Raw genomic sequence first — 144179 nt, 5'->3', positions numbered from 1 at the left:
TTCCCCTTCCCTGGCTGCAGGGGTTTACCAGCTTTCCCAAGACCAAGGTGCGAGGGGTCTCCTGCTTGGAGGGGCGAATTCCCTCTATTCTGGCTGCTGTGGTTTAGGAGCTCTTCCCCATACCAAGATGGGAGGTGTCTCCCACTGGAAAAAGGGAGTCCCCTTCACCCTGGCTGTGGAGATACATGAGCTCCTTCCCACACCCAGGGGAAAGTGGTCTCTTTCCTTGAGGGGTGAGTCCCCTCTACAATGGCTGCAACAGTATAAGAGCTCCCCCTGACAAACAGGTGAAAGGAGGTCTCTCACCTGGAGGGGCGAATCACCTCTACTCTGGCTAAAGCAGAATACAAGCTCGCCCTGGCACCAAGATGGGAGGGGTCTCTTGCCTGGGGGTGTGCGTCCACTTTACCCTGGCTGCAGTAGTATATGAGTTTCCCCTGACACCAAGGTGGGAGCGGTCTTCCAACTGGAGATGCGTGTGCACTCTACTCTGACTCTGGTGGTATAGGAGCTCCCCCTGACACCCAGGTTATGGTGACTCCCGATTATAGAGTCCAGTCCCCTCTACACTGGCTAAGGGGGTATAGGAGGCCTCCCCATAGCCAGGTGAGAGGGGTCTCCCTCCTGGAGCAATGAGTCCCTTCTACCCTGGCTGTGGACATATACAAGCTCTTGCAGACACACAGGTGGGAGTAGTCTTCTGCATGGACAGGAGAGTCCCCTCTACCCTGGCTTTCGCAGTATACAAGCTTCCCTGACACCCAGGTGGGAGAGGTATCCCGCCTGGAAGGGCGAGTCCCCTCTACTTTACCTTTTGCCACAGCCACCCATATGGGAGGGGTCACCCACCTCCACAGCCACCCAGATGGGAGGGGTCACCCACCTGAAGGAGAAAGTACCCTCTACCATGGCTACAGTGGTATAAGATCTCCCTCTGACACCCATGTGGGAGGGGTCTCCTGCCTGGAGGAGCAATTCCCCACTACTCTGCATTTACTGAAGTAAAAAAAAAAATGCTAGAACTGTGGCTAAGTGGTTTAGTGTCCTTGGCTTCTACTCCTGGTACCAAAGGGGAAAAAAAGAGGAGAAATAGAAAAAGTGACTTGGGTACCTTGTTCTTTTGCTGAATAAAATTTTGGGGTGCGGAGTTTTAAAAGCTGTCATTCTGCCTATCAGAGGAATAGGTTGTTATATTTTTACTTGATTTAAAAAAAAATAAATGACAGCAGAATGCATTATAATTCTTATTACATGTATACAGCACAATATTTTATATCTCTGGTTGTATATAAAGTATGTTGTCACCAATTCTTGTCTTCATACATGTATTTGTATAATGATGTCCATTCTATTCCACCATCCTTGCTAATCCCTTGCACCCTTATTTTCCTTCCCACTCCTCTGTCCTATCTAGAATTTATCTATTCTTCCCATGGTCCCCCTCCCTACCCCACTATGAGTCAGCCTCCTTAAAGCTGAGAAATATTTGGCATTAGTTTTGAAGGGGATTTTCTAACTTCACTTAGCATTATCTTCTCCACTGCCATCCATTTACCTGTAAATGCCATGATTTTATTCTCTTTAAATGCTGAGTAAAATTCCATTGTGTATATATGCCACATTTTTTTATCCATTCATCCAATGAACGACATCTAAGTTGGCTCCACAGTTTAGCTATTGTGAATTGTGCTGCTAGAAACATTGATGTCGCTGTATCCCTGTAGGATTCTGTTTTTAAATACTTTGGGTATAGTCTAAGGAGAGTAATAGCTTTGACAAATGGTAATTTCACTCCCAGATTTCCAAGGAATCTCCATACTGCTTTCTGTATTGGCTGTACCAATTTGCATTCCTACCAGAAATATATGAATGTGCCTTTTTTCCAACATCCTCGCCAACACTTATTGTTGTTTGTCTTCATAATAGCTGCCATTCTGACTGGAGTGAGATGATATCTTAGAGTTGTTTTGATTTGCATTTCTCTGATTGCTAGAGATGATGAAAATATTTTCATATGTTTGTTGATTGATTGTGTATCCTCTTCTGAGAAGTGCCTGTTCAGCTCCTTGGCCCATTTGTTGATTGGGTTACTTGGTTTTTTTTGTTTTTTTTTTTTTTTTGGTACAAAACAGATGTTAGTGGAATGGAAAAGAAGAAGTCGACCACAACACAGTAAGAACAGTTGGGCTTCAAGTACCCCCCCCCCCTTTTTTTGAGAGAAAGAGAGAGAGAGAGAGGGAAAATTTTAATATTTATTATTTAGTTTTTTTGCGGACACAATCTGTTTGTATGTGGTGCTGAGGATGGAATCTGGGCAGCATGCATGCCAGGCAAGCACGCTACTGCTTGAGCCACATGCCCAGCCCAGTCAACTCCCCTTTTCAGCCCTGGACAGATCATCTCTGCACACAGTAGACATTTACAGACCATCCTACCCAACCACTGCAGAGCAAACAACCTTCCTTACAGCACAGGACACATTCTCCATTTATTCTCAAAATAAATCTCCATAAATTTAATAAGAATGGAATCCATAGCAGGGGGAACACCTGGAAAGTTACAAAGCATGGGAATTCTTCAGCGTGTTCCCCAACAACCAATGGGTCATTGAAGAAATCAAAACATTGTCATGTATATAAGAAATAAGAAAAATAAATTTAAAAAAAGAAAGTGTAAAATGCCTGCAGACCAGTGAACAGGACCACACAAGATATTCAAACCTCTGGATACAGCAAAAGCAATTCTAACTGGGAAGTCCTCAGCAAAAAAATAGCTTCATTAGGATAATAGATCTCGAATAAATGGCCCAATATTGCATCTCAAGGGACTGGAAAAAATAAGGATGGGTCATGCCCCAGTTATTAAATTTGGGAGAAGTAATAAAATCATCAAGCTTCTCGAGTAGCTCGGATCCCAGGCATGTGCCACTGCAGCTGGTTTTTCATACTTGTTTGTTATTGTTTTGGCGACCAGGCAGTGAACCCAAGGGTGCCACATCAGTGAGCCCCATCTCCGGGTAGGATTTTGAAACAGGGTATCACAAACGTGCTTACAACCTCACTAAAATGCTGAGGCTGGCTTTGAATTCACCATCCTCCTGCCTCACCTCCTGACCTGCTGGAACTACAGCTGAGCACCACCAAGCCAGCTTTTCCAGTTGTTTCTGGCAGAGAATCTTTCAGGACATCAATTTGGCCCACCTGTCCAGACCAATTAAAGAATGTATCCCATTGTTTTCATGTGGGTTGTGGTTCTTTCTTTTTGAATATTTCTAACAGATAGACAGCTCTATTCCAATTAAACCTTCCCAATGTGGTCACATCATTTTTGGATTTATTTATTTGTTTACTTATCTCTGCGATGCCTTGGATGGACCCCAGGCTCTTCCACATGCTAGCAAGTGCTCAACTACTGAGAAATGTCCCCAGCTCCCTGAGTTAGCTTTGATGAAGTTCACTCATTTCTCTAGAATAGCATGGTTTCTGGGCTTTCTAAATTGTGGAGATAAAATTGGCCAGTGTTCCAGAAAGGGCTGTAGAGTTTTTGGATAGAGGTGCACAAAGGACTCTGCATCTTTCAGAGGCCAAAAGTGAAACCCAGTCCCCACTTCCTGACCCGGCCACCCTTACAAACCATGTCCTGTTTGTTATGAAATCCTATAGTTGTGTGCTCTCTCACAGAGCAAATTAACCTAGAGTCAAATGATGAGAAACTCAAATAGAGGTGCGTACTTTATCCCCATGCATCTGAGAAACCAAAGTGCCCTCACAATCCTTCCAGTATTCAAGGGGTCTGGAGGTACCAGAGTATCTTCAAGTCCCTTTTTATTCATGATAACTCTTAAAAGAACGCGTGATGACACATCTCATTATGCAGATCTTCCTTGACTTTATTTGATCCTAGAATTCAACAGAATGAATACCATTCAGAACCTTCCGCCTGCCTCACACGTGCAAGCTAGACTTAGAGCCCGAGAAAAGGAAGTACCATAAAGAGGGAGCAAGGCACAATGATCACTCTGTGGGTGACAGAGAGGCAAGCTGTGCTTGGCCCAGACTCTGCTACCAGTTCCAAGAGTGAGCTGCAGTCTGCTTACACATCAAAGTGGGTTCCAGTTCACTATGTGTGGAGAATTATTCAAGCCATAATTAAAACATGTCCACAGACAGCTTTAGAATACCTCAAATGAAGACTGGGTGGACCTTGTTCTCATCCTTGGATGAGAAACTAAGGCTAAGGTTGCTGCATAACCCCATCAGCCCAGTCTTCAGTGGAGGGAAGTGTTAGAGGAAGATCTCTCAGTTATGTGCTACCCGCGCCCCACCAAATGAGCTTGTAATTGATTCAGTTTCATTTTGAAATATTTACAAGTGTTATCTACCTATATGATTCTACTACTTTGCTGAAAGGGAATTTGGGGACCTTCAAGTGGCACCAAAGTTTTAACTGTGGACAGACTACCTAGGTGGATGACAGGCAAGTTTTGGTGAGGCCCAGAGGCTCTGATCAATGTGCAGCATGGACACCATTGCAGCACTGGGAGTGGGACAATGGGGCCTGTCTTATGCACAGATGCCCTTGCCCAGCACACCCACAGACCAGGACCTGAGTTTTCTGGGTCTACATGGAGACCCATGAGGAAGAACCAGCATTGAATGTCTGGGTGGCACTGAGATCCACTAAGAAGAGGTTTTCTTGCAATGGCTCATGTTCAATGCCTACATAGAATGTTCCAATCCACCTGTGTGAACCTGCATGTGTTAAGCCACAGAGTAGCCACACATCATGACCAGATTTCAGTTAGATACCCTGACTTCCTGTGGCTAAACCTCATTGTTCACTAAGTACCTCATGCCTTCTTTCTCCATCAGCAAGGGGAGAATCCCAAGGTTTCATTAGAAAGTCAGGTAAATCCAGAGCAGAGGATGTCACAAGACTAACCTTGAGATTCTGTTCATTTCTAACGATTAATGGGCAAGCCATGAAAGAAAGTAGCATCTTTCTGTGCCCATCAAGCCTGAATCCCATTCTAGAAATCCAGGTCCCTATGTATGTCTCTATAGACACATGTTCTGAAGGTCCTATCCTTGGAGGGCTTCCCTCCAATGGAGCCCCCTGCTGTACTTTCCTTTCCCCATCCACACTTTAGGCAATGTCTGAAATGGTGGGCTCTGTGTTCCCTCTAGGGTGACCTTACACCCTGCTTATACCTCCAATTGCCTAGAAGTACGCTTTTAAAACACACCCAACTAGGCAGCTGTTGGACAGGAGCAGTGAATGAGGCTCTGGTTATACATGAACTTGGAGCCACAACGACGACAGGGGACAGTACAGAACACAAGGATGTTTGGCTGCCTAAAGTCCCTCACTATTGCTGTCAGCTCAGCACAGAGTTGGGAACATCTCCCTGGGTGGATGGTACCCCGGACATCATAGCTCTCCAGAGGGGCAGGATACAGCTCTACGTTCAACTGGCTCAGCCTGGCAGTGTGAAGCAGCAGGTCCCTCAGGGTTGACATAGAGAGGCGGTTTCCATGGAAGCTCAAGATCACAAGCTGGAAGCAGCGGCTCAGGGCAGGCAGGAGGGCTTGGAGCTGAGAGTCAGTGATCCCGCAAGCTGCCAGGTCCAGGCTGTTCAGGGTGGTTGCAGTGCTGTCCAGCAGGATTTGGAGGGGCTCCAGACTGAAATCGGTCAGTTTGATGCCCCTCAGGTGTCTGAGCTGTCTTGTGTTTGGATATCGTGAAAGGTATTTTCAGTCAGAATCTGACAGTGGGCAGTTGGTTATTGAGAGGGTCTCCAGGGGGGTCTTCAGGTGACTAAGGAAAAAACAGACAATTAGTTCTGAGGAGCAATGTCAAGGAAGGAGAAGACAAATTGACCCAAACCCAAAGTAGTCCTGGTGATCAGACAATGGTCCAAACTTAGGATGCTGCCTTTTGCAGATTCTAGTCATTCACATCACCCCATGTCACATTGAGCCTTTCACCACATCTCCTGTGAACAAATGAGTCCACATCTCTGTGACCCCTCCTCACTGCCAAGCAGAAAGTCACAGGTCTGGCTAAAGGAGGTCATGTATGAAGGACAAATTTGGGCAGGATGTAAAAAAATCCACTGGGGTTAACCCTCTGAGAGGCTCACACCCTGTATCCAAAGCAAGATTTTCACCCCTGCTCCTGACCCTTACACCCAGGATCACTACCTGGAGTTCAGAACAGCCTTCCCCAGGTGGGTATAGAGGCAGGTCCTCTGCTCCCAGCTGGGGAACACAGAGCTTCCCTGTTGACAGGTGTCCATGTGGGGGCATCCCTCCTTTCAACACCTCTTCTCTACCCACTTTCCACCACCTTTGCTGGACAGTCCTCCCAAGGAGGGAACATCAATCCCATCCCTAGCTTCTGTCCATCCCAACTGGATTCCCAGCAAGGTGGCACTTCCAAGACTCTGGACCCTCATTTAAGAATCTGCTCCAACACACCTTATGTGAACTAGCTTCAGGATCCAATAGGAACAAAAGGGTGGGTTATTTACCTTCCAGTGTCTTACTAACCATGAGAGTGTCAGTGGCTGGTAGGTGCAAATTTCCTGTAACTGGTCTGCAGACGGTGCTCACCCCCCATTACTCACCTCAACACATGTTTCAGATGGCCCTCGAGGAGGAAGACAGCATTGGCACAGAACTTCCGCAGGCAGTCCATCCTGAGGAACTGTGAGGTGAGCTGGGCAATCAGCTGCTCTTGCTCTTCTGGGGAGGTGTAGGCAGGCACATAGACCTGGGAGACAAGCAGCTTCCTCAGGTTCCTCATCTGGCCCAAGAAAGGAGCACAAGCAGCCAAGGTTGAGGGTGCCCAGGCGCAGTGCACTTCCACCTTCTGGACAGAGTCCAGCTGCAGCAGCCTCAGAACCTTCCTGGTGTGACCAGTGGGTTTCCCAAAGATCTTCAGCCTATTGCAACACAGGTGCAGCCTTTCCCTTCTCTGTCTGACCCACAGGAACAAGTGGGTCAAGAATACATCCAGCGGTCTTTTACTGAGGCTCAAGTCTATGATTACCTTGAAGGGTGGCTTAGCTGCCATTGCTAGACCAAGTTTCGATGTTCGATTCTTCTTAATGTCCTCTGGTGAGCAGGCATCAACCATGGCTCCAGACCACATCCTCCAGAAGTTCTGGGGAAGATTCCGCAAATCCAGCACCTGCAGTTTCCACCTCCTGTGGGGATGACAGCAGAGTTTCAGCCATGAGGCCCCTTCCTTCACCTCTCAGCTGCTGCCCCCTGCTCCACCTCTTCCTTCTATCTCACTTTTCTCCATCCACTTCCCCTCAATCCAGCCTGGTGCCCCCACTTGTACAGACAGAGGCAGGGGCAGGTATAGCCTCCTTTATGGGTCACCAGAGCTACCACAATCACGTTTACATCTGGAAGTCTTCCCCAGATGGGGCTCAACGTGGCCAAGGCATCTCCACCCCTCCTTGCTTGCAGCACAGGAAGGCTGTGGTGCACAATTCAGCACCCACTCTCCCTGCCTATACCCATCCCTTCCCTGGCACTGAGGGTGCTCCCTTCCAGGCCACCTAGGTCCCCCTCACCTGGGGTGATCCTGCTGGGCAATCAGCATGTCCAGCCCATCCAGGGCCACTTGGACCATATCAAGTTGTGGCTTCCTCATCAGAGCCCCCAGGGGCAGGCGGGTGAAGGGCCAGGCGTGCACCATTTTCTTCAAGACATCAGTGTGTCCCCTGCTGAAGGCCTCCACAAAGAGTGGTGGGAAGAGCTCTATGGGCAGTTCCTCCAGATCCAGGACAGCCCTGGACTTGTTGCTCAGCAGGCTGCGCCCTGCCAGCTCCAGCAGCGTGGGTGGGGACTGGATGCTCATCCTGGGGAGTCTGAATGAAGAAAGATCCTGGAAAATGGTCCAGGGAAAAGGTCACTATCCCATCCATTGCCAGCCTCTGGGAAGAGGGTACTTGGAAGTCGACAAACACACCTCACCCTTATGGGGGAAAGCTTTGAAACATTATTTTGTCCTTTTAAAAAGGGAATTGGAGAGTCATGTGACCTAAACAGTAGGCTCCTAGATTCAACAACTATATGGCTGGAAATAGACTTGCCCTCATATGGATGACATTCGTTTTGATTTTTTTTAAAATAAGCATTTATAAAACATGTGCCTATATTATAAAACACTTAAAAATTACAACAGAGTCTCATGGATATCTGTTACACATGTGAGATTCTGCCATCTTAGGGGGATGTTGAAGAGAACAAACAGATCAGAACAGAGTCTGTGAACTGTTTTATGAGATCATTTGAAGCTTTTGGTTTAATTTGTTTAAACAAATTTTAAAAGTACAAAACCACCTGGGCCATACAGTATACTCTTTTAGGGGCCGATATTGGCGACTGAATTTAGGACACTCAACCACTGAGCCACTTCCCTAGCCCTATTTTGTATTTGAGATGGAGACAGGGTCTTACTGATTTGTGTTGCATTTCGTGTTCTGAGGCTGGCTTTGGACTCTAGTCCTCCTGCCTCCTCAACCTCTTGAGTTGGCAGGATTATTGGTGTGTGCCACCACACCCAGCAAAAGAGTATAATTTATAGGCACACAATATAAATATTTTCATGGTCAGAAAATAGAATTGCAATCAATTAGAATGAAATAGGTATCTAATCTCCTTGGTGAAGAAAGTGCCTGGGGCTCCAACTGGGCTTGATCCTCAGCAGCACATAAAAATTAATAAATGGTGACCTGGGGATATACCTCTGTTATTAGAGTGCTTGCCTCACAAGTACAAGGCCCTGGGTTCAATCCCCATACCACCAAAAAATAAATAGAAAAATAAATCAATTATATTGTCCATATAACCCTTAAAAAACAAAAATTAAACAAATCAATAAAAGTTGGGCGTGTGAACCTACTCCTATAATTCCAGGGGCTCTGGAGACTGACACAGGAGGATCAAGGGATCAAAGCCAGCCTAAGCAAGAGAAGTGCTAAGGAAACCAGTGAGACCCTGTCTCTTGTCTCTAAATAATATACAAAACAGGGCTGGGGATGTAGCTCAGTGGTAGAGTGCTCCTGAGTTCAATACCTGGTAACAAAAAAAAAAAAGAAAAGAAAAGAAAAGAAAAGGAATTTGAAAGTGGCATTAACCAAAATGGAAATTCTAATATTCAGCATAAAGGCAAAACCACACTGAGAGGCAAAATCGAAGGGCTAAGTTGTTTCATGAGAAAAGACTGGAACAAAATTGTTCCTGAGTCCACACAGGTAAGGAAGGAAGGCGCTGGTCCTTAGGCCAGTGAGGTACTTACGGGATCTGGCCAGTTATGCAGGTGCTCTGAGCTTCAGCAGCTCAGGATGTGTCTCCTTAGGCTGCAAGACTCTTGTGCTTCTCTTCTGGCTCTGCAGAAGCTTTTATGAACCTCTCTGGCCACGCCCCCACCTCCATCTGATTGATCAGCATCCAATCAGAAAGCAGTATGTGATCACCTTCCCCAGTCTCCACCCACTTAATCATGATGGGATTTTCTTCCTTGCATTAGTTCATTGAATCTGATGGTCATGCAAGAGCGCAGAATCGGGAGATGTGAGAGTCAGTGATGCTTTTGTCCATGCACTCCCCACCGTGGACTCAATTTTGTCCATATGTGATCCTCCTATTTCTATTGTGAGACATAAACGTATTTAATCCCTAATGTAAGAAAAACATTACTGGGAAATACTTTTCTACAGGGATCTTTGCCATATCAAAATTATTTGAAAAAAAATATTTTTCAAAAATATTTTGAAAATTCCAGAGAGAAAACGACTTTTTGAAGACAATAGTGTCATCCACAAAGACTACAGAATGGAAACCATGTTACCAACAGTCACACTAGTGTCAAATTAACTTGCAGAAAATCTGAGCACACTAAACAGGTAGAGCACACAGGAGGGTAGAATCAGTCTTCTAGACTTAGGGCAAGTTTTCTTTTGTCTCTTTGTACTGGGGATGAAATCCATTGGCTCTCTTCCACTGAGCCACATCCCCATCCCTTTTTATTTTTGGCATTTATTTGGAGGCAGAGTCTCACTAAATTGCTTAGGTCCTCCCTGAGTTGCTGAGGCTGGCCTCAAACTTGCCATCCCCCTTCCTCAAGGCTCCTGATTTGCTGTGATTAAAGGCATGGGCCACCATGCCCCATCAGACTTGGGAAAGTCTGAAAGCCAATGAGGGTGGAAGTGGTGGGCAACTTGGGATGTTGGAGAGAAAGACACAGGGTTGGACAGCAGGTGTCCTTGACTTCAGGGAGGCCACCAATTAGAGAGCCTTCCTTCAGAATCAGGGATTCCTCAGGGCACATCTCCCACAAAACCTTGAGCACAGGCACTTTCCAAGGCATTTAGCCTGGGAGAAGAACAGAAGCATAAGGAAATTTCAAGAGTCTGAATAAAATGAAATTCTAAAATTGAGGAAGGAGAGACAGAAAGAGATGGAATGCTTGGATGAGCCATGTGAGGTGAGCTTTGATGGTTTGATGGGTGGCGGTTAGACAATTGCATTTCTGTTTTTTTCGGTCTGTCTTTGTTTTAGTCAGCTTTATGGTGCTGTGACTAAAAGACCCAAGGACAACAATTACAGAGGAGGAAATGTTTATTTGGGTGGCTTGATTTCAGCGGCCTCAATCCAGAGACAGAAACTCCAATTTGAGACTGAACATCACAGCAGAAGCGTGTGGCAGAGGGAAGAGGCTCACATTACCAGAAAGCAGAGAGAGAGACAGAGAGAGAGAGAGAGAGAGAGAGAGAGAGAGAGAGAGAGAGAGAGAGAGAGACAGGGCCACTTGCAGATAAAAACTCTACACTCATATTCACACTCCAAAGATCAGCTTTCTCCAGCCACAGCCCACCTGCCCCCATTATCCCCCAGTTAATCCCACCAGGGATTAATTCACTGGCTAGGTAAAGGCTATAAACCAATCATTTCTCCTCCAAAAACATTGTCACATGTGAGCTGGTGGGAGACACAGTATCTATACTGTGATGGTCTTTGGGGGTATCTTGTTGGAAAATATCCCTGCTCACATCACATAATCATATGTTAGTTGGATAATTACAATTGGCTAAGGTTATATTTGGTTTCTGTTTCACATAATACTTTGCCACAAATGCAACACATTTAATTTCATGTGTGTGTTCAGCTATATAGGATTAAGGCTACATCCAACACTGTCTCTGGTTTTTATGCTCTACAATATATAAAATCTACTCTCTGATTTAATTTTAAGTTTCTCTGGAATTTGTCTGTGTGTCACCAGCTGATAGGGTGACTTCATGCCACAGCCCTGACTTCTCTTATTACCCCTGACTTGGTGCACAAGGCAGGTCAAAATGACAATCAACCTAAATCACAACAGAATGTGGCTCTCCAAAGGACAAGTGTGCTCAAACATAATAGGGCAGGAATGCAGCACCCCCAAAGAAAGATGAGTCAGAGCCCCATCCAGGAGGCAAAGGGAGACAGGGTGTCAAAGGCAGCTTTGAATCAATTATCACTGGCTCCACAGATTCAGTACCAAGGGTGGCCTCAGTTCAAGGACAATAGGTGGTGTCTGGCCAGGTTTCCTCTTAGAAAACATGGGGGGTGAGGGTTTGAGTGGATTTTATGCACAGCTGTGGTAGGGGCTGACTGGCTTGTGATAGTTCCTGCCATCAGGCAGGGCTGCCCAGTGATCTTCTCTTTGCAGCACCCTGCTTGCCCTTCATCAGGATTTGACACAGTTACTGCCTGTTGATTTGAGCACCATTTAGGTTTCCTCCTTGAGATGAAGATTTTTTCTCTGGATGTATCATATAATGGTTAGGGTTTGATTCTATCTTAGTGCCAGGATAGAGTTTTCCTGGTTGGTCCAGTCCCCCATTGGAGGGAATTAATAGCTGACTAGGAATCAATGTTGAAACTCATTAAGCTACATTTGAACAACAAGTTGGGTTTGGAGGGAGTGGCTCTCAGAGTCCCTCCACCAGGAAATCACTGTTAAATTCAATTTTGCCTATTCATTAGGCCTTGGGTATCTCATCTCCAAGCTCCAGCCTTTACTACTCTATGAAGAGTTAGACTTTTGCAGAAATTTTATGAGTACAGGTGATCATTTTTTTAAAAATATTTAGGCCCTGAATTTATGTATTTTTATTTTTTGACACTGGGGATTGAATCCAGGAAAGCTTTACCACTGAGCTACATCCTCAGGTTTTTTTTTTTTTTCATTTTTATTAGTTAATTTTTTAGTTAATTAAATTTTTCATGAATTCAGTTTGGGTACCAAGGTTTGAACCCAGGGGAACTACACCACTGAGCTACATTCTGAGAACATTTTTAATTTTTTTTTTTTTTTTGAGACAGGTTCTCACTAAATTACTGAGACAGACCTTGAATTTGAGATCCTTCGGCCTTAGCCTGCTAAATAGATGGTGTTATGGGGAGTCGCTCCAGAAAGCACTCCAAGTCTTAATTGCAAATCAAAGAGAGCTTTACTTACCTGACTAGGGACTGTTACCCACCACAGAGTCTCAAGCTCTGTGAGAGGACAGCAGCTTCCTTATCGATCTAAAGACATTATAAGCATAAAATCCATAACTCAGTGACTTGCTTATCCTCATGTAAAGCTAGCCAATCATAGAAAATAAAATATTAATAAGTGGGGCCTCTGGGCTTTAGGCAGTATCAAAATTTTCCAGTCACCAAGCCAGCACATTAGCTTTGCAGTTTATTTGAGCATGGTCCTGTGTTCAAGCAGGTGCTAGAGAGTCACATCCTGAATTTGGGTGGGGGTCATCAGGATGAGAATCTACTTCAGTCATGTAGACCCACAATAGCACCTAACCCAGGATATAGCTCTCCATGTCCACCAGTGTATACTGAGTAGGGTACAATTTGTGGGGTACAAAGTACAGAAATGCAATTTTTTAAAATAAGAAAACAGCTGTCATTTCAGTTTCTCAGAAACAGCTCTTACAACAGTCTTTCATAGGAGGCAGCAAAATGGAGTCTCGGGCCTGCCTATGAGAGTTCTTCCTTTATAATTGTCTTATCTCACTTTGCAAGATTTTATATCCATCATCTGTATTTTATACTAATCTAGTACCCATAACTGACAAACTTATTGATTGTATTTATCACTTCACAACACAGCAGATGGGATTAAAAGTGTTCACCACCACACCCTGTTTTGAATTCCAATTTTGAAAAGATAGAGCATTTGGCTAGCATGCATGGGGCCCTGAGTTTGAACCCTAGCAACAATAAATAAAGAAATGAATAAATAAATACATAGATAGATAGACAGACAGAGAGATAGATGAAACACCTGTGTTCAAGTAAACTTGTTAGTGGTTTTTGTCTTCTTAATCAATTAATCTGATTTTAGTTATGTTCCGGGCAATAATCCAAATGATAACTCTTTTTTTTTTTTTTGAGAGAGAGAGAGAGAGAGAGAGAGAGAGAGTTTTTTAATTTTATTTATTTATTTATTTATTTTTTGGCGGACACAACATCTTTATATGTATGTGATGCTGAGGATCGAACCTAGTGCCTCATGCATGCCAGGTGATCACACTACCACTTGAGCCACATGCCCACCCAAATGATAACTATTGATACTAAACATTTAGAATCCTCATGGTTAAAAATCTGTTGGGAATTTACAATAACCACTTATTAACAAGGTGATTTGATTGGCATACATTTTAATATAGTATCCAGAATTATGTCTAAAAACATATGAGATTCTTTATGAATTTTTGCCATTTTAAAGCAAAAATTAATAAAATATCTAAAAAATATAACTTGAAAAATTATGTCATATTTGACAGGACTTCCTCTCATATCAAATTAGGCTAATTGCCTTAATGTCTCTTTGAAATAATAATGTCCTATGAAATAATACTTCAAGTTTTAACAGAGATGATTTAGTTTTACTTTTCCCATGTAATCAGAGAATTTTATAAAACCAACTTGAAGCCTAAAAACTTACTCTCCCCTTCTCCAGTACTGAGCATTGTACCAGGTGCCAACTCCTCAGTTCTCTTTGGTTTATTTTGAAACAGGTTTGCCAAATGGCCAATTCTGGCCTGAGTCTTGCCATTCTCCTTCCTCAGGCTCCTCAGAATCTGGAATTACAGGCATGACCCACCTCACCTTGCTTAAAAAAAAAAAAAAAACAGCTATTTGAGAGGTGTTCAACTGGAATATTCCACGTGGAAGCCATTACTGTTTTTAATTGTCTTTGGAATCATTGCCCACCAGTTTCAAAATGTGCTTGAGAATGAACCATAATAGACTCCACTGAGTGCAGAAGAAAGGCTCTCTGGAGTTTCTTGGAAGTTGCAGGTACCATTCTGCATTTTATTAATCTCTTGATAGCCAATGATAAAAATCCTATGATCTTCTTTGTAAAGTTAAGAGTTTAGAAGCCATTTTTTGGTGTAATGTTGTGGTTTTGGCAGAATCCTCCTGAAAGTCTATTATCAAACTATCAAGCTCAAAGACCGTCTCCTGCATGGTCCCCTGCCCTCCACTTTTGTGAGGATTTGGTACATGAATTTCATTTTGATTTGACAATCTTACACAGTATCATCCTCAGCTGGCATATTGTGATCACCGAATATACTAAGCCATTACATGGTCAGTCTTGGCTCCCTTGAGGTTTCTGAATCTCATGGCAATCACTTGGCATGCATGAGGCTGCTGGACTGTGTGTGTGTGTGTGTGTGTGTGTGTGTGTGTGTAGTACCAGGGATTATGTACCTGAGACAGTTTACAACTGAGCTACACCCCCAACACTTTTTATATTTTTATTTGAGACAGGGTTTGACTATGTTGACCAGGCTGGCTTGGAATCTCTGATCCTCCTGCCTCAGCCTCCAAAGTTACTGGGAATGTATGTGTGCAACTCAGTACCTGGCCATAGAGCATTTAAAAACCTCAAAAGATTACATTGCACCTGGGAGCAAGTGCCATAACTAAAAGGAGAATAATATCCTCAGACTGCAAAATTCCTCTGGATGAATATTATACTGATACCGAGACCCTGAAATAACTCTCAGACCAAACATTGCCATTCCAATTAAGCCTTTACTGCTGGCCAGCAGCAGACACTCTATTCTCTAAAAGCGAGATGGTCAGAGTAACTTACCACCTTCAGTTATGCCTCATATTTAAGCCAAAAAAACCACAAAAGCGAGATTTGGGGGTCAAGCCAAGGTAAGCAAGCACACTTAATATGTAAAGAAGAGTAGTGTACTACAATTTTATTGATGTTTTTTATATCAACCAAGTTTTAGACTCTGTAATGTGGAACAATACTCTAAAATAACAGTTACTGTTTCACCAGAGGTATACAAACCTTCATTTGTCCAGTTAGTAGCTCGACAGAATAAAACTTAACGGACACAATGTAATTAATATTTTAAGAAGTGTTTGTCATTTTAAAAGGTAAATCAAACTTTGGTTTATATTAGTACATTAATATTTGCTCTTAGGGAATAACCTTGAATACTTTTAACTATTTATATTACGTATATAAACAACTTAGTTATAAAAAAAATTTTAATATTTTTCCTTTATTTATAGATGTTTACATTACTTACTTAGACCCTATTGTTTACTTAGATGTATTATAATTATGTTTTAACACACAAAGACTTTCTTACCTGGAAACATGTTTTTTACTAAATACATTTTTATATTTAGAAGCTTTTAATAATTTTTGATCCATGGATCCCTCTTTTTGTTTATACCTTAAAATAACCCTTATTAATTTCTGAATTTAGATAAATTAATCCATTTTAATAAGAGGAAATATATTTTTAGTACTCTAATTGAAATGCAGTTGAAACCTTTTGACTATTTGTATATAGAATTATACCCATTGGGACTTTTAACTTTTAGTAACCTTGTTTTCGAAATAATGTAAAGTAAATTGAATTTTTTTAAATTTACCAAAATATGAAAACACCAACAATGCTTAAATATTTTACCTTATGGAAATTAAAAAGTTTGATTATTTGATATTACATTTAATAGTTAACATTTAAATTTTGTAAACCAATCAGATGTCTCTAACAAACACATCCATGATTAATTTCATACAGGTCAAAACTAATTTACATTTTTTTTAAAAAAAAGGTATAAGACAAGTGCATTGAAGAGCATTTGTAATTTTTCCCATTGAAGAAAAATCCTAGAGACAATGGATATTAGACACTTAAGAGACATTAACATTGTATTTACTGTTTGACCACCTAGAAACAAAACGGTGCATTAGTAACTTTAAAGACATTTTGACTTTTATTTATTCACCCAATTTCAATTGAACCTTTTAAATCATATGAAGCAAAGGGATTTGGATCCATTTTTTAAATTTTAATTTATGAGCTCATATGTCAATTTTTAGTACTAAATATATGTAGACATGGCAATATATGTAGACGGACAGTACACTGGTGCCCCTACACAAAACAGACAAACAAAAGCCTTGTGGGTATTTGTTAAAAACCTATTAGACTGAGAATTAACCCTTGTAAATTGGCCTTAGAACAAAGCAGAATGTAATCAGAAAAACATATTAACCTAGGTGTATCAGATCAAAATTATGAATTTAACAAATATAGACTTTACAAAACTTTCCTGGCCTTCTTCCTAAGGTGGTCCTGCTCATCAAAGATGAAAAGAATTAATGGAACATAGACAAATGACAAGGCCTTATTCCTCCCTGAGCAATTTCTGAAAGAGGAACTCCATTGGTCTCCTCAGGACCTCAACACCCAGGTTGGGGTCCCATTTTATGTTAAATAGGAGAGTCCAGTCTGCATAATCCCCTGAGGTGGGAACTGTGAGTTTTTTTGGGAAGTTGGGGAGCAGAAGATATGTGTCAAAGGCAACTGTCTCTGATATGGTTTGGATATAAGTTGTCCTCCAAAGCCTCTGTGTTAATGCAAGAGGTGAAATGATCAGATCATGAAAGCTATAATCCAATTAATCCTTCAAATGGATATATTTCTCTCTCTCTCTCTCTCTCTCTCTCTGTGTGTGTGTGTGTGTGTGTGTGTGTATTTTGATAATTAGCATGTTTTCAATTCTAAAAAACCATTGACAAAATGCAGATTCAGAAGCCCTCTCTGACTGCTAAGGTCCTCTGACAATGATCGGTTTTAGCGGGGTTGCCATAACCCAGGTAGGTGCCATCCCAACCAGAACACAATTCAACTTTCCTCCTCAGGGGTCTTCCTGGGTCTTCTCCAAAGATTTTGTTTGTCCAAGGGCTTTTTCCAAATCCCAAGAGTCCTGTCCTTTCTGTCCTACAGTCTTTCAGTCTGATACCTTGTCGGGACTCTCGAGATAATCTTATGACCCAAGCCACTGGAGTGAAAGAAGGTGTGGAGGGATGACAGGAATGTTTGGCTGGGAGGTTCCCACAAAAGGCTCATAGGAGACCACTTATCACCTGGAACTAGAGGAGAGCAGGGAGCTGGGGCTGGAGAGGTGGCCCCAGGCAGGGCTTGCTAAGTGGCAATTGGCAGGCTTGGAACTTGGCCTGAGTTCTGTTTCCATTTCCAGAAGGCTGTTGAGAGGACCATGCTCCCTAGATGGAATTAACAAGAAACAGAGACACCATCAGAGGAATCATTGCCACCAAGGTGAAAAAGACTGGCTTTTACTTGAGTGACCACAGGCAGCTTGGTAGACCATGGAGGTGGCCCTGGGAAACTTGACCCAAGGTTGCTCTTTTGCACCACACAGAGGAGTAAAGCTTCTCCTGGGCAGGGAAGAAACCTGCAATCGCAAGGGTAGTAAGACTGGCCTTGGGGGGATTTGGGGTGTTGAGGCCCAGAGTTCTCAGAGGTCACAAGCATCCAGACTCTGTCTGCACCAGAGATCACAGGAGCTCTAGTCCAGGAGGAAACAACACCCAGCAGGAAAGCTAGATTCACCAGCAACCAAGGTCCAGTTTCTAGTTTCATCTCCCCAGGGGTCTCCAAGTTGCCTCTACCCAGGTGCACCACCAGCCTCTACACTGTCCAATAACAAAAACAAACAAACAGAAAATCACTTTTGGGGGTGGGGGAGATTGGTTTTGAATTAATTTTCATGCCTGTTCTCTCCACAGTCAGCGCCAATCACAGAAAAGTGTAATCTGAAGCAAGAGTCACCTAGAAATTAGTGTCAAATGAGCCAATAGCTTGCAGGCTTCTCACATTGTATCCCTTTTCCTAGCAAGTAACTTTCTACTAACGATCTACTGCTGGGTTCTAGAGCCAGATGTCATTGTGCCCAGTAGAGGGAATGGGCAGCTTGTGGGTGGACTCTGTCGTTAGTCAGGGTTGTCCATTCGCCATTAGCTGTTTTTATTTTCTTTCTCTCCTTCTCCTCCTCCTTATTCTCCTTCTACCCTTCTTTCTCCTCTCCATTCTTCATCTTCTTCTATTTTTGTTACTGGTGTTTGAACTAAGGGTACTTAGCCACTGAGCCACAACCCCAGCTCTTTTCAATTTTTAATGAAGCAAGATCTCACTAAGCTGCTTATGGCCTTGTTAACTTGCTGAGGCTGGCTTTGAACTTGTGATGCTTCTGCCTCAGCCTCCTAAACCACTGGGATTACAATCATGGCCCGCCACATCTGGATCCAGGCCTGTCTTATGCTGAGACAGGATCTCACTTTATTCTCCATACTAGTCTCAAACTCATGATCATCCTGCTGCAGCCTCTTGAATAGATGGATTACAGAGAGGTACCAACATCCTCTGTTTAAATGTAAGCAATGCTAAAAGCCACATATAGTATTTAATAACATTTTCAAGTATAGATGGAAAATGCTAACTCTGAGATGAGGCTCCATTATCATGTTTTTGTTGTACAAGTGACAGCGTGCCACTTTGTAGTGGAGTCCTGGGAAAGAAATAGATCAGAATAGAGTCCAGCCTATGAAAAATATTGTGTCATTCCAGTTTTGGTGACCTGCACCTGTAATCCTGGCTCCCTGGGAGGCTGAGGCAGGTGGATTATGAGTTCAAGCAATGCCCTTGGCAATTTAACAAGACACTGTCATACAAAATGAAAAAGCCTGGGATGTAGCTGTGACAGAGCATCCCTAGACTTCAATACCCGGTAAAACACACCCACACATATTTGTAAAGGGGAAATAAAGAAATTTAGCGTTGTGTGGTGGCACATGTCTGTAATTCCAATTAATTGGGGCTGAGGCAGGAAGATTAAATTGCTAAAGCAAGGATTAAATTGCTTCAGCAAATTAATGAGACCCTAAGCCCCTTTTTGAGACCCTCTCGTAAACTGAAAATATATAAATTAAAAGTAGATGTAGCTCTGTAGTGTAGTGTGCCTGCATTTAATCCCCAGAACCAAAACCAAAACCAAAACAAAACAAAAAATACAACAGAAAAAAAAAAAAAAAAGAAACACAAGGAAAGAAGTTTCATATGATCTAAACCAAAGCAGAAATCAAAACTATTGTGATGAAGGGAAACTGCATGTAGAGACACTAAGTCCAGACCTCTGGTCATTTGAAGAGAAAGAAATGTGATATTCTCTTTGAATCAAAAACAATGTGCCACCATTTTTTTGCTTCTTTTTTGGTACTGGGGACAGAACACAGTGGTGCTCTACCACCGAGCTACATCTCCACCTCCTTTTCTTTTTATATTTTGAGACAGGATCTTGCTAACTTGCTAAAGCTGGCCTTCCACATGTACTTCTCCTGCTTCAGCATCTGGCATTGCTGGGTTTGCAGGCATGTGCTACTACTTGGCTGTAGGTCTCTAGGGAAGACTGTCTGAGTGTAGACCCTCTAAAGGTTCTGTTTTGAGCTCAGTTGCCCTATACCACTAAAGCACTTCTTGCCAATTGCTCTGTTCTCATCCCTGATGCTAATGTAATAATGAGGACACAGTTTTGAGAAAAAGGAAAGGGAATGTTTACTATTTTGGTAGCAAAAAAAAAAAAAAAGATGGTCTTCTGTCCCAAAGGCTGTCATTATGACTATCAGAGGAACAGGTTGTTATTTTTTTAATTGATTTAAAAAAATAGATGACAGTGGAATGCATTACAATTCTTATTACATGTATACAACACAATGTTTTATATCTGTGGTTGTATATAGAGTATGTTGACTCCAATTCTTGTCTTCATCCATGTATTTGTATAATGATGTCCATCACATTCCACAATCCTTGCTAATCCACTGTGCCCTTCTTTTCCCTCCTACTCCTCTGCCCTATCTAGAATTCATCTATTCCTCCCATGGTCTTCCACCCTACCCAACTATGAGTAAGTCTCCTTAAAGCTGAGAAAATATATGGTATTTTTTGGGGGGGATTTTCTAACATTACTTAGCATTATTTTCTCCAATGCCATCCATTTACCTGTAAATGCCATGATTTTATTCTCTTTAATGCTGAGTAAATTTCCATTGTGTATATATGCCACAATGTTTTTTAAGCCATTTATCCACTGAAAGGCATCTAGGTTGGCTCCACAGTTAAACTATTGTGAATTGTGCTGCTATAAACATTGATGTGGCTGTGTCCCTGAAGGATGCTGTTTATAAGTCCTAAGGGTATAGTCTGAGAAGAGTAATAACACTCACAAATAGTAATTCCATTCCCAGATTTCCAAGGAATCTTCATACTGCTTTCCGTATGGGCTGCACCAATTTGAAGTCCCACTAACATATATGACTGTGCCTTTTCCCCCACATCCTAACCAACACTTATTGTTGTTTCTCTCCATAATAGGAGCCATTCTGACTAGAGTGAGATGATATCTTAGAGTAGTTTTGATTTGCATTTCTCTGATTGCTAGAGATGATGAACATCTTTTCATATGTTTTGGATTGTTTCTATATCCTCTTCTGAGAAGTGTTTGTTCAGGTCCTTGGCCCATTTGTTGATTGGATTACATGTTTTTTTGGTGCTTAGCTTTTTGAGTTCTTTATATACCCTAGAGATTAGTGCTGAACAGGTTGTTTTTAAAGAGGAGATTCTGAAAAAATTAGATTAGAGAGAAGAAACCAGGAAGGAGAACGTAAGGGACAAGAAGATCAGGGAGGAGGAAGTTAAGGAGAAGACTTGAAGGAAAGAAAAAAAAATATGTAAGATTCAAAGCCACAAGGGATTTAGTGAAAGCATCAAGCAAACCCATGTTACACACTGAACCACATCCCAAACTCCCCCTTTTATAGAGAAGCTGGGGAAAGAACCCAGGGGTACTTTAACTCTGAACCACATCCCTAGTATATTTTATTTTTTAAAATGAGAGGGGTTATCACTAACTCGCTCAGGATGTCAGTGGACTTGCAATTCTCTTGCCTCAGCTCCTGAGTTGGTGGAATTAGAGCATGTGCAACTGTGTACACAACAATCGACATTTTTTAAAACTCCCCACCAAAATTTTATTCAGCAAAAGAACAAGGTACCCAAGTCTCTTTTTCTTTTTCTCTTCTTTTTTTTCCTCCCTTTAGTACCAGGAGTATAACCCAAGGACACTAAACCGCTGAGCCACAGTCTAGCATTTTTTTAAATTCAGTAAATTTAAGTTATAGGAAATGAATAGTTTATTTATACAACATGTTGGCTAATTATGCCTTTCCTATTAGTTTAATTTCTGATTTCTGAAGCTTATTGCTTTGAGGTAAGATGAAAAATTGGAATGTTTCATTGAAAAATTAATAGAGACACAATTCCCTTTATTATTGAAAACTAGGCACTGAATATAATATACCAGGTGCATTTTGCTAGTCTTGTTTGTCTCTCAGAAATGCCCTTGGTGGCCTTAGGGGTGTAGGTCTCTTTGTGCCAACACCAAGCAGATGTAAGAGCTGCAGTGCTTCTAATTCTCAAGGCTGCTCTTCCAGGTATTTTGATCATCTTCTGTAACTTATGTCTCTGTTTGCTTCTGCCTCTGCTCACTTTTCTGTGCTATTGTGTCTCTCATCTGGACTCTGAGGCTGTACCATCTGGATCTTTGGACTCAATCAACCTTGGATTAAACATGATTGAAAATACATTCATCTGTGCTGAATGTGTAGACTCTTTTTTTCTTGTCATTATTCTCTAAACAGCACAGTGTAAACTGCTATATAATGTTCTCATTGTATTAAATGTTATAAAAAACCTTGAGATGGTTTTAAGCACACCAGAGGATATGCATAGGTTATATTCAAACAGTGCATCATTTCTACCTGGACATTGAACATGTGCAGTGTTTGGTATACAAAGGGGTGGTTCTGGAATCAATTCACTGTGGGTACTGAATGAACGCTGTACTTGGCGTTGGACTAGGGAGTATAATTTTCACTTATTTGTTACTCTCTATGTCACTTGAACCCTACATATTTTCACACATCAACAATCACTGGTTTTGTGGTGGGCACCGGGGATTCAACTCAGGGGCTCTTGACAACTGAGCCACATCCCCAGCACAATTGTGAGTATATTTTAGGGACAGGAACTCCCTGATGAGCTTAGTGCCTTGCCATTGCTGAGGCTGTTGTGAACCCATGATATTCCTATCTCAGCCTCCTAATCCACTGGGATTCCAGGCATGTGCCACTGTGACTGGCGACCATGGTTCTTAGTAACAAAAAATAACCCAGGTACATTTAAGCAGAAAGAATGTACAGTAAGCATGTTGTAAAGCCCACAATATTATTGGCAGAGTTAGGACAATGCTGTGGAAGTGGGCAGGGACCAAGGGAAGCTGGCTAGTGTTGGGATGGGCAAAGGTGTGACATCTGCAGTAGAGGGGAGAAATAAATCATATTCTCACACTAATGCTTTTTTCAATGCCTTATTCACTCAAATCACTCAATACAATTTTACTGTATAGGTTCTTAATCAAGAAAATGATAATCCTTAATGTTGGGCACTGCAATACACACAATCAATTCAAAACTAAAAATTCTAAGTTAACTCTGAGCACAGCAAACACTTAATCATGCCAGACTCTTGAACGACATTCACTCTGCATGCTCAGCTCAAGCGCCAGGTTTAGAGTCCCAAGTCTTATGGTTGAAGTCCAGCAGATGCTCATTCACTCAGACCACATTGATTAGGTCAGAAACTGATGGAGGCTTCTCCTGGGCTGTATGTGACAGCTGGTTAAGGAGACTAAGAGGAAGTCACCATTCTCACCAGGGTAAAGATGTGGCTCTAGAGTTTGAGAGCAGTGAGGACGATGCAGAGGATCAGGCAGATAATGACAAGAGTTGGGATATTAGTGCAGGACCTCATCAGGCTCTCCAGCATGTGCCATGAGTGCAGCTGGCTGAATGTCTGTTCTCTTGCTCCATAATTTCTACTAAATGTTGGGGCTCTGCTCACCTTTTCAGTCCCTATCAGTTATTACCGTGTTTCATAGTGACCTCTTACATTCTCAGGTCACGACCTCTGGTTTGTCAATTTCTGCCCTGACCTCTCACCTCTGACTCCCATCAGGGTGAAGGCAAATGACCATGACTGCACTCTGAGTGTCGACTGGGTTGTGCAAAGAGTTGTCTTTATCAGTCTGTGCCTGATTCATAAGAGAGGGCTCTGGAGGCTGTGCCTTGTGGACCTGCAGGTTCACTTTCAACTGGAATTACTTAGGCTTAGGCCATTTTTAGGTTAAGGCAATCCTTACAGCTAGCCTGCACCACAGCTTGGAGCCCCCACAGACATCCTGATTAGGACCTCCTGCCTCAGGTTCCTGAGGGATTACATGCATACAGCAGTGTGCCTGACTTACATATCAGGGATACTTAAACGTTCAAATAACTAATAGAAAAGGTAAAAATAAAATAGTGAGTGTTAAGCATGGCCACAGTAAGAGGTTAAGGAATGCACAAAACCAGGAGAAGGAAACTAATGCAACCAAAGCAAATGTTACAAGGAAAAAGATGGAATCCAGAGTAGTGGTATCAGAGCAGAGGGGGTTCTGTTCAGGTTAAAATGCTCTTTGGTGACTATAAAATTTTTCCAAATCCCAGAGGAAGCCCAAAGGAAAAAACAAAAATGACAGCATGTTCACAAATGACAAAGAAGGAAATCCAAACTTATCCCAGAAGAAAACACCAACCCACAGAAACAGACTAGAGTGTAAGGGAGGAAAACAGAGAAAATGATCTAAAGAGAAATCAGAAAAAGTAACTAAAAATGAATAAGACCAGTCAGAAATAATTCTATATCTTTCAATCAAAACCCTTGAATTTAAAGGGATTAAACTGCCCAATTATAAGATTTAAAGTGACAGAATGTATTTTCTTTTTTTTAATGCACTCAGTTACCTGCTGTCTATAAGAAAGTCACTTCACCTCAGGACACACACAGAGTGACAGTGAAGGGATGGAAGATATTCCACATGAAGAAAACGAACCTAGAGCAGGAATGGCTAGTCTCCTGACAGATAAAATAGACTACAGATTAAAACACAATAACAAAAAACCCAAGGTGATGGCACCATGATAAAGTGGTCAATTCAGCAACATAAGACAGCAATTGTACACATACATGTATCCGACCCCCGAAAACCCACATGTGGAAAACAGATATTACTGGAATGTAAAAGAAGAAGTCGACTACAACACAGTAAGAACAGTGGGGGCTCCAACTCCCCTTTTCAGCACTGGACAGATCATCTCTGCACACAGTAGACATTTACCGACAATCCCACCCAACCACTGCAGAGCAAACATCCTTCTCAACAGCACATGACACATTCTCCATTTATTCTCAAAATAAATCTCCATAAATTTAAAAAGAATGGAATCCATAGCAGGGGGAACACCTGGAGAGTTACAAAGCATGAGAGTTCTTCAGCGTGTTTCCCAACAACCAATGGGTCATTGAAGAAATCAAAACATTGGCATGTATGTAAGAAATAAGAAAAATAAATAAAAATTAAAAATCAAAGTGTAAAATGCCTGCAGACCAGTGAACAGGACCACACAACATATTCAAACCTGGGGATACATCAAAAGCAATTCTAACTGAGAAGTCCTCAGAAAGAAATACCTTTATTAAGAAAATAGATCTTAAATTAATGGCCCGATATTGCATCTCAAGGGACTGGAAAAAATAAGGATAAGTCATTCCCCAGTTTGTAAAATTGAGAGAAGGAATAAAATCATAAAACTTCTTGAGTAGCTGAGATCCCAGGCATGTGCCACTGCAACCAGCTTTACATACTTGTTTGTTATTGTTTTGGGGACCAGGCAGTGAACTCAAGGGTGCCACAACAATGAGTCCCATCCCCAGGTAGGATTTTGAAACGGGGTCTCACAAACTTGTTTACAACCTCACTAAATTGTTGAGGCTGGCTTTGAACTCACCATCCTCCTGCCTCACCTCCTGAACTGCTGGAACTACAGGTGAGCAACACCAAGCCAGCTTTTGCAGTTGTTTTTGGCAGAGAATCTTTCAGGACATCAATTTGACCCACCTGTCCAGACCAATTAAAGAATGCATTCCATTGTTTTCATGTGGGTTCTGGATTTTTCTTTTTGAATATTTCTAACAGATAGACAGCTCTATTCCAATTAAACCTTCCCAATGTAGTCACATCATTTTTGGATTTATTTATTTGTTTACTTATTTCTATGATGCCTTGGATGGAACCCAGGCCCTTCCACATGCTAGCAAGTGCTCCACCACTGAGAAATGTCTCCAGCTCCCTAAGTTGACTTTGATGAAGTTCACTCATTTCTCTAGAATAGCAAGGTTTCTGGGTTTCTAAATTGTGGAGGTAAAATTGGCCAGTGTTCCAGAAGGGGCTGTAGAGTCTTTGGATACAGGTGCACAAAGGACTCTGCATCATTCAGTAGCCAAGGAGTGAAAACCAGTCCCCACTTCCTGACCTGGCCACCCTTACAAACCCGGTACTGTTTGTTATGATTTCCTAAAGTTGTGTGCTCTCTCAAAGCACAAATCAACCTAGAGTCAAAAGATGAGCAACTCAAATGGAGTTGAGTGCCTTATCCCTAGGCATCTGGGAAAACAAAGTGCCCTCACAAGCCTTCCAGTGTTCAAGGGGTCTGGAGGCACCAGAATATCTTCAAGACCCTTTTTAGTCATGATAACTCTTAAAAGAACACATGATGACAGGTCTCATTATGCAGATTTTCCTTGACTTTATTTGATCCTAGAATCCAACAAATTGAATGCCATTCAGAACTTTCCGCTGCCCCACAAGTGCAAGCTAGACTTAGAGCCCGAGAAAAGAAAGTGCCCTATAGAGGGATCAAGGCACAAAGATCACTCTGTGGGTGACAGAGAGGGCAGCTGTGCTTGGCCCAGACTCTGCTACCAGTTCCAAGAGTGAGCTGCACTCTGTTTACACATCAAAGTGGGTTGCAGTTCACTATGTGTGGGGGATTATTCTAACCATAATTAAAACATGTCCACAACAGCTTTAGAACACCTCAAATGAAGATTGAGTAGACCTCCTTCTCATCCTTGGATGGGAAACTAAGGCTAAGATTGCTCCACAACACCATCAGCGCAGTCCTCAGTGGAAGGAAATGTTAGGGCAAGATCTGTCAGTTATGTGCAACTCCCACCCCACCAGAGCTTGTAATTGATTCAGTTTCATTTTTAAATATTTTCAAGTGTTTTCTACATATATGATTCTACTATTTTGCTGAAACATATTTTGGATACCTTCAAGGGGCACCACTAGTTTAAATGAGGACAGACTACCTAGGTGGATTACAGGCAAGGTTTGGTGAGGCCCAGAGGCTCTGATCAATGTACAGCATGGACACCTCCTGCAGGCACTGGGAGTGAGACAATTGGGACTGTCTTGTGCACAGATGCCCTTGCCCAGCACATCCAGAGACTGGGACCTGAGTTTTCTGGGTCTACATGGAGACCCATGAGGAAGGGCCAGCATTTATTGTCTGGGTGGCACTCAAGTCCACTGAGAAGAGGTTTTCTTGCAATGGCTCATGTTCCAATCCATCTGTGTGAATCTGCATGTGTTAACCCACAGAGTAACCACATATCAAGACCAGATTTCAGTTTGATACCTTGACTTCTTGGGGCTGAACCTCATTGTTCACCAAGTACTCCATGCCTTCTTTCTCCACAGCACCTGGAGAATCCCAATGTTTCATTAGGAAGCCAGGTAAATCCACTGCAGAAGACATCAGAAGACTAACCTTGAGATTCTGTTCATTTCTGATTATTTATGGACCAGCCATGAAACACAATAGCTTCTTTCTGTGCCCATCAAGCCTAAATCCCATTTTAGAAATCCAGGTCCCTATGTATGTGTCTATAAAAACACATGTCCTAAAGGTCCTGTCCTTGGCAGGCTTCCCTCCAATGGAGCCCCCTGCTGTACTTTCATTTCCCCATCCACACTCCAGGCAATGTCTGAAATGGAGGACTCTGTGTTCCCTATAAGGTGACCTTACATCCTGGTTATAACTCCAATTGCCTAGAAGTATGCTTTTGAAACACACCCAACTAGGCAGGTGTTAGACAGGAGCAGTGAATGAGGCCCTGGTTATACATGAACTTGGAGGCACAACGACGACAGGGGACAGTACAGACACACAAGAATGTTTGGCTGCCTAAAGTTCCTCACTATTGCTGTCAGCTCAGCACAGAGTTGGGAACATCTTCCTGGGTGGATGGTACCCCAGGCATCATAGCTTTCTACAGGGGCAGGGTACAGCTCTATGCTCAACTGGCTCAGCCTGGCAGTGTGAAGCAGCAGGTCCCTCAGGGCTGACATAGAGAGGCAGTTCACATGGAAGCTCAAGATCACAATCTGGGAGCAGCGGTTCAGGGCAGGCAGGAGAGTCTGGAGCTGGGAGTCAGTGATCCCACAAGCTTCCAAGTCCAGAATGTTCAGGGTGGTTGCAGTGCTGTCCAGCAGGATTTGGAGGGGCTCCAGACTGAAATCGGTCAGTTTGATGCCCCTCAGTTCCAGGTGTCTGAGCTGCCTGGTGTTTGGATATTGGGAAAGATATTTCCAGTCAGAATCTGACAGTTGGCAGTTGGTTATTGAGAGGGTCTCCAGGGGGGTCTTCAGGTGCCTAAGGAAAAACCAGACAGTACTGAGGAGCAATGTCAAGGAGGGAGAAGACAAATTGGCCCAAACCCAAAGTCACCCTGGTGAACTGACAATCAGAATGCTGCTTTTTGCAGAATCTGGTCATTCACATCACCCCATGTCAGGGTGAGCCTTTCACCACATCTCCTGTGAAAAGATGAGTCCACATCTCTGTGTCCCCTCCTCACAGCCAAGCAGAAAGTCACAGGTCTGGCCATAGGAGGTCATGGGGAGTCATGTATGAAGGACAAATTTGGGCAGGATGTAACAAAATCCCCTGGGCTTAACCATCTGAGAGGCTCACACCCTATATCCTCAGCAAGATTTCCACCCCTGCTCCTGACCCTTATACCCAGGATCACTACCCGGAGTTCAGAACAGCCTTCCCCAGGTGGGTATTGAGGCAGGTCCTCTGCTCCATGCTGGGGATCACAGAGCTTCCCTGTTGACAGGTGTCTGTGTGGGGGCTTCCCTCCTTCCAAGCCCTCTTCTCTACCCACTTTTCACCACCTTATTTGGACAGGCCTCCCACGGAGGAAACATCAATCCCATCCCTAGCTCCTGTCTTTCCCAACAGGATTCCCAGCATGGTGGCACTTTCCCTACTTTGGACTCATTTAGGAGTCTGCTCCAGTGCACATTATGGGATCTAGCTTCAGAATCAAATAGGAACAAAAGGATAGGTTATTTACCTTCCAGTGTCTTATTAACCATGAGAGTGTCAGTGGCTGGTAGGTGCAAATTTCCTGTAACTGGTCTGCAGAGGGTGCTCACCCCCCCTTACTCACCTCAGCACCTGTTCTAGGTGGCCCTTGAGGAGGAAGACAGCATTGGCACAGAACTTCCGCAGGCAGTCCATCCTCAGGAACTGTGAGGTGAACTGAGCGAGTAGCTGCTCCTGCTCCTCTTGGGAGGTGTAGGCAGGCACATAGACCTGGGAGACAAGCAGCTTCCTCAGGTTCCTCATCTGGCCCAAGAAAGGAGCACAAGCAGCAAAGGTGGAGGCTGCCCAGGTACAGGGCACTTCCACCTTCTGGACAGAGTCCAGCTGCAGCAGTCTCAGGACCTTCCTGGTGTGGCTGGAGGGTTTCCCAAAGATCTTCAGCCTATTGCAACACAGGTGCAGCCTGTCCCTTCTCTGTTTGACCCACAGGAACAAGTGGGTCAGGAATTCATTTAGGTGTCTTTTTCTGAGGCTCAAGTCTATGAAAACCTTGAAGGGTTGCTTAGCTACCATTGATGGACCAAGTTTCAATGTTCGATTCTTCTTAATATCTTCTGGTGAGCAGGCATCAACCACAGCTCCAGACCACATCCTCCAGAAATTCTGGGGAAGATTCCGCAAATCCAGCACCTGCAGTTTCCACCTCCTACAGGGACGACAGCAGAGTGTCAGCACTGAGGCCCCTTCCTTCACCTCCCAGGAGCTGCCCCCTGCTCCACCTCTTCCTTCTGTCTCACTTTTCTCCATCCACTTGCATCCAATGCAGCCTGGTGCCCCCACTTGTGCAGACTGAGGCAGGGGCAGGTACAGCCTCCTTCATGGGTCACCACAGCTGCCACAAGCACCTCCACATCTGGAAGCCTTTTCCAGATAAGGCTCAGCATGGCCAAGGCCTCTCCACCCCTCCTTGCTCGCAGCACTGGAAGCCTGTGGTGCACAATTCAGCACCCACTCTCCCTGCCTATACCCATCCCTTCCCTGGCCCCGAGGATGCTTTCTTCCAGGCCACCTAGGTCCCCCTCACCTGGGGTGATCCTGCTGGGCAAGCAGCATGTCCAGCCCTTCCAGAGCCACTCGGATCATCTCAAGCTGTGACTTCTTCATCAGGGCCCCCAGGGGCAGGCGGGTGAAGGGCCAGGCCTGCACCATTTTCTTCAGGACCTCAGTGTGTCCCCTTCTGAAGGCCTCCACAAAGATTGGTGGAAAGAGCTCTATGGGCAGGTCCTCCAGATCCAGGACAGCCCTGGACTTGTCGCTCAGCAGGCTGCGCCCTGCCAGCTCAAGCAGCATGGGTGGGGACTGGATGCTCATCCTGGGGAATCTGAAAGAAGAAAAATTCTGGAAAAATGGTCCAGAGAAAAGGCCACTATCCCATCCATTGCCAGCCTCTGGGAAGGGGGTACTGGGAAGTCTATAAACACACCACACTCTTATGGTTGAAATCTTTGGATTATTGTGTAGTCCTTTTAAAAGGGGAATTGGAGTATCATGTGACCTAAAATGTAGGCTCCTAGATTCAGCAACTATATGGCTGGAAATGGACTTGCCCTTATATGGGTGACATTCATTTTAATTTTTTTTTTTTAAAATGAGCATTTATAAAACTTGTGGCCATATTATAAAACACTTGAAAATTACAACAGAGTCTCATGGATATCTGTTACACATGTGAAATGCTGGCATCTTAGGGGGATGTTGAAGAGAACAAACAGATCAGAGCAGAGTCTATGAACTGTTCCATGAGATCATTTGAAGCTTTTGGTTTAATTTGTTTAAACAAATTATAAATTACAAAACCACATAGGCCATACATTAGAGTCTTTTAGGGGCTGATATTGGTGACTGAATTTCAGACACTCAATCACTGAGCCACTTCCCTAAGCCTAATTTGTATTTGAGATGGAGACAGGGTCATACTGATTTGTGTTGCATTTCATGTTCTGAGGCTGGCTTTGGACTCTAGTCCTCCAGCCTCCTCAACCTCTTCTCTTGGCAGGATTATTGGTGTGTGCCACCACACCCAGCAATAGAGTATAATTTATAGGCACAATAAAACATAGGCAATATAAATATTTCCATCACCAAAAAATAGAATTGCAATCAATTAGAATAAAATAGAAATCCAATCTCCTTGGTGAAAAAAGTGGCTGGGGCTTGAACTGGGCTTGATCCTCAGCAGCACATAAAAATTAATAAATGGTGACCTGGGGATATACCTCTGTTATTAGAGTGCTTGCCTCGAATATACAAGGCCCTGGGTTCAATCCCCATACAACCAAATAAATAAATAGATAAATAAATAAATTATATTGTCCATATAAACCTTAAAAAACAGAAATTAAACAAATGAATAAAAGTTGGGCGTGTGAGCCTACACTTATAATTCCAGGGGCTCTGGAGACTGACACAGGAGGATCAAGGGATCAAAGCCAGCCTCAGCAAGAGCAGGTGCTAAGCAACTCAGTGAGACTCTGTCTCTAAATAAAACTAAAAACAGGGCTGGGGATTTGGCTCAGTGGTGGAGTGCTCCTGAGTTCAATACCGGTTACCAAAAAAAAAAAAAAAGAAAATTTGAAAGTTACGTAAACCAAAATGAAAATCCTAATATTTAGCATAAAGGCAAAACCACACCAAGAGTCAAAATTGAAGGCCTAAGTTGGTTCATGAGAAAATATGGGAACAAAATTGTTCCTGAATCCACACAGGTGAGGAGGGAAGGTGCTGGTCCTTAGGCCAGTGAAGTACTCACGGGATCTGGCCAGGTATGCAGGTGCTCTGAGCTTCAGTAGGTCAGGATGTGTCTCCTTAGGCTGCAAGACACTTGTGCTTCTCTTCTGGCTGTGCAGAAACTTTTAGGACCTCTCTGGCCACGCCCCCACCTCCATCTGATTGATCAGCATCCAATCAGAAAGCAGTATGTGATCACCTTCCAAAATCTCCACCCACTTAATAATGCTGGGATTTTCTTCCTTGCATTAGTTCATTGAATCTGATGGTCATGCAAGAGCATAGAATCAGGGAGATTTGAGAGTCAGTGATGCTTTTGTCCATGCACTCCCCATCATAGACTCAATTTTGTCCATATGTGACCCTCCTGTTCCTACTGTGAGACATAAAAGTACTTAATCCCTACCATAAGAAAAACATTACTGGAAAATACCTTTCTACAGGGATCTTTGCCATATCAAAATTATTTGAAAAAAATAATTTTCAAAAATAGTTTGAAAATTCCAGAGAGGAAACAGCTTTTTGAAGACAATAGTGTCATCCACAAAGATTACAGAATGGAAACCATGTTTCCAACAGTCACACAAGTGTAAAGTTAACTTGCAGTAAATCTGAGCACACTAAGGGAGGTAGAGCACAAAGGAAGGTAGAATCAGTCTTCTAGACTTCGGGCAAGATTTCTTCTATTTGTACTATGGATGAAACACATTGGATCTCTACCACTGAGCCACATGCCCAGCACTTTTTTTATTTTTTGCTTTTATTTGGAGTCAGAGTCTCACAAAATTGCTTAGGTCCTCCCTAAGTTGCTGAGGCGGTCTCAAAATTGCCATCCCCATTTCTCAAGTCTTTCGAGTTGCTGTGAATCCAGGAACAGGCCACCATGTCCCATCAGACTTGGGAAAGTCTGAAAGCCACTGAGGGTGGAAGGTGGGCAGCATGGGATATTGGAGTGAAAGACACAGGTTTGGACAGCAGGTGTCCTTGACTTCAGGGAGGCCACCAATTAGAGAGCCTTCCTTCAGAATCAGGGACTTCCTCAGGGCACTTCTCCCAGAAAACCTTGGCCCCAGGCACTTTCCAAGGCCTTTAGCCTGGGAGAAGAATACAAGAAAAGGAAATCTTCAATAGTCTGAGTAAAATGAAATTCTAAAATTGAGGAAGGAGAGACAGAAAGAGATGAAATACTTGGATGAGCCATGTGAGGTGAGCACTTCCAGGGAACATGTAGAAGGAATGGTTTCATGGGTGGCGGTTAGACAATTGCATTTCTGTTTTTTTGGTCTCTTTGTTTTAGTCAGCTTTATGGTGCTGTAACTAAAAGACCAAGGACAGCAACTACAGAGGAGGAAATATTTATTTGGCTGGCTTGGTTTCAGTGGCCTGAATCCAGAGACAGCACCTCCAAGTTGAGACTGAACATCATGTCAGAAGCTTGTGGCAGAGGGAAGAGGCTCACATTACCAGAAAGCAGAGAGAGATAGATGACCACTTGCAGATACAAACTCTACACCCATATTCACACCCCAAAGATCAGCTTCCTCCAGCCACAGCCCACCTGACCCCATTATCTCCCAGTTAATCCCACCAGAGATTAATTCACTGGCTAGGTTATGGCTATAAACCATCATTTATCCTCCAAAACATTGTCACATGTGAGCTGTTTGGAGACAGCATCTAAACTGTGATGGTCTTTTGGGGGTATCTTGTTGGAAAATGTCTCAGCTCACATCACATAATCATATGTCAGTTGGATAATTACAATTGGCTAAGGTTATATTTGGTTTCTGTTTCAGATAATAACTTACCACAAATGAAACACATTTAATTTCATCTGTGTGTGCAGATATATAGGATTAAGGCTACATCCAACACCATCTCTGGTTTTTATGCTCTAAAATATTTGAAATCTACACTCTGATTTCATTTTAAGTTTCTCTGGAATTTATCTGTATGTCACCAGCTGAAAGGGTGACTTCATGCCACAGCCCTGGCTTCTCTTATTACCCCTGACTTGGTGCACAAAGCAGGTCAAAATTACAGTCAACCTATATCACAACAGACTGTGTCTCTCCAAAGAAAAGTGTAGTCAGTCATAATAGGGCAGGAATGCAGGACACTTCAAGAAAGATGAGTCAGTGCCCCATCCAGGAGGCAAAGGGAGACAGGGTGTCAAAGGCAGCTTTGAATCAATTATCACTGGTTCCACAGATTCAGTACCAAGGGTGGCCTCAGTTCAAGGACAATAGGTGGTGACTGGCCAGGTGTCCTCTTAGAAAATATGGGGGCTGAGGGTTTGGGATTATTTTATACACAGCTGAGGTTGGGGCTGACAGGTTTGTGATAGTTCCTGCCATCATGCAGGGCTGCCCAGGGACCTTCCCTTTGCAGCACCCTGCTTCCACTTCATCAGGATTTGACACAGTTACATCCTGTTGATTTGAGCACCATTTATGTTTTCCCCTTGGGATGAAGATTTTTTTCCTCTGGATGCATCACATAGTGGTTAGGGTTTGATTCTATCTCAGTGCCAGGATGGACTTTTCCTGGTTGGTCCAGTCCCCCATTGGAGGGAATTAATAGATGACTAGGAATCAATGTTGAAACTAATTAAGCCACATTTGAACAACAACATGGGTTTGGAGAGAGTGGCTTTCAGTGTCCCTCCACCAGGAAATCACTGTTAAATTCAATTTTGCCTATTCATTAGGCCTTGGGTATCTCATCTCCAAGCTTTGGCCTTTACTATGCTATGAAGTGTTAGACTTTTGCAGAAATTTTATGAGTACAGGTGATCATTTAAAAAAAAAATATTTAGGCCCTGAATTTATGAATTTTTATTTTTTGGAACTGGAGATTAAACCCAGGAGAGCTTTATCACTGAGCTACATCCTCACCTTTTTTGATTTTAATTAATTAATTATTTAGTTAACTAAATTATGCATATATTCAGTTTGGGTACCAAGGTTTGAACCTAGGAGAACTAAACCACTGAGCTAAATTCCCAGGACATTTTATTAAGTTTTTTTTTTTTTTAATTTTGAGACAGTTTCTCACTAAATTACTGAGACAAGGCTTGAATTTGAGATCCTTCTGCCTTAGCCTGGTAAATAGATGGAGTTATGGGGCGTCCCCCCAGAAAGCACTCTAAGTCTGAATTTCAAATCAAAAGAGAGCTCTACTTACCTGACTAGGGACTGTCACCCACCACAGAGTCTCAATATCTGTGAGAGGACAGCAGCTTTCTGATCCATCCAAAGACAATATAAGCACAAAATCCACCACTCATTTACTTGCTTATCTTCATGTAAGCTAACCAATCATAGAAATTCAAACATTAATAAGTGGGGCCTCTGGGCTCTAGGCAGGATCAAAATTGTCCCATCAGAAAGCCAGATCATTAGCTTTCAAGTTCATTTGATCACGGTCCTGGGTTAAATCAGGTGCTAGACAGTCACATCCTGAATTTGGGTGGGAGTCATCAGGATAACAATCTACTTCAAAGTCATGTAAACCCACAATAGCATTAAAACCCAGGATATAGCTCTTCATGACCACCAGTGCATCCTGAGTAGGGTACAATTTGTGGGGTACAAAGTACATAAATGCAATTTTTTTTAAAATAAGAATGCAGCTGCCATTTCAGTTTCTCAGAAACAGCTCTTATAACAGTTTTTAATAGGAGGCTGCAAAATGGAGTCTCAGGCCTGCCTATAAGAGTTCTTGCTTTATAATTGTCTTATCTCACTTTTCAAAATTTCATATCCATCATCTGTATTTTTTTACTATTACATAACCTATAGGTGACACACTTATTGATTGTATTTATCACTGCACACCACAGAAGATGGGATTAAAAGTGTTCACCACCACACCCTGTTTTGAATTAGAATTTTGAAAAGATAGAGCATTTGCCTAGCATGCATGAGGCCCTAAGTTTGACCCCTAGAAACAATAAATAAAGAAATGAATAAACAAATACATGGATAGAGAGATAGATATACAGACAGACAGACAGATAGATAGATTAAAGTAAAGTAAACTTGTTAGTGTTTACTTTAAAGTAAACTTGTTAGTGGTTTTTTTCTTCTTAATCAATGAATCTGATTTTAGTTATCTTCAGGGAAAACATCCAAATGATAACTCTTTTTTTTTAAAGAGAGAGAGGGGGGGGAGAGAGAGAGAGAGAGAGAGAGAGAGAGAGAGAGAGAGAGAAAGAGAGAATTTTTAATATTTATTTTTTATTTTTCGGCGGACACAACATCTTTATTTGTACATGATGCTGAGGATTGAACCCAGGGCTGTGCGCATGCCAGGTGAGCACGCAAGGGCTTGAGCCACATCCCCAGCCCAAATGAAACCTATTGATGATGAACATTTTGAATCTTCATGGCTTAAAATCTGTTGGCAATTTACAATAACCAGCTATTAACAAGGTGATTTGATTGGAATACATTTTTATATAGTGTCCGGAATAATGTCTGAAAACATATGAGATTTTTTATGAATTTTTACCATTTTAATGCAAATATTAATAAAGTATCTAAATAAATATAACTTGAAAAAGTTATGTCATATTTGACAGGACTTCCCATCATATCAAATTAGGCTAATTGCCTTAATGTCTCTTTTCTTGAAATCCCTTGAGCAAATATGAAGTTCTCTAGAACATCCCAATGTTAGCTCAAGGTCAAATGACTATGTATACTTTTATAATAGAGAAGTTAGTAAATAATCTCAAAAGGTTTAAAGCACTTAATGAAACCTGGGGTCCCAGATCATTACAAAAGAGAAGTCATTTAACCAGAGTGATGAAAGATATTTAAAGTGAATACAGAAAGTTATGCCCTATGAAATAATACATCAACTTTTAACAGAGATGATTGTTTTACTTTTCCCATGTAATCAGAGAACTTGATAAAACCAACTTGAATCCTAAAAACTTACTCTCCCCTCCTTCTGTACTGAGCATTGAACCAAGGGCACTCTACCACTAAGTTACCTGCCCAGTTCTCTTTGTTTATTTTGAAACAGGTTTGCCAATTGGCCAAGTCTGGCCTGAATCTTGCCATCCTCCTTCCTCAATCTCCTGAGAATCTAGAATTACAGGCATGGTCCACCTCACCTGTCTTAAAAGAGCATCTGTTTGAGAAATGTTCAACTGGAACATTCCACGTTGAAGCCATTACTCTTTTTAATTGTCTTTGGAATCATTTGCCCACCGGTTTCAAAATGTGCTTGAGAATGAACCATAATAGACTCCACTGTAGTACAGAAGAAAGTCTCTAGTGAAGTTTCTTGGAATTTACAGGTCCCATTCTGTGTTTTATTAATCTCTTGAGAGCCAATGATAAAAATCCTATGATCTTCTTTTGAAAGTTTAGAGTTTAGAAGAAATTTTTTTTGGTGTAAAGTTGTGGTTTTGGCAGAGTCCTCCTGAAAGTCTATTATCAAACTCTCAAGCTCAAGGACCTTCTCCTGCATGGTCCCCTGCCTTCCACTTTTTTGAGGTTTTGGTTCATAAATTTCATTTTGATTCTGCATTCGTTCACAGTAGCATCATCAGCTGGGACACTGTGACCACGGAATATTCTAAGCCATTAGATGGTCAGTATTGGCTCCCTTGAGTTTTCTGAATCTGATGGCAATCACTTGGCATGCAGGAGGCTGCTGGACTGTGTGTGTGTGTGTGAGTGTGTGTGTGTGTGTGTGTGTGTGTGTGTGTCTGTGTGTGTCTGTGTGTGTTTGCATATGTGTGTGTAGTACTGGGGTTTATGTGCCTGGGGCAGTTTACTATTGAGCTACACCCCCAACACTTTTTATGTTTTTATTTGAGACAGGGTCTGACTATATTTCCCAGGCCGGCTTGGAATCTCTGATTCTCTTGCCTCAGCCTACCAAGTTACTAGAATTCTAAGTGTGCACCTCAGTACCTGGCTATAGAGCATTTAAAACCCTCAAGAGTTTACATTGCACTGGGGAGCAAGTGCCATGATTAAAAGAGAATAATAGCCTCAGACTGCAAAATTCCTCTGGATAAACGTTATACCAATACCAAGACCTCAAATTACTCTCAGACCACACATTGCCATTCCAATTAAGCCTTTATTGCTGGCCAGCAGCAGACACTCACCTCTCTAAAAGCGAAGATAGGGGATGGGGATGTGGCTCAAGCGATAGCATGCTCACCTGGCATGGGTGTGGCCTGGGTTCAATCCTCAGCACCACATAAAAAGATATTGTGTCTGCCAAAAACTAAAAAATAAATATTAAAAAAGTAAAATAAAATAAAAGCGAAAATAACTCCTTTAGTTATGCCTCATATTTAAGCCAAAAAACCACAAAAGGGAGATTTGTGTGTGTAGCCAATGTAAGCAAGCAAATTGAATATGAAAAGAAGAGTAGTGTACTACAATTTTATTTATTTTTTTATATTAACCAAGTTTTAGACTCTGTAATGTGGAAGAATACTCTAAAATAACAGTTGCTGTTTCACCAGAGATGTACAAACCTTCATTTGTCCAATTAGTTGCTTTAGAGAATAAAACTTAACAGACACAATGGATTTAATATTTTAAGAAGTGTTTGTCATTTTAATATGTAAATCAAACTTTGGTTTATATCAGCACATTAATATTTTCTCTTAGGGAATAACCTTGAATACTTTTAACTATTTGTGATACATATATCAACAACTTAGTTATAAAAAACATTTTAATATTTATCCTTTATTTAAGATGTTTATATTACTTACATAGACCCTATTGTTTACTTAGATATATTATAATTATATTTTACCACATAAAGACTTTCTTACATTGAAACATGTTTTTACTAAACATATTTTTATATTTAGAACCTTTTAATATTTTTTAATCCATGGATCCCTCTTTTTGTTTATACCTCAAAATAAACCTTATCAATTTCTGAATTTAGATAAATTAATCCATTTTAATGAGGAAATATATTTACATTTCAATTGGTTTTCACATCATTAGTTTATTGTAGTCACGCTTCAGAAGTTTGTGTGATTAGCTTATAAAAACAATTGCTGATGTCAGAGAAAATATAAATTCACTAGCATTTCAGCAAAAGTCTTTATACAGTTGGTGAATGTGATTAAAGATTAATATCATGGGGAGAGGGTTTTGGTTTCTCAGTGCCACATAAATAAATAAAATAATGGTATTTTGTTCATCTACAATTGAGAAAAAAGTTTAATATATGGTTTAATAAACACACCACTAAGATTGTCTTTTATTTGTATTTGGATACCATTGTACAATATTTTTTCCACTTTTGAGGCCATTAAAACCACTTTTCAAAATATTGAACTTTGAACTTTGAATCACTTTATCACAGAATATTAAAGACCTTTAAAAATAATGAAATTTATTTAATCACATTGTTTTCACTGACAGTATCAATATTAATTTTTACTGAGAGTTGAAAGACTTTCACTTATTAATAAATAAAATTAGTTATTAAAAAGTGTTTATTTCATTTATATCTTATTCCTCTAATTTTTCTCTGGTGTTTCACAATTTACATTGTTTATTGAATTTACGTGTACATTATATAAATACTCATTTTGGGAATGCTTGTCTTTTTTTCTGAAGTTAGACTATTTATTCAAATACTGTTTTAAAGATGTTAGATGAGTTTTAACCTTTGTACTGCAAGTTCTCTGAGTCTTTGTGTAATTAGAAAAACAATATTTGTATAAATGTAATGGGTGGCAGTTTGTTTAAATATGTCCAATTTGGCTAGTCTCTGATATTTGCACGTGCTTAAAATGTCACCATTTTCCCTGATGATAAATCTAATAATTCTTGTAAATGTATATAGATGATTCTCATAGACACTAAGTATTTTATTTCATGTTTTAATTCTACATGGAACTATTTCTTAATCTATTCTTTTATGTTGTAGTTGTAATGACTTTCACCAATTATAAAAATGTATGAAAAAGACGTTTTTTTTCCTGTGCTTTTTGTTTAAAAATATTAAGATCAAAATTGTTTAAACAATTTTGTAACTGCTTTCCCCCGTACTGCTTATAATGTTATTGAGTGTGTATTACCTTCCTTACTACCTTGTTTCAGCCATAATTTTTTCCAGAAAGGATTTCAGATACATAAAATTTAACAAAGTATTAAATGCTGTTTAAATACCTTTTGATAGCATGATTTAAAATGGCTTTGTGATATTCCATCTTATAGATATATCATAAATTATTTTATTATTTCCAATTATTAGATATTTAGGTTTTTGTCAGTTTATTTAATCACAGTAAATGAGATTATGATAAATATCCTAATACAGGACCTATGTTTGCATCACTATTTCCTCAAAAAGATATATACCTGCATAAAATTATTACATCAAAACAATAAAAATTTTTAGGGCTGGGGTTGTGGCCTAGCATGGGTGAGGCACTGGGTTCCATCCTCAGCATCACATAAAAATAAAGGCATTGTGTCCACTTACAACTAATATATATATACACACACACACACACACACACACACACACACACACACACATACACACACATATATTTGTCTACACACACATATATAATATATATAAATTCTTAACATATCAATGCTATATTAATTTGTAGATAAAAAATTGTGTATGTAGTTCCGTAGTTCCTTGGGGAAAAAATTCTTGGTTTTATGGTACAATGTGAAAAGTGAGTCTCTGGATGTTTAGTTACTTAATAACACTGTTTGGATAATTTGTTTTTGATTTACTAACACCATTTACTATGAATAAATTTATATCCATATTTTATTTCAATTCAGGAATGTAGTTAACAGTTCTTATCACTAACTTTTTTCAGAAATGGTTAGAACTTCTATTTACTCACATTATTCATACTACAGTATGAAAGCAGGCTATATTTCTCATGGCAGTCATAGAATTTGATTGGATTAGAGTAAATTTGAAGAGTCTGGTATTCTATCGTGTTTTACTGAAATCTTTACAGAAAATATCTTTCCCATTATTTAGTATTGTAGAAAAATTTACCACCTGTTGAACATCAATGTGGGCAATTTACTGCTACAAAAGAATAATTTTAGACTTGAGAGGAACATACCAACATGTTCTTAGTGCCTTGAACTATACTAATTTTCCTTCTTTTCTTTCTTCCTTTCTCTCTACCTTCCTTCCTTCCTTCCTTCCTTCCTTCCTTCCTTCCTTCCTTCCTTCCTTCCTTCTTTCCTTCCTTTCTTCTTTCCTTTCTTCAGGGCTGGGAATGGAACCCAGGGCTTCCAGCATGGTAGAAAAGCCCTCTGCAACTGAGCTACATCACCAACCCTATTATTACTATTAACTTTGTGTGTGTGTGTGTGTGTGTGTGTGTGTGTGTGTGTATGTGTGTGTGGTACTAGGGATAGAACACAGGGCTTTGTACATGCAAGGCAAGCACTTTACCAACTGAGCTATATCCCCAACCCATCAATTTTAAAATTTTAAGACAGGTTTTTACTAGATTGCTTAGGGCCCTACTAGGTTGCTGAGCCTAGCCTCAAACTTGCAATCCTCCTGTCTTAGCCTCCCAAGTTGCTAATCCTCCCATCACACTTGGCCCAAGCTGACTGTAAACAGCAATTTATGCTGTTACCTCTGAATCATATCCAATATAATATTCACTATAACTCCCCCCCTTGTTTATTTGTAACAACCCTCTCTGACAGTGAAAAACCTGATTCTCATAATCTTTGTTTTTGAAAGGTATTTTTTACCAGGTATAGAATTCTAAGCTAACAATAGAGGCATACCTCAGAGATATTGCAGGCTCCATTTTAGACGAAGACAATAAAGCAAGTTACATGGTATTTTTGTTTCCCAGTGTGTATAAAAGTTATGTGTACCTTATACTGTAGTCTACTGAGTGTAAAATAGCATTCTGTCTTAAAAAAACAATGTACATACCTTCATTAAGAAATAATTTATTAGAGATACAGGTATAGCTCAGTGATACAGTCCTTGCCTCACTAGTGTAGGACCCTGGATTTGATCTCTAGCATTGGGAAAAGAAAGGAAGGGAGGGAAAGGAAAGAAATATTTTATCACTAAAATATGCTCATGATCATTTGAGCCTTAATGACAATTCTCAATGTTGATTCCTACTGACTGATCAGCACAGTGGTTGCTGAAAGTTGGAGTGGCTATAGCTATTTCTTAAAATAAGGTCACATTGAATTTTGCCATCTCAATCGACTTTCACAAAAATTTTCTATAGCATGGGACACTCCTAGCATTTTACCTACAACAGACCTTCTTTCAAAACTGAAGTGAGTCTTCTCAAACCCTGCCATTGCTTTATCAACCAAATTTGTGACTATTCTTAATCCTTTGTGTCATTTCAACAGTATACACAGCATCTACCAGTAGTTTCCATTTCAAGAAACTACTGTCTTTACTCATCATACAAAACAACTATTCATCCATTAAAGTTATAAATAAATTACAGCAATTCTGCCATATCTTCAGGCGCCACTTATAATTCTAGTTATTTTGCTGTTTTCATCACATGTGCAAGCATTTACATCACTGAATCTTAAGCCCTCAGAGTCATCCATGAGGATTGAACTACACTTTTTTCAAATGCCTTTAAACTTGATATTTTGACCTCTTTCCATGAATCGTGAATGTTCTTAGAAGCACCTAGAATGGCAAATCCTTTTGAGAAGTTTTCAGTTTACTTTACCCAGATCCATCACTATTGATGCCAACTTTAGTCTTACAAAATGTATTTCTTAAATAATGAAGACTTACCAGGGCACAATGGTATACATCGTTAACTCCAGAAACTCAGCTGGCTGAAGCAAGAGGTAGATCACAAGTTCGAGGCCAGTTTGAGCAACTTAGTGAGATCCTGCCTCAAAACAAAACAGAAATTTAAAAGCAAGGGCTGGGGATATCACTAAAAGAACTTACCTGGGTTCAATTCCTAGTACCACTGAATATATATATATATATATATATATATATATATATATATATATATATATATATATATATACTTAACAGTCAGAATTATTCCTTGATCCATGGGCTACAGAATGAATGCTTTTTTAAACAGGCATGCAAACATTAATCTCATTGTACTTCTGCATCAGAACTCTGATATGACCAGGTGCATTGTCAATGAGCAGTAATATTTTGAAAAGAAACTTTTTTTTTTTTTTCTGAACAGAAGGTCTCAACAGTGGGTTTAAAAATATTCGGTAAACCATGTTGTAAACAGATTTGCTATCATCCAGGCTTTGCTGTTCTACTTATAGAGTACAGTCAAAGTGGATATAGTGTAATTCCTAGGGTTTCTAGGATTCTCAGAATGATGAATACTGACTTTGACATAAATTCACCAGTTGCATAAGCCCTAACAAGTGTCAGCCTGCCTCTTAAGTCATGCATTGACTTCTCTGTAGCTATGAAAAACTCCTAGATGGCACTATAAGACTGTTTCATCTACATGTAAAATCAGTTTAATATAGCCACCTTCATCTTCATCAATAATCTTAGATCTTCATACTGCAGCTGCCACCTTGGAATCTGCTTTGATTTTTATATTAGGATATCTTCTTTCCTTAAACCTCATGAGCCCACCTGTGCTAAATTCAACCTTTTCTTACATTTCATAGAATTGAAGAGTAAGGGTCTTGCTCTGAACTAGGCTTTTGCTGAAGGGAATATTGTGGCTCATTTAATCTTCTATTCAGACCATTGAATCTTTTTCCATATTCAGCATTAAGGCTATTTTCCTCCTTTATTCACATATTCATGGGAGCAACACTAATAATTTCCTTCAAGAACTTTTTCTTTGTGTTCTCATTCTGATAAGAGAAGCCAAAATACTTACCGTGGCCTAGAAGGTCTGTATGATCTAATTACCTGTTTCCTTTCTTTTTTCTTTTCCTCACCTTATTCCAACCCAGCTATACTAAGCTGCTTGTCATTTCTGAAACCAGCACATACTTAAATACTAGTTTTATTGTCCTACTTTCTTCGCATAGTCAGTGCTTTCCCTAGATGGCCATAATAGAGATGTGACCAATTACCTTACTTCTCTCAAACCCTTTCACTTCTCAATTACCATCCTATTTAAAATTCCTGCCACCACATAAACATCTTTCCTCTCCTCCATTGTCCTTAAAATACTTATTTCCCCTTTTTTTTCTCAATATATGTCCCCTCCTTTACTTATTTATTTGTGAAGTTCATTGTTTAATATGCTCTTTCTTCTCTAGAACTCCAGCACTGCAAGGGTGGAATAATTTTCTATTTTGTTCCCAATAGGTGCTCAGTCTTTAATGTTTTGTTATTTTATTGGCTATTTAATAACTCAGTCATTATAACTATTAGTATTTCCTATCTTCTCAAAAATATTCCTAAGTATTAAAAATTATACTTAACTAAATTTCCTGTTGCCTTCAGTTTTTTGCCTATCATTAATTGAGATAAATCATATTTAGAAGCTTTATATTTCTAACAGACTGGAGTGTAGTCAAAACTTTCACATTCTAACAATTGTAACAAAAGTTCAAAGTCCTCCTTAAACCAACCAAAACTCTTCAACAGTAAAGTTTTAATTATAATGGGGTTTTGTTGTTGTTGCCTCTAATGATAAGTACTTGCAATACAAGTCTCGGGTATAGTTTAATAGAAATAGTAAAACTTGGGAAAGAATGGGAATATCTTGGGTGTCAGGATTCCACCAAAGATTTTAATAACTAAATCATGATGAGTAGGTATAGCAGTTCATGTGGAGGTTCATGTACTCAGAAGAACCAATGTGTACTTCCCTTCTGATTCCACATTCAATGATGTGGCTTCGATAGCTTTAGATTACCCATGGTGGAATTGTTCTTATCAAGAAGTCAACAAGTACTACAAGTTAGTGTTTCCCACCACCCCAGTCAGTTGGTACATCTTTGTTAGCATACCACTGTATTTCAGCAGATATCAATATGGGGCTCACATGCCTTCAGAATTGTGAAAAGTTCAAACTCTGCCTCTTTTGAGTTTGACTTCTTTCACTGAAGACTTGTTTTCTTTGTAGAGTAGGATAGTTGTCCCAGTATACCTCCCAAGTTTTATATGCAACCTCATACTCTTGACACCATAGAGAAACTCACTTTCTCTGCTGCAGTTTGAAAAATACTGGACAACATCTTCACTCAGATGCCTACCTCTGCACAAGTCAATTTAGGGGTGAGGGTAGGGTGCTGTGAGGGATTGAGGAGATCAATATAAATAAGGATGTATAAATTTTCACATCTTAAAGTAACTATGTGAATAGGAATCAGTTTACAGGGAAAGAAACAGGACATTGTGAAGCAGATGGTTCCACAATGTTTACTGTACTTGGTAAAACAAAATGCAGCTAAATCAGAATCTTAGTTTTCATAATTCTTTAAATAAAACAGTATTTTTAACATAATTTTTTAAAATATGTTTTTTATTTAGGGTTTGCACTACAATTCCGATTAGGCCCATCTTTGCAGGGTAAAGCAGTTACTGTGTATACAAACAACCCATTTCCTGGAGAAACACTTAATAGAGAAAAATTCCGTTCCTTGGACTGGGAAAATCTGACAGAAAGAGAAGATGATTCTGATAAATATTGTAAACTTAATCTGCAACAATCGGGATCATTTCAGTATTACTTCCTTCAAGGGTAAGTGAAGTTAGGTGTTCTGTATATGGGGAAAAAAGTTAATTCATTGTAAAACTTGAAGTTATGTAATTTATAAAAAGTTATCAACCATGGCACTATAATTTTTACATTGCTTTTTGACACACAAATAGAAAATGGTTCTTCAATTTCTATGAGATTATCTAGTCTTTTCCTACAACCTGATTATAGGATGATATTTATTTAAGTGTGCTGGCTATTTCTGATAAATTCTAGTACATTTTTTTTCATTAAAACAACATTATTAGATATTATGTATATTGTATGTGGTATAATTATATAGTTATTGTACAATGTAGTATTAACTGTGTAATAATGCAGAATGGGTAAAAATTGCTTTGCATTAAGTTTTGTTGCAACTTTGTAAACTATTGTATGTGTTAGAAATAATATAATTTTAAATAGGATAGTTCCTTCCACTTATTCAGATACTAAATTAATCTCACTTTTTCCCTCTCATTAAATGGAAAGTTTTATTTTGCTTTTTTTTTTTCTTAGAAATGAGAAAAGTGGTGGAGGTTACATGGTTGTGGACGCTGTTTTACGTGTTGGCAGTGATGATCACTTGTTACCCTTGGACTGTGTTACTCTCCAGACATTCTTAGCCAAGTGTTTAGGACCTTTGGATAAATGGGAAGACAGACTGAGGGTTGCAAAAGTGTCAGGTGATGTCAGCTTGCTTTCTTTTCCTTTTCTTTTTTTTTAAAATAAATGTAATTATGCTCTGAAATACAGAATTCAGAGATTTTGCTCCTACTTCTAATTTTGCCTCTTAATATATTTAATAATTATATGAACCATACAAAAATAGAAGCATATGAAAATTTTTAAAGTTGACCCTTTTTAATCCATAAAAATGTCAAGTTATGTGGTTCAAATTAAGGACATTTATGATAAAATGTGATCATTGTTATTTCTGAGATTTTTTGCTTTGACATATAAAACCAGTAGCAAACTATTAAAATGTAGAGGAAATATATTATTATGTAATTTTAATTAATAAATATTGACTTACCACATGGAAGGCATGAGCTGCCAACAATACTTACAATAAGATAAAACTTATTTTACTCTTACATAAAATAGGAGTAACATTAATTTTCTATTTTCAAGTTAAATGTAGGATGAAGAAAGGAATGAAAAGTTCACTGGCATAACTATGTACTATTAGTACTGTGAAACATCAAAATATAGGAGATGAGTATATACTGATATTTTTGTGTATAAATATATCTATTCATCAAATAGAAGTTGAATTCCTAATAATAACTAAGCATTGTTTTGTGATTTTTTTTTCTAGTACACTATTTTATTACCCTAGTCTTGTAGATGAGGACACTGATATTCTGAAAGATATAAGTGGACTTCCTTGAAGTCTCTTTTGGTACAGCTAGAATTTGAACCTAAGTCATTGACTCCTTTTCCAATAGCATGGTAGCCTTTTTATTTTACTTAAGAAAGTTTACATTGATATTTTTCTTAATTTTAGTTTGGTTTTGTTTGTTTAATTTTAATTTGGTTTTGTTTGTTTTTTCTTACAGTGGTCTTTGTTGTCTTGCTTTTCAGGTTACAACATGATTCATTTCACCCCACTGCAGACACTCGGACTATCCAGGTCGTGCTACTCCCTTGCTGATCAGTTAGAATTAAATCCTGATTTCTCAAGACCTAATAAAAAGTATACTTGGCATGATGTTGGACAGGTCATGGAAAAACTGAAAAAAGAATGGAATATTCTTTGTATTACAGATGTTGTCTAAAATCATACTGGAATGAACTTCATTAATTTTGATGAGAATATTAAATTTTGATTATTTCATTCCTCGATATTTTATATAACAGTTTGTTTCAGTGATGGGAACTGAACTCAGGACTTCAAAACTGTTAGGCAAGCATTTCACTGTCAAGCCACATCCTCATTCCTTATGTAATGTAAATTTTATAGACATACATGATGATAATGTCTTTCAACTTCAAATATCATTGTATATAGTATCACTTTTTTTTTGTTCCAAGAAGGCAGTGCTTGTTGAGGATATAGTCAATATATAATTTGTATGTGATGTTTATAAAAAGAGTCATGATAGAAAGGACCTAATAATCATATCTCAACATAGAGTATTAATACTTTCCAAACTAACAAACATATTCTGTATAGCAAAATATCTGGTACTGTAGCATGTATGAAAAGAACTACATGATTTCTACTACTGGGGAGAAAATTATCCGTAAATCCTCAGAAGTTATATCCTTCACATATTAAAAGAGCTTTAGATCATCTCTAGCACCAAAAAAGACTATTTTTGTTCCCAAGATACCTTAGCTCTATAGAGTTCTATAAAATGTACCAAATTTTCTCAACTGATGATCTTCAAGGAGATAGTTATTCCTCTTACCTGTCTTAGCAACTGAGTCTGGACTGATAATGCCTCTGGGCATGTATTCAGTTTAACCCATTATACCTTACAAAATATTGTGTGGGCCACAATGTTGAAGAGTGTGGAGACCACTAATTTGCATATGTATGGAACAGGAATCCTGGGTGGTTCAAAAATTCAAGAAATTTTATGAGGTATTTTCCAAGTAAACATAGGAATTATGAAAACATTTAAAAAATTTATTGATCAATTTCATCTATATAGATGATAATCTCCAACAATAGCAGCAAAATTAGGTTGAAAAAATAGATATATTCTAAAATTTGGTGTTTCTTTGTGTTCCTGGAAACCAGGTTTCAAAGTCTACAGTGAAGCCATTGTAATCTAAACAACTAAGTACTCATTATTTCTAAAATTGACAGTATTGGTAATTACTTAGGCATCTATAATATCATTTATGTCAAGTTCATCAAATCATGTGATGGCATTGTATTAGTTACAAATGGTAAAAGTTAGAATATGGCTTAGGTAGCTGTAACAGGGAGACAGAAAAAGTGACTTAACATTGAGATTGTATGTAGATTTTACAAAAGATTAGGTAGGCATTTCAGGACTAGAGTACTAGCTCAATGGTACAGGGAAAGGAGGTTGTTTCTCTTGTAGCTCTGCTGTCTCCATTGCTTTGCTTACAGCTTTTAATCAAATATGGCTGCTCCAATTCCTGTGTCATATCCCACCCAGAGAAGATGGTAAAGGGAAGCTATGCCTTCTAAGTGCATGGTCTAGTATATGTGTTGCTATTGATCATATTGCGAGACAATTACTGTTCTTACATTAGATAAATGCTCTCCATATGCTAAATGTTCACAGGATAATTTTCAGAGACTTTAGATGATTGTATTTTATCATTCTCACCAATTGTTTTGCTGGGGATAGTGCTCGCTGAGTTCTATACTACTGCACTCCAGAAGTCTATAGAGTGGATTTCTCTTTCATGTACAATTAGAAAAATACTTACACTACCTAATGTTTAGAATTCTTTCACTTACCACTTGATTTTGTATCAAAATATTGAGAAAATAAACAGAGTTTTAAGATTTTACCCTTCAAAACAATTGGGTAGAGTCAGACATGAAGATGGCCAGGCTCTTCGGAATCTGAGGCAGAAAGATTGTTTGAGCCTACTAATTCAAGAATAGTTAGGGCAACATACCAAAAGAAAAAAAATCAGGATATCCTTGTCATTTATCCTTAACATAGAGATCTGTGTGTGTGTGTGTGTGTGTGTGTGTGTGCGCGCGCGCGCGCCCACGCACACATGCACAGTCTTCAGAATCAAACCCAGGGCCTTGCTCATGAGACTCTACCATTAGGTTACATCACCAGTAAGTGAAAATCCTAATAGGATACAAATATGACTACATTTTCTCTTTTTAACTTGAATTTCAGTGAAAGTGATGATAAATCTAGGGGGCAGTATCTTGGTACAAATTTGGAGAACTATTAGTTTAACTTTTTTTTTTTTTTGGCAGTACTTGGGCCTTGTGCAGTCTAAGTAAGTTATTCTGCCACTGAGTTATATCCCCAGCCCTTTTTATTTTATATTGAGACAGGGTCTCACTAAGTTGCCCATGCTGGCTTATAACCTCTTGATCCTCCTGTCTCAGCCTCTTACATAGCTAAGATTACAGATGTGCACACCAAGCTGGGCTTTAATTTCACTTTTATTATATGATCTCTGTTCCTTATATATTCTGATTTCACCTAAGTGTTTATTTATTGTGGGTATAAATAAATAATAACTAAATTGCTTACTAAATAAATGACAGAAACTAAAAATGATACTGATTCTAAAATTCTGTAAGTGTGCTCACTGAGTAAATAAGACACAAACATGGTCATCTCATCAGCACAGCAAAGTGGTCACGATTGCAGATTCTGAAGAGAGACTTACATTAATTCCTCTGGCCAAATTACTCAACCCTTGAGCCTTAGTTCCTCCTCTATAAGAGGAACATAACAGTATGTTCTGTTTTGTGTGAGAGGAAATGAAGAATAACAAAGTATATTTAACTGCATAGAACAATTCTGGGTGTGCAGTAGGTATTACTTTCCATTTTTCTAACCACTTGAATTCCTCAGTATGAATTCAGGGGGCATTAGTCCATTGGGAACATAAAACAAATTGGGTCTAACTTTTGTCTATTTAAAAAATTAAATTAGCAATTTCTCAATCTCATAAAAACAACATATTTTAACCTTCAGGATTAGCTGTGCAAAAATGTTACTTGTGAAAGAAATAATTTTTCTTCCTTCGTATTTTCCTAAGCAATATTTAAGTTAAAAAACAAGTGTATAGGAAGATACCAAAACCAAAGTTTTTTTTTTTTCATAAAACTGAATCAGTATAAAATATCGATATCTAAATATAGAAGGAAGTGGGTGGTAGATATTGATATTTCATCTTTAAACTTAACATAGATACCATTTTCAATTTAATTATAAGATATGAGTTTTCTTTCGTTCAAATTTATTTTTTTTGTTTTAAGCTGCTAATAGTAAATGGATCCAGGAACATCCAGAATCTGCATATAATCTTGTAAATTCTCCACACTTAAAACCTGCCTGGTTCTTAGACAGAGCACTCTGGCATTTTTCCTGTGATGTTGCAGAAGGGAAATAAAAAGAAAAAGGAATGCCTGCTTTGATTTAAAATGATCAACACATGAATGTAGGTATTTATACAGTAATACCACACTAAATCAAAATAACAGAATTTCTTAAGTACAAATTAAATATACAGCTGAAAATTATTTATTGTCAGTATTTTAATATGTTAAACAATATTTGGTGAAGTATTTAAAAACATATTTTAACTGTTAAAATTTTTCAGTGTATTCGAAAAATAATTTGGGAGGATATTTTTTCCAAAGATCCAACTCTGGGAATTTTTCCAAGTAGATGTTCACAAAGCAGTTGAACAATTTAGAAGACTTCTAACACAAGGTAAATAGATGCAGTAGATTGTTCCTAACAATTTTAAGAAATTTAATATTACTTTTAAAAGGATAACTCCTTTTTTTCTTGGTTAATATTCATTAAATCTGTTGTTTTGATACAATATGTTTGTTATTTTTGGTATTTGAAAACTGATTCTGGAAGCTGAAACATCTAAAGGGCATGCTCTAATAATAAACCCAATTTTCATTTTATTGTTGGCAGAATGCTCAGAATATAGTCAAACTCAGCATATATTTGTCAAAAGCATGAATGGGAATTAGTAGAGCAGGTTACTTCAGCTGAGAAAGGCTTGAACAAGGCTTTGAAATTGAGAAATGTGAATCTTTTTCTGTCTAAGGTAAGAATCTTAACTATGCAAGAGGGACTTTCACCCATGATGTTCACCAAAAACACCCTCCTTACAACTTGTGAGACTGAAGCTAGATATTAGCTATTAATAAAAGGTAAAGAAGTAAATATTCAGTTAAGGATGTAACTAATCTAGTTAATCAGTGTCCCCTTAACAAAATAAGAGAAAAAAAAACATACTCAAAGAGAACTTGAGGTTTTTAGGAGACAAATTAGAAAGGATTATGAAGAAAGTATCTGCAAGTAGTATGGGACAGCCCAGCAGGGAGGATGTTTGGGGACCCTGGAGGGGTTCTTTTAAAATAGGAAATTTTCTTCCTTGTCCAGAGACCAAAACTAGAATAGGACCCAAATATACTGTCTTTGAAGTAGAAATGAGTTTTCCTTTACATTTAAGAACTCAGTTAGATTCAGGCATCAACTTTTACAAGTATGTATCACCATAATACAGGAAATTTTAGTCCTGATTTTGCTTCATATTTCATTCACCAAAAATTTCTCTCTCCTTTAATATTAATAAGTAGTATCATCTATATGTAATATGTGTGCTCATTATAAAGAGAAAAAGCCCCAAATAGTTCAAAATATAATAAAATACAATGTGCAACTTCCCCTCCTACAAAACATATTTTGAGGGAACTACCAAGTAATAGTTTCTGTGTTTCCTTTCAGATTATTTTTGAAAGAAATTCAGATTTTACATGTGGTTTTACATAATTCTCTCTGTAAAATATATATATATATATATATATATATATATATATATATATATATATATATATATACTCATTTTATATTTGTATATATGTTATATACATTAAACTAAAGCATGGACTATTTAATTTGTTCATTAGTTGACAATATGAATTTATTATAGTTATTTCTCTTTACTCACAAGTAGCAATACACTCTTTTAACATACTTTAACTGTTTAACTGGTTGGGATTGTGACTCAGTGGTAGAGTGCTTGTCTTGCACGTGTGAGGCACTGGGTTCCATTTTCAGTCTATCTATCTATTAAAAATAGATAGACAGATAAATAAACAAACAGACAAACAAATGCTTAAAAATAAAAAGAGTAGTTTAACTAGCTTTTTTCCCCTATTTTTTTGTAATTCTTTCATTCAATGCATTTTTATTGATCCACCTACTGTGTGCTGGACACTCAGGCATGAGAACTCAGTGGCACACATAGCAAGAACCTTGCCCTAATGGAACTTATATTCTTATAAGCAGTACTATCTAAAATACACCCTGTATATGTATGTTTATTTGCTATATAAGTAGATCTAAAGGATAAATTGTTATATGTAAAACAAGTAGGTCAAAGGATATATGCAAATTTCAAATACAATAGATATCATCAAATTAATTTTTTAAAATTATACCTGAAGTGTGAGGAGTAAAGATTTGTTCCCAGGATGTAGGCTCCCTATTTACCTCTCTTATTGTTTCTTTTGCTGAGAAAAAAACTTTTTAGTTTGAGTAAGTCCCATTTGTTGATTCTAGTTATTAACTCTTGTGCTATGGGTGTCCTATTGAGGAATTTGGAGCCCGACCCTACAGTATGTAGATCGTAGCCAACTTTTTCTTCTATCAGATGCTGTGTCTCTGATTTGATATCAAGCTCCTTGATCCATTTTGAGTTAACTTTTGTGCATGGCGAGAGAAAGGGATTCAGTTTAATTTTGTTGCATATGGATTTCCAGTTTTCCCAGCACCATTTGTTGAAGATGCTATCCTTCCTTCATTGCATGCTTTTAGCCCCTTTATCAAATATAAGATAGTTGTAGTTTTGTGGATTGGTTTCTGTGTCCTCTATTCTGTACCATTGGTCCACCCGCCTGTTTTGGTACCAGTACCATGCTGTTTTTGTTACTATTGCTCTGTAGTATAGTTTGAAGTCTGAAATCGCTATACCGCCTGATTCATATTTCCTGCTTAGCATTGTTTTTGCTATTCTGGGTCTGTTATTTTTCCATATGAATTTCATGATTGCTTTCTCTATTTCTATAAGAAATGCCATTGGGATTTTGATTGGCATTGCATTAAACCTATAGAGAACTTTTGGTAATATAGCCATTTTGATGATGTTAGTTCTGCCTATCCATGAACAGGGTATATTTTTCCATCTTCTAAGATCTTCTTCTATTTCTCTCTTTAGGGTTCTGTAGTTTTCATTGTATAATTCTTTCACTTCTTTTGTTAGGTTGATTACCAAGTATTTTATTTTTTTTGAGGATATTGTGAATGGAGTGGTTGTCCTCATTTCCATTTCAGAGGATTTGTCGCTGATATACAGGAATGCCTTTGATTTATATATGTTGATTTTATATCCTGCCACTTTGCTGAATTCATTGATTAGTTCTAATAGTTCCTTTGTAGACACTTTTGGGTCTGCTAGGTATAGAATCATAAAATGGAAGGAGACCCTCAGGGTTATACAAAATTACATACAAGAGGAAGCGAGGGGAAAGGGAAAAATAATACAAGGAAGAGATATGAACTGTAGTAGAGGGGGTAGAGAGAGAAGAGGTGAGGGGAGGGGAGGGGAAGGGGGATAGTAAAGGATAGGAAAGGCAGCAGAATACAACAGACACTAGTGTGGCAATATATAAATCAATGGAAGTGTAACTGATGTGATTCTGCAATCTGTATATGGGGTAAAAATGGGAGTTCATAACCCACTTGAATCAAAGTGTGTAATATGATATATCAAGAACTATGTAATGTTTTGAACAATCAACAATAAAAAAAGATCTCAAATTGCACAGAGGTCTCAAAAACTATATTGAAAGGATAATCTATAAAATACAAACTGATAAATTGGACTTCATAAAAATTAAAAACCGCATTTCAAAAGAAAAAAAATAAATAAATAAAATTATACCTACTCACATTTTTTGAAAAACTCTCACCAACATGTGATACCAATAATCTTTGAAATCTTTTTTCAATCTTGGTATGTATGGTTAAATATCTTGTCTTAGTTGATATTTCTTTTTATGTTAATGAAGTATCTTTTCACATGTTAATTAGCCACTTACATTTCTAGCACTAATTGTGTGTTAGTATTTCTTCCCATTTTATATTGGCCTGTTTGTCCTTTTCAAATTGATTCATTATTATTGATGGTTCCTTATTATATAGGTGTTAAATATATTTTCTTAGTATGCTGTTGATCTTTTAACTACTGCTTATGGTGCTGTTTATTTTCAATGTAGTCAGTCTTTTCTTTTATGGCTTTTCACATCATGTTTAGAAAAGGCTTTTCATAAACATACTGTTTTTTTCTAATAATATTATTCATATTTTCCAATAAAATATTTTATGAAGCTACAATTAATGTGTATCACATGAAAAAGGTATTTAGCTTTATTTTTAAAATGTAGTTAAGTTGATAATCCATAATTTTACACTGATTTGAAATACAAATATGGCTATACACTAAGAAGTATTAATATAATACTTCTTAGTGTATAGCCATATCCTAAATATACTTTAGGCTTTTATCTGTGTTTTCCATTTATCTGGCTTCAATTCTATCAATACTAAAAATTATTTATTGATACTACTGGTATAGATTTGTTTTTTTCTTTCTCAAGCATTTTTTAGCAGTTTTACTCTTCCAGATGAACCTTAGAAACTGGGTTTTAAGAATCTGTTTTATTTTTTTGCTTATGTTTTTGTAAGCCATTTCAAGGTCTCTTTAGAATAAAACAAGGACAAATTAATTAATTAATGGAAAATTAAACCTAGTATATAACAAAGGAAAAAGCCCACAAATGCTTTATTTATAAAGAAACAGGCCAAAGGAATTTATTGTGAGGAAGGGTTCTTCAAAGGAAAACTAGAAGAAGGAGGCTGTTGGGGAAGTTAGCCTAATTGGTGACTTACCACTTGCCCAGTAATTCTTCCTCCTGGAGGCAGCTGGCACCTCAAGACTAGTTGGGGCACTGGTATCTCTCTCCATCTCCTAGGAGTTGTGTTTGAACCTGGGGCTGTTTCACCCAATAAATTCCTCAGTATAACAGAATTCTCTCTGAGTCAGACATCCGCAAAAGCAATGGAGTGGTCTCAGATCAGTGAAATTGCACCAAGTGTTCTCCAAAGGGCCTACTTCCATTTAGAGTTGGCTCAGATCTGCCTTCCATCACAAGTACTTCTTTCAGAGAAAGCAAAGAAAGTCAAGTTTTTAATAAGATTTACTCTAGAATTGGAAGTAATCTTTGAGGAAACACAACTCCCGAGGTTAGACTATTTGGTAGCACTTGAGAAGAAAATGCTACTACCAAAGTCCAGATGTCATAAAGTTTAATAAGTAGGGCTGAAGGAGTTGAGTATTTCCTGGCACTCATAAAGCCTTGAATTTTATTCCCAGCAGTGTTAAAAAAAGAAGAAGCAATAGTAGTAGTGGACATTGACTGAGAGCAAAAAAGTGGGGCTTGAGTTGAACTGATAACAATCCCTATGTTTGTTTTTTGTTTTATAATGATATTTTTGTCTCTGTGTGTTACCCCCACGCACTGTGTGTATGTGTATGATATGTTGTATGGAGATGATAAGCAGGAGGATGGAGGAGTAGAAAGATGGTTATGGAATTAATATTTGTTTTATTTTCTATGAAATAATTGTATATTTAAAATTTGAAATCAGGGGTGGGGGTTGTGGCTCAGTGGTAGAGCATTCACCTAGCACATGCAAGACCCTGGGTTTGATCCTCAGCACCACATAAAAATAGGTAAAATAAAGGTATTGTGTACAACTACAACTAAAAAATAAATATTTTAAAAAATTTAAAATCAATGACAGTTATAATCTCCCTGTGAATATTTGCATTTAAGCACTCATCTTTTCTTCTTTCAGGAAATAGGAGAGTAACCAAGTCTGATCCGAAGCAGCATCTGAAGATTATTCAGGATCCTGAATACAGAAGGCTTGGCTGCACTGTGTATATGAACATTGCACTAGCGACTTTTATACCACATGAGTATGTTGTTTGTTTTCTTTGTGAAATAAATACTGCTACTACTTATAAACCATTATGGATAGTATAATTTTCAAAGAGCTTATTGAAATCCTTCATATGAAATGAAATAGGCACCATAATTCTACTTCAGCACATCACATATTCATGTTTTTTATTTGTGCCAGGACATATTCCTGTGCATGTATGTAACAGTCTTTACTGTTGGAAAGTTTTTCAGTCATAATAAGATTCTGATGATTAAGATTTCTATGACCCTTGTTAGAAAAATTTTATTTGTAAGTTTTGTAAAAAACATTAAATAGGTTTGTATTGCTTTATCTGTTCTAGCAATGGGCCAGCTGCGATTGAAGAATGCTGTAATTGGTTCCATAATAGAATTGATGAATTGAATTCAGAGAAGCATCAACTCATGAATTATCATCAGGAACAGGTTTTACCTATATTTATTGCTTTTCTTTGAGTCTTTAAACTATTTTTTAATTGTTGATGACCATGCAATATAATTTAATGTTTTCCAGACAGTTAATTGCCTTTTGGGAAATGTGTATTATGAACGACTGGCTGGCCATGGTCCTAAACTAGGACCTGTCACTAGAAGATATTCTTTAGTTACCAGGTATTCCATTTTCTTTTCTTTTCATGAATGATTAAAAACTAAAATTTGTTTTTAACTGTGAATTAACCTAAATGTTTCCTTTAAAGCACAACTTCAGTACATTTCTTAAACTATGAGAGTTTTGATTTGGTATTAGGCTTTATTGTGTTAGGAAAATCTTTAGTTCGAAAAATGACCATCCATATGAACAAATTTATAGTTGTTGTTATTTACATTAATGTTTCTGCAGGTCTGCATACTTAGTGTCTTAGTCTGTTTTCTGTTATGGTAACAAAATACTTGATGTTGGGTAATTCATAAGAAACAAGGTTTAGGGGCTGGGGTTGTGGCTCAGTGGTAGAGTCTAGCATGGGTGAGTCCCTGAATTCAATCCTTAACACCACATAAAAATAAATAAATAAAATAGTTGTGTCGTTGTGCCCAACTACAACTAAAAAATAAATATTAAAAAAAAGAAGCAAGATTTAGTTTTGTTCAAGGTTCTGGAGACTTGAGAAGTCTAAGAGTGTTACACTAGCATGTACTCAGCTTCTGGTAAGCACCTCCAGCTGCTTCAACTCTTGATATAAAGGGGAAGGGCAAGTGAACACATATGAAAGAGACAAAGCAGAAGGGGCAGTCTTACTTTCTAACAACCCACTCTCTTAATAACTAATCCAGTCCCTTGTGTGAGTCTCACACAAGAAAGGCATTAATTCATTCATGAGGACTCCACTCATATGACCCAAGTACTAAATATAATGCCTATCTTCTAACACTCTCACATTAAGAAATTAAGATTCCAGCACATGAACTTTTGAGAGACACACTCAAACCATAGCAGTTAGTGGTAAATACAGTGTTAATCAAATTGAGCAAGCATTTAGATCCTTATTTTCTCCTCCTCCTCTTTTTTTTTAAACTTTTTTTTTTAACTTTGCTGGGGATTGGGCCCAGGAGCACTACAAGCCATCTACCATTGAGCTATACCCCAACCACATAGTTCTTTACTTTAGAGGTAAAATGTAACATAAATTGGGCAACTAGAAGATAGTAAAAGCCTTTGAGAAGTAGCATCAATATCTCAATTGTTTTTTTGTGATTTTAAGAGAGATTTTAAAAATTCCTTAAAATGTTAGCATTATATATGCTACAATGTTAACTCCATTCATCAGATCCTATTAGATTTACTGCCATTTGTGGAGGTAAATAATGTTTATTGATTTTTCACCTATATCAAAGTTTTTTTCCCCGTAAATGGTGTCACACTAATTTTATTTATTATACTCATAAGGAAAGTTTAATTTTTAATGTTGCTAATTCAGATTCTCTCCAAGCAGTTTCTCTGTGTGGATTTAATATTTAATTTTATCTCTATAGGTATTTTACTTTCCCATTTGAAGAAATGGCCTTATCTGCAGAAGAATCCATGATTCACCTTCCAAATAAAGCTTGTTTTTTCATGGCACATAATGGATGAGTGATGGGAGATGATCCTTTTCGGAACTTTGCTGAACCAGGTACATCACTTTTGACTTCTCAATGGACAGGAAAAAAATTTCATAGAGAGTTCAATATGATCTGTTTTTTTTATTTGTTTCCCCACTAGGCTAGAGGTTTTTAAACTGTTTCACCAATTTGAGAGAGAAGAAAAGGAGGTAGAACTTTGAAACTAATGCTGTTATAATTACATCTACATAAGAGAGATTTTCAACCACTGGCCAGAGAGGTATTAAGGTGTTTGAAAGGCAGTTATACCAGAAACTAATTTTTTTTCAGGTTCCCCTCACTTACTCTAGCATCTTGTTTTCAACAACCATGTTATTGCCAGGAAGCATTTTATAGGAAACACCTTGATATGTATTTTTTTCAACAGTTTAGAATTAGTAGTTTATTACTGTGATCTTAGAATTGATTCAGAAATCTTATATGCTGTTATATCTTGGGCTTAAGTATTTCTGCCCTTTCTTTTCTAACCATTCTAAATGAAAAAAAGAAATTCTTCTATATGCCATGAATTTAATATAACCTCTTGCCAAAATTTAGTAGCAAGTTGGAGACGGAGCCTTAAAATGTTTTGGTAGAACTATAGTTATAAGAGTCTGTGATAATACTATCAGTATTTTTTCTCAGGAAATAACTTGGAATTTTGAAATTGAGCTCAAACTTTTAGAAGAGACTATAAGGTGTAATTTTTGCCACATATATATAAGATAGAAAACTTTGTCCTATATCATTTTAGATATGATTTTAGCCAATAAATAATTTATGGTAGAAATAATGCAGTTTTAAAATGGTATAATTCCTTGAAGTAAATGTTTTTATTCTTTCTTAAGCCATTGAAAACAAACTTTTTTTTTAACAGGTTCAGATGTTTATTTAAGGAGAGAACTGATTTGTTGGGGAGACAGTGTTAAATTATGCTATGGAAATAAACTAGAGGACTGTCCTTATCTCTGGGCACATATGAAAAAATATACTGAAATAACTGCAACTTATTTCCAGGGAGTGCGTCCTGATAACTGCCAATCAACACCTCTTCATGTAGCTGAGGTATAGAAAAACAATTCATCCACATTAAGCAAGGATATTCAAGATTTCTTCCCAGCTTTCCTCAAGTAGACTATAAAGATAGCTAGTTGAACACAAGCATTGATTTGGCATTGAATTATATTTTTGAATAATTTGAATGATTCTAACAATCTCTAAATGCAATTATTAAGGAATACTGGGTTATAAAATGTTTAGCAAGTTAATTTTTAAATTTTAATTCAGGAAGAATTCAGGAAGAGAGATCATATTTGTCAAAAATTCCATTTTTATCAATTATTTATGAAAACAAAAGTGTAAATATAACTATTGTCTATTCCTCTTTTGGGCTTTTTAAAGCAACTTTTGAATAATGCCAATATTTATAATATTATCTTCTACCTAATACAACTTTGTATATAAATACTTATAATTTTAATTTTGTTAATATGATCCTTGATAGCTTCCTAGCAACAATTTTTTGGAAATACATGCTTATCTCAAAAATACCTATTTTAATAATTTTCTATAATATATATGTCTCAAGTCCTGTGATGAAAAATTGATTTGATTTTTGAGGGATTTAGTAAACATTAATTAAGTAAACATGAAATAAGAACATTGGCTGATAGAACATAATTTACCTCCCCCAATGGCAGCTCTTTGTCTTCATATTGTGCTTTAACAATAGCAAAAAAATATATACATGTATGTACATACATACAAATATATACTTATAACATTATGGCACAACTAAATGTTAAAGCTAACTTAATTCACTTAATTTTAAGTTATAAAATCCTCTAGGATTGTACTTGTTAGGATTCCAGGTATTTTGTTATCTTTTATGTAAGGATATGTTAAAACATTTTTGGAACCAATCTAATTTTTTTATTATAAGCTACTATTTTCTGATTCTGTGTAGCATCAATGTAGATCATAAGTCACAGAGGTAGAAATTGTAACGAGTTTAATCTATTTTGTCCTATAATCCCATATATGGAATGCATATAAAAACTTAGAGTATACAACATAGAATACATATTATATAATATGATTAATTATATAATAATATAAATTTGATTAATATATGTAAGCTCTAGATTATGATTTTTTTTACCTGTTTTAATGTACCTATGTCAATTTTATTGGAATATTTACAGAATTGAAAATGGGACTCAGTGGCTTAAGAGTTTGTTATCTGCAGGCTTCAATTTGGTCAGTCAGACCTAAATTTTACAATACCTAAATAATTCACCAGGAAGGAATTTACCATTAATTACTTAGGAAACCACCTGGAAATTAACAGTCTGACTAGATATTAAAAACAAACAAGGGCTGGGGTTGTGACTCAGCTTTAGAGCACTCACCTAGCACGTGCAAGGCCCTGGGTTCGATCCTCAGCACCACATAAAAGTAAATAAAATAAAGGTATTGTGTCCAACTACAAATTAATATATATATATATATATATATAAACAAGAAGCAGGGAGAAATACTGGCAGAATTGCAGTGATACAGGTTACATTTTTTAAAAGCACTAACATTTTTCTACTTCTTTTCTCCCTTGTGTCCCTATCTTTGCTAAATCTAAACTTCTTTTTAACTGCTTTACTCTACATATTCTCATATTCCCTATGTTTGTTGGTTCTGTTTGTTGTTTTGTCACATTTGAACATCAAACTTCATTTGGAATTCTTTCTGAATTTTCATTTTGTCTTACCATATGTATCTTTTTGTGTTAAACCCATGCCTAGTCTTGTCTCCTCCCTTCCTACCTGTTTCACTTTTCTCTCTTTTACATGTGTGACTGTGCTTTTTTTAGGACATGTTGGATGCCACTAGGAAATTACAAACCAATTTATATGTAGTAGCTGAACTGTTCACGGGAAACAAAGAACTGGACAATATCTTTGTTACTAGACTGGGCATTAGTTCCTTAATAAGAGGTAGGCTTGTTGAAGTGTCTTTCCCATTTAAAACTTCAGCTTTTGTTTAAGTGTACTAAAAGGCATTTAGTAGTTTTTTAATGTAATTCTTAATAATTTTCAATATAATTAATATTCTTTTGGATAGTCTATGTGAGAGTTTCCAATCTAACTCAATCTATTTTTATCAGTAAATATTTCTACTTTGGGGTAAAAGATCTCATTTCAAATCACAAGGTTGGAAGGATGATCTAATGGCTCCCAATCAAAACCATTTTTTGTTGTTAAAAATATACAAATCTGTTCTTCATTTTCTACCTGGGTGTATGATATAATCTTTAGATTTTTTTCCTATAGATTTTTGTATAGCTAACATCTCAATAAACACCTGAGGTTTACTTTTTTCTATCTGAGCCATCTCTCCCCCTAAGTTATAAAAGACTACTTTGGTCACTTAAACTAGTAGACATTTAGTAATTATCATTAATTACTTGGGAAATTGCTTAAAGAAGTTTTATTTTTGATTATACTGATGTGTTCTTTATTTTAAAAATCAATTGTGAAATTTAACCTTTTCTTGGACATAAGTAATAGACATTGTTAAAATGTTCTGTAATGCTCTGCAGAGGCAATGAGTGCATATAATAGTCATGAAGAGGGCAGGTTAGTTTACCGATATGGAGGAGAACCTGTTGGATCTTTTGTTCAGCCCTGCTTGAGACCCTTAATGCCGGCTATTGCACATGCTCTGTTTATGGATATTACCCATGATAACGAGTGTCCTATTGTGGTAAGCATCATTCCATTTCTTGTATCTACTTATTTTGCTAGATATTTTGATGTTTACTTATCTGCTATTTTGTGGCATGAATATCCACATACTTCAAAATAGTATCTTAGATTTAAAAGCAATTATAGCTTATGGTTTTAAAGATGTTCTTTTGTTGTAGAACAAATTAATGTATCTTATAGAAAGTATTTGTGTAATTATTTTTTATTTCATTATGATACAGAATTTTACTTATTTATTTTATTATGATACAGTGCTTTTCCTTTGAAAGAAAGTATATTTTGCTTTTTAATTGTTTCCTAGCATAAATCAGCCTATGATGCTCTCCCAAGTACCACAATTGTTTCTATGGCATGTTGTGCTAGTGGAAGTACACGAGGCTATGATGAACTAGTACCTCATCAGGTTTGTTTCTGTGTTGTTTTTTAAAATTCATATGATTAACATTTTTATCAAAAAACTCTCATTGTAATTAAAATGTATACATGGCCAAGTTTTACCATTCTCCAGATATCAGTGGTTTCTGAAGAACAGTTTTATACTAAGTGGAATCCTGGAGCATCCCCATCAAATACCGGTGATGTCAATTTCCAAAGTGGAATTATTGCAACCAGGTGTGCTATCAATAAACTTCATCAAGAGCTTGGAGCCAAGGGCTTTATTCAGGCAAGAGACCAAGTTTTCTAAATATCTTTCTGAAAGTTTACCGGGAAAGACTTATCAGTTTGAGCACTCATTCCCAATTTGAGTGGTAATTAAGTGCTTTTTTTTCACTTCTCAGGTGTATGTGGATCAGGTTGATAAAGATGTAGTGGCCGTAACCAGACATTCACCCAGTATCCATCAGTCTGCTGTGGCTGTATCTCGAACTGCTTTCAGGAATCCCAAAACTTTATTTTACAGCAAGGAAGTACCTCAAATGTGTATCCCTGGTAATGTAATCTAAAAATTGTTATTGTAATTATATAATTATATTAAATTATACTATAATGCCATATACATCATCATTATATGTTCTATATAACAAATGCAAGTGTGAATGTAGTTAATAAGAGGAATTACAAATTTTGGATAACTTAAATTTCTATTGCATGGAACAAAATCTGGACAGAAATACACTCAAATATTAACCTTTTTTTGAATTTTTACATGGTTTGTTTACATCTTAATACATTCTGTTTTCCCTTAATATGTATACAATGAACATGTATTTGTCTTATACTATGACATAGATAAATATTTCTTTTTATATGTGTGACACACATGTACATATGTGTGTATAAGTATGCATTGCATTTGCACACATACACATATATAAACAAAAATGGGAAATAGTCTAACATGATACTTATGATTCCTTGCAATCCATTCCCATCTACTATTCTAGCCCTGCATTACTCTACTTTTTCAGCCAAATAGATGTATTCACTGTTTCCCAAGAAGTCTTATTTCTATCTGTATATGATTTATATCCTTCAAGGACTAAAGTTCCACCTCTTTGAAAAACCTATACATACTCACTGATTTTTCTTTCTAAACATATAACAATCATATTCTGTCTCTCTTTTGATACTTAATTATAAACTATATCCCTGAGATATGTTATTATTTCTAGACTTTTTTCTAGATAATTATATTTTATTTTCTTGTTATTACAGATAGTATATGATAGCATAGCATGATTCTGTGTAAGCAGCAACAGTACGACTTTGGAGAGTCTCATAAAAATAATCATATTCTATAAGTGTTCATTGCTGGTTGCGAAATATGTATAATTCCAATCTTTAAATATTATCAACCTGAATAGTTTTAGTGTTAAATATTCTTTACTTTCCTTAACTGTTAAATTTATATTCAGTAATCTTAATGAATCTTTATTAATATTCATAGATTTTTGTGTTTATTTTCTATTTTTTTTTAGTTGTCAATGGATACGATGATTTTATTTTATTTATTTGTTTTTATGTGGTGCTGAGGATTGAACCCAGTGCCTCACATGTGCTAGGTGAGCACTCTACCTTTGAGCCACAACCTCAGCCCTATTTTCTATTTTTGATGCTGGGGATTGAACCCAGGCCTCCTGCATGCTTAGCACCTGCTCTACTACTGACCCATGCTCCCAGCCCCATCCCTTCATAGTTACTTTTACAGAACTTCATCACTGTACAGTATTATCTCAGGTTTTGTATCGATCAGTGATGATTCTTAAAACATTTCCATCTGTTAAGTCTACAAATTGTGATTTTAAGTGTATTTCGTATTTTGTCATTCAGTTTTTAAAAAAATTTGCTATGGTTGGTAATATTATTATTTAAATTTTGAATGTACATTAGGAACAATTTTTTGTTAACTTTTTAATATATTTGTAGGCAAAATTGAAGAAGTAGTTCTTGAAGCTAGAACTATTGAGAGAAATACAAAACCTTATAAGAAAAATGAGAATTCAATCAGTGGGTTACCAAATATAACAGTAGAAATTAGAGAACATATTCAGGTATTTGGGATTCACCTCTTTCTATTATGTTGAATATTTTAAGGTCATGAGAATTATTTGTTGAATGGATTTTCATATTTTTTTCAAGCTTAATGAAAGTAAAATTGTTAAACAAGCTGGAGTTGCCACAAAAGGGCCCAATGAATATATTCAAGAAATAGAATTTGAAAACTTGTCTCCTGGAAGTGTAGTAATATTAAGGTATGTTAATTAGAGTTCAAATTATTGACTTTACTTATATTTAAAACAGTTTAACTGTAAACTTTGAATAAATCACTCCTAAAAATCAACCATTTTTTTATTAACATCATTCAGAGTTAGTCTTGATCCACATGCACAAATTACTGTTGGAATTCTTTGAAATCATCTGACACAGTTCAGTCCTCACTTTAAATTTGGGAGCCTTGTTCTTGACAACGCAGATCCTATATTAAAAATCTCCTTTGCTTCGTAAGAGTGTCTTATTTTATAGAGCTTTAACATTTTAATAACTGGTGAGTTGTTGCTGTCTTGATTTAAACACGTTCATGGTCCTCTCTGTCCATACTACTTAAAGTGTGGTGCAGGGACCAGCAGTGTCAGCATCAGTTGTTGTTATCCTATTATATTATCATTCATGTGGGTATTCACAGGGGTGCTTTCTCATTCTTGTGCAGTCTTTCTTCAGATATAGATACATATATGTCTACATAAACAGAGACCCACACACAATTTTATTGAACTGAGATTAGGTTCTATACATCACACTCCTCACTATATCATTTTTTAAAATTTCAACATATTATTCTATTATATGGCTACACCATGATTAATTCAATCATTTTCCATTTTGGACATCTAGAATGGTTCTAATTATTCCCTATTATTTATGTCTTTGTACATTCTTCTTGGAATAAATCTTTAATTATTCACTTTATATGTGTTCCACTAATACTGAATAATGTGGGTTTTGAAGCTTAGATGTAGGTTCAATTATAGTTGCATCACCATCAATGATTTTAGACAAGTTATTAATAACTTTCTTCAGCTCAATTCTAATCTGGAACGAAGAGCTTATAATAAATAGTATCTACCTCTTAGGTTTTGTAAGGATTAAATAGGGCAAATACAAACCACTTATAATAGAATGACTAGCACATACAGGGCTTGATGTGTTTGCTTTCATTCTTACTAGGATAAATTTCCAGAAATTAAATTTTGGTGCTATATTGTATTATAAGATTGTGTCTTTCAGTCAATACTGCCACGTCTTCTCCAGGAAGATTGTACTAATGAGAATATTCAGGTCAGTGTTAGAGTGTCCATCCTTACCAATACTGAATATATATAATTGTAATGCAGTATGTTAAAGCTGAGTATAGACCCAGACTAGGTAAGAATTATTAATTTTTTTGGATTCTTATTAGCTATAAGAAATAAGACTGAGTGCCTGTTAATGGAGAGTTGTGAGAATTATTCATATAAAACACATCGTGTTTAACACACAGTAAATGATCATAAATGTTAGTTATTACTAATTAAATTGGTAAATATGAAGTATAAAATACTTTAAAATAACATCTCAACATATTAATTAAGTTTTTTGTCCATTTGTAATTATCTGGTGAAATTTCATTTTATATATTAGCCCATTTTTCTTTGGTGTTTAATTTTTTGTTGTTTTATGAGCACATTTATTATTGAAGAAATTAAGAAAGAATTAAGAAATTAAGAATTAAAGAATTAAGAAATTCAAACCATTCTTAGCAAAGTAGCTGCTAAAAAAACAATTTGCAATAGATGTATGTTTCTGTAGAATGCTTATAAAAGCACATTCCCCCTTAAACCTACTCTGATTATTTCAGGGCAAGGGCAAGAAATCTGCCTTCTAAACATCTTTCAAGGTTATTTTTGTGGAAGGAGTCCACTGGCTACATGTTGGAAAATAATGCCCTAAAGTGAAGTTGGTATTAAGTCCCCAAATGGTCAGTCTTGATTCATGAAATATAGCTTTGAGGAGAGAGGCTGAGATAGAAAGAAAGCACAGCTCTAAGCCAAGACAGAACAAAAAGACAAAGAAGGATGTATGTTCAAGAGGACATATGTTCACATAAAATTGCAATTATGTAAAATGAAGTCATCTGAGCAACCAGAAATACAGGAAAATACATCTCAGTTTTATTCATCTGCAGTCAGTTTTACAGTCTCAGTGCTAATTGAATGAAGGGAAATTAAGGCCACGACACTTAGACTTTCCTCTGACCATTATCAAGAAGCATCTTTTTTTCTGAGAAGATGCTGGTTTCTTGAATGATGGAACTGAGCGGCAGTGCAACCTGATACGAAAGATGGTGCCAGGAGAGAAATACAAAGGCAGAGACTGTTGTTTCTTAGGTGGTTAACTTTGACTTTTGATTATCCCTTTACTGATCCTTTGATAGGTATTCCAAGTTTTTAAGATAAACAGCATAAAAAGTTCTTCATGTCACACTTATCAGGGAAAAAACTAAGTCTAACTGAAAGGACTAAAAAATAAACTTATAATATAAAGTATATAAAAGACCAAAAGATCTTTGTATTCTCCCCACCCCACCCCCAGTACTAGAGATTGAATCCAGGGATGTCTTACCACTGAATCACATCCCCAGGCCTGTTTATTTCTTTTATTTTGAGACAGGGTCTCACTAAGTTGCTTAGGGCCTTGCTAAATTTCTGAGTCTGGCCTTGAATTTGAGATCCTCTTGTATTGGCTTCCTCAGCCACTGGGATTGCAGGTGTGCGCCACCACAGCTGGCTCCATCATGCCTTTTTTTAAAAAAAATTTATTTATTTTACAGAAGAATATACATTTGACGTATAGTACACAAATGGAGCACAGCGTCTCATTCCTCTGACTGTACATGGTTCAGAGTCACTCCAGTAGTGTAATCATACATATATATAGGATAATAATGTCTGTCTCTTTTTTCTGTCCTTCCCTTCCTCACAACCACACCTTTCCCCTGACTCCTTTGACTTCCCTGTACACAAACCAGTGTCCCTTCATTTTTCCCTATCCCCCACCCCACTACGGATCAGCATTCACTTATCAGAAAAAAACATTCAGCTTTTGGTTTTTAAGGATTGGCTTATTTCACTTAGCATGATATTCTCTAGTTCCATCCATTTACCTGCCTATGTCATAATTTCAGTTTTCTTTAAGGCTGAGTAATATTCCATTGTGTGTATGTATCACATTTTCTTTATCTTTCCTCTGTTGAAGGGCATCTAGGTTTGTTTCATAGTTTAGCTAGTGTGAATTGAGCTGCTATAAACATTGATATGGTTGTGTCACTGTAGTATGCTGATTTTAAGTTCTCCATCATGCTTTAATCAATAAAATTTGGTACTTTAATCATGTACTTGGGTTTGGTGTAATATTAGTTGTAATTTAATTTCTAGCATTTTGTGCTTCTTGGTTACTATTTATAACATATATATGATGTTTATTTTAATACTGAGTTCCTAAAATGTACATTACCAAGATACTTTATAATGCAGGTTTTATTCTTTTGCTTTTATTAAAAGCAAGTAAAAGTCAGTATATGTAACCTTTTATCTTTGTTTTTCAATTCTTAGTATTGCCTCTAAATTAACTTTGACTGAGCTAAATCAGATACTTTACCAATGTGAATCAGAAGAAAAGGAAGATGGTGGAGGTTGCTATGACATACCAAACTGGTCTTCCCTTAAATATGCAGGTCTTCAAGGTAAGCAAGTATAAGAATAGACAAACGTTTTATTTTTCTTTTATAGACATACAATGTCTTCCTTAAAGAAATAGAAGTATGGGCTGAGAGTACAACTGCCTGGGTTCAAGCTGTGACTCTGTTCCATACTTTGACCTTTGGCAAGTAACATAATCTCTCTGTACCCCAGTTGCTGCCTCAGTAAGATGTGAATAATATTGACTAATTCAGAAGGCTTCATGAGGAGTACATAAAATCATTCAAGTAAAACACTATAACCAGGGTGTAGCACAAAGTATTCACTCAGTAAATGCTACCTAGAATTACTGGCTCTGTGTCATTCATTCAAATCATTTAGAATTCTTAAATATATTTTAACCTTAATTAATATTTTTTGACTTGGTTTATTATGTTCGAAAAGCAGAATATGTTTGTTTAGGCTCCAAAAGAAACTGAGTTATAAATATAACACATTCTTCTTTCTTCTTCATAAATGGACTAATTGGATTTTTGTTCTTGTTGCATATTTGGTTCCTCCTATAAAAGGTACTTACAGGGCTAGGGACATGGCTCAGTGGTGGAGTTCTTGCCTAGCATGCTTAAGGCCCTGGGTTTGATTCCCAGCCTCTAAGGAGAGGGGGTGGGGAACAAACTTATATTAGTATATTATGTAGTTAGAGTATTTATAAGATAGATTACAGAAACAAAATATTTAACTATGAGTTTATTATTAATCTATCTGGTTGATAATATTTTCCCAGATTTTTGTATAAGAAATTTGGTTTATCAAGTCCATATTTCTGGTTTATATAGTTTGCCATTTGTCATGCCTCTTTTTTTGACCTTTATTTCTTTGTCACTTAACCCTTCTTTAAGGACCGGTTTCATTTTTACACCTTCCATAAAGCCTTTCCTTTTTTAGTTTTTTATTTTTATTTTTTTTTAATGTTTTATTTTTATTGCAGTACCAGAGATTAAACCCAGAGGTGCTCTTTCACTGAGCTGCATCCCCTGCCTTTTTTTATTGTTTAATCTTGAGACAGAGTTGCATAAGTTGCCCAGGCTAACCTTGAACTTGCAATCCTCCAAACACAGCCTTCCAAGTTGCTGGGATTACAGGTGTGTACCATCATACCCACCTGAACCTTTACAAACTACTGCTTTCTGCAGTAATTTCTTTGTTCTATAGACTGATACCCATTCCCTTTATTCACTATACTTTCTGGAATATATTACCTTATTTTGGTAATTATAATTTTTTGAATGTTTTTTATTGTATTTAAGAAGCAGGCTCTAAAACTAGACCTAGGTTTCATTGAGTAGCTGCATAACCTTGGAGTAGTTAAACTCTCTTTGGTTCAGATTTTTCATTGCAAATTGTCACTAATAATAGTATATACCACAAGGGATTGTTAATAGAATGAAGGGAGTTAATGCATTTAATACACTTAGACAATAGTGAGTTCATACTAAGCACTTAGGAAGTGTATACTCTAAAATTCTACTAAGATTATAACTTGAGAAAAAAAGAATGTAGCTTTTAATCTTTTTTGTGGTTCTTGTCTTCAGCTTTTATACCTCCTACTAAAGCAAGCACATAATTTCTAGTAAATTTTTCTGAGACCTGTTGTATTTATTGGTAAAACAAATTATTTTGTTCTACTAGTAGTATGTAAATATACCTGTTAGTTGTTTTAAGCAGTTACCCTACTCCATTTTCACTCTAGCTGTTGTTCCTTCCTCCACACTTAGTTCCATCCTTTTGGTCACTGTCAGATCTGTTTTCTGAAACACTGTTCCCATCATATTTCATTGTTCAAGAGTGGTACCATTATTTACTGAGCAACATTCACCTTTCACAAAAGTTTTAGGACATATGTAGAATGTTATTTTATACTGTCTTGGTTCCTTTTTTTTTGTATTTAAGGTTTATTTCCCAAATTTTCCTTCCCTTGAAGGAAAAACTTTATCTTAAATTTGTTTATTTCTCAGAATATACCATATACACAGTTCATGGATTCATTAAATTCTAACTAGATTTAGTTGATATCACTGAAACCAAAATAACATTTTTAATAAGGTGGGAATGATTAATTTTTAATTTTTATTTTTATTGGTTCTTTTTAGTTATACATGACAACATAGTGTATTTTGATGTAACTATATAAGCAGGGAATGTATTTTATTCTAATTAGGACATCATTCTTATGGATGTACACCTTGGTGGGATTCACAGTGGGGGTATTCATACATGTACGTAGAAAAATTATGTAAGATTAATTCCACTACCTTTTCTTTTTCTATTTCCCCTCCCTTCCCTCCATTCCCCTTTGTCTAATCTGAACTTCTGTTTTTTCACCACCCCGCCTTATTGTGGGTTAGCTTCCACATATCAGTGAAAACTTTTGTTTCTGAGGATTGGCTTATTTCCCTTAGCATGATAGTCTCCAGGTCCATCATTTACCAGCAAATGTCATAAAGGCTGAGTAATACTCCATTGTGTATATATTCCACATTTTTTTTTATCCATTCATCTTTTGATGCGCACTGAGATTTCATTTCACTCCAGTGAGAATGGAAATTATCAAGAATCCAAGTAACAATAATAAATGTTGGGAAGAATATGGGGAAAAAGGTACACTTATACATTGTTGGTGGGACTACAAATTGGTGCAATCACTCTGGAATACAGTATGGACAGAGATTCCTTAGAAAACTAGGAATGAAACCACCATTTGACCCAGCTCTCCCACTGCTTAGCAATTAAAGATCACATACTACAGTCATGCAGGCACATTATAGCAGCATAATTCACAGTAGCTAAGCTATGATTATCTTGTTGAATGATAAAAGAAATGCAAATGTTCTTTCATTGAATAACAGACTCTGCTATGTACACAGACATTCTAATGCATCTATTTGAGAATTTTGCCTAGTAATTAATAATTTTGCCTAATAATTAATAATTTTGCCTAATTGAGAATTTGCCTAATATCTCACTTTGATAATTTCTTACTTTGAAGTGCCTCCTCAGAGTCCCTCTAAAGCAAGCTTTATTCTTCTTATCACCATAGGTATTCTTGCTTTCTCTGAGACCAGTTCTGTGATTTTCTTAAATCTTGCCTGAATAATAATGAATCTACCACTTTTTAACATGGAAAAATACAGGATTATCAATTTTTTCTCCTTTATGCCTTAAGGCAAAAATAAAAATGCCAGTTGACTTTGAATATTATAACATTAAAAAAAGTAGGCCACTGCCACAAGTTATAATTTTTGGAAAGCTTTGTATGAATTGTGGCAGTGTCCCTCAACACGCCTTTGCATCCTGGTTTCAGTCCATATGGCCACACTTTCCTCCTACTATGCTGAGTACCATTGTGGACTAAGTAGCCATTTTGTCTGCTTCTCTGTTCACTTCAAATCAACAGGGACTAGTCGTAACTCATCTATGGGACATTTTGACTCTATCAGTAATGCATCATGGTATACCTGAATTTTCAGGGCTAATGTCCATATTGGCAGAAATAAGACCAAAGAATGACCTGGGGCATCCTTTGTGTGAAAATTTGAGATCTGGAGATTGGATGATCAATTATGTCAGTGGCCGGCTTATTTCACGATCAGGAAATATTGCTGAAGTAAGTATTAAATAAGTAAGCTGTGTTCCAGTCCAAAATAAGCAAAGGCACAGTAAGAATTTTATATATATATATATATATATATATATATATATATATATATATATATATATATATAATATTATAATATTATATATATACAAATATTATACATATATATAATGTTTACCTGTTTTTCTCCCTTCTTTGTGTTTCTAGTTTTAATACATGGAAATTTGATTCATGAATTATTGGACAGCACAGTTTCATGTTATGATTTATCTCTTAAAATATGTGTAGCCTGTGAACACACCAAATTAACTTTTAAAATTGTTTTTATAACAGGTTGGTAAATGGTTGAAGGCTATGTTCTTCTACTTGAAGCAGATCCCATGATACCTTGTCCCATGTTACTTTGATGCTATATTAATTGGTGCATACACCAATCTTCTGGATGCAGCATGGAAGCAGATGTTCAAGGTAGAGCCAACAAAGCTTATGTAAATAGGTGTGTTTGTATAGAAACTATACACAGAGTCACTTTACACATGCTCTTAAAATACCAAAGCATGAATTTTGGAGACTCAGAGCTGGAAAAGTTTTTAAGTGGAGAGTAAATTTATTAACATCCTTTAGTCTGAATCATACAAAAACAAACCCATGTAAAATTTGTTCTATATAAAATATGTTTGGGGAAAAATAACTTTTTTATGTTATTTGTTTCTATTTATTTATTCATTGATTTGTAAAATTTAATTGATATAATGTTTAGAATATGTACATAGAGTTCTTTCTCTAATTTTCATCGATTAAAAGAAAAAATATTCTGGTATTATTATGAATGAAATCTGCCTTTTACAATGAAATTTTCTAAAATGCAACTACAAATGGAAGTGAACTATGAGAGCCAGCAAGTTGATTTGGGCATGTTTTCAGATTTTTCAGAAAGAAAAAGCACTTCAATTCTGCCATTTGTGTTACAACAAGGCCTGGACTAAAGTTGGCTAAAATAATGGATGCCATAAAAGTAGTTCTGAAATCTAATCAAATTGAACATTTTTTCCTACTATATTACTATCTTTATACATTTGTGTGGAGATATCATTTGAAGGGGAAAAACAGAATAAAACTGCTAAAAAGTATTGTATTTTTACAGATCATATTTTAAACCCTATCACTTTCATTACAGCTTTGTTCAGAATGGTTCAACCTTTGTGAAAAACATCTTTCATTGGGTTCAGTCGAAATGTGTGGAATAGGAAAATTCCCTTCTCTGCCACTTCTTTCACCTTCCCTTCTGGATGTACCATATAGGTTGAATGAGATCACAAAGGAAATGAGATCACAAAGGAAAAGCAGCAGTGTTGTGCTTCTTTAGCTGCAGGTAAGGAATTTTGTAGAAGGTTAAAATGTATAAATCAATAGTATTCAAAAGGAAAACTTACAAGAAAAAGACTTTTTAAAAAAATTAATGAAGTTATCGAAGACCGTATGTTATTGCTTAGTAAAATTTCATAGACACTCCTAAAATACTAACCATGTTATTATTTAGTTATAACAGTATATGATGCATTTATGTGGCATTTATGTATGTTTTCATTGTGTCTGGTTAATCCTTTTCTTCCAACTCATGGTATTATTTTAAATAATATTTAAAATATATGTTTTAAGTCATTATTTTACTACCCATTTTCCTATATCTCTTCCCTGTTTTTAAAATAAACTTATCTAACGATCATTTAAAGGTGTCCAATAAGTTACAAAACACAAAACTGATTTTAAATAATTATTATATGGGGAATGGGGTTGTGGTTCAGTGGTGGAATGCTTGCCTAGCATCTGTGAGGACTTGGATTCAATTATCAGCACTGCATATAAATAAATAAACAAAATTAAGGTCCATAAACATCTAATAAAATTTTTTTAAATATTTTTTTTAGTTGTTGATAGACCTTTATTTCCTTTATTTATACGTGGTGTTGAGAATCTAACCCAGTGCCTCACACATGCCAGGCAAGTGCACTAAACCTGAGCCAGAGCCCCAGGCACAAGTAATAAAAGTTTTAAGAAATTACTATTATTATGCATCCAGATGCTGTCAATTGGACATAAAATACTTCCAGCCATGCTTATTGGCATCTGTTCCTGAGAGTAGATTAAAAAATTCAATCAAATAACAAATATGAGTAAGCAAAATAGGATAAAGAACAGGCTTTACTTTTAAAATTTCCATCATATTTCTGTAAAATATTTAATACTTGAGGTCACTGAAGTTGAGAATTCTCAAAACTAACCTGAAATATGTGAAATTGAAGGAAGTATTATATATTCATGGCCCCCAAATTTAAATTTAAATGTCTTTAATTTTGTATCTGCTCAGATCAAATGAAAAGGCTTCATGGTACCCAACAACTACAATAAAAATTACCTTTCATTTAGAATGATCATAAAAAAATCATAAAACTCTTTTTTGAGAGTGGAGATGTAGCTCTGGGGTAGAGTACTTGCCAAGTATGTGTGAGGCCCTAGGATCAATCCCTATGACCAAAAAAATAAAAAAAAAAAAACAATTTTATTAAAGAATGAAATTAAAACTCCGGTTTAGTTCTATAATTGTTTCATATTTTCACTTGACTGTTTGATCTTCTAGTACCTGTCATTTCCCAATGAATCCATGCAAATACTCATGAAACTGAACTGAGCCATTGTGGGCAAGAAACATGCTGATATGAAGAATTTTAGGTTTTAGCCTATTTCATAGAAGCCTATTACATCAAATAGTAATTTCAGTCTTTTGATTGTATGCTCTTGCTGTTAAATACCCCTAATACATGCATTTATTTATAAATTGTATACCAATATATGTTAATGGTACCTGATACACTTACATACCAAGTATAGTATAGTAAGTAAATAGAAATTCTGGTATTTTCTTCTTGCATGGAATGTTTTGCCTAGTGCTTACTGGCAAAAATAGAATAAACTCAGATTTGCATGTAGGTTTTTTGGAGGTTTATTTTAAAATGGCTGGGAATTCATTTCTTTGGTGATGGTATTACAAAACATGTTATAATTATAAACTTTTATAATAATTGACAAAGCAGAAATTATTCCAAAGATATATGATCTATAAGTTATATACTCTCCGAAATGAAAAGGTTAATATGGGTGTGTGGAAAGGGAAGAATAGAAGTTTGTTTCTTGGATTTGACAAAGGGGAGTGAACAGAAGCAGGCATGGGAATAGGAAGCCCGTAGAATGTATTGGGCAGTAACTTTCCTGTGTACATTGTGAAGACATGACCAGTGTAACTCCACATCATGTACAACTACGAAAATGGGAAGTATGTTCCATGTATATATAATATGTCCAAATATACACTACTCTCATGTATATCTAAAAAGAACAAATTTAAAAAGTTAATAAAATATTTCCACATATCAGTGATACAGATTTTATAGCCTTTCCTTTTTAATAAAAACAGACTATATATTTTAGGATATACAAATTTAAAATCACCTTTAAATCTCTCTGTCTATGTTTCATACAAAATGTTGAATGGGTTAAACTATAGGAATGCTGTCTGACACAGACTGCTACATATATGTTAGCTGCTGTCATTGTCATCATCATCAAAGTTAGTAGCCATCAATCATGCATATCAACCATTATTTAAAAATACACAGTGTGTGGTGGGATTGAGCCTAGTAAGAGTGAGGAACTGGGTTCAATTCTCAGTTCTGCATATAAATAAACAAAGTCCATTGACAACTATAAAACATATTAAAAAAAACACAGTGTGTTTAGGGAAACTCTGTACTATCATTTTGGAGATAGCATAGAAAAAATGTCTAATGTTGCCCTTTGTTCCAATATTTCTTTTTTTATTCTTCCTCTTCTTCTTTCTCTCTCTCTTTTTTTTTTTTTGGTAAAGGGGGGTCCCCTTGGCACTGGGGATTGAACCTAGGGTGCTTAACCACTAAGGCACATCTCCACCCTTTTGTAATTTTTACTTTGAGACTGGGTCTCACTAAATTGCTTAGGGCCTCACTAAGTTGCGGAGGCTGTCTTTGAACCTGTGATCCTTCTGCTTCTATCTCCCGAATTTCTGGGATTATAGGCTTGTGCCACTGTACCTGGCTGCTTCACCATTTTTTGACTTATTTTTTTTAGTACAAATAACAGATAACAATCATATTTCTTCAAATGTTTTATAAAAAACAAACAACTGGACTGGGAATGTAAATCAGTGGTAGAGCATTTGCCTAACATGTACAAGGACCTTTCTTCAATCCCCTAAATCACAGGGAAAAAAAAATAAATCAGTCTAAAAGTAAAATTTTAGAATTTTTCCTATTACATATCCTATTTTTATCTTATACATAAAGGTTGTAAATACCACAAATGTTCATTGTTTAGCATACAAAATCTCGTTTTCATCTGCAAAAAATTTTTATGAAAGTATAACACTTTTTAAAAATTCATTTATTTTTACTTTTCCTTTTTTGAGGGGGCAGGTACTGAAGTTTGAAACTAGGGGTGCTTTATAACTGAGCTTCATCATAGCCCTTTTTTATTTTTTATTTTTATCCAGGATCTCATTAAGTTGCATAGAGCTTTGGTAAATTGTTGAGACTGGTCTCAAACTCTCGAACTTCATGCTTCAGAATTCCAGATTGTTGGGATTACAGGCTTGTGCCACCACACCCAGCCAAAATACATTTATTTTCAGTTGACAAACATTATATATATTTATTGTATACAAAGTATAACAGTATTAATTTATTTTAAATTAATAGAAAATTTGGTAATATGTTTGACTCCAGAATAATAGAGTAATATATGTATTTAGTTGGTTATCATTCAGGTAATCATTTCATATTTAGATTTATTTATTATCCGTAAAGGCAGGGTAGAATCTTTAAAGCATGTACTTAGTATCATATTATATTACTTTATATGTTAAATATTTGATTTCTTGCTTTTAATTTATTAAAATAAAGGTTTTTGTCTTTTTAAAGATATCTTGAAATCAGTTATCTAGCAATCTTGAAATCAATTGTCTAGCACTTGTTCTTGGGGCAGAGGATGTAACTCAGTGTGAAAGTGCTGGCATAGCATACAGGAGTCCCTGGGTATTATCCTCAGAATCTCAACAACAACAACAAAAAAATCTAGCTTCGTTTTCTAATCTCCTTTGGTTCTTTTAAAAATCTGGTAAATCAGATGTGGTATTCCCAGCATCGGAAGCAGAAACTAGAGAATGGCTGTGCAACATAGAAAGAGCCTATCTCCAACAAACAAGCAAAAAATAACCTGATAAGAATATAGAATTGGGGCTGGGGTTGTGACTCAGCAGTAGAGCAGTTGCCTGGCATGTGCGGGACCCTGGGTTTGATCCTCAGCAACACACATAAATCAATAAAATAAAGGTATATGTCCAACTACAACTAAAAACTAAATATTTTTTAAAAAGAAGAAGAGTTACTCTGGGTGTGTTGGCACATTCCTATAATCCTATTGACTCAGGAGTTGGAGGCAGGAGGATCATGAGTTTAAAGCTAGCCTCAGGAATTAAGGCATGCTGACCCTAAGGAATGTAGTGAGACCCTGTCTCAAAATTAATAAAAAAGCCTGGAAATTTGGCTCAGTGGTTATATATATAAAATTCATTCTATAAAATTTGACATACCAGGCATACATTTTGCAGATAATTTTAGTGTTTGCAGACACATTGTAACTTCCTCTTCTACCCCATGTTTAGAGTAACAATTATTGTGTGATAATACAGTTTATTATATTTATATTTACATATATTTATCTTTTCTGTTAGGCTTACCTCATTTTTCTTCTGGTCTTTTCCGCTGCTGGGGAAGGGATACTTTTATTGCACTTAAACGTTTACTGCTAGTTACTGGACGATATTTAGAAGCCAGGTAAGAAATCATCTAAAAAGTTGAAATGTAAGTTTATGTCTTAGTGTTTTCTATATGTTCTTCAAACCTTTCTACTGATCCATCTAATCTCAACATTTGAGACGTACGTTTTCCATAAATTTTTCAATGGTATTTTTATAAATGTTCATTGAAAAATATAGGAAAAATTTAAAGGAGGGAAAACTCTTTGAATTTACCAAGTTCTATTCATTCATATTATAGGTTAGGTTGTTTTCAGAATTTGTAAGTTTATTTTTATAAGATAAAATTTTTGATATTTTTATGTCTTTTATAATGAAGTTACTGCTGGCTTGTTGAGTCTTACAGAAAACAAAAAAAAAAAGATAGCAGGTTTCCTTCTGTTTGTTGCAAGCTTGTAAGCTCCAGTTTCCAGATTCAAAATGATCTTTTCTTATGTCAAACAATAATATAAATAAATTTATTGGAGGTTGAAAAGAAAGTTCTGCAGCTATGTGATTCAGAATGTTCCACAAACCAGTACTAACACCATCATCTGAGAACTTGTTAGAAATGCCTATTCTTTGTGCCTATGGCAGATCCCCTGAGTCTTAACCTGGGGATGAAGAGGACAAGGTTCGTAGAAGAAACTGAATTCACATCATCTAGGTAGCAGTCACCAACTGGAAGTCTGGATAGGAAATGCGAAATGGAACAACTATTTTGACTAGCTATACCACATGGGTGGTTTTCCTTCCTCCCTTTGTAGAGGTATTCATGGATCAGAAATCTTTTATTCAGTTTTCATGTGTATGATATTTTTCTGGATTGTCAAGTTTGCTAGTACTCTCACCTTTTATTAATTGGGAATGTCATGTGCATACGGACCCTTTTGTATTTTAGAAAACAAAACTTTCCTATTGTACTATTGCTAGACAAGCATTAAACTGAAACATAGAATTAATAAAATTTCTGAATGTTTTACTTAGAAAGCATTAGAATCTAGATGTTTTTAAATAACTTTTTCCAAGATCATACAGGTGGCAAAGCTAGGATTTAGAGCTCAGCCATCTTATTTCTTAATTTTATGATCTTTCCAGAACACAACTCCATCTGACAAATGAGATACACCAAATCTTACATCTCATTTGGTATATGATAGTAGAATACTATTTTTAAATTTTAAATACCAATTTTTAAAATTGAGTGGTTTTTTAAATGTCAGCTTCTAGCCATTGGTTTCTTATATATTTGCTTTGATTTGGTATGTTATAAAATAAAAGTTTATGCCTAATAATTATTTGGATTTTGAAATATTATGGATTTCAAAAGTAGAATCTAGAGCTGTAAGGAGCTTTAAAAATCACCTACCCCAATCCCCGACTGCACAGATGAAAAAACTGTTCCAAAGAGGGAAAGTCACAAATTGTTAGAGAAAAAGCCAGGGCTGCAACCAAAATCTCTTACTTTCAATTCAGTGCTTGTTTATCATGTTATGACTGCTTTCTAAAAATATATACAAAAAGAAATAAGGACAAGTGAGAAAATATTTCATGACACAGTCACCAAAAGTGAACATGTTTGTCTTCAGTTTTTAACAGTATGTTTTTATTTCAAATGATCCATTCAATTCTGTTGTTTAGGAATATTATTTTAGCATTTGCTGGTACCTTCACCTCTCCTCGGTGAAGGAATTTATGCCAGATACAATTGCCGGGATGCTGTGTGGTTGTGGCTCCAGTGTATTCAAGATTACTGTAAAATGGTTCCAAATGGTGTAGACATTCTCAGGTGCCCAGTTTCCAGAATGTATCCAACAGATGATTCTGCTCCTTTGCCTGCTGGCACACTGGTAAAGAGAATTTATTAAAACATTTTTCTTGAAATATGACTTATTTCCTAATACACAGTAAAAATAAAACTGCTTTTTGCCTAAAGAGCTTGTAACATGGTAGAAGAGATGATGTGTCCACATAAACATGGTCATTGCAAAGATGGACAAGTAGTACTATGCAGTGTCATACAAGGGAGAGAGGAGTAGTAGGTGGGACTCAGGGGGAGGACTTATAAAGTAGCTAAAATTTCACCTAAATGGACTCTTAAAATGTGAGTAGGATTTTAGGAGAGTTTGTGGCGGGGGTATGGGAAGACTTGAAAGATGAAAGGAACAGTGAAGCATATTGAGTTGAAGCACAGTTTAGGACATACTGCTCAGCCTAGTTTCAATTTCTGTGTAAAACACCTGAGGGTAGTGAGAGAATATGGAAAGGGTGAACCAGATGTAGAGGGCTTTGTCAACCAATCCAGGTAGTTCAGAGTCTATCTTATGAACAATTTTGAACTGATAAACATTTTTGAGTGTTTTTCCCCAATAGGGAATGTGCAATAATACTACATTTTTGTCACTTCTGATCTGCTTTTGTTATCATGTGTTCAGTATAAGACTTCAGGGGTGATGAAAACTGCTTCAGGTCTAGCATGTTTGTGTCCCCATGATGTTTATATTTATCATGAAGTACTCAAAAAACATTTGACAAAAAATAATTCTTTATCTATGTTCCATTGTCCTACATGGGTTAATGTTATCAAGTAGGTATTTATTTTAGATCTATTTATTTTCTCACAATTTGGTAAAAGTTGCACAGTATTTTTATGTGCTTCATACATTTTATAACTATATCAAGAATTTTTATATGATAGATTCAGATTTATTTACAGGTTTTTTTAAAAATAAAGTATGAAGTATAATCAAATATACAAGGACTCTAAATTTCATTTTTAGTTTATATGCTTCACCTTATTTTTAAAAAATACAATTATATATCTCCCTATATGTCATCCTAAGTAATACTTTATTATTAATGTGGACAAAGAAAATTATCTGTGGACTCTTTACATTCACTGGGATATTTTCTGAAGTCATCATAGATTCCCATGTTTGAGAGTACCACTTTTGAAAATAATTTAATTACTATTTCCTATATGTGCAGAGGAGTAAGAATATTTAGGTGCTAAATGACAAGCTAAACTCATTATTGTTTATTGTTCTGATAGAAACTATTCAAGCTCATCATTTCACCTATCTGCAAAATTACAAATTATTTTGTCACAGGCCTGAATAGTTAAAACTACTAATGTTAAATATTCATATGAAAGATTGTATTATTTTGTGTAGTGGGAGCTGCTGCTGCTTTTCCCTGGGCCTACTCCAATCCTTATTTCTCCCTCCAAAGAAAAGAATGTGTTTTCACATTACTTAAGTTGTGGGATTTAGGAGAAGATCAGTATGTAGTTTCTAATAGAGGTCACATCCATTCTGTCTCAAAAAGGATCAATCATTGTTTGAAGTAATTCAGGAAGCCATTCAAAGACACATGCAGGGCATACAGTTCCGAGAAAGGAATGCTGGACCACAAATAGATTGAAACATGAAGGACGAAGGTATGGAAATTTAACTCCATAGTGAATATTCATTGATGCAGAGAAATTAAACCTTGTAATCATTCTCTCACTTTGCAGTAATGGGTGCAAAACCTTAGGATGTAACAATGAGAAATATAACACTGTTTCTGATCTCACCTAGTTTTTAGTTTCTAGAGAAAATATGAAATTTCATATCATTCTAGTCATCAATATTAATTATAATATTGATGGTTACAATTTATAATGATAACATCAATATTTTTTTTAAAGAGAGAGAATTTTTTAATATTTATTTTTTAGTTTTTGGTGGACATAACATCTTTATTTTTATTTTTATGTGGTGCTGAGGATCAAACCCAGTGCCCCGTACATGCCAGGCGAGCACGCCTCCGCTTGAGCCACATCCCCAGCCCCAATAATATCAATATTAATTGCAATGAATTGAGTCATTATCTGGTAGGCATTGTACTAACTACTTAACCTATGTTGTTCCAATTTAATTCTCCCAAGAACATTTGGAACAAGTTATTTTTTTTTTCATTTTTACTAAATGAGAAAACTGAAGAGTAGCCTACCCAAAACCACAGAGCTACTAAGTGGCAAACAATGATTTTTTTCCCTGGTCTCTCTCTTTGGCTTAGGCTCCTATAAAACAGTTTTTACAAAAAGGGTATATGTTTATCAAGTTAAAATTGATAAACTTTTAACTTCTTCCTTATTTTATGGCACACAATCATTACTAGCCAATGCAAGGTTGATTTTTTCGTTTTTCCCCTATTTCTCTTAGAGAATCATTCTAATGCATTTATTGTATATTTATTTTTATAAAACATGTATTATTTTATTTATATGTCATTTTAATATTTTGTTAGTGCATTAAATTTTGGGTTCATTTTGAGATAATCACACAAGCATTTGCTCCACTTCAGTCCCTAGTACTTCTTCTTTTCTTCCCCTGTTCCCTCCACCCATGTTCACCCAGCCATATTCTCTTTCCTCTACTCTACTGGTTATTTATTTATTTATATAGTTTTAATTGGTGATTTACAGATGCACATAAAGGTGAAAATCATAATTTGGTCAATTGCATTCTACTGTTCCTCTCTTTTCCCATCCTGTCTCCCTCCCGCTCTGCTTCACTGATCTCCCTTCAATTTTCATGGGATCTGTACCCCTTTCTTTTTTCCTTGTTTCTGGCTTCTGCATATGAAAGAAAACAGTATACTCTTGACTTTCTGGATCTGTCTTATTTCACTTAGATGCTGTTCTCCAGTTCTATCCATCTAATAGCAAATGCCATGCATATCCATTTTTTAACTTTATAGTTTAGAGAGAATTTGAGATTCATAAAAGTTTGCAAAAAAGTGATGCATGGAGAACCCTGAGCCACTCACACAGTTTCCCTCCCAGTGGGGATGTCTTATATAACTGAAGTATATTTAGGAAATTGACATTAGTGTGATACTGTTAACTAGTCTATTAACTGTTAACAAAACCTGATTTGGTTTCTAGTTTTTACATTTTCTCATCTGTGTGTCTGCGTGTTTGTGCATATATGCTCACACTTGCATATATGTGTGCATGTAGCTCTGTGAAATGTGACTCCATGTATAACTTCATGTAACCATTACCACAAACAAGATACAGAACTAATCCATCACCACAAAGGTCTTTGTGTCTGCCTTTATAGTTAACACCTACCCACTCTACTGCCATGCTCGAAATCTAACAACTGCTAATCAGTTCTCTCTATATATGATTTTATTATGTTGAGAATGTTATGTAAATTGAATATACTTCATATAACTTTTTGAGTGGTTTTATTCATTAATCATAATGCCCTTGAGATCCATCCAAGCGGTTGCATGCATTGGTAGTTTATTTATTTTTGTTGCTGAATTCTATTCCCTCTTAGTGATGTCAGAATTTATTTAACCTTTCATCCACTGAAGAACATTTAGGTACTTCCATTTTTTTACTAATACAACTAATATGAATATTTCATATGTAGATTTTTACATGACACATATGTTTCATTTCTCAGGGAATGCCCAAGGATATGAATCAGTCATATAGTGAGTGCCTGTTTTATTTTATAAGAAATTGCCAAACAATGTTCCAGAATGGTTGTACCATTCTGGTTGATTTTCATCTACACTGAATCACCATTTGTTGTTATGGAGTTTTGTTTTGTTTTATTTTCAAAGAAGTGCTAATGGTTGTGTAGACTGCTATACAATATTTGCATTTCTCTAATGTTAAACATCTTTTCTTGTACTTATTTGCCATTCATCATCCCTAATTGTGTCATTTGCTTATTTTCTAATTGGATTGCTGGTTTTTTGACTGTTAAGCATTTTAAAAATATTGTTTTAAAATTTTTATTAGGGCTGGAGATGTGACTCAAGCGGTAGTGTGCTCGCCTGGCATACATGTGGCCCAGGTTCTATCCTCAGCACCACATACAAAAACAAAAAATGTTGTGTCCGCCGAAAAGTAAAAAAAATATATTAAAATTCTCTCTCTCTCTCTTTAAAAAAATAAAATAAAATAAAAGTTTTATTATAAAATGTCCCAGTTTAGCCATTTGTAAGTGTTCAGTTCAGTGGCTTTAACTACATTCACATGTTGTGTAGCCATCATTACTATCCATCTCCAGAACTTTTTTGTCATCCCAAACAGAAACAACCCAGTAAACAATAAGTACTTATTCCCCAGCTCCTAAAAATTGCTATTCTACTTTCTGTGTCTATGTATTTAACTATTTGAATGTATTTGTCCAGTGTCTGTTGCTATAACAAAATACTTGAGGCAGGCCACTTTATAAAGAAAAAAAAATTATTTAGCTCAAAGGTTTGGAGGCTGAAAGTATAAGCTGAAGCATCCCTGTTGAGTTTGGCCTCTGGTGAGGACCCTCTTGGTTATATCACATCATGCCAGATAACCTCATACTGGGAGAGATTATGTGTGGGGGAGATCCCATGACAAGAAAGAAAGGCAGAGATTTAGGGGTCAGGATCATTCTTATTCTTTGGAACTTAAGCCACTCTGAAAGGCATCGTTGATCTTTTCCAATGGTAATGTCTCCAGTGACTTAACCACCTTCATTAGGCCACACCTCTTAAAGCTTCCAGCACAATCAAATCATAGCATCTGTGTATCTCATATAATTGAAATAATAATATATTGGCCCTTTGTTTCTGGCTTATTTCATTGAGCATTTTTTTTTATGGTTCAACCATGTTGTATGTGTATCAGAATTCCATTCCTCTTTTTTGTTGTTTTTTGAGGGTTTTTTTGTGATATAAATTTCTAAAATTAAATTTCCCATCTAAAATTTTTAAAAACTAGAAATGACAACCAAAATAAGCTGGAAGAAAAAAAAATCCTCTTAAAACTTACAGAGATTCTCTTCCAGACTGTTTCCATGATTTTTCATTAGAGAATCTCAATGGGATAGAGGGTCTTGATATGCCAAACAGAAATAAAGGACTTCCTCTGGCTGTTCCCCTTGTTGGTAAGTATTCTCCCCACATCCCTGGCTTCTCAATGAAGCAGGCCAACATTCTCAAACCTGAAAGCATGCCACTTGTTCTGTCGGCATTTGTCTTCTGGCACCACACCGCTATGTGCCAAGTCTTCAGCTGGGTTCCAAGAAGGCCATATATTTTTAAGTTGCAAATCTGTGCTAAGTATATAAGACAATGACTGACAGGAAAAAAAATGTTTTTTGATTACAAACTCAATCCATGTGGTTTATTTATCAGTGGGAGAAGTTAGAAATTAATTCCCCTCTCCCCTCCCCCCCCCAAAACCCCAGCAAATAGAAAACAAGTTTCCTTGGAAATCACAGTCACATGTAGAGTGCACCCTAGAAAAGAGAAGGGGCAAAACAGTTGCCACCCACTTTCATCAAATACTGGATTTATTCAAGGGTGGAGAATAAAGGCAACTTTCCAAAAGGCTGTGAGGGAAAATCTGTTCTAAGCCTCTCTCTTTATTTAGTATGGGATCTTTATGTTCACATGGCATTCTTCCTATAGTTCACATCATCTTCCTTTTGGGTATGTTGTGCCCAAATCTCCTCTTTTAAAAATACCAGTCAGATTGGATTAGGATCCACCCTAATGATCATTGTAACTTGATTACCTTTGAGAAGTTCAGTTTCTAAATAAAGTCACATTCAGATACACTGGAGGCCAGGATTACAATTTTTAAATTTGTGGGGAGGGATCCATTCAAACAAAATCAAAAATGTTTAGTTTTGAGAAGTATTTATATACTAATGATGGCATTCCTTTTTTATTTAATTTTTTATTTTTTTATTTATATGTGACAGTGGAATGCATTACAATTCTTATTATACATATCGAGCACAATTTTTCATATCTCTGGTTGTATACTAAGTATATTCACACCAATTTGTGATGGCATTCCTTTTTTAAAATAATTTACAGTCAGGCATCGTGTTGCATGTCTGTAATCCCATGGCTTGAGAGACTAAAGCAGGAGGATTGCCAGTTGAAAGCCAGCCTCAGCAAATTAGTGAGGCCCTAAGCAACTTAGTGAGACCCTTTAAAAAAAAAAAAAAGAAAAGAAAAGAAAATAGAAGAAATTTTACAAATGTATTTATTGTGATATAAAATATTCCTCCCATATTCCCGCTCCCTATCCCACTCTAGATAGGGCAGAGGTGTTGGAAGGGAAGGGAGGGGGCATAGGTTATTAATGATGGTGGAATGTGATGATCATTATTATACAAAGTACATGTATGAAGATATGAATTGGTGTGAATATACTGTGTATACGACCAGAGATATGAAAAATTGTGCTGTATATATGTAATAAGAATTGTAATGCATTCCACTGTCATATATAAATAAAAAAGAGATATAAAATATTTATGCTTTTATTAATTTAATCTGCTCCTAGGTATCTAGCCTATGAAATAATCTAAAATACATAAAAATTCATATGACGATATTGAGCATACCATCATTTATAATTATATAAAAGGAAGAAACAGCCTTTACAATTAACAGAAAATATTTACATTGACCAGAATGAAAAAATTACAAAATTTTACTTATGACACACAAATGTGAAATCTAGTAAAAAAAAAAATATTTGTATATAAGCCATTTATAAAAATATTACTGTATAAAAATATTAGAACAAAATATATGTCTTTTGATTTTAAAATATGATTATGGTTTTATAATTTATGATTTTAAAATATAATATTACATATGAAATATATTAATATGTTAATATTAATATAATGGCACCATTTTTAACATAACGTAATGAACCTTTGAGTTTCTTGGTAACTCACTACACTCATTGGCAAATATTGTATGTTCAAAATTACATTTAATATATTAATTTAAAATCATTAATTTATTATTTCTAGCAGTAACAACCAAATACTAAACCTGCTAACCCAAGTTAACTGCTAACAATCACTTATAGTTCTCTTATCATTCAGTGAATCAATAGAAATAGATTTTATATTTAAATAACATATTTTGTGATATCTTTGAATTAATTTCATTTTTCATTTCAACTTACAGATAGTGGTATAAATTCTACCTCAAACTTAGTACTCAAATTCAGCAGGTATTAACATTTGGTTATATTTTCTTCAGATCTTTCTGTTTTTGTTTAAAAAGAAATAAACCCTACCAGGTATATCCAAAGCTTCATCTATCCTTTTCTTCCTTTCCTCTCTAGAATTAATGACTATCTTATAATCAGAGTTCACTATTTCCATGTATATTTTTAATGCTTTAGACTTTTGTGTGTATTCGAGTATATGCAAATTACATGTGATCTATGTTGTGTTGTATATATTCAGTGTACTATAACATATACACTGTATAAACATTTGATGTATTTTAAAATTATACACAAATATGTGTATAATTTCATGAGTTTCATTAGACCAGATAGACATGCATAGCTGTATACATTAGTATTATCTATGTTTTAAGCTTTTACAGAAAAAGTTTTTATTATATATCTCCTTTTATGACTTGTTTACCCAATCATTTTGTCTTGTGTATTTTTGTTCACATAAATCTACTTTTTAAATTTTATATGATATAGGGTGTTTCCCTTTTTATAAACAGCATTTAATCATTCCTCTACTGAGTGGTTTCTTTTTTTGGTGATAAAAGCAATGTAATGATGAATATTCTTATAAGCATCTCCATGTACACAGAAGTAAGGATTTCCCTAGAGTATATTTAGAAAGAAATATAAGTACTGTTCAATTTTATGTCTCTAATTTTTAAGATATTGCCAAGTTGATCTTCAGAATAGTTGTCCTGGTTTATTATATTCCTATAAATTGTATAAATATTTTAAATAAAATATTAATTTTCATTTGCTATATATAATATGTACCGATTATAGAACATTAGTTTTATACATGTTTTGGGTTTTTTAGGTTTTAATATAACTGCAGGGGTTGATGACAAAACAGGATTTATTTATGGAGAAAATCGCTTAAATTGTGGCACATGGATGAATAAAATGGGAGAAAGTGACAGAACTAGAAACAGAGGAATCCCAGCCACTCCAAGGTAGTGTTTATTTAAAAGTGCTTTTGTAATTATGCCCTTTTTTAAAGAAATATTTTTTAAAAAATATATATATATATATATTTTACATGTAGGTGGGCACAATACCTTTTTTTAATTTTTATGTCATGTAGAGAATCGAACCCAGTGCCTCAGGCATGCTAGGTTAGCACTCTACCACTTGAGTCACAACTCCAGCCCCTAATTATGCCCTTTTAATTTACTATTTTAGTTTTTAAAAACACATACTTGTAGAATCTTTTACTCTATTAATGATGTATTTTTCATAGTAAATCAATAAAAATCTGCCTCTCTTCTATTTTCTGACTCATCCTTTCTTTCTCCTTGTCATGCAGATATGTTCCTTTTGATATATGTTATATAGTAAAGCTGTCTGTTGTTTTTTTTAGAAATTATCATGGTTTCAGCCTCTGCAAGTACTTCAAAATCAAATCTTATGATCTATTATCCCAATGGTTAATATTTCATTCTGCATATCTTTTGTAAATATGATCAACCATCAGTTTTTCTGTCTTTTATGAAGTCTTTTCAATTCATAAAAGGGAATCTTTTTTCTTCATAATTCTTTAAACTTTTGTCCCAGAATTTGTCATTTTTCTTTTTTTCTTTCAGAAGCTATCAACAAATAGCTTCTTGTACTATATTAACCTGAGAAGCTCTTTTCTTCAAATTTTATCTTCAGTCAGAATTATCTAAAAAATAATTTTTAAAGAGTTGCTACTAGACTGAGGGGTGTAGCTCCCTGGTAGAACACTTCCCTAACTTGAGTGAGGACTGGTTTCCGTCCCCAGCAAAATTATATATTCCTTATAAAGTTAGAATTTCTATTAGATAGTTGCTTTTATTATGAAATGGTTATACTATTTATCAGAATTTTTATTGAATACCTTCTTAAAATAGAGCCTAAATGAATCCTACTTAGAGAATAAAATTTATTTTTAATTTTAGAGATGAGTCTGATGTGGAAATTGTGGGCTTGTGTAAATCTGCCATTTGTTGGTTGCTGGAATTATCAAAAAACAAATATTTTTCCTTATCATGAAGTTAGAGTTAAAAGACATGGTAAGCTGTTCCTTTTATTTACAAAGAAACTTCTAATACTGTCTGTATTTTCAACTATGTACTCATCATTTGATGCAGTTAGCTGATATTAGAAAACCATAAATTTCAAGAAGAAAGAAAAATCATTAATTTACTCTATGGAAATTGTACCAAATCTAATTACTAACCATATTTTTGATAGCAGTTTAAACTGAGGTAAGAAAAACAACATAGTTATTGCCTTATTGTGCTTTTTTTTAATCTTAGTGTGACTGTGAACAGGTTCTATTTTCATGAACAATTTTGAAATCTTTACATTTTTTGAGAAAATTCAGTCCAATTGAAATATTATTTGACCACATAAATAATTTAAAATTTTCTAATTCATTTTTTAAAAGTAAAAAGAAGTGGATGAAGTTAATTATGTTTCATTTAAGATAATGTGTGTGAAATATGATTCAATATGTAGTCAATATAAAATTATTCCTGAACTATTTTATATTTTGGGAAGTACTGAGTTTTTCAAATACAGTATATGTTTTATATCTCATCTCAATTTAGGCTAGCTACATTTTCAAAAAGTGGCCAATTTATTTTTTCCTAGTTGATAAAAAGTAATAAGTGTACTAAATATGACTTTTTGGCTCTTATTAGAGGTTTGAATTGCTTTAAATGTCTGAAACTGCCATGTCTATTCATCATTTTCCAGGGAAAGTTGTAACAGTCTCATATGAAGAATGGAACAGAAAAATACAAGACAACTTTGAAAAACTGTTTCATGTTTCAGAAGATCCTTCTGATTCTAATGAGAAGAATCCAAATCTAGTTCACAAACGTGGCATATACAAAGGCAGTTATGGAGCATCAAGTCCTTGGTGTGACTAGCAGCTCAGGCCTAATTTTACCATAGCAATTGTCGTGGTAAGTGAAGTGTTTGTAACTGTCCAAATTGTAATAGAATTTACTTAATTTTTTTTAATTTTTTTACTGTTTTCATTGAACTGCAGAAAGGATATTGCTTACTAGCTAGTTTTATATAGTCTTTTTATAATTAAAAAGGTCTGCTTATCACCTTTAACATTTACCAATCAGTATCAAAAAAAATAGAAAACAATGGAAGATGATCAATGAAGTGTTTTCCTGATGTATTTTTCACATCCTGAATACACTTAGAAAATGATATTTGTGCAAGACACTGTGCTTGGATTTTGCTCGTTATGCCAAATCCAGCTGTTTCAATGAGCCCCTGACCCACCCAGTTGTCCTGAAAGCTAAAGATGTCTGTATTTCCAATCATCTGTGCCACAAACAGTGCCTTAGCATGCTAGATAGGAAGTTCTGGAGTAGTGAATTACCAGGAATAGGTTAAATTCACACTCTCTTTTATTGATAATTAGTAAATTATGCATAGCCAAGGATTCTAGAGTCTCTTCTTTTTAAATTCTGCCTAAACTATGAGGGCAATAAAATAGAGGTTTGTGTTTGTCCATGCCTGCATAGCTGTTTCCATTTTGTCAAAAACATAACTAAACATAGTATAATAAATTACAGTAGAATGAAAAACACACAGGCACACAGGACAGCTTTGGTTCATTGTGCATTTGATTTTATTAATCATTAACATTAACTGTAGGTCAACCACCAAAATTAATGCAGATCCTCTTCTCCTTCTTCTCTGTATTGCAAGTAACTTTATACTGTTCTACATTTTATTATGATCCTAGAAGCAGAAAGTGGGTTCAGATATACCTTAAAGGAAACTCTTGTGAATATTATAAAGAATAAATTACATGAGTTGAAGTGTGTTCTGTATTCCTGATAACTATGACAACTTCCTGTTTTTGAAGAATATCCACACATTTTCCTAACTTCTAAGGCCTAGAACAGTGCTTCCAAGTTAACCTCATGGAATTAAATCTGGTTAGGCATCTACTCTTAAATTCTGCCCACACTGTATTTTTAAATACATTCATTCTTTTTCAAGATGATGATTTGTATATGTAGGTGGAAAGTAATTCTTCTGTGATATGAAAAAGTTGTATATTTGTTTTTGACATTAATAAGGCCCCTGAGCTGTTTCATACAGAAAAAGCATGGAGAGCATTGGAGATCACAGAAAAAAAAATTACTTGGTCTCCTTGGCATGAAAACTTTAGATCCAGAGTAAGTTGGAATCTAAGTATTAAGAATGTTGTTAGTATTATATTTAATCCAAATACATTAACACCAGCTATTAATTTTTTTTATTGATAACATCTCCAAAATTTCATTCAGATTGAGTTTTTAAAAGTGTCATTTGTACTTTCATTAAGCATCAGTACTCAGAATGCCTCTGTCTTAATATGTATTCAATAATCAATTAGAGTTCTAGTTTATAAAACTAATGTCATGAATATTTTCTGATGTGCAATTTTCTGAACACAAAGGTGGTAAATGATTATTATAAAAATTAGAAGTTACAGATATATATAAAGAAAAACAAAAAATTAATTTAAACCCCTTTATCTAGAAGTAAGCATCATTATCATCTGATTATCTGTGCCTTTTTGTACAATTTGGATCATATGGGAATATACCTAAGAGAATTTATGGAAAATATTACATGGGGTCAATCCCCATTACCACAAAAAGAAAAAAAAATTCATTCCCTTGCTTCTTTCCTTCACCTCAATTCTACTCCTCAAAGGTGGTCATTATTTTCTATATTGTTAATACTAATAGCTGTTTCTACATTTCTAAAAGAAAGAATATGCTGCTGTTTTATGATATTTTAAGTATTAGGTATTATTAACAGATATTGATGACAGGTGAGGATTTAATTATGTTCTCAATATTAGTCTTATCCATCCTTTCTTTGTAATTATACTACTCTTTTTACTTATATCCATAAATGATTTCATTTTTATTTTACACTTGTGGGTTTATGCCATCATGTATTTCTTGTCCTTTCCAACTTTGTTTTTATTTTGAGTTTCAAATAACCCTTCTGTTTTTCCTTTATGATTTTTTTTAAAACTTGATACTTGTTATCAACTTGATTTCTGTATGAATTGATGACAGAATCTCACCTTTGTAGAATTTTCCTACTTTACTATGTACTCATTCCCATCATGAAATGCAAAATTTTGTATGTTTTAACTACATTCTGAGATATTCATATTTTCAGAGTTGTTGAGAAGCACTGATCAAAACTAAAACACAAATTTTATTTTTGTGGCCACATCTATCTTACTTAAAAAAAAAAAAAAACTTTGTATTTAAATTAAATCAAGTATACATAGCCCTTGTATTATCTGTTACAATATTTTTTGTAATATTTTTTCCTGCATAAATATGTTATAAATTCTACATACAATCAGAATGTATATTGAATTTCTATTTGTAGTCTGATGATATGCCACATATAATTTTAAAATAACTTCATGGAGAAGTTTCAAAAACAAACTTTATAATCTTTAACCTGTAATACCTTATCTAAAATATTTAGTAATTCAATTTATTATATGACCATTTCAATTATTATTCATATATTAGAGACATTTTGAGAGACTTGATTTTAAACCAATGGTTAGTGTCAAGCTAACTCCTGGAAGGCCAGATACCTGAATATTTAATATTTTTTATATTAGTCAGTATTTGTTAATTATTCCTGAACACATTGCTAAAGTCCTCTGGACTCATTATATTCTTATTTAAGGTTAAATTATGTTTTAATGCTGAGCTTATTCTATGAATTGGACGATAACATGATTATTTCTCTTAACATTGCTATTAAAATGTTTTTAATGCTTTCTATGATATCTGAGCTTCTTTTATTTAACTTAAGTTTCAATCATTTTGCAGTGATATGGTTTACTGTGGAATATATGACAATGCGTTAGACAGTGACAACTACAATCTTGCTAGAGGTTTCAATTATCACCAAAGACCTGTAAGAATTTCATTTTCTCTGAGTTTTCAGTTATTTTTCAAATAGTTCTAGATATTAACAGTTCTTTATCTTTCCTTTACTTTTAAATTATCTTTTTTTTCAGGAATGGCTATGGCCTGTTGGATATTTTCTTCATGCAAAGTTAAATTTTCCAAATTGATGGGTCCGGAGTGTAGTGCAAAGACAATGTTTTTGGTTAAAAATGTTCTTTCTCCACATTATGTTCATCTTGAGAGGTAAGTTGTCATGGGCACTTAATGTCTATAACTGTTGTGTCCTGAGTTCTTAGATATTAGGTTAGTTGGGTTTCCTTAGGATTCATTTCTCTGTGCTCTAGGTATCCCAATGAAGCTTGAAACCTTTCTTCTTTAACATGGCAAAGTCCATCGTGGAAATTTTACCTTCCCTTCATTACTTTAGGTAGTAAGTTACTTAAAGCTAAGGATTTGATATTGTATGATTTGAACATATGGAATAGTCTTTGATTTTCAAAATTTAGCTCATATTGTTAGAGTGTGATTAGCAAAGAATAAATTCAAAAAACAAAAATATTTGGATCAGGCCTTTTGAACTACTTGATATAAATATATATATATATATATATATATATATATATATATATATATATATATATATATATAAATATAACAATTTTCAAAAATGTTCCAATTGTAGTTAAAATATTTGAATTGGCCTTTTTTTATATTTGAAACAATCTTTTATTATGGACACAATAATAAGGGTAGAATTCTATGTACTACATGTCTAGTATTGAACAAGCCATTTTTTTTTTCTTGGAGGATCATCCTAATCACTGTTATTTTTTTTTTATTGTTGGTTGTTCAAAACATTACATAGTTCTTGATATATCATATTTCACACTTTGATTCAAGTGGGTTATGAACTCCCATTTTTACCCTGTATACAAATTGCAGAATCACATCAGTTACACTTCCATTGATTTATATATTGCCATACTAGGGTCTGTTGTATTCTGCTGCCTTTCCTATCCTTTAATATCCCCCTCCCCTCCCCTCCCCTCCCCTCTTCTTTCTCTACCCACTCTACTGCAGTTCCTATCTCCCCCTTGTATTATTTTTCCCTTTTCCCTCGCTACCTCTTGTATGTAATTTTGTATAACCCTGAGGGTCTCCTTCCATTTCCATGCAATTTCCCTTCTCCCTCCTTTTCCCTCCCACCTCTCATCCCTGTTTAATGTTAATCTTCTTCTCATGCTCTTTGTCCCTACTCTGTTCTTAGTTACTCTCCTTATATCAAACAAAATGTTTTTTAGGGATTGGCTGGCTTCACTTAGCATAATCTGCTCTAATGCCATCCATTTCCCTCCAAATTCTATGATTTTGTCATTTCCTAATGCAGAGTAATACTCCATTGTGTATAAATGCCACATTTTTTTATCCATTCATCTATTGAAGGGCATCTAGGTTGGTTCCACAGTCTTGCTATTGTGAATTGTGCTGCTATGAACATCGATGTAGCAGTGTCCCTGTAGCATGCTCTATTTAGGTCTTTAGGGAATAGACCGAGAAGGGGAATAGCTGGGTCAAATGGTGGTTCCATTCCCAGCTTTCCAAGAAATCTCCATACTGCTTTCCAGGTTGGCTGCACCAATTTGCAGTCCCACCAACAATGAACAAGTGTACCCTTTTCCCCACATCCTCGCCAGCACTTGTTGTTGTTTGACTTCATAATGGCTGACAATCTTACTGGAGTGAGATGGTATCTTAGGGTGGTTTTGATTTGCATTTCTCTGACTGCAAGGGATGGTGAGCATTTTTTTATGTACTTGTTGATTGATTGTATGTCTTCCTCTGAGAAGTGTCTGTTCATGTCTTTGGCCCATTTGTTGATTGGGTTATTTGTTATCTTGTTGTCTAATTTTTTGAGTTCTTTGTATACTCTGGATATTAGGGCTCTATCTGAAGTGTGAGGAGTAAAGATTTGTTCCCAGGATGTAGGCTCCCTATTTACCTCTCTTATTGTTTCTTTTGCTGAGAAAAAACTTTTTAGTTTGAGTAAGTCCCATTTGTTGATTCTAGTTATTAACTGTTGTGCTATGGGTGTCCTATTGAGGAATTTGGAGCCCGACCCCACAGTATGTAGATCGTAGCCGACTTTTTCTTCTATCAGACGCCGTGTCTCTGATTTGATATCAAGCTCCTTGATCCATTTTGAGTTAACTTTTGTGCATGGCGAGAGAAAGGGATTCAGTTTCATTTTGTTGCATATGGATTTCCAGTTTTCCCAGCACCATTTGTTGAAGATGCTATCCTTCCTCCATTGCATGCTTTTAGCCCCTTTATCAAATATAAGATAGTTGTAGTTTTGTGGATTGGTTTCTGTGTCCTCTATTCTGTACCATTGGTTCACCCGCCTGTTTTGGTACCAGTACCATGCTGTTTTTGTTACTATTGCTCTGTAGTATAGTTTGAAGTCTGGTATCGCTATACCACCTGATTCACCCTTCCTGCTTAGCATTGTTTTTGCTATTCTGGGTCTTTTATTTTTCCATATGAATTTCATGATTGCTTTCTCTCTTTCTATAAGAAATGCCATTGGGATTTTGATTGGCATTGCATTAAACCTATAGAGAACTTTTGGTAATATCGTCATTTTGATGATGTTAGTTCTGCCTATCCATGAACAGGGTATATTTTTCCATCTTCTAAGATCTTCTTCTATTTCTCTCTTTAGGGTTCTGTAGTTTTCATTGTATAAGTCTTTCACCGCTTTTGTTAGGTTGATTCCTAAGTATTTTATTTTTGGGGGGATATTGTGAATGGAGTGGTTGTCCTCATTTCCATTTCAGAGGATTTGTCGCTGATATACAGGAATGCCTTTTATTTATACGTGTTGATTTTATATCCTGCCACTTTGCTGAATTCATTTATTAGCTCTAATAGTTTCTTTGTCGACCCTTTTGGGTCTGCTAGGTATAGAATAATGTCATCTGCAAATAGTGATAATTTAAGTTCTTCTTTTCCTATTTTTATGCCTTTAATTTCTTTCGTCTGTCTAATTGCTCTGGCCAGTGTTTCGAGAACTATGTTGAACAGAAGTGGTGAGAGAGGGCATCCCTGTCTTGTTCCAGATTTTAGAGGGAATGCCTTCAATTTTTCTCCATTCAGAATGATGCTAGCCTGAGGCTTAGCATAGATTGCTTTTACAATGTTGAGGTAAGTTCCTGTTATCCCTAGTTTTTCTAGCGTTTTGAACATAAAGGGATGCTGTACTTTGTCGAATGCTTTTTCTGCATCTATCGAGATGATCATATGGTTCTTATTTTTAAGTCTATTGATGTGGTGAATAACATTAATTGATTTCTGTATATTGAACCAGCCTTGCATCCCAGGGATGAATCCTACTTGATCATGGTGCACAATTTTTTTGATTTGTTTTTGAATCCGATTTGCCAGAATTTTATTGAGGATTTTTGCATCTAGGTTCATTAGAGATATTGGTCTGTAGTTTTCTTTCTTTGAAGTGTCTTTGTCTGGTTTAGGAATCAGGGTGATGTTGGCCTCGTAGAATGAATTTGGAAGTTCTCCCTCTTTTTCTATTTCCTGAAACAGCTTGAAAAGTATTGGTATTAGTTCCTCTCTAAAGGTTTTGTAAAACTCTGCTGTATACCCATCCAGTCCTGGGCTTTTCTTAGTTGGTAGGCTTTTGATGGTTTCTTCTATTTCCTCAATTGATATTGGTCTGTTTAGGTTGTCTATAACCTCCTGCCTTAATCTGGGCAGGTCATATGACTTAAGAAATTTATCGATGCCTTCACTATCTTCTATTTTATTGGAGTATAAGGATTCAAAATAGTTTCTGATTATCTTCTGTATTTCTGAAGTGTCTGTTGTGATATTGCCTTTTTCACCCCGTATGCTAGTAATTTGATTTCTCTCTCTTCTTCTCTTCGTTAGCATGGCTAACGGTCTGTCGATTTTATTTATTTTTTCAAAGAACCAACTTTTAGTTTTGTCAATCTTTTCAATTGTTTCTTTTGTTTCGATTTCATTAATTTCAGCTCTGATTTTAATAATTTCTTGCCTTCTACTTCTTTTGCTGTTGTTTTGCTCTTCTTTTTCTAGGATTTAGAGATGGAGTATGAGATCATTTATTTGTTGTTTTTTTCTTTTTTTAAGGAATGAACTCCAAGCAATGAATTTTCCTCTTAGAACTGCTTTTAATGTGTCCCATAGATTCCGATATGTTGTGTCTGTGCTTTCATTTATCTCTAAGAATTTTTTAATTTCCTCCTTGATGTCTTCTAGAACCCATTGATCATTTAGTAACCAATTGTTGATTCTCCAAGTGATGCATGTTTTTTCCTTCCTTCGTTTATCATTGATTTTCAGTTTCATTCCATTATGATCAGATAAGATGCATGGTATTATCTCCACTCCTTTATATTGTCTAAGAGTTGCCCTGTGACATAATATATGATCTATTTTTGAGAAGGATCCATGTGCTGCTGAGAAAAAAGTGTAACTGCTTGATGTTGGGTGGTATATTATATATATATATATATATATATATATATATATATATATATATATATATATATATATCAATTAAGTCTAGGTTATTAATTGTGTTATTGAGTTCTATAGTTTTCTTATTCAACTTTTGTTTGGAAGATCTGTCTAGTGGTGAGAGGTGTGTTGAAGTCTCCCATGATTATTGTATGTTGGTCTATTAGACTCTTAAACTTGAGAAGAGTTTGTTTGATGAACATAGCTGCACCATTGTTTGGGGCATATATATTTATGATAGTTATGTCTTGTTGGTGTATGGTTCCCTTGAGCAGTATGTAGTGTCCCTCTTTATCCCTTTTGATTAACTTTGGCTTGAAATCTATTTTATTTGATATGAGTATGGACACTCCTGTTTGTTTCCGAAGTCCATATGAGTGATATGATTTTTCCCAACCTTTCACCTTCAGTCTATGTATGTCTTTTCCTATCAAATGCGTCTCCTGTAGGCAGCATATTGTTGGGTCTTGTTTTGTGATCCATTCTACTAGCCTGTGTCTCTTGATTGGTGAGTTTAAGCCATTAACACTTAGGGTTATTATTGAGATATGGGTTGTTCTTCCAGCCATATTTGTTTATTTATGTTACTAGACATGGTTTGTTTTCCTTTTTGATTATTTTTCCCCCCTTTACTGTCCTACCTCCCACTGTTGGTTTTCATTGTTATTTTCCATTTCCTCTTCCTGTAATGTTTTGCCGAGGATGTTTTAAAGACATGGTTTTCTAGCTGCAAATTCTTTTAACTTTTGTTTATCGTGGAAGGTTTTAATTTCATCTTCCATCCTGAAGCTTAATTTCGCTGGATACATGATTCTTGGTTGGAACCCATTTTCTTTCAGTTTTTGAAATATGTTATTCCAGGATCTTCTAGCTTTCAGAGTCTGTGTTGAAAGATCAGCTGTTATCCTGATTGGTTTACCCCTAAATGTAATCTGCTTCCTTTCTCTTGTAGCTTTTAAAATTCTCTCCTTATTCTGTATGTTGGGCATCTTCATTATAATGTGTCTAGGTGTGGATCTCTTATGATTTTGCACATTCGGCATCCTGTATGCTTCTAGGATTTGGGATTCTGTCTCATTCTTCAAGTCTGGGAAGTTTTCTCGTATTATTTCATTGAATAAGTGGCTCATTCCTTTGGTTTGGACCTCTATACCTTCCTGTATCCCAATGACTCTTAAGTTTAGTCTCTTTATATTATCCCATATTTCTTGGATGTTCTGCTCATGGTTTCTTAACAGTTTTGCTGAGCTGTCTATGTTCTTTTCAAGTTGAAATACTTTGTCTTCATTGTCTGATGTTCTATCTTCTAAGTGTTCTACTCTGCTGGTAGTATTCTCAATTGAGTTTTTAAGTTGGTTTATTGCTTCCTGCATTTCTAGGATTTCTGTTTGTTTGTTTTTTATTACCTCTATCTCCCTGTATAGTTGATCTTTTGCTTCTTAAATTTGTTTATGTAATACATTGTCGAAGTGGTCGAAGTGATCTTTCATTGTCTGATTTTGTTGTCTAATGTCTTCCTTGAGACTCCAGATCATCTGCAGCATGTATATCCTGAATTCTTTATCTGACATTCCATCTGCTGCAGCTATTACCTCTTCTAAAGTTGAGTTGACCTGCATTGCTTGTGGTCCTTTCTTTCCTTGTCTTTTCATATTGCTCGTGTTTCTTTCTGCTTAGTGAAACTGTTGTGTTTTTGAAATTTTCCCCCTATATATTTATATTGCTCTTGTATAGTTGAAAAGTCTCCCTTGCAGGGGCGGGTGGCAGCTCTGCTCCTCCTCCAATTGGGGTGATCTGTCTACCACACTGGCGGGCTGCTGGGACTGTTCTGCCGGTCGGTTGCAGGTCTGCCTACCTTGGAGGCGCGGGCAGCGGCTCTGCTCTGCCCTTCCTCCAATTGGTGTGACGTGTCTACCACACCAGTAGACCACTGGGCCTGTTCCGCCGGTCGGTCGCAAGTCTGTCTACCTTGCAGGCTCGGACGGTGGCTCTGCTCTGCCCCTACTCCAAATGGAGTGATGTTGCTGCCACGCTGGCGGGCCGCTGGGCCTGATGCGGACTCGGGGAGCGGCTCTGCTCTGCTCTGCACCTCCCCCAAGTGGTGTGATGTGTCTACCATGCCGGCAGGCCGCTGGGCCTGTTCCGCCAGTCTGTCACAGGCCTGCCTACCTTGCGGGCGCGGGTGGAGGATCTGCTTTGCCCCTACTCCAATTGGGGTGTCTTGACTACTATGCCGGCAGGTCACTGGAACTGTTCTGGGCACGGGTGGCGGCTCTGCTCTGTCCTTGCTCCAATTGGGTTGATGTGACTACGACGCTGTCGGGCCGCTGGGCCTGCTCCGACTGTGGGAGAAGGCTCTGCTCTGCCCCTACTCCAATTGGGATGACGGGTGACGTGTCTACCACACCAGCAGGCCGCTGGGCCTGATCCGCCGGTCGGACGCGGGTCTGCCTACCTTGCGGACTCGGGAGGCAGCTCTGCTCTGTCCCTCCTCCAATTTGTGTGACGTGTCTACCACACCAGTAGACCGCTGGGCCTGTTCCGCCGATCGGTCGCAAGTCTGTCTACTTTGCAGGCTCAGGCGGCGGCTCTGCTCTGCCCCTACTCCAAATGGAGTGATGTGACTGCCACGCTGGCAGGCCGCTGGGCCTGATCCGGGCTCGGGGAGCAGCTCTGCTCTGCCCCTCCCCCAAGTGGTGTGACGTGTCTACCACGCCGGCAGGCCACTGGGGCTGTTCTGCCAGTCTGTCACAGGCCTGCCTACCTTGCGGACGCGGGTGGAGGATCTGCTTTCCCCCTACTCCAATTGGGGTTTCTTGACAACCATGCCGGCAGGTCGCTGGACCTGTTCCGGGCGCAGGCGGCGGCTCTGTTCGGCCCCTGCTCTACCCGGGGCGATGCGACACCACACCGGCGGGTCGCTGGGCCTGTTCCGGGCTCCGGCCTGAACAAGCCATTTTGAGGGAAGGAAAGAGGAGTATAAAATAAGGACCTTACTTTCAGGGAACTGATGATCTAATTGGAGAGGACCTTTCCACGACTAAGACGATAATGACCAAAGACTCAGTCTCAATCTGAGGACTATGTATGAGAGCCACCTCCTCCGCAATCTGAATTGGCCTTTTGACTGTTATTTTAAAAACAGTTTCTCACCTCGTCTCTCCTAATTATCAGCAGATTATCAGGGTCAGAATTACATATTTTTCTATGGTACAAATTTTATCAAGTCTATCTTAACTTCTCAAATTCTAAATTATGCCTTCATCTTATTGCTCAGACTAATTATGCATAATTGGCATAAATTGTAACACCTCTCTTTCAAGAACATAAGGGACTTCAAACTATCACGGCAAATATTGCATGAAAATTGGTTTTCATTAGCTTAAATATACTCACAGAACACCCAACTCTGTCGTTGCCCTGTACTGTTTCTGGGGGTTTTGTATTTATTTTCTCTTTGTTCTCTTTTATCTGTTAAAAGTAAGACTATTTGGCATGCCTGGGGTTATTCTACTTATACCTGTCATCTCATCACTTCAGACCTGTTATGAGACCTTGTTCCAGTAATTAATTATCTTCTCTTGGTATTCCACTTTATCTTTCCTACTTAAGCTACAGAGATAGCTGTCAGCCCATTCTAAAACAAAATCCCTTCATATACTTATTAACTCAAACTTGGTCCTGTCTCTCTTAACAGCCCATGTCCCCTTCAGGAGTAACCTCTTTTTTCTCTTTCCATTTTGACCCACTTAGTCATTACCACCTTCATCTGGCTTTTGCCCTCACCACTCTGGCAAAGCCACTCAACAAGATCTCTCCTAGTTTTCAGATCCTATGACTTCCCTTCAGTTCTCTACTATGAGCTGTCTACTGCTTTCCTTTTTTCATGAAAAACCTTATGGTACCAACAGTATTAGGTTTTCCTTGTTTACATGGTAGAACTAATGGTAATAACAACAAATGATATTCATTGATCACTTAACCATGTTCTAGGCATTATTCTAAATGTATGTATGTAAAATGACGCATTTAATCCAAACAACTATATAAAATTGTTACTATTACCATCATCATCATATCCACCACCACCACATATTACTGTTGTTATCCACTTGTTCACTTACTCACTGTGTGACCATGAGGAAGTTGTTTAACTTCTCTAAAGTTTGGTTTTCTCATCTGCATAGAGTGAGTAGGGATATTTGGATGTTGGATTGTTTCAAGGAGTGATATAATTTTTTTCCTTTATTAATTGCTTGTTCAAAACACTATATAGCTCTTGACATATCAATTTCATCCTTTAGATTCAAGTGGGTTATGAACTCCCATTTTTACCCTGTATACAGATTGCAGAATCACATCAGTTACACATCCACTTTTTTACATAATGCCATATTAGTAACTGTTGTATTCTGCTACCTTTCCTATCCTCTACTATCCTCCTCCCCTCCCCTCCCATCTTCTCTCTCTATCCCATCTGCTGTAATTTAATTCTCTCCCTTGTTTTGTTTTTCCCTTTCCCCTCACAATGTCTTATATGTAATTTTGTATAACAGTGAGGGTCTCCTTCCATTTCCATGCAATTTCCCTTTTCTTTCCCTTTCCCTTCCATCTCATGTCTCTGTCCAATGCTAATCTTTCCTCCTGCTCTTCCTCCCTGCTCTGTTCTTAGTTGCTCTCATTATATCAAAGAAGACATTTGGCATTTGTTATTTAGGGATTGGCTAGCTTAACTTAGCATAATCTGCTCTAATGCCATCCATTTCCCTGCAAATTCCATGATTTTGTCATTTTTACTGCTGTGTAATACTCCATTGTGTATAAATGCCACAGGTTTTTTTTATCCGTTCATCTATTGAAGACATCTGGGTTGGTTCCACAGTCTAGCTATTGTGAATTGTGCTGCTATGAACATCAATGTGGCAGTATCCCTATAATACGCTCTTTTAAGGTCTTCAGGGAATAGTCCCAGAAGGGCAATAGCTGGGTCAAATGGTGGTTCTATTCCCAGCTTTCCTAGGAATCTCCATACTGCTTTCCAAATTGGCTGCACCAAATTGCATTTCTACCAGCAATGTGCAAGAGTACCCCTTTCCCCACATCCTCGCCATCACTTGTTGTTGTTTGACTTCATAATGGCTGCCAATCTTACTGGAGTGAGATGGTATCTTAGGGTGGTTTTGATTTGCATTTCTCTGACTGCTAGAGATGGTGAGCATTTTTTCATGTACTTGTTGATTGATTGTATGTCCTCCTCTGAGAAGTGTCTGTTCAGGTCCTTGGCCCATTTGTTAATTGCATTATTTGTTATCTTATTGTTTAGTTTTTTGAGTTCGTTGTATACTCCAGATATTAGGGCTCTATCTGAAGTGTGAGGAGTAAAAATTTGTTCCCAGGATGTAGGCTCCCTATATACCTCTCTTATTGTTTCTCTTGCTGAGAAAAAACTTTTTAGTTTGAGGAAGTCCCATTTGTTGATTCTAGTTATTAACTCTTGTGCTATGGGCGAAGGACTAATATATTAACATATGTTACATAGACAAGATAATAAGACAGATATGAGCTATCTTTAATTATCTTCATTTTGTAAACAAAGTTAACAAGTTGAAGTAACTTGGACAAAGTCAAACAGCAAGTAACCTACTTTAGCTTTTACTAAGATCCAGGCAGTCAGGTCCTCCAGGTTGTGCTCTTAACTACACTATTAACTCTGTTTACTCTTTCTCTGCCTTTTATTTCCAGCACCTAAATATGCTCATTCTCTAAAAATCCAAGGGATTTTGTTTGTTTATTTATTTCTTCTTAGTGTTTTTGCTTTGCAATACTAATTTCTAAACTCAGGGCCACATACATGTCTGGCAAGCACTCTACCAGTGAACTACATCCCCTGCCCAGGCAGGCTTTGAACTTTTGATTTTCCTACCATAGCTTTCTAAGTATCTTGGGATACAGATGTGTACACTGGTTGCCTCTTGTCCTTTCTAATACAGGTGTTTAGTGCTATATATTTCCCCTTACGTATCAGTTTATTATATTCCACTAATTCTGATAAGTTGTATACTTATTTTCATTTAGTTGAAGTACTTCCTTTTCTTAAAAAATTTTATTTGTTTTTTTTAGTTTTATATATCAGTAGAATGTATTTTGACATATTATACATACATAGAGTATAACTCCCCATTCCTTTAGGTGTGTATTATGTGGAGTTACACTGGTTTTGCATTCATATATGAACATAGAAAAGAAAAGTCTTCTTTCTTTCCTATTTTTTCCTCCTTGACTTGCCTTCATTCCCCTTTGTCTAATCCAATGACTTTCTGTTCCCCACCCCTTATTGTGTGTTAGCTTATCAGAGAGAACATTCGGCCTTTGGTTTTTTTGGAATTCATTTATTTCACTTAGCATGATAAGACTCCAGCTCAATTCATTTACCTGGCAAATGCATTAATTTCATTCTTCTTTATGATGAGTAATATTCCATGTGTATATATGCCACCTTTTCTTGAAGGGCACCTGGATTAGTTCCATAGCTTCACTATTGTGAACTGAGCTGCTGTAAACATTAGCGTGGCTATATCAGTGTAGTATGCTGTTTTTCAGGTCCTTTGTGTATATACAGAGGATTGGGATAACTGGGTCCAATGGTGGTTCTATTCCAAGTTTGGTTGAAATACTTTGTTTTCTCCTTTGATTTCATCTTTTCCTCATAGGTTATTTAGAAATTCATTATTTAGTTTTCAAATATTCATGAATTTTCCAGAGCTATTTCTATTATTGTTTTTAAAATTGTGTCCATTGTAGTGAACGAATATACTCTGTGAGACTCTGATCCTTATAAACTTATTAGTAGTTATGATTGAGAGTTTTCTCTCTAGGTAATTCATCTGTTTTTAGTTGCAAAGAATATACATTCTGTGATCCTTAGGTGGAGTGTTCTAGAAATATCAGTTGGTTTAAGTTGGTTGATGTTCAAATTCCTTAAGGGATTTCCATCTCTTTGTTCTATGAATTACTGAAAAGGACTATTGCAGTCTCCTTCTGTATTTTTTTCTCAGTGCTGTTGTATATATTTTTGCTTGAGGTATTTTGAAACACTGTTATTAAGTGTATAAGCATTTATGAAATCACCTTCTTTATTACTGTTACTTCTCTGCTCCAAGGTTTACTTTGTTTTATATTAATTAAGCACTACAGATTTCTTTTATTTGTTACCAACATATATTTTTCCATCCTTATATGTTCAAACTATCTGTGCCTTCTCTGGCTCTGACATCCCCTGAACAGATGTCCTGAGACATAAATGCCCTTTCCCATATTGACTTACACTCCATACTATGCAAACTCTACAGGCAAGTGCCTTCTTTACATCACTTGAATTCAGAATACTCTCAACCACCTTCACACCTGTTGTGACCTCCTTCCTTATACCTCTTGAGCGCTGACATCTTGCTTTGAAGTACTTGTAATCTGTCTTAGTCATCTTTCTCACTGCTGTGGCCAAAAAGACCTGACAAGAACAGCAGAGAGGAGAAAAAAATTTATTTGCAGGCTCAGTGTTTAAGAGGTTTTAGTCCATAGACAGCTGGCTCTATTCCCTGGGGCTCAGCTTCATTCCTTAGGGCTTGAAGTGAGGCTGAATATCAGGGCAAAAGGGTGTGGTGGAGGAAAAAATATTCAAGACATCACAGCAGGAAGCCGAGAAAGAGCTCTACTCCTCAAGGACAAAATATGTATCCAAAGTCACATTCCCACTGACCTACCTCCTTCAGGTACATCCTCCCTGCCTACAGTTACCAGTTAGTCCCTGTCAGAATATTAATTCACTGATTGGGTTAAGGCTCTCATAACCCAACCATTTCACCTCTAAATCTTACATTTTGTCACATGAGCTTTTGCAGAACACCTAATTTAAACCATAACACTATTCTTTCATTCTTTTCTCCACCTCTCTCTTATAGTACATACCTCCTTTGTTCTGCCTGCCTAATAAATTTAGGGATAAATTTTTCAGGAAAGGAGACTTCTCCATACTAGTGTGGGTATGTTCCATGTACTAGTGTCCACATTTAATTGTGAGCAGCATAGTTTTATAATCTTATAATTTTAGGAATTTTATAACCTCATTTTGTTTCATAATATCAGTAGGACTTTGTTATGGCCAGGGCTGCCATAACAAAGCACCACAAACTGAGTGACCTCACAGAAGCTGTTAAACAACAAGATATTGTCTCAATTTCTGCAGTCTGTAATCTGAAATCAAGGCAGGAGCAGGGCCATTCTCTCTCTGAAGTCGTTAGTGCTGTGACAGCAAACTTTCAGTCTTCACTGGACATTCCTTTTGTGTGCATGTTGGTGTCCAAATTTCTCCTGAATAAGGATGCCAGTCATATTGGATTAGGGCCCACCTTACCCCAGTATAACCTCATCTTAACTAATCATATCTGCTAATAACTAATCATGAATGTGGGGAATATAATTCAACCACGTACAGATTACCCAACTATCCAACTTTAGAGATTTGGCATTTTGCTCTGAAGTAACTTTAATACTTGAAGATATTTAAATAATTTTTCGATATTTTACATTTCTATTTGATAGATTTTTTGAAGGAATATAATACCAGGCTAGGATCATAGCTCAGTGGTAGAGTGCTTGTCTAGCACATGTGAGGCACTGGGTTCATTCCTGAGCACTACATAAAAATAAAAATAAATAAAGGTATATGTTCATGTATATATTCCTTTATTAAAAATAAATATAATACCTAGCTTCTTTGATAATACCTATCAAAAATATCTCATCTTCATCTCATGGAATTATTTTCCTATTTTAATTATAAAATATTTCATATGTACAGAAGAATATTTGTAAGACAGCTGAGTTCCAATGAAAAATATGGTAATTAATACATTCTCACAACCCCACTTAAGAAATAAATATTATGGGATGGGGTTGTGGATTAGCTAGAAAGTGCTAATCACACTTAGCATGTGTGAGGCCCTGGGTTCAATTCTCAGCACCACATAAAAAAACAAATAGATGTTGTGTATCTACAACTTAAAAAAAAATAGAAAAAGAAATATTACAGATTTCTGTATTTTCATTTTTTTTTGAAATTTACTTCACATTTAAAGGTGTATTTTGAAACTAAGAATGAATTAGATAGAATAATAATCCTGTGTTCTGCTAGGGAGGCCTAGAACACATTTTTTAAGCTTTATTAATGTCTCTTAATTCTGTATAAGTAAGGAGTAATTCTAACTCCTGTATCATAGGGTTAAGGTGAGCAGTAAATGAGGTAATGTATATAAATTACCAAATATTAGAACATAAGTATATACTATATAAAACTGTTGTTTAGTAAAATGAAAATTGTGATTTTTTCCAGTGACAATTCCTAGTGTTTATTATTTTATTTAGTTTTACACTTATATCAATATGACACATGGGGATGTAACTCAAAAGTAGAGTGCTTACCTAGCATGTTTGAGGCCATGGAGTCTATTCCCAGCACCACACAAACAAAAATCACACATACTAACTTCATAATTACAATTTGAGTCTTATAACTTATTCTAAAATTATAAAATTAAGCATCAAAGAATATTTGTATATTGCCTGGAATGTTGAGGATTTACAATATTTCTAATGGATAAAAGGATCCTTTGTATTTGAAAGTTATAAATCTTAAGGATGGAATAGGAAAAAGGACTTCTTTAGGATATTCTGCTTTATTTTGTTACAAGTGATTGTTTCTGTACTAAAAGGCAAAAAACTTGAGGTATTACCTATATTGTTAAAATGTGTTAGATTATGTCCCATAAAAAATCCTTTCTATTTTCCAGATCCCCTTGGAAAGGACTTCCAGAACTGACCAATGAGAATGGCCAGTATTGTCCTTTCAGCTGTGAGACACAAGCCTGGTCAATTGCTGTTATTCTTGAAACACTTTATGGTTTATAGTTGGTTCAGATATATTTAACAAATATACAACTTCATTATGCAATGCAAGATCATAATGCAAATGCCTATGTATACAAATTCAAGTTTTTTTTAAAAAAAAAATTTGTTTAATATTGATGTCCAATTAGGAAAGATTATAAAAGCATTGATTCTTCTTTTTCTTTTTCAATCTATAAAGATAACTTTCAATTTGAATATAGAAAATATATGATTACCAACAGAATTTTCTTTTGAGTTCATTAAGTATTCTTCAAGAATAGAAATCCAGAGTTAGAACAAGAAAACTTACATAATCTTAAATTTCTACAAAAGTGAAAATGGAAAAGTATCTTTAAATTGTGATCTATATTCAGGAATAATGCATCCTGAATAGGCTGTGGATAATTAACATCCTCACCATGTACTATGACCTTCTTCTTTTTTTTTTTTTTTTTTTTTTTTTTTTTTTGGTACTGAGGGTTGAACTCATGGGTCACTCATCCACTGAGCCAGCCCTATGTTTTGTATTTTATTTAGAGAAAGGGTCTCCCAGACATTCTTAGTACCTCTCTTTTGCTGAACCTGGCTTTAAACTTGCAATCCTCCTGCCTCAGCCTTCTTAGCTGCTGGGATTACAGGCATGCACAACTGCACTCGGCCTACTACTGCCTTCTTAATACTTTATTCAATATATTTTCAGAAGTACTTCTAAATGTAAAATTATCATCATTTCTACCATATATGTTCATAAATTAAGAACAGATGTTCAAACTGTGATTTTATTTTTTCACTGACATATCAATATGTTTTCAAATGTTATGAATGCCAATAGTTTATTAAAGACAACTGATTGTACTAATGATGCATAGACTAGGAAAAACACAGAGCATTAAGAAATTTATTTCCTTAAATACAGTTTTGTAAAATTAGCCTCAAGTTCAGTTTCCTGTTATATGAGATGACTTACATTTTCAAAATAAATATTGTTGGACATATTTATGAGAACTTTCAAGAAGAAAAGAATGTTATATTAATTTCTAAAACTTGATAGCTCTCTCTAGTTTCTGTGCAAAAGTCTATTGACAGAGAATAATAAATACTAGTTTCTGTTAATGAAAGCCTACACTGACAAATTCAGTATTGAGAACAATCTTTTTTTTTTCTTTTTATGGTACAGGAGAATCAAACCCAGGATATCATACATACTAGACAAGAACTCTACCACTGAGCCACATCTCCAGGCTGACAACAATCTTAATATAATAAAACTATTCAGTAGTTATCTTGAATCCAATAAAATAATTTGAAACATTTTGTTTTAAAATACTTTAAACTTGAAAATGACAAAAAAGTAAAAAGGATTTTAACATTTATAAGAGTTTACATTTTTGAGTAGTACTTATTTCCTAAACTGATTTTTTTTATTTTTTTCTCAAGAGTAAATGATATATTAAAATTCACTTCACCTAATTTTTAAATTTTATGTTGCTATAGTAAACTTAATGTTATATATGAGGGTGACACTGTATTTCTACAGAGGTTAGAGGCTAAATACAAAAAAGAACCCTTAACGAGAAAAATCTATGAATATCCACAACAAAAGAGCATAATATAATCTTTTAAAAAGTGTTACCAAAGGAATAGAAAATCAGAATTCTTGAAAATTAAAACATGATCTCACAAATGGAGTAATTTACATTAGTCCTGAAGAAAAAGACAAGGAAATGTCTTAGAAAGGTTTTGGAAAAAAAAAAGAACAATACAGAAAAGGTAAGGGAACTATAGAGAATATGTATGCTTGCCAAGCAAGTACAAGGTCCTGAATTTTTAATTCCCAGGACTACAAAAAACAAATTTAAAAATATTTATTTGTGTGTTGTGTATGTGTGCGTGCACCTACACACACACATCACCAAACAAGAACTTCAAGTACAAATTACAAAGACAGAGGGTGGGTGGGGAAATGGGCAATAAAAATCAAGAAAAGTTCAAAGAACTAAAGTGCTCACAACTGACAGAGCTCATGGAGTGGCCAGAATACTGCATGGAAATATATCCACATCAAAGTACATCATTATAAAATCTTATAATAATTGGGGGGCAATATTTATATGAAATATAAAATAATTTTTCTCTTTTTATTTGACAATAGGTTGAGAATAAAAATTTAACCTGTTGAAGGTATAATTTTAACACTTCACAGATGCCATGTGAAGTAAATTGGGACAGATCTACTAAATGCCTTCTGTTTTCCAGAGCTGGACACAGTCTTGCCATTTTTGCCTTGTTGCCACTGATGCGATAAATTCCCTTGAAGAGAAAAAAAAAAAACAGAATGAAAAATTTTAATTTAGTACAAAGGGCTAAATAGAGACATCTAAACAGAGTTGATGGATCTACTTTAATTTTTCTTAGTATTTAAAAAATACAAGTTGAAGTCAAATAAAATAAACATTTTCCAAATACATATGAATAAATTCAGTTATTACAAAGGGAGAGTGCTGATTTTCTTAAAGTCTCTTTTTCATTAAAAAAAATCAAAAAGGCATTTATGTTTTTAGAGTTTTAAGAGTTAGCAACATACTTCTAAACACAAGGCTGTCTTTTTAATCTCTGTAGCACACATTTTTATTATGAAAAAAATGCCATCTGGCTGCTTTTTGGCAATGCGTGAGCATTCTGCTCCAAATAAGTGAGTTTTCCCCCAAAGTTTCTGATGTCTGCAAACAATGGCTTAGTTTTCCATGCATTTTTTATGTCAGACAAGAAGACATTTTAATAAAATGATATTTGAAAAAGATTGACTCACCTTAAAATTATTCACAACTATCTCGAATTAATCTCATCCTCCCATGCTCTCTCTCCCTACCCAACTATGAGTCAACCCTCTTTTATCAGAGAAAACATTCAGCATTTGTTTCGAGGGGGATTGGCTGACTTCACGTAGCATTTCTTCTTCAATCTTCTCCAATGCCATCCATTTAAATGCAAATGCCATTTCTTTTTTCATGCTGAGTAATATTCCATTGTGTATAAATGCCACATTTTTTTTTATCCATTCATTCATGGAAGGACATCTAGGTTAGCTCCACAGTTTAGCTATTGTAAATTGTGCTGCTATAAACATTGATGTGGCTGTGTCCCTGTTGTATGCTGTTTTTAAGTCCTTTGGGTAAAGTTCAAGAGAAGGAATAGCTGGGTCAAATGGTGGTTGCATTCCCAGATTTCCAAGGAATCTCCATATTGCTTTCCCAACTGGCTCGACCGATTTGCAGTCCTACCAGCAATGTATGAGTGTACCTTGTTCCCCATATCCTCGCCAGCACTTGTTGTTTGTCTTCATAATAGCTGCCATTCTGACTGGAGTGAGATGATATCTAAGAGTAGTTTTGATTTGCATTTCTCTGCTTGCTAGAGGTGATGAGCATGTTTTCATATATTTGTTGATTGATTTTATATCCTCTTCTGAGAAGTGTCAGTTCAGATCCTTGGCCCATTTATTGATTATTTGCTTTTTTGGTGATTAGCTTCTTGAGATGTTTATATACCCTAGAGATTTGTGCTCTATCTGATGTGTGAGAGGTAAAAATTTGTTCCAAGGATGTAGGCTCTCTATTCACCTCACAGATTGTTTCTTTTGCTGAGAATAAAAATTTTAGTTTGAATCCATCCCATTTATTGATTCTTCTTTTTAATTCCTGTGCTATATGAGTCTTATTAAGTAATTTTGGACCTAATACCACATGATGAATATTAGGTCCTTCTTTTTCTTCTATTAGATGCAGAGTCTCCGGTTTAATTCCTAGGTCCTTGATCCATTTGAGTTAAGTTTTATGCATGGTGAGAGACAGGTGTTCAAATTCATTTTGTTGCATATGGATTTCTCATTTTCCCAGCACCATTTGTTGAAGATGCTCTCTTGTCTTCAGTGCATGTTTTTGGCACCTTGGTCTAATATAATTGAAATTTTGTGGGTTTGTCTCTGTGTTCTCTATTGTGTACCATTGGTCTACCAGCCTGTTTTGGTGCCAATACCATGCTGTTTTTGTTACTATTGCTCTGTAGTATAGTTTAAGGTCTGGCATAGAGATACCACCTGCTTCATTCTTCCTGCTTAGAACTGCTTTAGCATTCTGGGTTTCTTGTTTTCCCAGATGAATTTTATGATTGCTTTTTTCTATTACTCTGAGGGATGCCATTGGTATTTGGATGGGAATTGTGTTAAACCTGTATTGTGCTTTTGGTAATATGGTCATTTTGATAATTTTAATTCTGCCTATGCATAAGCATGGTAGATCTTTCCATCTTCTAAGGTCTTCTTTTTATTTTTCTATTTAGGGTTCTGTAGTTTTCATTGCATAGTTCTTTCACTTCTTTTGTTAACTTGATTCTCAAGTATTTTTTTTTTTGAGAATATTCTGAATGAGGTAGTTTTCCTCATTTCCTGCTAAGAGGATTTTTCAATGATGTACAGAAATGCTTTTGATTTATGGTTGTTGATTTTATATCCTACTACTTTGTTGAATTCATTTACTATTTCTTGAAGTTTTCTGGTGGAGTTTTTGGGGTCTTCTGGGTATGGAATCATATCATCAGCACACAGTGCTATTTTACGTTTTTCTTTTCATATATTTATTCCAGTAATTTCTTTCATTGTCTAATTGATCTGGGCCAGTGTTTCAAGAACTATGTTGAATAGAAGTGGTCATAGAGGGCATCTCTGACTTTTTCCAGATTTTAGAGGGAATGCTTTCAGTTGTTCTCCCTTTAGAATGATATTGGCCTGAAGCTTAGCATAGGTAGCCTTTATAGTGTTGAGATATGTTCCGGTTATCCCTAGTTTTTCTAGTGTTTTGAACATAAAAAGGTGCTGTCTTTTGTCAAATGCTTTTTTTTATTGCATCTATCAAGATGATCATATGATTCCTATCTGTAAGTTTTTTGAAGTAATGAATTACATTTATTGATTTCTGTATGATGAAACAACCTCACATCCCTGGGATCAATCCCCCTTGATCATGGTGCACAATCTTTTGGATATGTTTTTGTATTGGATTTGCCAGAATTTTATTGAGAAATTTTGCATCTATGTTCATTAGAGATATTGGTCTGAAGGTTAGTTTCTTTGAAGTGTCTTTGTCCAATTTTGGAATCAGGGTGATATTGGCCTCATAGAATGAGTTTGGAAATACTCTCACTTTTTTCTATTTCCTGAAATACATTGAAGAGTGTTGGTATTAGTTCTTCTTTAAAGGTCTTATAGAACTCAGTGGTGTATCCATCCAGTCTTGGGCTTTTCTTGGTTGGTAGTCTTTTGATGGCTTCTTCTATTTCCTCAGTGGATAGAGGTCTGTTTAAATTGTGTCTATCTTCCTGACTCAATCTTGGAAGATCATATGACTGAAGGAATTTATCAATGCCTTCACTGTCTTCTATTTTATTAGAGGATAAGTTTTCAAAATAATTTCTAAATATCTTCTGTATTTCTGTAGGGTCTGTTGTGATATTGTCTTTTCATCACATATGCTGGTAATTTGAGTTTTGTCTCTCCTTCTCACTTTAGTATGGCTAAGAGTCTGTCAATTTTATTTATTTTTTCAAAGAACCAACAAGTTTTGTCACTTGTTTCAATTGTTTCTTTTGTTTTGATTTTATTGATTTCAGCTCTCATTTTAACTATTTGTTGCCTTCTACTGCTTTTGCTGCTGATTTGTTCTTTTTCTAGGGCTTTGAGGTGTAATGTGAGGTCATTTATTTGTTGGCTTTTTCTTCTTTTAAAGAATGAAATCCATGCAATAAATTTTTCTCTTAGTACTGCTTTTATAGTGTCCCAGAGATTTTGATATGTTGTGTCTGTGTTCTCATTTACCTCTAAGATTTTTTTAATGTCCGCCTTGATGTCTTCTGTAACCCATTGTTCATTCAGCAACATATTGTTCAGTCTCCATGTGATGCAGAATTTTTAATGTTTAGTTTGTTGTTAATTTCCAATTTCATTCCATTATGATCTGATAGAATGCATGAAAGTACCTCTACTCCTTTGTATTTGCTTCAAGAGTTTTCCTGTGGCATAGTATATGCCTATTTTTGAGAAAAATCCATGGGTTGATGAGAAGAAAGCATATCTGCTTGATGCTGGTTGATATATTCCATATATGTTAGTTAAGTCTAAGTTATTGTGTTACTGAACTCTACAGTTTCTTTATTTAACTTTTGTTTGGAAGATCTGTCTAGTGGTGAGAGAGGTAGGTTAAAGACACCCAAGATTATTGTGCTCATAGTTCAATTTGACTCTTGAACTTGAGAAGAATTGTTTGATAAACATAGTTGCACCATTGTTTGTGGCATATATATTTATCATTGTTAAGTCTTGTTGGTGTATGGGTGCCTTGAACAGTATGTAATGTTCATCTTTATCCCTTTTTATTTGCTTTAGCTTGAAGTCTACTTTATCTGATATGAATATGGAGACCCCTGCTTGCTTCCTCAGTCTATGTGAGTGGTATGATTTTCCCAACTTTTCACCTTCAGTCTGTGTATGTCTTTTAGTATCAAATGAAAATCCTGTAGGCAGCATATTCTTAGATCTTTTTTAAAAAATCCATTCTGCTAGCCTATGTCTTTTGATTGGTGAGTTTCAGTCATTAACATTTAGGGTTACTATTGAGATATGGTTTGCATTTCCAGCCATGTTTGTTTATTTTTTGTAACTTAACTTGACTTTGTTTCCTCTTTGATTAGTGATTCTTTTAGTGTACTACATGCCTCTGCTGGTTTTCATTGTTGTTTTTCAATTCCTCTCTATGAAATATTTTGCCAAGGATGTATTGTAGTGTTGACTTTTTAGGTGTAAATTATTTTAACTTTGTTTATCATGGAATTTTTTATTTCTTCTACAAATCTGAAGCTTAGTTTTGCTGGATACAATATTTTAGTTGGAAAACATTATCTTCCAGAGTTTGAAATGTATTCTTCCAGGCTCTTCTAGCTTTCAGGGACTGTGTTAAAAAATCTGCCATTATCCTAATAGTTTTTCCTTTATATGTAATCTGATTCTTTTTCTTGTGGCTTTTAAAATTCTTTCCTATTTCTGAAAGTTGTACATTTTCATTATAATGTGTCTTGGTGTGGGTCTTTTGTGATAGGCTTCTTGGATTTGGATTTTCATTTCATTCTTCATGTCTGAAAAGATTTCTGATATTATTTCATTAAACAGATTGTTTATTTCTCTGATTTGGACTGCTGTGCCTTCCTCTATCAGAATAACTCTTTTTTTTATTCATTGTTCAAAACATTACAAAGTTCTTGACATATCATATTTCATACATTAGATTCAAGTGGGATATGAACTCCCATTTTTACCCCAAATACAGATTGCAGAATCACATCAGTTACACATCCACATTTTTACATAATGCCATATTAGATACTGTTGTATTCTGCTACGTTTCCTATCCTCTACTATCACCCCTCCCCTCCCCTCCCATCTTCTCTCTCTACCCCATCTACTGTAGTTAATTTCTCCACTTGTTTTTTTCCCATCCCCCTCACAGCCTCTTATATGTAATTTTGCATATCAATGAGGGTCTCCTTCAATTTCCATGCAATTTCCCTTTTCTCTCTTTTTCCCTCCCACCTCATGTCTCTGTTTAATGTTAATCTCTTCCTACTGCTCTTCTTCCCTGCTCTGTTCCTAGTTGCTCTCATTATATCAAAGAAGACATTTGGCATTTGTTTTTTAGGGATTGGCTAGCTTCACTTAGCATAATCTGCTCTAGTGCCATACATTTCCCTGCAAATTCCATGATTTTGTCATTTTTCAGTGCTGTGTCTCGTAATACTCCATGGTGTATAAATGCCACATTTTTTATCCAATCATCTATTGAAGGGCATCTGGATTGGTTCCACAGTCTAGCTATTGTGAATTGTGCTGTTATGAAAATAGATGTGGCAGTATCCCTGTAGTACGCTCTTCTAAGGTCTTCAGGGAATAGTCCAAGAAGGGCAATAGCTGGGTCAAATGGTGGTTCCATTCCCAGCTTTCCCAGGAATCTCCATACTGCTTTCCAAATTGGCCGCACCAATTTGCAGTCCCACCAGCAATGTACAAGAGTACCCTTTTCCCCAAATCCTCACCAGCACTTGTTGTTTGACTTCATAATGGCTGCCAATCTTACTGGAGTGAGATGGTATCTAAGGGTGGTTTTGATTCGCATTTCTCTGACTGCTAGAGATGGTGAGCATTTTTTCATGTACTTCTTGATTGATTGTATGTCCTCCTCTGAGAAGTGTCTGTTCAGGTCCTTGGCCCATTTGTTGATTGCGTTATTTGTTATCTTATTTTCTAATTTGTTGAGTTATTTGTGTACTCTGGATATTAGGGCTCTATCTGAAGTGTGAGGAGTAAAAATTTCTTTCCATAATGTAGGCTCCCTATTTACCTCTCTTATTGTTTCTCTTGCTGAGAAAAAAACTTTTTAGTTTAAGTAAGTCCCATTTGTTGATACTTGTTTTTAAGTCTTGTGCTATGGGTGTCCTATTAAGAAATTTGGAGCCCGACCCCACAATATGTAGATCGGAGCCAACTATTTCTTCTATCAGATGCAGAGTCTCTTATTTGATATCAAGCTCCTTGATCCATTTTGAGTTAATGTTTGTGCATGGCGAGAAGAGGGGATTCAGTTTCATTTTGTTGCATATGGATTTCCAGTTTTCCCAACACCATTTGTTGAAGATGCTATCCTTCTTCCATTGCATGCTTTTAGCCCCTTTATCAAATATAAGATAGTTGTAACTTTGTGGATTAGTCTCTGTGTCATCTATTCTGTACCATTGGTCCACCCGCCTGTTTTGGTACCAGTACTATGCTGTTTTTGTTACTATTGCTCTGTAACATAGTTTGAAATCTGGTATCGCTATACCGCCTGATACACACTTCCTGCTTAGAGTTGCCTTTGCTATTCTGGGTCTTTTATTTTTCCATATGAATTTCATGATTGCTTTATCTATTTCTACAAGAAATGCCATTGGGATTTTGATTGGCATTGCATTAAACCTATAGAGAACTTTTGGTAATATCATCATTTTGATGATGTTAGTTCTGCCTATCCATGAACAGGGTATATTTTTCCATCTTCTAAGATCTTCTTCTATTTCTCTCTTTAGGGTTCTGTAGTTTTCATTGTATAAGTCTTTCACCTCTTTTGTTAGGTTGATTCCCAAGTATTTTTTTTTTTTTGAGGATATTGTGAATGGAGTGTTTTTCCTCATTTCCGTTTCAGAAGGTTTGTCACTGATACACAGAAATACCTTTGATGTATGTGTGTTGATTTTATATCCTGCCTCTTTGCTGAATTCATTTATTAGTTCTAGTAGTTTTTTGTAGACCCTTTTGGGTCTTCTAGGTACAGAATCATGTCTTCTGCAAATAGTGATAATTTAAGTTCTTCTTTTACTATTTTTATGCCTATAATTTCTTTCGTCTGTCTAATTGCTCTGGCCAGTGTTTCGAGAACTATATTGAATTGAAGTGGTGATAGAGGGCATCCCTGTCTTGTTCCAGATTTTAGAGGGAAGCATTCAGTTTTTCTCCATTTAGAATGATGCTAGCCTGAGACTTAGCATAGATAGCTTTTACAATGTTGAGGTAAGTTCCTGTTATCCCTAGTTTTTCTAATGTTTTGGACATAAAGGGATGCTGTACTTTGTCAAATGCTTTTTCTGCATCTATCAAGATGATCATGTGGTTCCTATGGTTAAGTCTATTGATGTGGTGAATAACATTTATTGATTTCCATATATTGAACCATCCTTGCATCCCAGGGATGAATCCTACTTGATCATGGTGCACAATTTTTTTGATGTGTTTTTCTATCCGACTCGCCAGAATTTTATTGAGGATTTTTGCACCTAGGTTCATTAGAGATATTGGTCTGTTGTTTTCTTTCATTGAGGTGTCTTTGTCTGGTTTCAGAATCAGGGTGATATTGACGTCAAAGAATGAATTTGGAAGAGCTCCCTCTTTTTCTATTTCCTGAAATAACTTGAAAAGTATTGGTATTAATTCTTCTTTAAAGGTTTTGTAAAACTCCACTGTATACACATCCAGTCCTGGGCTTTTCTTGGTTGGTAATCTTGATTGCTTCTTCTATTTCATCCATTGATATTGGTCTGTTCAAATTGTGTGTATCCTCCTGACTCATTCTGGAGAAATCATAAGAAATCTTAAGAAATTTATGGATGTCTTCACTATCTTTTATTTTGTTGAAATATAGGTTTTCAAAATAATTTCAAATTGTCTTCCGTATTTCTGTAGCATCTGTTGTGATATTGCCTTTTTCATCCCGTATGTTAGTAATTTGAGTTTTCTCTCTTCTTCTCTTCGTTAGCATGGATAAGGGTCTGTCGATCTTATTTATTTTCTCGAAGAACCAACTTTTCGTTTTGTTAATTTTTTCAATAGTTTCTTTTGTTTCGATTTCGTTGATTTCTGCTCTGATTTTAATTATTTCTTGCCTTCTGCTACATTTGCTGTTGTTTTGCTCTTCCTTTTCTAGGGCTTTGAGATGAGGCGTGAGCTCATTTATTTGTTTTTTTTTTTTTTTCTTTTTTTGAGGAATGACCTCCAGGCGATGAATTTCCCTCTTAAAACTGCTTTCATGTGTCCCATAGATTCTGATATGTTGTGTCTGTATTTTCATTTATCTCTAAGAATTTTTTGATTTCCTCTTTTATGTCTTCTGTAACCCATTGATCATTCAGTAACATATTGTTCATTTTCCATGTGATGTAGGATTTTTCCTTCTTTCTTTTATCGTTGATTTCCAGTTTCATTCCATTATAATCAGATAAAATGCATGGTATTATGTCCACCCCTTTATATTTACTGAGGGTTGCCCTATGGCATAATATATGGTCTATTTTTGAGAAGGATCCATGTGCTGCTGAGAAAAAAGTATATCCACTTGATGATGGTTGATATATTCTATATCTGTCAGTTAAGTCTAGGTTATTGATTATGATATTGAGTTCTATAGTTTCTTTATTCAACTTTTGTTTGGAGGATCTGTCCAATGGTGAGAGAGGTGTGTTGAAGTCACCCATAATTATTGTGTTGTGGTCTATTTGATTATTGAACTTGAGGAGAATGTGTTTTATGAATGTCGCAGCACCATTACTTGGTGCATAAATATTGATAATTGTTTTGTCTTGTTGGTGAATGGTTCCTTTTAACAGTATATAATGTCCTTCCTTATCCCTTTTGATTAACTTAGTCTTGAAGTCGATTTTATTTGATCTGAGGATGGCCACCCCTGCTTGATTACGAGGACCGTGTGCGTGGAATAATTTTTCCCAGCCTTTCACCTTCAGCCTATGTATGTCTTTTCCAATCAGATGTGTCTCCTGGAGGCAGCATATTGTTGGATTTGTTTTTTAATCCATGTTACCAGCCTATGTTACTTTATTGGAGAGTTTAAGCCATTAACATTTAGAGTTACTATTGATATATGTTCTGTACTTCCAGTCATGTTTAATTATTTATCTTATTTTTTAATTTAGTTTGTTTTTCCATGATTAGCTTTCCCCCCGCCCTCTGTCTTTACTGAGGCACTTCCCACTGATGGTTTTGGTTACTGTTTTTCATTTCTTCCTTGTGTAGTGTTTTGCTCAAGAGGCTTTGCAATGCTGGTTTTCTGGCTGCAAATTCTTTTAACATTTGTTTATCATGAAAGATTTTTATTTCGTTGTCCTACCTGAAGCTTAATTTTGCTGGATACAGAATTCTTGGTTGGCATCCATTATCTTTCAGTGTTTGAAATATGTTGTTCCAGGATCTTCTCACTTTCAGCATCTGTGATGAAAAATCCATTGTTAACCTTATTTGTTTACCCTTGAATATAATCTTCCTCCTTTCTCTTGTAGCTTTTAATATTTTCTCTTTGTTCTGTATATTGGATATCTTCATAACAATGTGTCTTGGCATTGGTCTACTGTGATTTTGTATGCTCAGTGTCCTGTATGCACCTACAATTTGTATATCCGTTTCCTTTTTTATTTCTAGAAAGTTTTCTGTAATTAGTTCATTCAGCAGGCTACTCATTCTCTTGGTTTGAACCTCTATACTTTTCTCTATCCCAATGACTCTTAATTTTTTTTTATGTTATCCCATATCTTTTGGATGTTTTACTCATGATTTTTTACCAGCCTTTCTGAGTTGGCTAGACTCTCTTCAAAATGATGTATTTTGTCTTCATTATCTGACGTTCTGGCTTCTACTTGCTCCACTCTGTTAGTGATACTCTCATTTGACTTTTTAATTTGGTTTATAGTTTCCTTCATTAATAGAATTATTGTTTGATTTTTTTATAATCTCTATCTCCTGATAAAGATGCTTAACTTCTTCTTTTATCTGTTTAAGTAATTCATTTTCAACGTGTTATTTCACTGTTTGAATTTGTTGTCTCATATCCTCTGTAAGGTTCCATTCCATCTGTCTAAGGTATTCATTGAGTTCTTTATTTGACCATTTTTCTGATGCCTCTAGGTCCTCCTGAATATTTATGCTGTTCTGCATTGTTTGTACTCCTTTTATTCCTTTCTTTTTCATGCTGCTCATGTTACTTTTTGTTCTGTTTTACTGCCGAGTTACTGTTTACTCCTATAAATTTATTTGATGCTTGGGAGGAAAAGTATTAGAAGGGACGGGAAGAAGTCACTAAAGAGAATGAGAGTAAGCACGTAGAATTCAAGGAAGGGGGAATAAGAAAATTGAAAAGAAATGAAAAGACAAAAGAAAAAAATAGAAAATAAAAAAAAGAAAAATAATAATAAAAAATTAAAATTAAAATAATAATTATGAAAAATTAAAAAAAAATTAAAACCATAAACAAAAAAAAATTAAAAAGAAAAAAAAATAAAAAAATTAATAAATGCAGTCTTAGAGTTTGATTATCTTCTCTTTCAGTAGGTGGAGCTGTGCCCACCGGGCCAAGCTTCTCCTCTCAATACGTGGGAACAAATCACAGTGCAGCCGCTCCTCCTCCCAGACTGGGAAGGTCTCCAATCCTGAGTGCCTAGGGCCTTCTCTTGTGTCTAGTCACTTCCCCACTTTTCCTCAAGCCAGGCCCTGCTCACCGGTGACGTTCACCACAATACTGGCTACACGACAGGTCTGCTGTTCCCAGGAGACTTATTTTTATAAATGACTGGGCACACTCTCCCTGTTTTCCATTCCCTCAGACCCTAAGTTTGTAGAGCTTGGGGCTGAGAACCCTCAGAAAATTTTGCTAGCCCTCCAGTAGTCACGCCCCTGGTAGCTGGTGCAAGAGAACTCAATTGTCAGCACTGGTTGGAGCAGTAGCCGGGAGTTCCGTGCAGCGGTCCCACGCCACTCCTGATTCCCTCGGTCTGGCTATCGTGCTCACGGGAGAGCTGGGAGGGGACCTTAAGGTTTCCCAGCTGTGTGGAGAGGGAAGGCTAGGGAATTACACACCTGTCGCCTCTGGTTTCAATGAAGTTATCTCCTCCACGGCATTCTGGTGACATCAGTTCTCTGCCATGGTGGTACACCATGCAAATGGTGACAGTTCGTTCCCTTTGCAGGGTGACCAATGCAATGGGTGGGTCCTGACTGTCTCTCCCAAACTCCGTTTCAATCCTGTGGCCACTGCCAATGAAGGCTCAGTTGGCATTAACCTCCGTAGGATCAGAAGGGCTGACCAGTTGTTTCAGCGGGTTAGTTTAGTGCTGAGTCACAGCAGTTTGTCTGAGAGAAGCAGGCGAACAGGAGCTTGAATTCAGCAGATCCGGGCTCGGTGTGTGTTCTGAGAGTCCCAGACTGTTCGCTCCAGATCCACGTAAGCTCAGCATTGCCTAGTGATCCTCAGCAAACAGCATTTAGATGGTTTACAACTCCCTATGCCCGTGCAGCTGAAGAGGTCAGAGACTTGACCTGTCCATGCCTGCCGCCATGTTGGATCTCTGAGGCTTATTTTTTTAAAAGCAATAACTCTTAAGTTTAGTCTTTTTATGCTATCCCATATTTCTTGGGTGTTCTGCTTGTGGTTTCTTATCATTTTCTCTGTGCTGCTACATTCTTTTCAAGATGATAGACTTTGTCTTCCTCGTCTGATATCCTATCTTCTAAGTTGTCTACTCTGCTGTTGATGCTATCATTTGTGTTTTTAATTTGGTTCATTATTTATTTCATTTCAAGGATTTCTTTTTTTTAATATATACATACCTCAATCTCCCTGTAGAGCTGATCATTTGCTTCTTGTATTTGTTTATGTAGCTCATTGTCAAAGTGATCTTTCACTGTCTGTATTTGTTGTTATTGTTGTCTTTGAGATTCCAAAACATCTGAATAATGTAAATCTAGAAATGATCCTCTAACAATTTTTTCTGCTCTTTCTGATAATTCTTCTAATGATGTGTGTCTTCAATTATTTCTGGTATTTTCTTCCCTTGTCTTTTCATGTTGCTGGCATTTCTTTCCTGCTCTGTGAAACTGGTGTGTTATTGTTTTTACCCTCTTGTATATTCCAAGATCCCTCCTTTGTGAGGAAGGACAATGTTGACAGTTCCCAATATCAACAATACATCACCTATGTGTAAATTACTGCTATTAAGACAAATATAGTTAGTCTCAGTGTCTAGTAATGTTAGATTCAATTATAATTTTAAATATAATCAGTAATTTCATAGATGGTGTAAACTTTCTGGTGGTGGACAGAGAAGTGGGTATCAGGTGTCTGATGATGTGTTAACAGGGAAAGATGTAAAGGCATTGGGGTTAATGAAACTTAGGAAATTTGGAGGAGAACTCTAATCAAGAGTGTTAGTAGTAAGAGAATAGACAGGAGGTAATGTCGGGGGGACAAGTACGTGGGAGGACAGTAGAATGCATAAAAACAAACACATATATGTATTTAGAAAATTATAAAAAGTAAAAATAGTAAAAATTAGGAGGTTGATAGAGGAAGAGAGAGAGAGAGAGAGAAAGAAAAATTTTAAAAATAGAAAAGAGACAGAGAAATAAAAAAGAGGGTCTTATGCAGTTCCTCTATATGATATTATTCTGGAGACTCAGTTCTTAAAGTTCTATTTCATACAAAGTTCATGGTTTCACATATGTTGGGTTTTTTTAGGATCAGAGGAGGAGGGGTAGAGGAGAAAGAAAGAGGATAAAATGGAAGAGAAGAAAACAAAAAACAAAACAAACAAACAAACAATAAATTACTCTCAGAGTTCCATTTTCTTCTCTTCTCTTTCAGTAGGTGGAGTTGTCTATTCCAAGTTTGAGTCTCTGCCCTCAGCGTGGTGCAGGCAGTCCATCTTGAGGTACTTCAAAGTGAGTTGGGCAAGCAGCCACTCCTTGTCTTCTGGAGAAATGTAGGCAGGCAGGCGGACCTGGGAGACAAGCAGCTTCCTCAGGTTCCTCATCTGGCCCAAGAAAGGAGAACAAGCATCCAAGGTGGAGGGTGCCCAGGCGCAGTGCACTTCCACCTTCTGGACAGAGTCCAGCTGCAGTAGTCTCAGGACCTTCCTGGTGTGGCTGATGGGTTTCTCAAAGATCTTAAGCCTCTTGCAACACAGGTGTACCATGTCCCTTCTCTGTGTAACCCACAGGAACTAGTGAGCCTGGAATTCATCGAGGAGCCTTTCTGTGAGGCACAAGTCTATGACTACCTTCAATGATGGCTTAGCTGCCATTGCTGGACCATGTTTAATGTTTGATTCTTCTTCATGACTTCTGATGAGCAGGCATCGACAATCGCTCCAGACTATGTCCTCCAGAAGTTCTTGGCAACATTAGGCAAATCCAGCACCTGCAGTTTCCACCTCCTGCGGGGATGAAATCAGAGACTCAGCATTGAGGCCCCTTCCTTCACCTCTCAGCTGCTGCTCCCTGTTCCACATCTTCCTTCTGTCTCACTCTTCTCTACACCTTTCCCTTCCAATCCAACCTAATGTCACCCCACTTCTACAGGCTGAGGAAGGGGCTGGTACAGCCTCCAACATGAGTCACCATAGCTGCCACAAGCACCTCCACATCCAGAAGCCACTCCCAGATGGGGCTCAGCATGGCCAAGGTCTCTCCACCCCTCCTTGCTGGCAGAGTAGGAAACCCTTGGTCTACCCTTCAACATCCACTTTCCCTGGATCCATCAATCATGGTCACTTTCTTGGACCCCCAGAGTGTTTCCTTCCAGGTCACGTGGGTCCCCCTTAACTGAGGAGATCCTGCTGGGCAAGCAGCATGTCCAAGCCATTTACTGCCTCTTGGATCATGTCAAGCTGTGGCTTCCTCATCAGGGCCCCCAGGAGCAGGCAGGTGAAGGGCCAGGCCTGTACCATTTTCTTCAGGACCTCAGTGTGTCTGTTGCTGAAAGCCTCCAAAAAGAGTAATGGGAAGAGCTCTATGGACAGGTCCTCCAGATCCAGGATGGCCCTGGACTTGTCACTCATCAGGCTGTACTCTGCCAGCTCCAGCAGCATGCATGGGGACTGGATGTTCATCCTGGGGAGGCTGAAAGAAGAAAGATCCTGTAAAATGGTCCAGGGAAAAGGCCACTATCCCATCCATTGCCAGCCACTGGGAAGGGGGTACTGGGGAGTCTAAAAGCACACCTCACCCTTATGGAGGAAAGCCTTCTATTATTATTTTGTCCTTGTAAAAGTGGAATTGGAGTGTCATGTGACCTAAGGCAGTAGGCTCCTCAGTTTCAGCAACTACCATGGCTGGGAAAGGACATGTCCTCACATTGGTGACGTTATTTTTAATTTTATAAAATTAAATGAGCAATTGTAAAAGCACGTGCCCATGTTATAAAATACTTGGAAATCGCAACAGAGTCTCATGGATATGTTACCCTTGTGAGATTCTGCCATCTTAGGGGGGAGTTGAAGAGAACAAATAGATCAGAACAGAGTCTGTGAAGTGTTGCATAAGATAGTTTTAAGTTTTTATTTAATTTGTTTAAACACACAAAAAAATTACAAAACCATGTAGGCCATAAGGTATAATTTTGGGGACTTGGGACTGGGTATTGAACTCAGGGCACTCAAGCACTGAGCCACATCTCTAGCCATATTTTGTATTTTAGTTAGATACAGGGCCTCTCTTAGTTGCTTAGGGCCTCACTGTTGCTGAGGCTGGCTTTGAACACCAATCCTCATGCCTCCTCAGCATAACAAGCAGATTGAATAAAAGGCACATACCATCACACTCGCCAATAAAGTATCATTTTAAAGGCACACAAAGTAAATATCTTAAACATCAAAAAATAGAATTCCAATCAATAAGAATAATATAGAATTTCAATCATTCTCCTTGATTAAGAAATATTAAAGCGGCTTTGGCTACAGCTCAGTGGTGAAGCTGTCACCTAGCATGTTTGATTCTCATAAGCATACAAAAATAAATAAATAATGAGCAGGGGATACAACTCAGTTGGTAGAGTGCTTGCCTTGCACACACAAGGCCCTGGCTTTATTCCCCAGTACCACCTAATACATAGATAGATTTATAAATGCATTGTGCCCCTCTCAACTAAAAACAAAAACAAAAAAGAAGAAGATTTGGGCCTTTTGCAAATGCCTGTAATTCTATCACCTGGGAAAACTGATAGGAGGATCACAGTGCATTCAAGGCCAGCCTCAGAAGAGTAGGTGCTAAGCAACTAAGTGTGACCCTGTCTCTAAATAAAAAACAAAATAGACCTGGGAATGTGGCTGAGTGGTTGAGTTCCCTGAATTCAATCTCTGGAACAAAAGTTGAGAAAGAAAGAAAATTGAAAGCAACATAAACTAAAGACGAAAGTCTAATGTTCAGCATAAAGTAGCATCACCCGTGAAGAAAACAGAATGGACACCAGATATCCAACTGCCAACAGTCACATAGGTATCCAGTTACCGTACAGCATATCTAGGCCCACTCAGAAAGGAGGTATGGATAAGGAGGGTGAAATCAGTCTTCAAGGCTTAGGAAAAGACTTCTTCAGTTTGTCTCTTTGTACTGGGGATTAAACCCATTGGTGCTCTACCACCGACCCAGATCCCCAGCCCTTTCTGTTTTTTTTTTTTTTTTTTTTAATTTAAAGACAGGTTCTCAATGAATTACTTACTTCCTCACTAAGTTGCTGAGGCTTGTCTCAAACTTGCCATCCTCCTGCCACAGTTTTCTTATAATTTTTTAAAACAATGTAGGTACTGACTTTATTTTCTTTTCCTTTGGCACTGGGGATGGAACCCAGGGGAGTTGTACCACTGAGCTACATCCCCAGCCCTTTTCATTTCATTCCAATTAGCTAAATAATTTATTCATTTATGTAGTTTTGGTACTGAGAATTGAACCCAGGGGCACTATAACATTGAGCTACGCTGCCAGCCTATTTTATTTTCATTGTTATTTTTTGTTTTTATTTTGAGACAGGTTCTTAGTAAATTGATGAGACTGGCTTCAAATTTGAGATCTTCTGGTCTTAACCTCCTAAGTAGATGGGATAACAAGGGTACACCATCACACCCCATTTCAAATTAAAAGTTTTAAAAGGTATAGCATTTGCCTAGCATGTACCAGGCCCTGGGTTTGATCCATAGCACCAAAAATAAATAAACCTGTAAATATGAAAGCTGTGTTCAAGGATACTTGTTAGAGGTTGTTTGTTTGTTTGTTTTTTCTGTGAATCTGATTATAGTTATTGTTTAGGAAAAAAATCCAAATGGTAATTCATACGATAAACACTTAGAAGAGCCATGGTTAAAATCTACTGGTAATATGTTGTAACAAGCTATTAACAAGGTGATTTGGTTGTATTTTTAGTGTCCAGAACTATGTCTGACAACATGTTAGTTTTTTAAATAAATTTAGTGCAATTTTGAAGCAAATATTAATAAACAGCCAAATAAATTGGGTTAATGTCTCTCTTCTAGAAATCCATTGAGAATTTCTGGAGCCCTCTGTAATATCCCAATGTTAGCTCAAGGTCAAGTGACAATGTAGAATTTGATCTTAGAGAAGTTAGTCAACAATCTCAAAAGTATTTAAAGCACTTAGGGAAAGTAGGGTCTTAGATCATTATAAAAGATAAGTCATTTATCCAGAGTGATGAAAGATTTTGAAAGCTAATACAGAAAGTTATGTCATAGGAAATAGTACTTCAACTTTTATCAGAGATGACTAAGTTTTCCTTTTTTTCAAGTAATCAGAGACCTTGTTAAATACAACCTAAATCTCCAGAGGCTGAAGGTTCAAAGCCAGCCTCAGCAAAAGCAAGGCACTACTAAGCAACTCAGTGAGACCCTGTCTCTAAAGAAAATACAAAATAGGACTGGGGATGGGGCTCAGTTGTTGAGTACACCCCTGAGTTCAATCCCCAGTTTTTGCCTCACCCCACCCCCAAATAAACCTAATCTGAAGCATAAAAAGTTACCTCCCCCCAGTACTGAGTATTGAACCAGGGGCACTCTACCACTAAGCCACAGGCTGAGTCATTTTTTCTTTTAAAACAGGCTTGACAAATTGCCAAGTATCATCTGAATCTTGACATCCTCCTACCTCAGCCTTCTGGGAAGCTGGAATTACAGGCATGGCCCACTTCACCTGTCTTGAAATGCACTTCTTAGAGTGCAGCTCTTTGACAGCTGTTCATCTGGAACATTCACATGAAAGCCATCACAATTTTTAATTATCTTTGGTATCATTTGCCCACCAATTTCAAAATGTGCTTGAGAATGAACCATAATAGTCTTAGCTGGAGTGCAGAAGAAAGGCTCTCCTGGAGTTCCTTGGAATTTGTGGGTCTGATAATTTATTTTATTAATCTCTTGAGAACCAAAGGTAAAATCTTATGATCTTGTTTGGAAAGTCAGGGTTTTGGAAGCATTTCTTTTGGGTAAGGTGGTTGTTTTGGCAGAGTCCTCCTGAAAGTTCCTTTGATCAAACTATCAAGCTTAAGGATCTCCTCCTGCATGGTCCCCTGGCCTCCATTTTTGTCAGGTTTTTGGTACAAATAAATTTATTTTGATTTGCAGACTTTCACAGTAGCAGCATCAGCAGGGACACTGTGGTCATGGAATATTCTTAGCCATGGTTAGTGTTGGCTTCCTTGAGTTGTGTAAATCTGATGTCAATCATTTGGTATGCACATGACTGCTGGACTGTGTGTGTGTGTGTGTGTGTGTGTGTGTGTGTGTGTGTGTTGGTCACTGGGGATTGAACTTGAGGCATTTTACTACTGAGCTGCATCCTGAACACTTTTTCTTTTTTAATTTGAGAGAGGATCTCAGTATGTTATCCAGGCTGACTTGGAAGCTTGGATCCTCCTGCCTCAGCCTCCCAAGTTGCTGGTATTTTAGGTGTGCATCTTGGTACTGGACATAGAGCATTTAAAACCCTTGAGAGACTACATTGCACCAGGGAGGAAGTACCATACCTATAAGATGAATAATAGCCTTAGACTGAAAAATTCCTCTGGATGAAGCTTCCAGGGAACCCAGATTTATCTTGCTAAATATATCAATGACGTAAGGTGCACTCATTGATAAGTGGCTCTCCTTTCTTCTTTAAAAACATTAGATTTTTATCAGAAATATCACTTTTTACTAGTTAGGGCACAAGTGACTTCTAATGAACAGCAGGACAAAGAGATCACTTCTCCTCTGGAGTCCTCCTAGGCCAAATCCTCTCAGATTGCACTGCTAGTAAACAATTCAAAGTGTTCAAACTTTTTATAACAGTTGCTAAAATATTGATAAGTAATTTTCTTTCCAATTTAATGATTCCTAGCTGAGGTACAATTTTACTTACAAAAGAATGAAATCCTGAGCCCTTTCTGGTCATAGGTGCATTAATCCATTTTCTTTTACTGTTATAAAATACCTGACACAGGTTCAGTTTATATTTTTAAACAGATTAATTTATCCCACAGTTCTGAAAGATGCAAGGCCAAAATCAGGCAGCCCTCTTGGTTTGGCCTTTGGAAGAAAGCCAGAGCACAACCCGGGGCTCAGTCTCAGGCTTCTAAACAGCTCTCAGGAGGACTGATGCAGCATCCCAGGAGAGCCATTTCTTTCTAAGAACACACATCCAATAACTTCCTAGGAGATTCTGCCTCCTAAAATCACCACAATGAGGTTTATCTTTTTAATAAATGAAGCTTTCTGATACATGAAACTGCACCAAACCATAGCATAGGGATACAACTTGATGTGACCAGAGCCATCTCAGTCATAACCGCCATTTTACCCACCAGTTAATCCTGACACACATCCCAAGCCCTAGAGGCCAACAAAGTCATTAACAATCACAGAAACATGTTGTCCCAGTCTCTGATTCCCAGACCTTTACTTTTCCTTTGCCATTTCTTTTGTACTGGGGATGTAATCCAAGGGTGTTTTACCCACTATCACTTTTTATTTTTTATTTTAAGACAGGATCTCCCTAAGTTGCTGAAGATCTTTCTGAGTTCCCTGGATGGCCTTGAACTTGCCATCCTCCTGCCTCAGCCTTCCTAGCTGCTGGGATTACAGGCATGACCCTACCCAGCCTGGCCTAACCTGTTTTTTAATATCCACTGACACTGACATGTCAGACACATTACTGTTTTTGAGAATGTCCAGGTATCATCCCAGTGGCAGTCCAGCATCTTGCTGCTGCCTGAGACATGCTTCTGTCCTTTAGTCTCCATAAATAGCACTAAATGCAATCCTGGGTCCATCTGTTCCTAGCATATGTCTCATTGACCCACCTTCCTTTGAAAGGATATATGTCACTTTGAGACAATTATCAAAGACCACAAGTATCCTGTAGTGTAGTATAGGGCCACATTTCTCTGAAGTACAAAACAGTTGGGCTTGGGAACACATGACAAACTAATCAGAGGTCAATTCATGTAGGACCTTAAGTTAGTGATGTCACTAGCTTTTTGATGGGCACCTCTGGCCTTTTCAGGTAGGAGACAGGATGAGCTACTGGGCTCTACCCACTTAGGTGGAAAATTTTATTTTATTTTTATTTTTTGATGTTGTTGTCACACAAGGTGAATCGTCTAGCATTCAAGAGAGAAAGGGTCAAGTGAATTCCATTATCCAACCCTTGTTGGTGGTATGATGTCACAGTCCTTTACCACATCTGCCTCTGCATATTGACAGGAGGATGTGTAGTTTAAGTTAGATTCAAACAAAAAAATTCTATGAATTTGATAAATTAAAATCCATATATCATCTCTAATTAAGCATGATTGAGTTCCTCTACAAATATACCCTAAGCATCTATTTTTGAACCCTGATGCAAAGAAAAGTCAACCAACTCCAATTTTAAATTAAATTAAAGCAAGCTTGTGTTTGTGTACATGATGAGACTGATCAGTGGCTGTCCCTCTCAACACAGGCTAAAGACCAGCCCCTCAGCACTCCAGGAACAAGGTCTTATAGCACACAAGTTGCAAAGGCGATGTCTTGAGAACTTACAGCTAACAGGATTTTGACAAGTATAATACAAAGGCAGATAATAGGTTAATGATCTACATGGAATGATATTTCAAAGTAGGAAGTAAATTTAAATTCCAATATTAGAATTTATGAGGCACCACTGAGATTTCAGAGAAGGTTGTTATCTGGTCAGGGAAAGCCAGGCATGGGTGAGTTCAAGGCACAGGTAGAAATTGCAAACAAGTTTAGAAATCACAGTAATTTATAGTAAAACAGAAATGAACTTTTCATGGCTTTGTGATGAGATGGTTCTCAATCTTAAGATGGAATCAGGCTGTGTTCATCACTATCCATCCCATACAGAAAACTATAATTTATCTTATAAAGAGAAATTCTATTTGCCTCTAGAATTTTCTTTGAACCAATGCCTAGTTGTTAGTTTTCTTATGTGTGGTTGACAATATCATGGTTCTGTTTTGATTTTATTTGTATTGTTAAATATGAGGGAGAAATGCTAATTATCAGAACATACTTGGAAAATACTTGAGTGTTCTTGGAAAATGACTAATTAATACGTTGGATTTGTTAATCCACTGATCAGATTACAGCTCTCTTGATTTTATCATTTCTCTTCTTGCATTAATATAGCAGCTGTTTTTTTTAAGTTTTAAAAAACATTTATTACAGAGTATTTTTACATACTTATATACTGTAATAAATTGTTCTATTTTTGGTTATCGTTTTCTTACGGTGACTAATGTATGAATCATACTTCCTCATGGGTATGTATGTGCAGGAAAGAACTCGGGGTTGCTACTATCTGTGGTTTCAAGCATCCACTGGGGTCTTAAAGTGTCCCCTGAGGATACAGGAGAGGGACTACTTTACTGGGATATTCCACATCGGAAATTGTTGACAACAGGAAACCAAAGAGTTCATCGCTTGAATTCTCAAGTTTCTATCTATTTACGTAAAGAATTCACGTGGATGTACCAATATTGTACCAGGAAGACGGTCGAGGAAGGCCAGATTTGCCTCCATTAAGAAAAAAAAATGCATGAAGGAAGAGAATTCTACGGTGGGGGAAAAAAAAAGCCTAAATTACTTGAAGCAATTTTTTTGGCTGGAGGCTACTTAACAGCAGCATGGTGTGCTGGGGCTACCGTGTGCACATATTCTATCACTCGATCCGCATCAATCGCCCTGTGCAGAACTGACCCATCAACCATGAAGAAACAGACTCAGAGAAGGCCCCCAGTAACAGTTTCCTACTTGGTTACTACCAACCTCCTGGAGGCAAGAGGAGGGCAACCAGGACTTCTGACTCCAAAACGTTTGCTTTTTGCTAATGGCCCCTAAAATTGTAAGTAAATCTTATGTAAATTTTTTCTAATCAAGCAAAGTGAGCAAGGACTTGAGGGGAACACCCAAAGCACAGAGGAAACAGATGCGAGTCCTTGCAGGTAGCTTTCCTCCCAGGTGTGCTATCTGTGGTGTGGCCCTTGGGTTCACCACCAGCTCTCCCTGCAGACCTCGGCGTTCTGAAGTCAGAGAAAGGCTTTCTGGGGCAGCTGAGGAAGTCTGTACCTCCTGCAAGGACGTACATCTTCCCCATCTGCACAAAAGGGCACTTCCTCACTTTCCACCCGGTTTGCTCCAACCCCTTCCCCAACCCACCAGCTTCTCCAACTTCTTCCACGATGCCCTAGTCAAGGGATCCAGGGCCATTCTAAGGTCTTGTTCCAGAAATAACAATGCACAAAAAGAACTTGTGATGTGGGGGCACCTGTTTTGCCCACCTGGAAGGAAGTGGGGCCCCAGGAGCAGACAGGGCACTGCCATCAGAGGAGTGATCAATGCTGACAGCACCAAGCTTCTGTGAGCTGCTAGAAACACGAATTCTTTGTCCCAACCCTGAGACTGTGAGAGTGGGACCCACGAATCTTTGTTGAAGAATTTCCTTGATGGCTTTTCAGGCATGCTAAAGTTTGGGGACCAAGGCATTTTGCTGAGGGGTGTGCCATAGAAAGCACCTAGAAGCTCCTAAATTCTTCTTCCAGGTGGGGATAGGCTGGGAATACTCAGCTACTAAACACTGAAGTTTCCGCTGGGGGGGTGGTTGGTGACTTAAAGGGGCCTTAAATGGTGAGTAACCCTTCTTAATACAGCAGCTTTTAAAAGACACCTCATATCCAAACCATAACTGGAACACATGCCTTTGACCCATGTACACTTCTGCCCAACTTCTCAAAGAGCTTATAGTTTCCACCCTCAGTGGATTATAGAGACTGGACTCTGCCTGCTAAAGTCCTCTGACAAGACTGGTTTTAGCTGGGGTAATGGAAACTCATCACCTTGTACTAGGGAGAGCAGGGAGGTGGGGTTGAAGAGGTGCCCCCAGGGCAAAGCTTGCCAAGAGGCAGTTGGCAGGCTTGCATAATGTTTCAACATGGCCTGAGGTTGTTTTCATTTTCAGAAGGCTGTTGAGAGGACCAAGTTCCCCAGAATGAATTAACAAGAAATAGGGACACTATCAGAGGACTCAGTGGCACCAGGTAGGAAAGACTGGCTTGCACTTGAGTGACTTGGCACCCTGGGCAACTTGACTGGAGGCTGATGATTTGCACTACACAAAGGAGTAAAGCTTCTCTTGGGTCAGGGATATTTCTGTAGTGACAAGGGTAGCAAGACTGGCCATTAAGGCAGATGGGGAGTTGAGGCCCTGGGTTCCCAGAGATGACATGAGGCCAGGCTCTGCCTACAGCAGGAGTCATTGGAATTCTAGTCCAGAAAAAGCAAAACCCAGCAGGAAAGCTAGATTCACAAGCAAATAGGATCCAGTTTTCCAGTTTCATCTGCCCAGCAACCTCCAAGATGCTCCATATGTCAGGTGCAGAAACCAAGGACTTGGGGCCAGCACCTTCATATATAGCTGAAAGAGACCTCAAAGTGAGCCCTAAAAGACTCAAAGGCCAAAATCGGTTTGCATTCAAGTTCAAGCTCTCCAAGCATCAGGACACTACCCAGGGGCACCAACAGTGCTTCTTCCCCCACACACTGTGTCCAATAACATAAAGAAACAAACAGAAAATCACTTTATGGGGTCAGAGAGATCTAGTTTTGAATGAATTTTCAAGTCTGCTCCCCAGAGTCAGCACCAAACACAGAAAAATGAAATCTGAAGCCAGAGCCATCTATAAATCAGCCACTAGGGAGCAGTCTTGTCCCAGTGCATCCACTCTCCCCCAAGCAATTTTCTACTCCTGGGTTCTAGAGTCAGATTTCATTGTGCCCAGGAGAGGGAATGGTCAGCTTGTGAGTGGACTCTGCCTCAAGTCTGGGTTGTCCATTTTCCCTTAGCTGCTTTATTTTTCTGTCCCTTCTTCTCTTCCTTCTCCTCCTTATTGTCTTTTTGCCACTCTTTCTCCTCCCCCTTCTTCATGTCCTTCTTTCTTCATACTGGGCATTGAACTCAGGGTTGCTTAAGCACTGAGCCACATCCCCAGCTCTTTTTATTTTTTATTGAGGCAGGATCTCACTAAGCTACTTAGGGCCATGATAACTTGCTGAGCCTGGCTTTGAACTCATTATCCTTCTGCCACAGCCTCTGAAGCCACTAAGATTTCAGACACTTGCCACCACATTTGGCTCCCAGCCATATTTTATTTTGAGACAGGATCTCACTAAGTTTTCCAGACTAGCCTCAACCTCATGATCCTCTGGTTTCAGCCTCTTGAATAACTGGATTATAAGCAGATACCACCATGCCCAGTTTAAATGTTAGCCATGCTAAAAGCCACATATATTATTTGAGAGCATTTGGAAATAAGAAATGGAAAATCTAATTGTGAGATGAGGCTCAATTGTCATGTGTATCTTGTACACATGACAGTGTGCCACTGTGGAGTGAAATCAAGGGAAAGAAATAGATCAGAAGAGTCCAGGCTATTAAAAATATTGTATAGTACCAGGTTTGGTGACATGCCTCTGTAATCCCAGCTACTTGGATAGTTCAAGATGCCCTCTTCCTAGCACCTCCCCCCCCAGCCCTGTTTTGTCAGAGTTTGACATAGAGTGGTGTCATTTTGATGGAAAATGTCCACCATTAGCTCCACCTGTAAGTACACAGGAGTTCACGGCTGATAGACATCCTCAGCAAGGACACAACCAATGTTGGTTTCCTTGAGTTGTCTGAAACTGATGGTAACCCTTTGGAGTGTGTGTGGTTGTAGGAAAGTGTTTAAAACCCTTTAAAACCAGGAAGGTAAGCATGGGGACTATAAAAGGAATAATTACCAATGGCCAAGAGATAGGTATGCTGATCCAGCTTGCTTGCATGATTATTTATTTATTTTTAGTTTTGAAGATTGAACCCAGGGGCACTACACAAGGGTAATAAAAGGTCAGTCTTGCCAGTGTCAATCCAATAACCAGCACAAAGTCTTCAGATAATGGAAAAAGAATGTTTATTACTTTGCAAGCAAAGGAGGAACATAGGGGACTCCTGTCCCAAAGGCTGTGATCTGCCCATCAGCAGGAACAGGTTGTTTTTAAAGAGGTGTTTCAGAGGAAATGAGATTAGAGAGGAGAAACCAGGAAGGAGAAGATCAGGGAAAGAGAGTTCAGGGAGGAGAAGGTTAGGGAGAATGTTTTTTTGGGGGGAAATGTAAGTTTCAAAGCCACAAGGTTTATAGTGAGAAACTGATGTGACTCCATTTTTGAGAAACCAGCCTCTACCTCAGAGCAAAGCCTGTCCAAGAAAGGGGGCATGACCTTTGTCCTTGGAAAAACCCACAGAGCACTTCTAGGCACATACCCATACTGCTGAGTTATCTACAAATAACAGGAGAGATCTGTGGTGCCAGGTGTCCCTGACTCAGTTAGGCTAGGTGAGGATCCATAGCAACCCCCTAGCAACCACCATTCAGCATGAGACAGGGAAAATACTGGGGATACCAGATGACCCTCTCAGTAGTTTATGGTGACTGATAATATGTTGGGAAACCATGTAGTTCAGCACATACTCCCCTCATTGATCAAAGCAATCAGTTCAAAAGAATCTCCCTCTTGTACTCACCAATCACCCCTACCCAACTTGTTCCCACCAGTGAATGTGCTAATCCTGTTTTAGAGTTGTTTTATGATTTTTCTCATGGCATGTGATGATTTACTAAGAGTGTATAAAACTGCTCAAACCCTGGGCTCAGGGCCTCTCAGTGTCACAAATTGCTGTGTGTGCAGAGGACCCAGCTAGCTCGCAATAAATGCCTCTTTGCTGCTTACATTGATCTCAGTCTCTGTTGGTCTTTTGGGGGTCCCGAACTGGAGCATAACAATAATAAAAGAGCATCAAGTGAAGCCCTGTTACACATTCCCAGTCCCCTCTTTTTTGGAGGAACTGGAGATTGAATGCAGGTTGTTTGATCACTGAGCACATCCCTAGTCCTTTATGTTTTTATTATGAGACAAAGTCTCACTAACTTGCCCAAATTGTCCTTAACCTTGCAATCCTCCTGCCTCAACTCCTGAGTTGGTTGAATTACAGGTGTGTGCCACTGTGTCAACTACAACCACTTTGTTTTTAAACACCCACCCCAAAATTTTCTTCAGTATAAGAAGATAACATGAGTCACTTTTTTAGAAGGAGAGAGAGAGAGAGAGAGAGAGAGAGAGAGAGAGAGAGAATTTTTTTAGAGAACAAGTTTTATTTAAAGGATATAACAGAAACAAACTTCTCTCATCACAACATCATACATGTATTCTGTAGGAGAGAGAATTTTATAATATTTATTTTTTTTTGGTTTTCGGTGGACACAACATCTTTATTTTATTTTTATACCGTGCTGAGGATCGAACCTAGCGCCCCACACATGCCAGGTGAGTGTGCTACCACTTGAGTCACATCCCCAGCCACAAGTCACTTTTTTCTTTTTCTTTTATTTTGGCACCAGGGGTGAACCCAGGGAGAGTTAACCAATGAACCATATTTCTAGTATTTTTCAATTCAGTAAATACAACCTAATGGAAGAGATTGAAGTTAAGTTAGAAGTGAAAGATGGAGACCAGGCAGAGATATATAAGGGAGTTTATTTTTCAGACTTGACAAGGAAAGGCCATCTCTCTATAAAGAGAGGGCAAAACAGGCTTGAGTTCTGGGTCTTTTATGGGTTAGGCTCAGGAATCAAAGCTAAGTGGGTCCCAACGCTGGTGGTAAAGGGTCAGGTTGGTATGAGGGGGTGGTGAGCCTTTCTCAGAAACACCCTTGGGTGGGAAAGTGAAGCTTTTTCCTGAGATGGCAGCTGTCAGTTAAGATGGCCATCCAGGTACTCAGCAAGAACCTTATATTCCGTCTTTTTTGTTTTTTGTTGGGCCCCATAGGGAACAGAAATGTAGGCCAATCTTCTCTAAATGCTTCATGCTGTGAAGGGGCAGGGTTTGAATCATTGGGACAATGAGGGAGGTTCAGTGGTGGTGAAATGCTGTCCCAGGAGGCCCAGTTTGGGTGAGATATTGGTATTCCTTCAGCAGAGGAGAGCTATGTTTTCCTATGTTCAAGGTCTTGTTGGAGTTTTTTTTATCTTGACCTTTACTTACCAGATTGACATGTTAGTAGCATTTCTTCTGTAGGTTCAGAAAAATCTACTTTTCTTGGCCATAAAAAGGCCAAGGCCTTTGGATTCTACAGAGCCACAGCAGCTAAGGAATCAAGCTGGAATTGTATGGCTAGTATGGTTTGTGCAAGTTGCTGTAAGTCTCCTGGAAATTGAAATGATAATCCCTGGTGGTGACACCACAGGGAGGTGAGTGCAGAGTGAGGGAGGAGGGCAAAAATGAAAAAAGGAATGATAGCACTCATGGTTCTGTAGTGTTTATGTTGTCCTCAGAGACCAAAGGAAGATTGGGGGTTCTGGCCTTGGAGAGACACAGAGAGGGCAGAGAGGACTATTTTAAATGGGATTTAGAAACTTGATATTGAGTGCCCTAAACGTAGGCCACCAAACAAGTGGTAAGAATCACCTGATAGGGTCCAGTCCATTTTGCAAAGAACTGAGAGGAGGAGGCAGGCTTTTTGAGGGTGGTAAAACTACCAGGTCACCAGGAGACAGAGTGGGAGAAAGAGAAGAGGCAGAATTGGCTTTGCCAGAACAACATCCCTGTGTTGCCAAAAGAGGTTCCTAATGTATGCAAGAAGGGGCCAGAAAAGATGAGGAGCAAGGGGTAGTGGAGAATCAAAGGTTTTTGAGCTGAGCAGTGAGGTGAGTTGTCCATATAGAAGCTCAAAGGGGAGATGTTGAGTGGCTTCTTTGGGAGGGCCTGTGACAAAGGAGGAGCCAAAGAAGGAGTTTAGCCCAAAGTAAATGTAATTCAAGGGACAGTAGACAACAAGGGAGGCTCCCTTTACCAAAGTAAAGGCTTTGATGAGAGCAAGAACTTCAGCCTGCTGATACTGGGAGTGGAGGCTCTGACACAACCGAGGCTAGAGAGACTATTGCTTACCCTGTTCCATGAATTCCCTCCTGAAGGAAGGGGGAGCCATCTGTAAACCAAGACTCAGAGTGAGAGCGAAAGGATGGGAAGGTCTAAAATCTTGGTGCTGGGCCAAGATCTAGGTTAACTGTTGTGTCTCAAGTGGAGACTTGTCACTGCCATTTCTAGGGGGTAGACTTGTGAGGAGGAGGGAAGGCGAAGGGTAGAATTACTTGCCCAAGGGAACCGGTGTGTGGATAAAGAAGAAGAGCCCTAGGTGAATGGAAGAAGGTGTGTGGTCATTGTTCTGGCCCTCAGGTCAGGGTCCAAAGCAGCTTAAATCCCCAGAGTAATGAGAAAAGCTTTTGGGATCAAGTCTGCTCTGCAAAGAGAGGGACAGCTTCAGCAAGGAGGGAGAGCAGATGTTGTGATTGGGCAGAAAATGGAGTAGGTTTTGAGACAGTTTTGAACGTGCTCATAGTGTGAGGTGATAGAATGACTGGGAATGTCCACCTCAGCAGTGGGTCATTGGAAGGCACTGGCCAACAGAATAGGAGATGGTCCTAAGTAAGGGTAAGGGTCAGAGGAGAAGCACGTGAGTCTGCATGGAAGCATCTATGAGGGGAGAAGGAGAGCATAGCTCCCAACTTTGTGAGGATGTCCCTTCCCATAAGGGGAACAGGACACTGTGGAATGACCAAAAAGGAATGAGTAACAATTAGAGAACCACAAGCACAAACAATGGTAGGTGACTGTAAGGGTTGGTAGTCAGCCCCCAGAACACCTTGAGGACTGAATATGTAGCCCGGTGTCTAGGAGGTAGGAGACGGGCCTACCTGGCATGGGCAGTTTTACCCTGTGTTTCCATGGAGTTATGGTAGTGGTTGGGTGATGGGGACCTGGATCTTTTCAGTCCTCTGGAGCCAGTCCTAAGAGTTGGAAAGGGGAACTGAAGGGCCATATGTCTGGGGAGCCCCCATGTGCTTGAGGAATGTGAACAGCCCAGTGTCCCTCTTGATGACATTTAGGACAAAAATCCAGAGATTTTGAGGCTTGGGACATATACAAGCCCAGTGACCCATCTGACCACATTTAAAACACGGTCTGAGTGGTTCTGAGGGACCATCCCATGGGCCAGTGATACCAGGGACAGATAGCTTGAGTGAGAATTTGATATCTCAGCTTTTAGTTCTTCTCATCTCTCTCATTATACACCTTAAAGGTCACTTCCAGAACCTCAGCTTTGGGATTTAGAAACCCCTTCTCAAGGCATGTGCCACAAGGAGACAAAATTGCAATGTATGCAGTCCAGGGAGAGAAATAAGGAATGTCTACATGCTTCTGCCACCTTCAGTGTTGTATTCACTCAAATTATTCAATATAATTTCACTCTATAGGTTCTTTTTTTAATATTTATTTTTTAGGTGTAGATGGACACAATATCATGCCTTTATTTTTATGTGGTGCTGAGGATTGAACCCGTGTCCTGCCCATGCTAGGTGAGCGTTCTACCACTGAGCCACAAATGAATCTACAGTCAAAAGATGAGGAATTCAAAGAGCAATGTGGGTACTTTATCCCCAGGGCTGTGTGGGGACACATCCAGCTCACAGTTCTTATAACAATTCAATGAGTCTGGACACACCAGAATATCTTCAAGTCCCTTTTTTGTCATGAAAACCCTTAAAATAACCAGTGATGACCCATCTCATATTGCAGATCTCCCTTGCCTTTATTTGATATTAAAATCCATCAGAAGAGCAGAATGAATGCCGTTCAACACTTGCCCCTGCCACACATGCAAGTTAGATGTAGAGCCAGAGGAAAGAAAGTGTCATAAAGAGGGGTGACGCACACAGATCACTGTGTGGGTGACAGATGGGCTGGCTGTGTAGGACCTGCACTCTGCTACCTTTTCAAAAGTGAGCTACAGTTTGCTTACACATTCAACTGGGTTCTAGTTCACTGTGTATGAAGAAGCCTTCAGGCTCAAATTAGAACACATACACAGGCAACTTTAGGATAACTCAGAAGATTTGGTGGACCTCCTTGGTTGGGAAGCTAAGGCTAAGGTTACTGCATAACACCACCAGCCTAAGTCCTCAGCAGGAATCGTCATTTAGGGGATCTTGGTCTAGGACCAGGCAGCACAGGCAGGGCCACACATTTTCCCACAGCCACCTCATCCTCACTCATTCTCTGATCATCTGCTTATTGAAAACCTTGTGTCCCTGTGTAGAGAGAGATGGGAAGTGTTAGGAGAAAATCTGTCAGTTATGAGCAGCCTTCTCCCCCACCAGAAGGTGGTAATTTATTAAGTTTAGTTTAGAAACATTTGCAAGTGTAATATACCTATATAATTCTACTATTTTGATGAAATATAATTTGGATGGTTTCATTGGCCATGATTACATTATTTCAGGAAAGACTTGGTAGCAGGATGACAGGCAAGGTTTTGTAAGGCCCAGAGACCCTATATTATTCTCATTGCATCCAAAGGCCAAGATGCCAGCTTTGTAGGTCTATGTGGAGACTCACAAGGATGGGTAAGCCTTGAGGATCTGGGTGGCACTGAGATTGCCTAAAACCGGCTTTTTGAAATTTCACTGTCTACTTAGAATGTTCCAGGCCTCCTGTGTTCCTCTACATGGATTATGACACAGTGTAGCCACAGATAATGACCTGATTTTTATTTGATGCTTTGAGTTCCTGGTCATGAACTTCATTGATTACCAAGTACTTGGTGGTATTTCTCCTTTAGCCCCTGGACTTTTTTTTTCAGTGTTGAAATGAGAAAACTAGGTAAAACCATCATGGAAGGTATCCGAGGACTAATCTTGAGATTCTGTTCATTTTGGGCTATTTATTTATGGACCATCCATGAAACAAAATAGTTTCTTCATTTGTGCATGAAGCCTATATACCATTGTAAAAATCCAGGTCTGTAGTTAAGACTCTATACAGACACATATGGCTCTAGGTCCAATATTCAGGGGCTTCCTTCCAATGTAGCCCCCAGCATCTGATTCCTTTCCCCATCCACACTTCAGGCAGTGTCAGAAATGCTGGGCTCTGAGTTTCCTTCATGATCCCTCTACATCCTGGTTATACATCCAATTGGATAGAGGGCAGCTTTTTATATACACCCAACTAGTCAACTGTTGAACAGGAACAGTGAATGAGGCCCTGGTTATAGAGAAACATGCAGCCACATTGAGGACATGAGCGAGTACGGAAAATAAGGACTGTTGGCTGCCTAAAGTCCTTCAGTATTGCTGTGAGCTCAGCACAAAGTTGAGAACATCTCCTGGGGTGGATGGCACCCTGGGCATCATGGCTCTCCAGAGGGGCAGGGTATAGCTCTAGGCTCAACTGGCTCAGCCTGGCAGTGTGGCACAGCAGGTCCCTGAGGACCGACATGGAGATGTGATTCTGGAAAAAGCACAAGGCCCTGAGCTGGGAGCAGTGGCTCAGAGCAGACAGGATAGCTTGGAGCTGGGAGTCCATGATCTCACAGGCTTCCAAGTCCAGGCTCTTCAGGGTGGCTGCAACAGTCTCCAGAAGAATTTTAAGGGGCTCCAGACTAAAATTGGTCAGTTTGATGCCCTTTAGATCTAGGTGTCTGAGCTGGCTGGTGTTTGGGCATCGGGAAAGAAAATTCCAGTCTGAATCTGACAGTGAGCAGTTGGTTATTGCTAGGGCCTTTAGGGGCATCTTCAGGTGCCTAAGGAAGAACCAGGCAGTTAGTTCTGAGGGAAAAGATGAATTGGCCCAAACCCAAGGCCACTGTGACCATCTGAACATGGTTGACATTTTGTAGAATCTGCTCATTCAGGTCACTCCATCTCATCCTAAAACTTTCACCACTACTTGTGTGACCAGGTAGGTCCTCCATCTCTATGAATGTCATCCTCAATGACAAGCAGAAAGCCACCACATATCTACCACAGGAAGTCAGGAAGAGTCATGTATGAAAGACAAATCCAAGAAAGATGTGGCAAAACACACTGGGGTTAACCCCTGCAGGGCTCACTCCCTGTCCCGTCAGCAAGGTTTTACTCCCTGCTCTTCACTCACAACCCCTGAGTCATCAGGGGAGCTCAGACCTGCCTTCCCAGGTGGTCATTAGAAGTGAGCTCCTCTGCTCCCAGATGGAGGATACAGAGCTTCTTTGTTGAACAGGTACAGTTGTGGGGCTTCCCCTCCTTCAAAGTCCTCACCTCTACCCTGCGTTGTACCTCTGTTGCTGGACAGTCCTCCCAGGGAAGGAACCTCACACCCACATCACTAGCTTCTGTCCCCATCAGCGGGCTTCCCAGTATGGTGGCACTTCCCAGACCATGGACCTGGTTTACCCCTTTGCTCTAACACATGTTAGGAGATCGAGCTTCAGGATACAATAGAGCAGATGATGGGTTATTTACCTTCCAGTGACTTGTTCACCATGTGAGTGTCAGTGGCTGGCACACAATATGTGCCCTTTCATATTTACTGATACTCATCTGCACAGGAAGCTCACCCTCCTTACTCACCTCAGCACCTGCTCCAAATGGCCCTCGAGGAGGAGGACAGCATCCACACAGAATGTCTGCAGGCACTTCATCCTGAGGAACTGAGAGATGAGCTGGGCAAGCAGCCGCTCCTGCTCATCTTGGGAGGTGTGGGCAGGTACGAGGACCTGGGAGACAAGCAGCTTCCTCAGGTTCCTCATCTGGCCCATGAAAGGAGCATAAGCAGCCAAGGTGGAGGGAGCCCAGGTGCAGTGCACTTCCACCCTCTGGACAGAGTCCAGCTGCAGCAGTCTCAGGACCTTCCTGGTGTGACGGGTGGGTTTCCCATAGATCTTCAGCCTATTGCAACACAGGTGCAGCTTGTCCCTTCTCTGTGTGACCCACAGCAAAAAGTGGGTCAGGAATTCATCCTGAGGCCTTTCTGTTAGGCACAAGTCTATGAATATCTTCAAGGGCAGCTTAGCTGCCATTGCTGGACCAAGTTTCAATGTTCGATTCTTCTTAATATCTTCTGGTGAGCAGGCATCAACCACGGCTCCAGACCACATCCTCCAGAAGTTCCGTGGAACCATCCGCAAATCCAGCACCTGCAGTTTCCACCTTCTGTGGGGATGATAGCAGAGTCTCAGCCCTAAGTCCCCTTCCTTCACCTCTCAGCTGCTGCTCCCTGCTCCACCTCTTCCTCCTGTCTTGCTTTTTTTCATCCACTTCTCTCCAATCCAGCCTAGTGTCCCCACCTGTAGTAGCTGAGTTAGAAACAGGTGCAGCCTCCTTCATGGGTCACCACAGCTGCCACAAGCACCTCCACATCTGGAAGCCTTTCCCAGATGGGGTTCAGCATGGCCAAGACCTCTCCACCCCTCCTTGCTTGCAGCACAGGAAGCCTATGAAGCACAATTCAGCATCCACTCTCCCTGCCTGTACCCATCCTTTCCCTGGCACAGAGGGTACTCCCTTCCAGGCCACCTGGGTCTTTCTAACCTTTGGCAATGCTGCTGGGCAAGCAGCATGTCCAGCCCATCCAGGGCCACTTGGATCATCTAAAGCTGTGGCTTCTTCATCAGGGCACCCAGGGGCAGGCAGGTAAAGGGCGAGGCCTGCACCATTTTCTTCAGGATCTCAGTGTGTCCTCTGCTGAAGGCCTCCACAAAGAGTGGTGGGAAGAGCTCTATGGGCAGGTCCTCCAGATCCAGGACAGCCCTGGACTTGTTACTCAGCAGGCTGTGCCCTGCCAGCTCCAGCAGTGTGGGTGGGGACTGGATGCTCATCCTGGGGAGTCTGAAAGACGAAGGATCCTGGAAAATGATCTAGGGAAAAGGCCACTATCCCATCCATTACCAGCCACTGGGAAGGGGGTACTGGAGAGTCCAAAAACTCACTCCAATCTTAATGGGGGAAAGTCTTTGATTATTATTTTGTCCTTATAAAATGAGAATTTGTGTGTCATGTGGCTTAATGCAGTAGGCTCCTCAGTTTCAATAACTACAGTGGCTCAGAAAGGAGTTGCCCTCACATGGGTGATGTTATTTTTAATTTCAAAAAATTAAATGAACAATTATAAAGCATGTGCCCATATTATAAAACACTTGGAAATTACAAGGGTGTCTCATGGATATCTATTACACAGGTGAGATTCTCCCACCTTAGGGGAGAGTTGAAGAGAACAAACAGATCAGAACAGAGTCTGTGAACTGTTGCATGAGATAGTTTGAAGCTTTTTGATTAATTTGTTTAAACAAATTATAAAATTACAAAACAACATAAGCCCTAAAGTATAATTTGGGGGATGAGGCGATATTGAAAATTGAATTCAGGATACTCAACCAGTAAGTCACTACCCCAGCCATATTTTGTATTTTAGATGAATACAGGGTCTCACTGATTTGCTTAGCACCTTGTGCTACTGTGGGTGGCTTTGAACTCTAATTTTCTGGCCTCCTCAAACTCAGGAATTGTTGAGACTACAGGGGTTTGCCACCACACCCAGCAAAACAGTACAATTTTAAGGGCACACAAAATAAATATTTTTATTATCAGAAGATAGAATTTCAATCAATTAGAATGAAAAAAAGATTGCAATTTACTTCCTTGGTTAAGCAATTTTACATTAGTTTCATCTGGAGCTCAGTGGAAGAGCACTTTCCTAGCACATGTGAGGCACTGGGCTTGATCCTCAGCAGCATCATTATTAAATGATGGGCTGGGTACATAACTCCGTTGATAGAGTGCTTGCCTCACATGCACAAGGTCCTGGTTCAATTACCATACCTTCATGTAAATAAATGGATAAATAAATAAATTATATTGCCATATAAACTTTAAAAAATACAACAATTTATAAAGAGAAAAAATGAGAGGTGTGCGTGCACAAGCCTGTAATCCCAGGGGCTCTGGAGACTGAGACAGGAGGATCATGGGATCAAAGTCAGCCTCAGCAAGAGCAGGCACTAAGCAACTCAGTGAGATCCTGTGTTTAAATAAAGCACAAAACAGGGCTGGGGATGTGGCTCAGTGGTTGAGTGGCCCTGGGTTCAATAGCCCATACCAAAGAAAGAAAGAAAATTGAATGTGACATAAACCAAAGTGGATATCCTAGTGTTCAGGATAAAGGTAAAACTACACTGAAAGGCAAAATCAAAGTTCTAAATTGGTTCATGAGAAAAGACAGGAACGAAATTTTTCCTGAATCCACACAGGTGAGGTGGGAACGGGGTGGTGTTCA

General features: G+C 37.4%; 1 protein-coding gene and 1 pseudogene across 1 annotated transcript; one reads left to right on the top strand and one right to left on the bottom strand.

Moving 5' to 3' along the window:
• Positions 1 to 45141: 45141 nt before the first annotated feature.
• LOC143403649 (glycogen debranching enzyme-like) lies at positions 45142 to 107066 on the top strand (annotated as a pseudogene).
• Positions 107067 to 140096: 33030 nt separating this feature from the next.
• On the bottom strand, positions 140097 to 142029 carry LOC143404275 (PRAME family member 12-like). The gene is made up of 2 exons (XM_076862507.1): positions 141479 to 142029; positions 140097 to 140670 (listed from the first exon to the last, which is right to left on the bottom strand). The coding sequence occupies exons 1-2, from the start codon at positions 142027 to 142029 to the stop codon at positions 140097 to 140099; spliced, it is 1125 nt and encodes a 374-aa protein (XP_076718622.1).
• Between the last annotated feature and the right edge of the window lie 2150 nt (positions 142030 to 144179).

Source organism: Callospermophilus lateralis, chromosome 7 (genome assembly GCF_048772815.1).
Source record: "Callospermophilus lateralis isolate mCalLat2 chromosome 7, mCalLat2.hap1, whole genome shotgun sequence".
Taxonomy (NCBI): domain Eukaryota; kingdom Metazoa; phylum Chordata; class Mammalia; order Rodentia; family Sciuridae; genus Callospermophilus; species Callospermophilus lateralis.
This window is presented reverse-complemented; position numbering and strand designations above follow the sequence as displayed.

Bases quoted from the DNA above. Each gene is read 5' to 3' on its own strand.
- LOC143404275 (XM_076862507.1), bottom strand. From the start codon at position 142,029: ATGGTTCCACGGAACTTCTGGAGGATGTGGTCTGGAGCCGTGGTTGAT. The intron at 140,671-141,478 runs GTGAGTAAGGAG...GTTCTTCCTTAG, and splicing joins CATTTGGAGCAGGTGCTGAG to GCACCTGAAGATGCCCCTAA.